The following is a 144179-nucleotide window of genomic DNA, read 5'->3' on the forward strand; positions in this document are numbered from 1 at the left end:
GTGAGGGGTGTACACAGAGGGTGAGGGGTGTACACAGAGGGTGGAGGGGTGTACACAGAGGGTGGAGGGGTGTACACAGAGGGTGAGGGGTGTACACAGAGGGTGAGGGGTGTATACAGAGGGTGAGGGGTGTACACAGAGGGTGAGGGGTGTATACAGAGGGTGAGGGGTGTACACAGAGGGCGAGGGGTGTATACAGAGGGTGAGGGGTGTACACAGAGGGCGAGGGGTGTATACAGAGGGTGAGGGGTGTACACAGAGGGTGAGGGGTGTACACAGAGGGTGAGGGGTGTACACAGAGGGTGAGGGGTGTACACAGAGGGTGGAGGGGTGTACACAGAGGGTGGAGGGGTGTACACAGAGGGTGAGGGGTGTATACAGAGGGGGTTGTTAGTTTCAGCTGCTTTGCTGTTAATTGAAACAACAGTTGCACTAGATGGGCAACAAAGAGACAACCTCCAAAACAGGAAGGGTCTTTCAGGTGGAAGTGTCTGACATTTTTTTCCCTACTCATCTTTTCTGACTGTTTTTCACTAGTTTTGCATTTGGCTAGGGTCTGTGTCACTACTGGTAGCACGAGGCGATACCTGGACCCTATAGAGGTTGCACAGGCAGTCCAACTCCTCCAGGATGGCACATCAATACGTGTCATTGCCAGAAGGTTTGCCGTGTCTCCCGGCAGTCTCAGGAGCATGGAGGAGATTCCAGGAGACAGGCAGTTACTCTAGGAGAGCTGGACAGGGCCGTAGAAGTTCCTTAACCCATCAGCAGGACCGGTATCTGCTCCTTTGTATAGATCCCAACATATTACCCAGTCCATACCAGTATAGATATCCAGCATGAGATTTTTGCCCGTTGAGATCTGATATGTTTTCAAAGTGTTCCTTTCATTTTTTTGAGCAGTGTATATATGGAGACACACACATTGGCGTTGGATTCCTTCTATCCCCACATGGCACCTTTCAAGTCCTTCCTACCCCTCCCTCGCCTCTTTTAAGACCCACAGTATTTGCCCTCAGGTGCCCATCTAACCAATTGTCTCCTGGATCCTCTGTTCCCGGCAACTACTACGGTCACGCTCTTCTTCTATCCTATGCTCTCTCACATCTACCATTTCACCCTCTTTACTGGCCCCTTCCCCTCCCCTCTAAAAGCAAGCACGCCCCAATACTGGACCCCACCCACCTGATCAACCCAAGACCTCTCCACCTACCTTCTAAAAGTAAGCATGCCCCAATACTGGACCCCACCCACCTGAACAACCCAAGACCTCTCCCCCTTCCCCTCCCCTTTAAAAGCAAGCACGCCCCAATACTGGACCCCACCCACCTGAACACCCCAAGACCTCTCCACCTACCCTCTAAAAGCAAGCACGCCCCAATACTGGACCCCACCCACCTGAACAACCCAAGACCTATCCCCTTTCTCCTACCCTCTAAAAGCAAGCACGCCCCAATACTGGACCCCACCCACCTGAACAACCCAAGACCTCTCCCCTTTCTCCTACCCTCTAAAAGCAAGCACGCCCCAATACTGGACCCCACCCACCTGATCAACCCAAGACCTCTCCACCTACCTTCTAAAAGTAAGCATGCCCCAATACTGGACCCCACCCACCTGAACAACCCAAGACCTCTCCCCCTTCCCCTCCCCTTTAAAAGCAAGCACGCCCCAATACTGGACCCCACCCACCTGAACACCCCAAGACCTCTCCACCTACCCTCTAAAAGCAAGCACGCCCCAATACTGGACCCCACCCACCTGAACAACCCAAGACCTCTCCCCTTTCTCCTACCCTCTAAAAGCAAGCACGCCCCAATACTGGACCCCACCCACCTGAACAACCCAAGACCTCTCCCCTTTCTCCTACCCTCTAAAAGCAAGCACGCCCCAATACTGGACCCCACCCACCTGAACAACCCAAGACCTCTCCCCTTTCTCCTACCCTCTAGAAGCAAGCACGCCCCAATACTGGACCCCACCCACCTGAACAACCCAAGACCTCTCCCCTTTCCCCTCCCCTCTAAAAGCAAGCACGCCCCAATACTGGACCCCACCCACCTGAACAACCCAAGACCTCTCCCCTTTCTCCTACCCTCTAAAAGCAAGCACGCCCCAATACTGGACCCCACCCACCTGAACAACCCAAGACCTCTCCCCTTTCTCCTACCCACTAAAAGCATGCCCCCCCAATACTGGACCCCACCCACCTGAACAACCCAAGACCTCCCCCCTTTCTCCTACCCTCTAAAAGCAAGCACGCCCCAATACTGGACCCCACCCACCTGAACAACCCAAGACCTCCCCCCTTTCTCCTACCCTCTAAAAGCAAGCACGCCCCAATACTGGACCCCACCCACCTGAACAACCCAAGACCTCTCCCCTTTCCCCTAAAAGCAAGCACGCCCCAATACTGGACCCCACCTACCTGAACAACCCAAGACCTCTCCCCTTTCCCTCCACTGCCTTCAGCTCTTTCCTGGTCCTCCTATCAGAGCAATCCTTCCATGTCACCTAGAACTCCTCCTCTCCATTTCCCTTCGGTCCCCCAAGGCTCCGTTCTTGGACCCATCTCCTTTCTGTCCCCCAGGGTTCTTGGACCCCTTTTCTCCATCTACACCTCCTCTCTTGGTCACTTGATAACCTTCCATGGCTTCTAGCAAGTCTCTATGCTGATGACACCCAAATCTATCCCTCTACTCCTCACCTCAGTCTCCTGACATAGCAGTGGTAGGCATCCTGGGGCCCTACATTTCCCATGAGGCATTGCAAGGCTGGCATTTAAAATTACTCCCAGAGGCATGATGGGACTTGTAGTTCTGCAAGAGCTGGAGAACCCCAGGTTGCCTGCCCCTGTGACATAGCATGGATGTCATACCAACTCCTCAAACACCGAGCAGGTGATGGCTATAAGAACTAGCATGTGTGTGAAACGCGTTAGCACAAAAGACAAAACGTATGCTTTAGCTGTTATCTTCAGCTGATTTTTTTGGAATGAAGGATAAAAGCATCTCTACAGTGCGGTGTACACTATATTGTTGTAGGACGGCGGTGAGCAAATGTTTAGTGTGCAAAAAAATAAATGCTGTAAAAATGAAGAAATCTCCCAGAAATCGAACTGTTAAAGTTTATTTTTTTATGAATTAAGAAAGTAAATGAACAGAAAACAAACCGAAATCTAATCAATATTTGGTGTGACCCCCCCTTTGCCTTCAAACCAGCATCAATTCTTCTAGGTCACAGGTGTCAAACACAAGGCCCGCGGGCCGAATCCGGCCCTTCAGCCCATTTCATGTGCCCTGATGGTATGACATGATGGAGAAGTATCTGCCTGTATTTCTCAGCATTGAAGACAACACAGATCCTGACCAAATCTCCAACTCCATTTGCAGAAATGGAGCCACAAACTTGCAGGGAACCTCCACCATGCTTCACAGTTGGCTGAAAACACTCAATGTACCGCTATCCAGCTCTCAACAAAATTGCATCCTGCTACAGTAAAATATAGATTACATTTTGACTCCTCAGTCCAGAGCACCTGCTGACATTTTTTCTGAACCCCAGTTCCTAGGTTTTCCTGCATAGTTGAGTGGCTTAGCCTTGTCTCCATGCTGGAGGTATGGTGGCTTGTTCTTCTATGAAGACCACTTCTGGCCAGACTTCTCAGGACAGTAGATGGGTCTACCTTGTACCTGGGTCTCACTGGTTTCCCCCAGTTCTGTGTCTTATCTGCTGCATCAAGTTCCTTTGGCTGACCACTGCGTCTACGCTCCTCAACATTCCCCCGCCACTGTGTCTACGCTGCTCAACATTCCCCCGCCACTGCGTCTACGCTGCTCAACATTCCCCCGCCACTGCGTCTACGCTGCTCAACATTCCCCCGCCACTGCGTCTACGCTCATCAACATTCCCCGACCACTGCGTGTACGCTCATCAACATACTGCGTCTACTCTACTCAACGTTCCCCGACCACTGCGTCTACGCTCATCAACGTTCCCCCCGACCACTGCGTCTACGCTCATCAACGTTCCCCCGACCACTGCGTCTACGCTCATCAACGTTCCCCCGACCACTGCGTCTACGCCCATCAACGTTCCCCCGACCACTGCGTCTACGCCCATCAACGTTCCCCCGACCACTGCGTCTACGCCCATCAACGTTCCCCCGACCACTGCGTCTACGCTCATCAACGTTCCCCCGACCACTGCGTCTACGCTCATCAACGTTCCCCCGACCACTGCGTCTACGCTCATCAACATTCCCCCGACCACTGCGTCTACGCTCATCAACATTCCCCCGACCACTGCGTCTACGCTCATCAACGTTCCCCCGACCACTGCGTCTACGCCCATCAACGTTCCCCCGACCACTGCGTCTACGCTCATCAACGTTCCCCCGACCACTGCGTCTACGCTCATCAACGTTCCCCCGACCACTGCGTCTACGCTCATCAACGTTCCCCCGACCACTGCGTCTACGCCCATCAACGTTCCCCCGACCACTGCGTCTACGCCCATCAACGTTCCCCCCGACCACTGCGTCTACGCCCATCAACGTTCCCCCGACCACTGCGTCTGCGCCCATCAACGTTCCCCCGCCACTGCGTCTGCGCCCATCAACGTTCCCCCGCCACTGCGTCCATCAACATTCCCCCGCCACTGCGTCTACGCCCATCAACGTTCCCCCGCCACTGCGTCTACGCCCATCAACGTTCCCCCGCCACTGCGTCTACGCTCATCAACATTCTCCCGCCACTGCGTCTACGCTCATCAACATTCCCCCGACCACTGCGTCTACGCTCATCAACATTCCCCCCGACCACTGCGTCTACGCTCATCAACGTTCCCCCGACCACTGCGTCTGCGCCCATCAACGTTCCCCCGACCACTGCGTCTACGCTCATCAACGTTCCCCCGACCACTGCGTCTACGCCCATCAACGTTCCCCCGACCACTGCGTCTGCGTCCATCAACGTTCCCCCGACCACTGCGTCTGCCCCCATCAATGTTCCCCCGCCACTGCGTCTGCGCCCATCAACATTCCCCCGCCACTGCGTCTGCGCCCATCAACATTCCCCCGCCACTGCGTCCATCAACATTCCCCCGCCACTGCGTCCATCAACATTCCCCCGCCACTGCGTCTACGCCCATCAACGTTCCCCCGCCACTGCGTCTACGCCCATCAACGTTCCCCCGCCACTGCGTCTACGCCCATCAACGTTCCCCCGCCACTGCGTCTACGCCCATCAACGTTCCCCCGCCACTGCGTCTACGCCCATCAACATTCCCCCGCCACTGCATCTACGCTCATCAACATTCCCCCGCCACTGCGTCTACGCTCATCAACATTCCCCCCGCCACTGCGTCTACGCTCATCAACATTCCCCCCGCCACTGCGTCTACGCTCATCAACATTCCCCCCGCCACTGCGTCTACGCTCATCAACATTCCCCCCGCCACTGCGTCTACGCTCATCAACATTCCCCCGCCACTGCGTCTACGCTCATCAACATTCCCCCGCCACTGCGTCTACGCTCATCAACATTCCCCAACCACTGCGTCTACGCTCATCAACATTCCCCGACCACTGCGTTGAGCAGCGTAGACGCAGTGGTCGGGGAACGTTGAGCGTAGACGCAGTGGTCAGCCAAAGGAACATGATCCCCTCCCTTCAGAGACTGGGCCGCAGGGCAGTATTCCAACATGATAACAACCCCAAACACACCTCCAAGATAACCACTGCCTTACTAAAGAAGCTGAGGGTGAAGGTGATGGACTGGCCAATCATGTCTCCAAACCTAAACCCTATTGATCATCTGTGGGGCCAGCCTCAAATCAAAACTAATGGCGGCCACACAAAATATTGACACTTTGGGCCCAATTTGAACATTTTCACTTAGGGGTGTACTCACTTTTGTTGCCAGCAGTTTAGACATTAATGGCTTTATTTTGAGGGGACAGCAAATGTACACTGTTATACAAGCTGTACACTCACTACACAACATTGTAGATACAAAGTGTCATTTCTTCAGTGTTGTCACATGAAAAGTTAGAAGAAAATATTTACAAAGGTGTGAGGGGTGTACATACTTTTGTGAGATACTGTAGGCTATATAAATCCTGAATATAAATGCACCCGTCCATTATACTACATACAGTACAGACCCTCCACATTACACCTCCCCTACCGCGCTCTCGTGATCTTCATTCTCCCTCTCGTGTTAGTGATCTCTCTCTAATGCTTATGCGCTCATTCTCTCTTGCGCTCTTTCTTGTGCTTATGCTCTCTCGTGTTGGCGATCTCTCTCATGCAATCTTTCTCCCGCGCTCTCTCGTGCTTATGCACACTAGTGTTAGCGATCTCTTCCTCTCGTGCAAGCGATCTCTCTCATGTTCTCTTTCTTGTGCTCTCTCGTGTTAGCGATCTCTTTCTCTTGCTTATGCGCTCTCGTGTTAGCGATCTCTTTCTCTTGCTTATGCGCTCTCGTGTTAGCGATCTCTTTCTCTTGCTTATGCGCTCTCGTGTTGGTGATCTCTCGCGCGCGCTTATGCTCTCTCTCATACAATTTCTTGTGTTGACTATCTCTTATGCTCTCTGATGCAATCTCTTGCGTCAGTGATGTCACGCTCTCATTTTAGTGATCTGTCTCTTGTGTTAGTGATCTCTCTCCCTCGTGCTAGCCATCTCTTTCTCTTGCATTAGCGATCTCGCGCTCTCGTGTTGGTGATCTCTCTCATGTGCTTATGCCATCTCGCGTTAGCGATCTCTCTCGTGCTAGCGGTCTCTTTCTCACGTTCTTGTGCTGATGCTCTCTCTTGTTAGTGATCGGTCTCTCATGCAATCTCTCACGTTAGCGATCTCACGCTCTTGTGCTGATGCTCTCTCGTGTTAGTGATCGGTCTCTCATGCAATCTCTCACGTTAGCGATCTCACGCTCTTGTGCTGATGCTCTCTCGTGTTAGTGATCGCTCTCTCATGCATACTCCCACGTTAGCGATCTCTCTCGTGCTAGCGGTCTCTTTCTCTCACGTTAGCGATCTCACGCTCTTGTGCTGATGCTCTCTCGTGTTAGTGATCGCTCTCTCATGCATACTCCCGCGTTAGCGATATCGCGCTCTGGTGTTAGTGATCTCTGTCTCTCTCGCAATCTGTTATGCTCTCTCGTGTTAGCATTCTCTTTCTCTCGCAATCTTGTGTTAGCGACCTCTCTCTCATGCTTATGCTCTCTCGTACAATATCTCGTGTTGGCGATCTCTCTTGTGTTTATGCTCTCTCAAGCAAACTCTGTCTCGTGCTCATGCTCTCTCGTGTTAGCCATCTCTTTCATTAGTAATCTTTCTCGCGCTCTTGTGTTAGTGATCTCATTTGCGTGCTCTTTCTTGTGCTTATGCTCTCTTGTGTTGGTGATCTTTCACTTGCATCAGCGCTCTCGTGTTAGTGATCTCTCTCTCGTGCTGGCAAACTCTCTCATGCAATCTTTCTCTTGGGCCTATGCTATCTCGTGTTAGCGATCTCTCTCTCTTGCACTCTCCCTCGTGTTAGCGATCTCTCTCTCGTGCTCTCTCCCTCGTGTTAGCGATCTCTCTCTCGTGTTAGCGATCTCTCTCTCTTGCACTCTCCCTCGTGTTAGCGATCTCTCTCTCGTGCTCTCTCTCTCGTGTTAGCGATCTCTCTCTCTTGCACTCTCCCTCGTGTTAGCGATCTCTCTCTTGTGTTAGCGATCTCTCTCTCTTGCACTCTCCCTCGTGTTAGCGATCTCTCTCCCTCGTGTTAGCGATCTCTCTCCCTCGTGTTAGCGATCTCTCTCTCTTGCACTCTCCCTCGTGTTAGCGATCTCTCTCTTGCACTCTCCCTCGTGCTAGCGATCTCTCTCTCGTGCTAGCGATCTCTCTCTCGTGCTAGCTATCTCTCTCTCGTGCTAGCGATCTCTCTCTCGTGCTAGCGATCTCTCTCTCGTGCTAGCGATCTCTCTCTCGTGCTAGCGATCTCTCTCTCGTGCTAGCGATCCCTCTCTCGTGCTAGCGATCCCTCTCTCGTGCTAGCGATCCCTCTCTCGTGCACTTTCTCGTGTTAGCGATCTCTCTCTCGTGCTAGCGATCTCTCTCTTGCACTCTCCCTCGTGTTAGCGATCTCTCTCTCTTGCACTCTCCCTCGTGTTAGCGATCTCTCTCTCGTGCTAGCGATCTCTCTCTTGCACTCTCCCTCGTGTTAGCGATCTCTCTCTCTCTTGCACTCTCCCTCGTGTTAGCGATCTCTCTCTCTTGCACTCTCCCTCGTGTTAGCGATCTCTCTCTTGCACTCTCCCTCATGCTAGCGATCTCTCTCTCGTGCTAGCGATCTCTCTCTCGTGCTAGCGTTCTCTCTCTCGTGCACTCTCTCGTGTTAGCGATCCCTCTCTCGTGCACTCTCTCGTGTTAGCGATCTCTCTCTCGTGCAAACTCTCTTGCGCTCTCTCGTGTTTGTCATCTCTTTCTCTCGCGCTCTCATGTTAGTGATCTCTTTTGCTCGCTCTCTTATGTTGACACTCTCGTGTCAGTGATCTCTCTCTCTCGTGCAAGCGATCTCACGCTCTCCTGTGCTTACGCTCTCTGGTGTTAGCGATCTTTCTCTTGCTCTCTCATGTTGGCGGTCTCTCTCTCTTACGCTCTCTGGTGTTAGTGATCTCTCTCGCGTTGGCGCTCTCTCTATACACACACACTGTTGGCTATATAAACCCTGAATAATAATAATCCCCCCTCCCCCCATTACACACAGTATAGACCCCTCCACATACAGACACCTCCCCTCTCCCCATTGTCACACACCACTCTATGCCCCCCCCCCCGGTGTACATGGTACAGTCCCCCTCTCTCCCTCCCCCGTATTTGGTACCATCTCAGCGGCCTCGGCCCACGTGCGCTCCCTCCGCCTCTTCTGTTTGTCCCTCATGATCGGGGTGTGCGGTCGGTTCTCCCGGTTGGGGGGGAGGGGATAGGGGGTGTTTCTCCGGCAGTGGGGGGGTCAGGTGGAAAGGCGGGAAACGGGGTAACGCTGGGAGTTGTAGTCCTCTCCGGGGTCCCCGGGCAGCTCTTACGCACCGGAACCACACTCCCCACAATACACTTCCGCCCCACCTCGGAAGACACGTGACGGAGGACGGCGGCCGGTGATTGGCGGGACGCGGGATCGGGAGAGCGGGTTCTCGCGAGGAAAGGCGACGCCCACCAAAAGCTTGACGTCGACAGCGGAATGCGCATCGGAGGGCGGGGGGGAAAAAAAGCGAAGGCGCCAGCCACGCCCTCCTTCTCCTTGTATGGCTGGGGCTGGGGGGGAGAGCACGGATTGGAGAGGCTCTGCACTAGGGGGAGGGACTACAACTCCCAGCATGCTTTGCACGCAGCCAGGGCTGGTGACGTCACGTGATATTTACCAATTGCAGATTTATTTGGTGGAAACGTATTAAAAAAAACAAATAATGATTTTTTATGACATTAGAGGCCCTGGGAACGATATGGTGGCAGCTGCACGTTTTATGTTTCATAATGTTTGCCCAACTCTTATCAAACGTGTATTTTCATAAACAAAATATATTAGACTCAATTTTAGTTCACTTCCATTATATCTACAAGATGAGGCTATGGCGAGTCAATGGATACCAAACATGGCAAGACTTAACATTGCATGTGCTTGTTAGACCCCCAGCATGTGTGTTCACCTTTTACACCCATCCTCATTGGCATTACATGACCTGCGATACAGATAAGCCTTTTGTTGCGACAGGTTCTCTTTGATGAGACTTCAGAGGTCCAATAGACCCGTGGATCACGGCCACCGAGCCACGGCCACCCTCCTCATGGGATCTCCTAACCTCCCGTAGTACCCCTCAACCCCCCAAAGTGCCCTCAGCCCCCACGTGACCCCTTTAGCCCCCCAAAGTGCCCTAAGCCCCCACCGTGACCCCCCAAAATGCCCTCAACCCCCATGACCCCTCAACCCTCCAGAGTGCCCTCAGCCCCCACCGTGACCCCTTAACCCCCCAAAGTGCCCTCAGCCAGCACCGTGACCCCTCAACCCCCCCAAAGTGCCCTCAGCCAGCACCGTGACCCCCCAAAATGCCCTCAACCCCCATGACCCCTCAACCCTCCAGAGTGCCCTCATCCCCCACCGTGACCCCTCAACCCCCCAAAGTGCCCTAAGCCCCCACCGTGACCCCCCGACCCCCCGAAATGCCCTCAACCCCCATGACCCCTCAACCCTCCAGAGTGCCCTCAGCCCCCACCGTGACCCCCCAAAATGCCCTCAACCCCATGACCCCTCAACCCTCCAGAGTGCCCTAAGCCCCCACCGTGACCCCCGAAGTGCCCTCAACCCCCACCGTGACCCCCCAACCCCCCAAAATGCCCTCAACCCCCATGACCCCTCAACCCTCCAGAGTGCCCTCAGCCCCCACCGTGACCCCTTAACCCCCCAAAGTGCCCTCAGCCAGCACCGTGACCCCTCAACTCCCCCAAAGTGCCCTCAGCCAGCACCGTGACCCCCCAAAATGCCCTCAACCCCCATGACCCCTCAACCCTCCAGAGTGCCCTCATCCCCCACCGTGACCCCTCAACCCCCCAAAGTGCCCTAAGCCCCCACCGTGACCCCCCGACCCCCCGAAATGCCCTCAACCCCCATGACCCCTCAACCCTCCAGAGTGCCCTCAGCCCCCACCGTGACCCCCCAAAATGCCCTCAACCCCATGACCCCTCAACCCTCCAGAGTGCCCTAAGCCCCCACCGTGAACACCGAAGTGCCCTCAACCCCCACCGTGACCCCCCAACCCCCCAAAATGCCCTCAACCCCCATGACCCCTCAAACCTCCAGAGTGCCCTCAGCCCCCACCGTGACCCCTCAACCCCCCAAAGTGCCCTCAGCACCCACCGAGACCCCCCTAACCTCCCACAGTGTCCCCCAACTTGCTGCAGAGCCCCCAGACCTCCATAATGCCCCCTAGCTTGCTGCAGAGCCCCCAGACCTCCATAATGTCCCCTAAGCTCCCACAGTGCCCCCTAGCTTGCTGCAGAGCCCCAAGACCTCCATAATGTCCCCTAATTTCCCACAGTGCCCCCTAGCTTGCTGCAGAGCCCCCAGACCTCCATAATGTTTCCCAATTTCCCACAGTGCCCCCTAGCTTGCTGCAGAGCCCCCCAGACCTCCATAATGTCCACTAACCTCCCACAGTGCCCCCTAGCTTGCTTCAAAGCTTCCAGACCTCCATAAAGTCCCCTAACCTCCCACAGCGCCCCCTAGCTTGTTGCAGAGCTTCCAGACCTCCATAATGTCCCCTAACCTCCCACAGTGCCCCCTAGCTTGCTGCAGAGCCCCAGACCTTCATATAGCCCCCTAACCTCCCACAGTGCCCCCTAGCTTGCCGCAGAGCCCCCAGACCTCCATAATGCCCCTAACCACCCACAGTGCCCACTAGCTTGCTGCAGAGCCCCCAGACCTCAATAATGTCCCCTAACCTCCCACAGTGCCCCCTAGCTTGCTGCAGAGCCCCCTGACCTCCATAATGACCGCCAACCTCCCACAGTGCTCTCTAGCTTGCTGCAGAGCCCCCAGACCTCCATAATGCCCCCTAGCTTGCTGTAGAGACCACAGACCCCGACAATGTTCCCCAACCTCCCACAGTGCCCCCTAGCTTGCTGCAGAGCCCCCTAGCTTGCTGCAGAGCCACCAGACCTCCATAATGACCCCCAACCTCCCACAGTGCCCGCTAGCTTTCTGCACAGCCCCCAGACCTCCATAATGTCCCCTAACCTCCCACAGTGCCCCCTAGCTTGCTGCAGAGCCCCCAGACCTCCATAATACCCCCTAACCTTCCATGGTCTCCCCTAGCTTGCTGTAGAGCCCCCAGACCTCCATAATGTCCCCTAACCTCCCACAGTGCCCCCTAGCTTGCTGCAGAGCCCCCAAACCTCCATAATGTCCCCTAATTTCCCACAGTGCCCCCTAGCTTGCTGCAGAGCCCCCAGACCTCCATAATGTCCCATAATTTCTCACAGTGCCCCCTAGCTTGCTGCAGAGCCCCCAGACCTCCATAATGCCCCTAACCTCCCACAGTGCCCACTAGCTTGCTGCAGAGCCCCCAGACCTCAATAATATCCCCTAACCTCCCACAGTGCCCCCTAGCTTGCTGCAGAGCCCCCAGACCTCCATAATGACCGCCAACCTCCCACAGTGCCCTCTAGCTTGCTGCAGAGCCCCCAGACCTCCATAATACCCCCTAACCTTCCATGGTTCCCCCTAGCTTGCTGTAGAGCCCCCAGACCTCCATAATGTCCCCTAACCTCCCACAGTGCCTCCTAGCTTGCTGCAGACACCCAGACCTCCATAATGTCCCCTAACCTCCCACAATGCCCACTAGCTTGCTGTAGAGCCCCCAGACCTCCATAATGTTCCCCTAACCTCTTACAGTGCCCCTAGCTTTTTGCAGAGCCCCCAGACAGACCTTCATAATGTCCCCTAACCTCCCACAGTGCCCCTAGCTTGCTTCAGAGCTTTCAGACCTCCATAATATCCCCTAACCTCCCACAGTGCCTCCTAGCTTGCTGCAGACCCCCAGACCTCCATAATGTCCCCTAACCTCCCACAGTGCCCCATAGGTCAATTTAGAGCCCTCAGCCCCTACATGGCACCCCAACTTCACACAGTGCCATCCAGCCCACTGCAGTGTCCCCTCTCTTGCTGCAGAGCTTCCAACACCCCCAGCGCATCCATGGTTCCCTCAACCTCTCACATTGTCCCCTGGCTTTCATTCATAACATCCAGTGCCCATAGTGTCCCAACCTCCAACTGTCCCCCACTGTGCCAACCAGTCCCCTAACTTGTTACCGAGTCTCCAAACCCACCCCAAAGTGTCACCTAAGCACCTAAAGTAGCCTGAGCCTGTGCCTCTCAACCTCCAAAAGTGACCTCAGCCGCCACCGTGACCCCCAACCTCCGACAGTGCCACCAAGCCCCCTAGCTTGCTGCAGGCAGAGCCAGACCTCCATAATGCCCCCTAACCTCCCACAGTGACCCTAGTAATGATTGCTAGATTCGGGCCCCTTACATGTGTAATGCCTGTACCCCCCTAATAATTGTCCTGTGGACAGATTCTCTCACCTGAGCTGTGGATCTCTGCAGCTCCTCCAGAGTTACCATGGGCCTCTTGGCTGCTTCTCTGATGAATACTCTCTATGCCCGGCCTGTCAGTTTAGGTGGACGGCCATGCCTTGGTAGGTTTCAGTTGTGCCATACTCTTTCCATTTTCGGATGATGGATTTAACAGAGCTCCGTGAGATGGTCAAAGCTTAGGATATTTTTTTTTTTTTATAACCTAACCCTGCTTTATACTTCTCCACAACTCTTTCCCTGACCTGTGTGGTGTGTTCCTTGGCCTTAATGATGATGTTTGTTCACTAAAGTTCTCCAACAAACCCCAGAGGGCTTCACAGAACAGCTGTATTTATACCGAGATTGAATTACACACAGGTGGACTCAATTTACTACTTCGGCAATTGGTTCCACTAGATTTTAGTTAGAGGGATCGGAGTAAAGGGGGCACAATACAAATACATGCCACACTTTTCAAATTTTGAAAACCATTTATCATTTTCCTTCCACTTCAGAATTATGTGCCACTTTGTGTCGCTCTATGACATAAAATCCATTTATGTTTTTGATTGTAACATGACAAAATGGCGAAAGGGGTATGAATACTTTCTCAGGGCACTGTATATCCAATATACCATTTGGAAAATCGGAGAGATCCTAAAGATCTGATGTAATCACCTGGGTCTTGGCATCGAACACCAAGAAATTGTTTGCAGGCCAATCTGACTCCATAATAGAGTCCAAAGATTCTGGTAAAGGTCCACCCAACTACTGGTGATGGCTCACGTGGTCACCATAGAAGCTTTCCGATACCATGCACCATAAGAATGATCATAGCGGCAGTTCTGCCGCTTGATCGTTCTTATAGGTGACGGGAGGGGACATCCCCCCCTCCCGCCGCTTCCCCTGAGAAACGATCGGCTGGCCCTGGATGAGAACCATAGAGATTTCTGGTGACCAGATGGTCATGAGTTATCTTTATGACCATCAGAGGCGCGGGTGCGACGTTATGACGTCACGCCTGGGTTCCCGGATCAGCATGAGATCGGTGATTTTTTTTTTTGATCTCTTGCTTTCCAGCCTGGAGGAGAGATGTGGGGTCTTATTGACACTGCATCTCTCCATTAGGAGGACCTGTCACAATAGATTCCTATTACAAGGGATGTTTACATTCCATGTAATAGGAATAAAAGTGATAGATTTTTTTTTTATGTAAAAGAAAGTGTGTAAAAAAAATAAAAAAAATAATAATAATAAAAATAATAATAATTAAAACATTTTTAAAAACGCCCCTGTCCCGGTAGCTTGCGCTCAGAAGCGAACACACACGCAAGTCCCGCCCACATATGTAAACGCTGTTCAAACCACACATGTGAAGCATTGCAGAGTGCGTTAGAGCGCGAGCAACAATTCTAGCACTAGACCTCCTCTGTAACTCTAAACTGGCAAACTGTCCAAAAAATGTAAGGGTCGCCTATGGAGATTTTTAAGTTCCCGAAGTTTGGCGCCATTCCATGAGTGTGCGCAAATTTAAACATCTTTCAGATTATACAATAAACAATTGGGCTAACTTTACCGTTGTGTTATTAGTTCATGAAACTGTTTTTTCCCCCCTTGTAATAGGAATAAAAAAGTGATCAAAAAAATGTAAAAAAAAAAAAAATTCTTTCTAAAAACGCCCCTGTCCCCGGTAGCTCGCACTCAGAAGCGAACACACACGCAAGTCCCGCCCACCTATGTAAACCCCATTCAAACCACATCTCCACGTGCGTTAGAGCGTGTGCAACAATTCTAGCACTAGACCTCCTCCCTAACTCTAAACTGGTAACCTGTAAAAAAAAAAATGGAGATTTTTAAGTACCGAAGTTTGGCGCCATTCCATGAGTGTGTGCAATTTTAAAGCGTGACATGTTGAGTATCCATTTACTCGGCCTAACGTCATCTTTCACATTATACAAAAAATTGGGCTAACTTTACTGTGTTGTTATTTAATTCATAAAACCATTTTTTTTTTTTTTAAAAAGGCGTTTGAAAAATGATTGCGCAAATACCGTGCTAGATAAAAAGTTGCAATAACCGCCATTTTATTCCCTAGGGTCTCTGCTAAAACATACAATATTTGGGTGATCGGAGTAATTTTCCAGCAAAAAAAATATAATTTTTACATGTAGGAGAGGAGTGCCAGAATAGGCCCGGTATGGAAGTGGTTAATATTGGGGTTGGCGATCCCCTGAAAAATCCAAACCATAGGTCACCGCGTCCTGAAATAAAGAAAAACGCAGGGCTTGCAGTAAAGAGATTTTATTTAGATTTACATTCACCAATAGACAAAAGTACAAATAAATACATCTCCCTCCTGCTTCTTATTCCTGGATGGGAAGTAGCCAGCACACTGCAGCGTAGCGGCGTAGAAAATTCACAGCGTATATATGGCTTCTTCGTGTAAGGCCGAGGAGGAGGGCCACCTTCCTGTAACTTCTCACCTCCAGGCTTCAAAGTACGCAAGAGCAAACCATGCACGGGGGGGGGGGGGGGGGGGGGGGGGGATGGGGGACGGAGAGCGGATTGAGGAGCAAGCAAGTGCCGTGTGACAATGGAGACATTCAACAACAATGTGCATTCACAGTACAAAGCAGCAAAATGGCCGACTACATGAAGGGTGCAATGGTTTACTACGCAGCATCTGTCTGAGGGACCCGGATCACCACCATTGGCTGACAGCCGTCTGCATGGTGCCAGTGTGGGGCATTTATGTCTTAAAGGGCCTCAAGACAACAGTTGTCCAATCTTACCATTATGGGGGCACTAGCAAACAATCAGGTTTGTGGGCTTTAAAGTCTTATGTTAGCCCATTTTTTGGGGGGGGATTGGGGAGATATTTCTCTTACTTTCGGTCTTTGTGACACCAGTCTAAAAAAAAATGGGGTAAGCAGATTTCACCAAGGCTTTGGAAACCACAGTGGTCTCCAAACTGAACCACGGGACATTCCTCTGACACTATTGATGGGACACTATTCCTCCCACTGATACCAATGATGGGACACTATTCCTCCCACTGACACCAATGATGGGGCACTATTCCTCCCACTGACACCAATGATGGGGACACTATTCCTCCCACTGACACCAATTACGGGACTCTATTTCTCCCACTGACCAATAACGGGGCACTATTCCTCCCAGTGACACCAAATGACGGGACGCTATTTCTCCCAATGACAGGACACTATTCCTCCCATTAATATTAATCATGGGGACACTATTCCTCCCACTGACCAATAACGGGGCACTATTCCTCCCACTGACACCAATGATGGGGGCACTATTCCTCCCACTGGCACCAATGATGGGGGCACTATTCCTCCCACCGACCAATAACGAGGCACTATTCCTCCCACTGGCACCAATGATGGGGGCACTATTCCTCCCACTGACACAAATTACGGGACTCTATTTCTCACACTGACCAATTACGGGACTCTATTCCTCCCACTGACACCAATGATGGGACTCTTTTTCCCCCCCCCACTGATACCAATGATGGGGCACTATTCCTCCCACTGCTAGGGCACTATTCCTTCAATTATTACTAATGATGTGGCACTATTCCTCTCAATGATGGGGCACTATTCCTCCCACTAACGCCAATGATGGGGGCACTGTTCCTCCCACCGATGCCAATGATGGGGGCACTGTTCCTCTCACTGACGCCAAAGATGGGGGGCACTGTTCCTCCCACTGACACCAAAGATGGGGGGCACTGTTCCTCCCACTGACGCCAATGATGGGTGGCACTGTTCCTCCCACTGACGCCAATGATGGGGGGCACTGTTCCTCCCACTGATGCCAATGATGGGGGGACCCATTTTTCCTCCTAACCACAGGGGTACTGTGTAATTAGTTTTTTCCCCCACTGACCACCAAGCCTGGTGCATGATCTACTCCCATTGGCTTCAGTCCAGCCACGCTAAAGTCTGAAGGACAGTAAACTGGCCCCTTGTTTGGAGACCCCTGATATAAACCTTCCTCATTTTTGGAGAGATTTCCCATCACTTCCTGTACTAACAGAAAGTGAGGGAAAATCACCCCAATTATTTGCAATAAAAACCCAACAGTGGCTCCAACCCTTCCCTGCTCTATGCAAAACCTGGAGGAGCGAGCTCTTCAGACACTCCCCAGCTCTCTGCTCTTGGGGGGAAGAAGTGATCATAAGAAATGGAAATTTCCATCTGATTACCATTGTTCCCCCCGAGGTGCTAGCATGGGGTGTCTACTCAACGCAAAAGCATTCACAATAAGCCGAATAGGAACGACCACATGGCAGCCGAATCTTCTATCCGAGGGCGGCCTACCTTCTATCTCCTCCAGGACACTTCTACTGATCAGACATACACGAGAAAGATCGGAGAAGGATCTGCGCGTGTATGGGTAAGGACAACTGCAAACAACCAACTCACTAAAATAAAATAAAAACTGGATAATTTCGAAAAAAACGTCTGCGACTTGCGGGATCCAAGCGAAGGGAAGGATGTTTGTTATATGCAGATCTCTCGGTTTTCGATAAAAAAAAAAAAAAACATTCAAGGTGCAAATTTATTTAAAAAAAAAAAAAAAATCTATAAAAAAGTTGACATTATTAGTTCATTACCTCTTTCTAATGCAAATGTTGATTTCCACCTTTCCTCTGCTTATAACTGTAGCGTAGTGTCGGAAGACCGGAGCATTGCATGCTGGGAGAAGGTCATGTGATCCTACATACCCCGGAAGTACCGGGTATCTGGCAGCTGGAAGGCCAGTGGGTCAAGGAGGGCGGAGCTTTAAAGGGGACTCCCCTCCCATAAAATAGACTTTTTTTCTCATCTGCGCCCCCCTGCTTATGTGCGGCAGCAAGAATGGTGGTCTTTAACATCCAGCCGCCACATTATTATTATTCAGAATTTAGATGGCGCCAACAGTTTGCGCGGCGCTTTACAACGTGACATGTATGGCGGAATGAGGTTGTGTGTTCCGAGCACGCTGACTGAGCTGTCACCGACAGCTCTCGGTGAAGGCTTCTGATTGGGAGCTGCGAGAGCCAATCACAGTGGTCACATGATCTAAAAGCCCCGCTGCCTCTCTGGCATTAAAGTGTTACTACACCCAGAACCTGCATTCACTGTATCTGGTCTCCCACAGCCCACAGAACATGGAAATGCAATGATTTTAGTAAATAGAAACTGCTAAATACCTTTTCTCAGCAGCAGTCTTGTGACTTCTATCAGCGTCATTCTCCTCTGACTGTCCTAGGAGGCTGCATGACCCTTGACCCTCTCTCTGGACAGTGCCTATTGGCCCTGTGCTGATCACATGCATCCAAAAAAAAAGAAAAGTCTCTAGAAATACACAAACTGAGCGTGTGCAGAGTGCCCTCAAGGCTACGTTCTATCAGCAGAGGGAATGAGGGCTGTGGAAGAAGGGGAGGATCAGAGAAGACAGGATCAAACAGCCTTTTTTTTTTACACAATGCGGAGGATTAACCCCTTAAGGTTCCACAGCGAGTATAACAAGCATGCTTTACACTGTTGTGGGTTTACTTATACTTTAAAGTGATTCTAAAGCAGGGGCCTCAAACCCACAGCCCTCCAGCTGTTGCAAAACTACAAGTCCCATGAGGCATTGCAAGGCTGACCGTTACAGGCATGACTCCCAAAGGCAGAGGCATGATGGGACTTGTAGTTTCGCAACAGCTGAAGGGCCACCAGTTCGAGACCCCCTGCTCTAAAGGTAGAAGGCCGAGCCCTGGTTAAAGCTTGTAGAAGGAGTTTTCTTTCTCCTCTAACTGTCCTATCAGGTTGCAGGACCCCTGACCCTCTGTCTGAACAGTGCTGATTGGCCCTGTGCTGATCACATGCACTCTCCCAGGAAAAACAAAACAAAAAACTCTCTAGCAATACACACCGAACTGGGCATGTGCAGAGTGCTTCCAAGGCTCTGTTCTACCAGGAAATGGATTGGGAATAGTGGAAGAAGGGGAGGATCAGAGAAGACAGGACCAAACAGCCTTTTTACTCAATGCGGAGGATGAAACCCTTATAAAAAGCATGCTTTACTGCATAGACACTGATTTTAGTGTTTAGTGACATTTTAACACCCACTTTCCCACCCCACCCCCATCAAAAATCCCCAATCATATGACCACTGTAAGAGCCAACCACAGCGCTCACATTATACATACGCCGCATCTAAAGGGTTGCCGGGAAGTGGCGTTTGGGGTCATGTTATGTATTTGGTGTTGGACGTTACTTCCCAGATGTAAAGATCAGCCAGCCCCCCACCCTGCTGCCTTCTGGGGCGTCGCATCACACGTGCCAAAGACGCGTTTCACCCCATGATGAAGTATGAAGTGATCTGGCAGATCTGCGGTATTTTGAGCATGCGCAGACCTGCAGTGCGTCTTTGAGTGTGTGGACAGGAATTTCACGATGGCGGTGCACGAGAAGTGGGGCGCATGGAGGACTTCACCAGCAAGTAGACAACGCTGAACTTCAAGGACTAGTAAGTGTCAGACAAGGTCAGTCGTTACCGGGCTAAATATTAGTTCCTCTTTAAAGGGACCCCGAGTGTGCAAAGTCTCAGAGTCCCATTAAACTACTATGCTGAATACCCATGATACCCCCCCTGATATACCCCGTTATATGAGAGCCCTAACCCTGGAAAAAGACCATTATTTTTACCCAAGGACAGGAGGCAAGGGGTCTTCTGCCAGCAGAAACCACATTCCAGCAGGATGTCAATCCAATTCCATGCTATAGGACAGATGTGGCCCTTGGTGCACCATTTCATCCACTGACACAAGCAATGTAGCACATCTGACACCAACAAAGGTGCACAATTATTCCCAATGACACCAATGATGGGGCACAGTTCCTCCCAATGAGACCACCAATGGGGCTAATTACACCAATAATAGGGCACATTTCCTCCAAATGACACCAATGATGCGGCACAATTCCTCCCAATGAGGCCAACAATGGGGCCCAGTGACACCAATAATGGGGCACAATTCCTCCCAGTGACACCAACAATGGGGCCCAATGACACCAATGATGGGGCACAGTTCCTCCCAATGAGACCAACAATGGGGTTAATAACACCAATGATAGTGCACATTTCCTCCAAATGACCCAGTGGGGTACAATTCCTCCCAATATCACCAACAATGGGGCAGTATTCCTCCCAATGATGGGGCCCAATTCCTCTCAATGATGGGTCCCAATTCCTCCCAATGATGGGTCCCAATTCCTCCCAATGATGGGTCCCAATTCCTCCCAATGATGGGTCCCAATTCCTCCCAATGATGGGTGCCAATTCCTCCCAATGATGGGGCCCAATTCCTCCCAATGATGGGGCCCAATTCCTCCCAATGATGGGGCCCATTTCCTCCCAATGATGGGGCCCAATTCCTCCCAATGATGGGGCCCAATTCCTCCCAATGATGGGGCCCAATTCCTCCCAATGATGGGTGCCAATTCCTCCCAATGATGGGTGCCAATTCCTCACAATGATGGGTTCCAATTCCTCCCAATCATGGGTGCCAATTCCTCACAATGATGGGTTCCAATTCCTCCCAATCATGGGTGCCAATTCCTCCCAATGATGGGTCCCAATTACTCCCAATGACGGGGCCCAATTCCTCCCAATGACGGGTTCCAATTCCTCCCAATGATGGGTGCCAATTCCTCCCAATGATGGGTCCCAATTACTCCCAATGACGGGGCCCAATTCCTCCCAATGACGGGTCCCAATTCCTCCCAATGATGGGTGCCAATTCCTCCCAATGACGGGTCCCAATTCCTCCCAATGATGGGTGCCAATTCCTCACAATGATGGGTGCCAATTCCTCACAATGATGGGTGCCAATTCCTCCCAATGATGGGTGCCAATTCCTCACAATGATGGGTGCCAATTCCTCCCAATGATGGGTGCCAATTCCTCCCAATGATGGGTGCCAATTCCTCCCAATGATGGGTCCCAATTACTCCCAATGATGGGTCCCAATTACGGGGCCCAATTCCTCCCAATATCACCAACAATGAGGCAGTATTCCTCCGAATGATGGGGCACAATTCCGCCCAATGATGGTTCCCAATTCCTCCCAATGACGGGGTCCAATTACTCCCAATGACCCCAACAACAGGGCTTAATGACACCAATTATGGGGCCCAATTCCTGCAAAAGACACCAACAATGGGGCTCAATGACCCCCAATGATTCAGCCCAATTCCTCCCAATGACACCAACAATGGGGCCCAGTGACAACAATGATGGGGCACAATTCCATCTTTATCCATTGGTCTTCTGTCTGGTCATATGACATGAAAAATTATCTCTCTTCTTCCTTTGGTGTTGCCGTCCCTAAATGCTGCATGGAACGGTGCCACATAATGACGTCAGTGCCACCCCTTCCATAATTCTTCTGTTAGTGTGATGATGTACCCCCCCGGAAGGCGCCCTGGATGCACAGTGGGTAAATGTTGCCGAGTGTCATTCAACCCAAAGCAGCACTGAACCATGGAGCGGAGGCCGCCATTTTGGTACACCCCACACTCCACAGTAAGGATACAATGAGAAGTGAGAAGGCGGTAAGCGGACATCTTGTTACACCCACCTGAGTTTTGCATTTCAGACTTATTTTTAACAGTAAACTCAGTTTATATAGTAAAATACAGGATTTAAAAATCCGTAACACTGTTTTGATGTTGATTTTTAAAAGCAGCGGTAAACCTGGAGATGTCACAGGTTTGCTATTCTGACAGAACATCGCTTTGAAAAAATCAACATCAAAACAGTGTTACGGATTTCAAAATAATACATTTCACTATATAAGCCGAGTTTACAGTTAATAAGTGTGAAATGCAAAACTCAGGTGGGTGTAGGAAGATGTCCGCTTGCCACCTTCTCACTCCTATGGAGTGTGGGGTGTAGCAAGATGGTGGCGATTGGAACGTCACTTCCGTTACAAAATCTGACGGGTCGCCTAATATGACGAAACACCGGCTGTGAAGCCGCAAAGCTTTACTGCCGAGTTCCCTTTCAAGGAATAGTGGCGGCAAAACCCGAAAGCGGATTGAAAAATTGGCAGAGGTGCTGATATTGCGGGATCACTTGACAAGTAGGTGTCCTAATATTAAAAGTAAGCAGCTACAGTATGTGTAGCAGCTGACTTTAAATTTTTTGGTGGGGCGGAGCTCCTCTTTAAGCTGGACTTGGGTTTTAGGAACGTTTCCCCATTCAACCCAAAGCAGCCCTGGGCGTCGCTAAACCCAAAGCAGCCCTGGGTGTCGCTAAACCCAAAGCAGCCCCGGGCGTCGCTCAACCCAAAGCAGCCCCGGGCGTCGCTAAACCCAAAGCAGCCCCAGGCGTCGCTAAACCCAAAGCAGCCCCGGGCGCCACTCAACCCAAAGCAGCCCTGGGTGTCGCTAAACCCAAAGCAGCCCTGGGCGTCTCTAAACCCAAAGCAGCACCGGGCATCGCTAAACCCAAAGCAGCCCCGGGCGCCACTCAACCCAAAGCAGCCCCGGGCGTCACTCAACCCAAAGCAGCCCTGGGCGTCACTCAACCCAAAGCAGCCCTGGGCGTCACTCAACCCAAAGCAGCCCCAGGCGTCGCTAAACCCAAAGCAGCCCCGGGCGCCACTCAACCCAAAGCAGCCCTGGGTGTCGCTAAACCCAAAGCAGCCCTGGGCGTCTCTAAACCCAAAGCAGCCCTGAGCGCCACTCAACCCAAAGCAGCACTGAAAGCAGCACTAGGCATCACTCAACCCAAAGCAGCACTGGACCATGGTGCGGGGGGGGGGGGCTGTGGCATTTTTTTAATTTAAGCTGAACTTGGGTTTTTAGGATGTCTCCCCAAAAATAAACCTCACGTATTTTAACCATGCCCTGTCCAAAACATAAAAAAAAATCCAAAAGAGATCTGGCCTAATGAGATCCAGTCAACGGGACTAAGTTTGGAACCGTCACAGCCAGTAGCAGCTCAGCATGACGTGTTACCGGGGTAATGACGCGGGGATAAAAGTCACCATCAGACGGCACGAAGCAGCCTTCCAACAAAACAAAAACCACTAAATTTACATTATAAAAGAAGACTAAATATACATCTAAGTCATAAAAAATGATATAAATACCGATAAACACAGGTTAGGGTACAGAGATCAGTGCAGAGAGTGGAGTTTGTATGTAAACACATCAGGCGTGTACACGCGACACTCCCGAGTTGTATCTAGCGGTAAACTCTTCTTCCGTTTTGTCGATAAAGTTTTAAAGTGTACAGGCCGTACTACACAAGATGGAGGTGGCCACGTTATGGGCGGAGCTGACGTACGGCCTATCAGCAGGCTAAGACGTAGTGACATCAGAGGCGTAGGACTCGGCATTCTTTATAGCTGAGGTTACCGAATGGAACACAACATGGCCGACTCCATTGTGCGCACTTTAAGCGGACGTCCCGCACACTATCCTCGCCGTTTTAGGCCGGAGAACGCCCGATCTTGTGCCTTGAGAAGGTGCTACCACATCTACTAGCGTTAGGTACTAGACGTATTACTGCCACTTACGTTTGGTACTCTGACCCTCCAAAAAAAAAAAACTCTACTGTCGGCCTGAGAAAGCGCAAGTGATTCCAGCATTGAGAAATGTATTTCTAGAGTTGGGTTGGTCTCCTCCTTCGGTGCCGAGTCAGGTCTTCTTCATGTTACGTATGGCCGTCCTAATACTTCATCAGGGGGTCCACGGACCTGGTCCTGGGCTTCCGTTTACTTTGGAACCAGGCCCCTTGTCTGGGGGAAGTGCGAGGATCCGGAGGGGCTGGGGGAAGGGCCGGTCCGCCGTCCAGTCTTGGGCCTGGAATTACCAGAGAAAGAAGAAATGTAGAAGGTCAGGATACTGTTCAGAAAACAACAGTGAGATTTTATTTGTAGATAGAGCCTTGTGGGCCGAGTCAGCCTCTGGTTCTTTTAGGGCTCATTCGCACTTGTTTTGGTCTCTGAAGAGCGATTCTCTGTTCGGATCACCCTTTAGAAAGCATTTGACAGGCAGTTAGGAGGCATTATTGATATATACAGTGGAACCTGTAGCATAATCCGTTGCAGGAGAATGCTTGTAATCCAAAGCACTCCTCCAGATACTCCAACATTCACACCCCCCTCCGGATACTCCAACATTCACACCCCCTCGAGATACTCCAACATTCACACCCCCTCGAGATACTCCAACATTCACACCCCCTCCAGATACTCCAACATTCACACCCCCTCGAGATACTCCAACATTCACACCCCCTCGAGATACTCCAACATTCACACCCCCTCCAGATACTCCAACATTCACACCCCCCTCCGGATACTCCAACATTCACACCCCCTCCGGATACTCCAACATTCACACCCCCCTCCGGATACTCCAACATTCACACCCCCTCCGGATACTCCAACATTCACACCCCCCTCCGGATACTCCAACATTCACACACCCCTCCGGATACTCCAACATTCACACACCCCTCCGGATACTCCAACATTCACACCCCCTCCGGATACTCCAACATTCACCCCCCCCTCCGGATACTCCAACATTCACCCCCCCCTCCGGATACTCCAACATTCACACCCCCCTCCGGATACTCCAACATTCACACCCCCCTCCGGATACTCCAACATTCACACCCCCTCCGGATACTCCAACATTCACACCCCCCTCCGGATACTCAAACATTCACACACCCCTCCAGATACTCCAACATTCACACCCCCTCCAGATACTCCAACATTCACACCCCCTCCAGATACTCCAACATTCACACCCCCTCCAGATACTCCAACATTCACACCCCCTCCAGATACTCCAACATTCACACCCCCTCGACATACTCCTCCATTCACACCCCTCGGGATACTCCAACATTCACACCCCCTCGACATACTCCTCCATTCACACCCCTCGAGAGAACATTTTCCAGCAGACCTGTACTCACCTGGCTTTGGACTTTTTACTGGCCATGCTTTCAAATGTCGAGGCATCAACTTGGATGTCATCTTCGTCCTGAAGGGCGGCTTCCAGTGCAGCCTGGACCTTGGGAGCCACTGCCGGACCTTCGTATTCCCGAGTCGTACGGCTTGGCATATCCAGCTCCAGCAGAACAATGTTCTCGGCCTGAAAGATTATTTTTTATTGAAAACCGAGCAAACAGCTACATACACAGATGAAAGGCAGAGATGAGACGTTTTACTTGCCAGAGCATTCACTGTTGTAGGCACTGACTGGCGTTTATTATGGGGCACAGGTTGGCAGGTGATGGGCACTTATTGGCAACTGATGGGTACATCTGATGGGGGCTGCACTGATAATCAATGTGCCGATTATCAGCGCAGACCCCCCAGACAGGGAGAGCAGCACGTTGTCCCTGTCAGCATGAACCAAGGAAAGCCGTTTACCGGCTGTGACGGTATCGGTATGATATCCCCGTCAACGTTCCCTTCTTCCCATAACGAAAATCACCCCAATATTCCAAGAGGAGGGATATCCCTGGAGTCGCCCAGAAAGCCACACATGAGACAAGCTTACTGCTTGAACAAGACAGACTTTAATGGTTTTTCTTCTCAGCTTTTTATACAGTCCAAGACATTGAAGCAACAATGAAATCTCCACCCAACCCAATCACACACTAAGGCTAATTACTAAAACATTCCAGACAGGTCGGCACCGACCGACAATTATCATGTCTAATCACTGCACATTCCTTACACAACAAACCACCTTCACACACTTGAGTTTCCTAAGCAGACGTTTCGTCTGCTTCCAGTTTGACACCTATTAACACCTCTGAGAATCACTAGGTTGTAGACAGGGTTATCACACAATTAAAGGCCTTTCAAAAGCTAGCCTTATTTAACATATGAACAGTCCTTACAGAGAGAGATGAATCACACATAAACACCTGTTACCTGTAACCAACAGCATTAAGTTAGCAGGGAGAGCATTAGACTGAAGCATATAGGCAATTGCATCACAATGGCCCCCCCTTTTCTCCCTGCTCCGGCAAACCCGGTTGGACCTTCCCTGGTCCAGTAGGGTTGACGGGTTCAGAGCTTTTAGTCCGAGGTTAACTCCGTTTGGCGTGACTGACCTCCCTTGGCAACTGCTTCAGACTCAGGTATGCCACCGGGTCTTCAGATCACACGTCGGTCAGTCCCCAAGTCTTTGTGCGATCTGCAAAGTCACCAGAAGTCAGTGTGAAGATGGCGAATGGGTCTGTGCGCCGCCATCTAGGTGTCCCGCTATGGGAGGGGCAGGTTATGGCTCTGAAGTGACAATCACAGGAGATTCATAAAAAGAAAAAGTTATATTTGTTGAAGTGCTGTAGCACTGGTGCTCAGAGTCCGGGGGGGGGGGGGGGGAGAGAGGGGACTCAGAGCCCCATAAGGTCAGCCACCGCCTGCTCCCTCCGCAGCCGCCGGTTCTCCTCTTTGAGCTTTTCCAGCTCCATCTCCAGTTCATGGAGCCTGGGGGGGTCAGCCCGCTGTGACCTCAGGTGGTTGTTCTCCTCCTCCATGCGGCTTATGCACTCCTCCAGCTCTATGTACTCACGGATCAGATCCTGCTTGCTCATGTCCTGCAGGCTTTCAACGTGGTCCTTCATCATCAGGAACTGGGTGGTGGTGTAAGGGGCCACCGGTGGGCCCTTGGCGAACATCTCGGCCCGCATCTGGGGCGCCCGCTGCGATTCCATCTCCTCCAGTCGCTTCTTCTCCTCCCAGGTCCGCTGGTTATATGACTTCCAGGACCTCTTCTTCTTGGAGGGTAGCTGGCGGTGCCTCTTTCTGCCCAGCTCCCTCCAAGGCCCCTCCGGCTCATGGCTGTCGCCCATGACCAGCTGACAATGGTGTTCCCTGTTGTCCGTAATAACAGATTGTACCATGAGGGCTTCGTAAGGGGTGCCCAATGGTTCTTCCTGACCCAGCTCCTGGGGATCCCAAGCCGAGTCTACACAATGGGCTGCTGCTGGTGGGCGGTACCCAGGTTGAGACCAATTTGACCTGGTGTTGTCATTCATGGGGCAATTCTGCTTGAAGTGACCCAACTGTTTGCACCGGAAGCAGCGTTGTTCGTTGTCCTCCTGGCGTGGGTAGCGAGGGCTATATGTCATCGGTCTGTTAGGCGGTTGGTATCTAGCGGCTGGTGGGTGTGAGGGCGCCATTGGTTGTGGGGGTTGTACCCGTGGTGTGACCTGGTTTGTCTTGCGAGTATCCGCATATTCATCCGCCAACTTCGCGGCCTCTGGTAGAGTCATGGGCCTGCGATCTCTCACCCAATCCTTGACGTCTGTCTGGATGTGATTGTAAAATTGCTCCAGGAGCATTAGTTGCAAAATGTCCTCTGCGGTGGTGGCCTGGCTGCTGTTAGCCCAGTTAGAGGCCGACCGGGACAATTGGCATGCCCATTCCGCATAAGAGTCTTTCGTGGTTTTGCGTGAGTCCCTGAACTTCTGTCGGTGGGACTCTGGGGTTACTGCATAACGAGCCAGGAGCACTTCTTTAACCCGGGCGTAGCTATGGATATCCTGATCTGGCACGGTCCGGAAAGCATCAGAAGCTTTGCCTGACAGTTTGCCTGACAATATTGCAACCCACTCTCTTCTAGCTATTCGGTGCAGGTTACATTGTCGCTCAAAATCCGCCAGGAAGTTATCAATCTCACAGTCCTTTTCATCAAAAGCTTTAAAAGCGCTAAACGGAATCTTCCTTGCGTCTGCTGTGCTGTACTCACTGTTCGTAGAAGGTGCGGCTGCTTGTTGGACTGCTGCCAGTTTTAACTGTAGCTCTGCATCTCTTATTTGTTTAGCCTTCTGTAGTTCTGCGTCCCTTATTTGTTTATCCTTCTGTAGTTCTGCGTCCCTTATTTGTTTATCCTTCTGTAGCTCTGCGTCTCTTATTTCTTTAGCCTCCTGTAGCTCCGCGTCTCTTATTTCTTTAGCCTTCTGTAGCTCTGCGTTTACTAACATGTCCATCACTTTCAGTACCACATCTGGCGTTGGGTTCGGGCCGAACCACGCTAGCTTCTCTCTCATTAGCTTGTTGGCTGGCGATTCCTCCTCCTGAATCACTGGTGTCTCCATCTCTTGTACTGCTGGCGTTGCTGCAATCCCGTCCTCCTGGTCTAGCTCCATTGATTCTGCTATGATGACCCGCTTGGTTTTGTTGCTAGCAATCCTTCCACGAACTTCCAGTAGTTCTTCCAGTGTCTGCTTGGAATCCGGGTGTGAAGGGGAATAGAAGGGAAAAATCCCACTGCTACCAACCAATTGTGACGGTATCGGTATGATATCCCCGTCAACGTTCCCTTCTTCCCATAACGAAAATCACCCCAATATTCCAAGAGGAGGGATATCCCTGGAGTCGCCCAGAAAGCCACACATGAGACAAGCTTACTGCTTGAACAAGACAGACTTTAATGGTTTTTCTTCTCAGCTTTTTATACAGTCCAAGACATTGAAGCAACAATGAAATCTCCACCCAACCCAATCACACACTAAGGCTAATTACTAAAACATTCCAGACAGGTCGGCACCGACCGACAATTATCATGTCTAATCACTGCACATTCCTTACACAACAAACCACCTTCACACACTTGAGTTTCCTAAGCAGACGTTTCGTCTGCTTCCAGTTTGACACCTATTAACACCTCTGAGAATCACTAGGTTGTAGACAGGGTTATCACACAATTAAAGGCCTTTCAAAAGCTAGCCTTATTTAACATATGAACAGTCCTTACAGAGAGAGATGAATCACACATAAACACCTGTTACCTGTAACCAACAGCATTAAGTTAGCAGGGAGAGCATTAGACTGAAGCATATAGGCAATTGCATCACACCGGCACTTTCTGGTTCACGGGATGATCAGTTGTGATTGGTCACAGCTGATCACATGGTAAGAAGCCTCTGTCAGAGGGTCCATAAACCGATCGGAGTTGCGGTGTGTCAAAATGACACACAGCACCCCCGATCACCGCGCTGCATGCCAGCTTGTTATCGTGATTACGTCATATGATGTCCGATCAGGATAACTAAACCACTTTGCCACTATCATATTGCCATATGGCAGGCGGCAAGTGGTGGCGGCAAGTCTATGGGCACAAGTCGGATAGAAGTCGCCTTGAAAAAAACATATTCTAAAGTCGGAGCGACCTCAGCAGTGCAAATTACGACAGCTCTCATTGACCAACGTGGGATTTCACATGTCATGCGACTTGGGGACTCACAAGTCACGGCAAAGTGTCAGTTAGCATCACACTGTCCCCCGTAATATCGCAGTCCTGCTATAAGTCGCCGATTGCCGCCAATCATAGTATATAAAAAAAATAAAAAAAAAATTCAGTGTATATCCTGTAGTTTATAACCTTTGCGCAAACCAATCAATATACGCTTATTGGGATTTTTTTTTTTTTTTTTTACCAAAAACATGTAGCAGAATACATATTGGCCTAAACTGAAGAGGAAATTGAATTTTTTTTATGTGTGTTTTTTAGCGGAAAGTAAGAATTATTGTTGTTGCTCTTTTTTGGTTTATAGCACAAAAAAAAAAAAAAAAAAAAACGCAGAGGTGACCAAATACCACCAAAAGAAAGCTCTATTTGTGGTAAAAAAAAATACATACATTTTATTTGGGTACAACGTTGCACGACCGCGCAATTGTCAGTTAAAGGAACACAAAAAATGTCCTGGTCATGAAGGAGGGTAAATCTTCCCGAAGTCAAGTGGTTAAAGTGAACCTGAACGCAAAAAGAAAAGACTTGTGAGGTCGCATAGAATATCTAGACGTGTTATTTGTGCCTAAGCAATACCCTGATATTTTGCCTGGAGTTCCTCCTGAAAAGAAGCAGTGCTCTTCCTGGTATGTGAGGGTGCCTAGGCACTCCTGTGTCTACATCCTCATAGCTGGATATCTGCAGTGTGAGACGTAAGGCACTGCTGCCTCTTCCTGGTATGTGAGGGTGCCTAGGCACTCCTGTGTCTACATCCTCATAGCTGGATATCTGCAGTGTGAGACGTAAGGCACTGCTGCCTCTTCCTGGTATGTGAGGGTGCCTAGGCACTCCTGTGTCTACATCCTCATAGCTGGATATCTGCAGTGTGAGACGTAAGGCACTGCTGCCTCTTCCTGGTATGTGAGGGTGCCTAGGCACTCCTGTGTCTACATCCTCATAGCTGGATATCTGCAGTGTGAGACGTAAGGCACTGCTGCCTCTGATTGCTAGTCACTTTAGGTGATGTCACTCCTGTATTGCTCACTGTTGTCCTTGCTGGAGGTTTTAAAGTGAGGAAGCAAAGCCCTGCCTCTACCAAGATGGCCGTCCCACACAGAAACACAAAGAAGAACAAGACATGGTAAGTCAGTAATGGGGGGGGGTCAGCGGCAGAGAGACCATAGGCAATACTAATGACTTTGCCCTCTGCTTGCCTTTCAGAGTTCAGTTCCTCTTTGTTAATCCTGAAGAGGCAAACGTCTGATTTACAACTGAAATGAATAGACGCGGGTCTTTTTGGAAGCCAACACCGATCCCGCCTTACCCTGTATCGAGGATCGGGCCTGACCATCATCGCCATTCTTGCGTGACGACTCAGTGGTCTCTTGTAGCCAATGGCGGACACGGACCGTCTCATCATCTGCTGATTTCTAGACAGAGAAAAGATAAGGAGTGCCAGAAGTGCACAGCACAGGTCAGTATGTGAAAGCAAAAGGTTTTTATCCATCCCAAAAAGAACAAAACATTTCTTAGGATGGAAATTTTTACTATTTTTTTTTTATGTTTGCGTTTTTACTTTACTAAAAGACTAAATAAAAACACAAAACCAGTTTGTCAACTTTGACTTTTTTTTTTCTGAACGAGTAGGGTTACTATGTAACCCATACTCATTCACATGGGTGGTGGGAGGGGATAAGATCTGGGGGCCTCCTTTGTTTTCCAGATAAGATTTATTCGCTGACAATTCTGGGGTAGATTCACAGAGAATTTACGCCGGCGTATCCATAGATACGCCGCGTAAATTCAAATCTGCGCCGGCGTATCTACTTTCTGTATTCAGAAAGCTAGATATGCCGACTTTAGCCTAAGATACGACTGGCATACGTCTCTTACGCCGTCGTATCTTAGGGTGCATTCTGACGCTGGCCGCTAGGGGGGGCGCTTCCGTTGTTGTCGGCGTAGAATATGCTAATTTCCTAGATACGCCGATTCACAAAAGTACGTGCGCCCGGTGTTCGTTTTTTACGCCGTTTGCGTTAAGGCTTTTTCGGCGTAACGTTGTTCCTGCTATTAGGAGGCGCAGCCAATGTTAAGTATGGACGTCGTTGCCGCTTCGAAATTTGAATTTACGTTGTTTGCGTAAGTCGTTCGCAAATAGGGCTGGACGTAATTTACGTTCACGTCGAAACCAATACGTCGTTGCGCCGTACTTGGAAGCAATGCACACTGGGATATGTACACGGACGGCGCATGCGCCGTCCGTAAAAAACTTCAATCACGTCAGGTCATCATACATTTACATAAAACACCCCCCCCCCATTCCACATTTGAATTATGCGCGCTTACGCCGGCCCCATTTACGCTACGCCGCCGCGACTTACGGAGCAAGTGCTTTGTGAATACAGCACTTGCTCCTGAAAGTTACGGCGGCGTAGCGTAAATATAATACGCTGCGCCGCCGTATCATTGCGCGCCTCTACGAGAATCTACCCCTCTGTTTACATTTAGCTGTCAGTGGGGAAGACCGCTGACAGCTGATGAGTCATCGGTTGTTAAGGATGTGGCGGCTGGCTTCAGGGCCTGCTTCTTAACCCCTTTCCACCGACTGCCTGCTGGTATTTTAAGGGTTCTAAAAGCCGGGAGGCAAAAGGCAGTTATTTGGGTCATGTGACCGCTGTGATTGGCTGTCAAATCGGTCACATGATCCGAAAGCTCCCGATCGTTCGTATGCATCTCTGTGCAAAAACCATTACATAAAGCAGGTAAGTATATCGTGTTTTTTATTTCTAGAGAAAAAATAAACAAAAACTTTAATATCACTTCTGTCTGCACATCGGAAGGCAGAATGCCCATCCCCAGTAAGTGTAGGTATGCAATACTTACTCCAGTCTGCTGATTGGATGAAGCTTCCACTGATCCTCCTCCTCCTCCATATAGCAGCGGTTCATCATCTTATTTTTCTCTTCCATAGGAATGAAGTTCTCAATGATGAGGTGCCTGCGACGTAAGAAACCGTTATACCGGGACTAGGACCAAGCAATGATCGGAGAGCGTTGGTACTCTCTACAATAAATCCTTACTTTAACTTCAGCTCTCGAGTCAGCTCGTTCTGCGTCTGCTCCAGCTCTTGGCGCTCTTTTATGTGTTCTTCCTGCAGGTCGTGGATCTCCGCCTTAACCGCTTGCAGCTTGGAAAACAGCTGGAAGAGAAAGGGGGGGTACAGATCATAAGCACAGATCATAAGCATAGGTCATACATGGCGTACATGAAATCCAGAATCACAAATCTGAATCTCCTATGCTGCTTTCCTGATACATAGATTGGAAAATCAGTTTATGACCAAGATTAGACTGCCACACCTTATTCCTAACCATTTAAGACCCGGACCTTTAGGCAGCTAAAGGACCTGGCCAGTTTTTGCGATTCGGCACTGCGTCGCTTTAACGGACAATTGCGTGGTCGTGCGACGTGGCTCCCAAACAAAATTGGCGTCCTTTTTTCCCCACAAATAGAGCTTTCTTTTGGTGGTATTTGATCACCTCTGCGTTTTTTATTTTTTGCGTTATAAACAAAAATAGAGCGACAATTTTGAAAAAAAAATCAATATTTTTTACTTTTTGCTATAATAAATATCCCCCAAAAACATATATAAAAAAAATGTTTTCCACAGTTTAGGCCGATACGTATTCTTCTACCTATTTCTGGTAAAAAAAAAATCGCAATAAGCGTTTATCGTTTGGTTTGCGCAAAATTTATAGCGTTTACAAAATAGGGGATAGTTTTATTGCATTTTTATTAATATTTTTTTTTTTTTTTTTTACTACTAATGGCGGCGATCAGCGTTTTTTTTCGTGACTGCGACATTATGGCGGACACTTCGGACAATTTTGACACGTTTTTGGGACAATTGTCATTTTCACAGAAAAAAAATGCATTAAAAATGCATTGTTTACTGCGAAAATGACAATTGCAGTTTGGGAGCTAACCACAAGGGGGCGCTGAAGGGGTTATGTGTGACCTCATTTGTGTTTCTAACTGTAGGGGGGGTGTGACTGTAGGTGTGACGTCATTGATTGCGTTTCCCTATATCAGGGAACACACGATCGATGACGGCGCCACAGTGAAGAACGGGGGAAGCTGTGTTTACACACAGCTCTCCCCGTTCTTCAGCTCCGGGGACCGATCGCGGGACTCCGGCGGCGATCGGGTCCGCGGGTTCCGTGGTCATGGAGCTTCGGACCGGGTCGCGGGCACGCGCCAGCGACCCACGGCTGGGCACTTAAAGAGGACGTACCTTTACGTGCTTGTGCCCAGCCGTGCCATTCTGCCGACGTATATGTGCAGGAGGCGGTCCTTAAGCGGTTAAAGTGGGTTTCCGGGCATATTTTTAATCACATTAAATAAATAGTCCCTAAAACATATTAATAGCTCCCCAATCGTTCCAGAAATCATGCCTTATATTCTCCAGCTCATGTTGTGGCCGTATCTATCATATGTGTGGGGGGGCATGTGAAGCCCAGTTCCTTTTTCTTCCTGGTTTTCAGGGAGAGGTGCATGCTGGGCGATTTTTGGGCACAGTAATGCCCAGAGACTCCTGGGAAATGAGTGTCATAATTTCCCAGGAGGCAATGGGGTCTTAGGACAGGAAGTTGAACCACCTAGGACCAGGGACTAGGCAGATTACGAAATCTGCCTAGTAACAGGAAGATAGAAGTGAGTAAAAATGATTTTTTTTTTTTACATTAAAGACAAGCGGTTGATAGAAAGTTCATTTTTAGGGTGGAACTCCGCTTTAACCACTTGACCACCGGGCCTATTCTGGCACTTCTCTCCTTCATGTGAAAATCACAATATTTTTGCTAGAAAATTAATCAGAACCCCCAAACATTATATATTTTTTTTTAGCAGACATCCTAGGGAATAAAATGGCAGTCATTGCAATACTTTTTGTCACACCGTATTTGCGCAGCGGTCTTACAAGCGCACTTTTTTTGGGAAAAAATCACTTTTTTGAATTAAAAAATAAGACAACAATAATTTTTGCCCAATTTTTTTATATATTGTGAAAGATAATGTTACGCCGAGTAAAATGATACCCAACATGACACGCTTAAAAATTGCACCCGCTCGTGGCATGGCGTCAAACTTTTACCCTTAAAAATCTCAATAGGCGACGTTTAAAAAATTCTACAGGTTGCATTTTTTGAGCTACAGAGTAGGTCTAGGGCTAGAATTATTGCTCTCGCTCTAACGATCGCGGCGATACCTCACTTGTGTGGTTTGAACACCGTTTTCATATGCGGGCGCTACTCGCGTATGCGTTCGCTTTTGCGCGCGAGCTCGTCGGGACGGGGCGTTTTTAAAATTTTTTTTTTGTTTTCTTATTTATTTTTATAATTTTTTACACTGAAATAAAAAAAAAAAAAAAAAAAAAATCACTTTTATTCCTATTACAAGGAATGTAAACATCCCTTGTAATAGAAACAAGCATGACAGGTCCTCTTAAATATGAGATCTGGGGTCAAAAAGACGTCACATCTCATATTTAGGCTTAAATGCAAAAAAAAAAAAAATTAAACTGTCATTTTTTTAAATGACAGAAAAAAAAAATGTTGCTTTAAGACGCTGGGCGGGACTGACGTTTTGACGTCACTTCCGCCCAGCAGAGCTATGGGGACGGGTGAAGGAGATTTTTCCTTCAGTCTCGTCCCCAGTCACTTGCCGAACGGACATGATCGCCTCCGCCGCTACCGACGGCTCCGGTAAGCGGCGGAAGGCGCGGGAGAGCGGCGGGAGGGGGGGCCCCTCTCCCGCCGCGGATAACGGCGATCTCGCGGCGAATCCGCCGCGGAGACCGCCGTTATCGTTTACAGGACCGTCGGCACTAAAGATGCATACCTCGGTTGTGGCAGCAGCTGCTGCCGTTACCGAGATATACATCTTTAAAAATAGGACGTCTTTTAGACATGAGGCGGTGGGCAAGTGGTTAAGGTGGACCCATCATCATGTTAGGTGCAACAAGCTAACAAACAATGTGTAATCTAACACTTCTAGGTGTGCATTACCTCTCACATCAGGTATCTGGAGGATACAGTGGATAGAGAAAGTCTAAAATGTTGGGTTTCTGTGATGTAAAATAATAATAATAATAATAATAAAAAAAAGATAATACGATGTTAATTACCAAAGAAAATGCACCTGTGGGATTTACCTTTTTCAGTTTCTTGGTCTTTATATCGACCTCCTGCTGTAAAGAACTGTACGTCTCCTTCAGCTCCAAAGTCTCCTCATCACGGCTCTCCATCTGTTGCTGCATTTCGCGCTCTCGCCGTTTCTAAATGACCGACATACACATTAGACCTGGAGCTACAATGTCTGTTTCATACAAAAGTAGAACCGTATCGGCACGTTTTACAGTAGATCTAAACATTTTCTTTCTTGTTAAGAAAAGTAGTAAAAAAAAAAAAATATGACCCCTGTCCTTCAATTGTTCCAGTTCTGCTTCATGGCAATTGCTACATTTCTTGCAAAGGAAAAGATCAGCGTCTTTGTAGATCCATTCTGCCTCAACAACAGTCCACTAAGCTACATTGGCATAGACCATGTGACCAATGCCTTGGCCCTAGACCCCTGGTGCTCATCCTGTGGCCCTTTGGCACTTTCTGTGCAGCCCCTGGGGGGCTTCTGCTAATCTGTTTCCCCATTGCCCTGCTATAGTATTGATTTCTAGCAGTCTCGTGTAATATGTTTTAAGATGGCGTTCTCCAGAAGCATGTCCTCAGTTACCAACAACTCCTATAGTACGTTCACAGTCTCCTGCAGCATGTCCGCAGTCTCTGACCGCCTCTTGTAGCACGCGCACAACCACTGACCGCCTCTTGTAGCACGCGCACAACCACTGACCGCCTCTTGTAGCACGCGCACAATCACTGACCGCCTCTTGTAGCACGCGCACAATCACTGACCGCCTCTTGGAGCACGCGCACAATCACTGACCGCCTCTTGGAGCACGCGCACAACCACTGACCGCCTCTTGTAGCACGCGCACAATCACTGACCACCTCTTGTAGCACGCGCACAATCACTGACCGCCTCTTGTAGCACGCGCACAACCACTGACCGCCTCTTGTAGCACGCGCACAACCACTGACCGCCTCTTGTAGCACGCGCACAACCACTGACCGCCTCTTGGAGCACGCGCACAATCACTGACCGCCTCTTGTAGCACGCGCACAATCACTGACCGCCTCTTGGAGCACGCGCACAATCGCTGACCGCCTCTTGTAGCACGCGCACAACCACTGACCGCCTCTTGTAGCACGCGCACAATCACTGACCGCCTCTTGTAGCACACGCACAATCACTGACCGCCTCTTGGAGCACGCGCACAATCACTGACCGCCTCTTGGAGCACGCGCACAACCACTGACCGCCTCTTGTAGCACGCGCACAATCACTGACCGCCTCTTGTAGCACACGCACAATCACTGACCGCCTCTTGGAGCACGCGCACAACCACTGACCGCCTCTTGGAGCACGCGCACAATCACTGACCGCCTCTTGGAGCATGCGCACAATCACTGACCGCCTCTTGGAGCATGCGCGCAGCCTCTGGCCAGCTCCTGCATCATGTCCGCAGCCTCTGGCCAGCTCCTGCATCATGTCTACGGACATCTCTTTTATCATGCCCACAGTCTACGGCCATCTCTTATCATGCCCACAGTCTACGGCCATCTCTTTTATCATGCCCACAGTCTACGGCCATCTCTTTTATCATGCCCACAGTCTACGGCCATCTCTTTTATCATGCCCACAGTCTACGGCCATCTCTTTTATCATGCCCACAGTCTACGGCCATCTCTTTTATCATGCCCACAGTCTACGGTCATCTCTTATCATGCCCACAGTCTACGGTCATCTCTTATCATGCCCACAGTCTACGGTCATCTCTTTTATCATGCCCACAGTCTACGGCCATCTCTTTCATCATGCCCACAGTCTACGGCCATCTCTTTCATCATGCCCACAGTCTACGGTCATCTCTTTCATCATGCCCACAGTCTACGGCCATCTCTTTCATCATGCCCACAGTCTACGGCCATCTCTTTTATCATGCCCACAGTCTACGGTCATCTCTTTTATCATGCCCACAGTCTACGGTCATCTCTTTTATCATGCCCACAGTCTACGGCCATCTCTTTCATCATGCCCACAGTCTACGGCCATCTCTTTCATCATGCCCACAGTCTACGGCCATCTCTTTCATCATGCCCACAGTCTACGGCCATCTCTTTCATCATGCCCACAGTCTACGGACATCTCTTATCATGCCCACAGTCTACGGACATCTCTTATCATGCCCACAGTCTACGGACATCTCTTTTATTATGCCCACAGTCTACGGCCATGTCAGTGAGGAGATGGATGGACACGTGCTTTCCTACATAGATCCGCTTTTAAAATCTTGGATCCATTGCCAATGCACTGAAGCTTTAACAAATGTTAATAAAAAATATGACTTATCTCTTTAAAACCCCTGCCACTTACCTGTTCAGCAATTTCTTTCCTCTTCAGCTCGAGGATTTTCTGCTGCTCGTTGGTATGGTCAACAATGTTTTTACCCCCAACAAGAAGCTTACTTTCCATGGCCTGCAAAAGGTAAAGTCATCAGTGACAAATACTGTGCAATATGTACATCATAGCCAAAGTAGATAAGCAATTTTGGATCTTATTTTTGAAAATGATGGACACTCAGGTCATGGAGGTTTATTGCTGAATTGAACCTAACCAAAAGGAAGCTGTACAGAGGATCTGTGCTTTATAATTTTGAAATGCTTTAATAAGCTGCCTTTATTGATACACTTGACCTACTTCTAAGTATCTAACCTTAGGCATCCCACCCTAGGATAGCCATCTCCTCCCTGCTACAAACGTGAGGGCTACTGGACAACCTCTCCACTGCTCTCCAGCCTGACATCCAATACTTTATTCAGTGCATGAGATAGAAGGGCTCTCCCATAATACACACTATTGGCCAAACTCTAAAGCCCCATACACACCATCAGATTATCTGCAGATTTTTGTCTTCAGATTTACCAAAACCATCTAATATGAGGTCAAACCTTAAGAGTTTCAATTTGTATGCAATCAGGCAGGTCCTTGTACTACATGGTTTTGGTAAATCTGAAGACAAAAATCTGCAGATAATCTGATGGTGTGTATGGGGCTTTAGCCAGGGGTCTCCAAACTGCACTCCAGGGAGCCAGGTGCAGCCCATTGCTTGATTTTTTATTCAGCCTTTGGGGGACCGTTTTGATACACCGATACCAACAATGGGGCATAATTCCCCCTCACTGACACCAATGAATGGGCAGAATTCCTCCCAATAACACCAAAGATAAGGCAATTCCTCCCATTTATACCAATAATGGGAGACTATACCTTCTACTGAAACCAATGATGGAGCACTATTCTTCCTGCTGATACCAATGATGGGGGCACTATTCCTCCCACCGATACAAATGATAGGGCACTATACCTCCTACCGATACCAATGATGGGGGCACTATACCTCCCACCGATACCAATGATGGGGGCACTATACCTCCCACCTATACCAATAATGGGGGCACTATACCTCCCACCGATACCAATGATGGGGGCACTGCACCTCCCACCGATACCAATGATGGGGGCACTGCACCTCCCACCGATACCAATGATGGGGGCACTGCACCTCCCACCGATACCAATGATGGGGCACTATACCTCCCACAGATACCAATGATAGGGCACTATACCTCCCACCGATACCAATGATGGGGCACTATACCTCCCACCGATACCAATGATGGGGGCACTATACCTCCCACCAATACCAATGATGGGGGCACTATACCTCCCACCGATACCAATGATGGAGCACTATACCTCCCACCGATACCAATGATGGAGCGTATACCTCCCACCGATACCAAATGATGGAGAGTATACCTCCCACCGATACCAATGATGGGGGCACTGTACCTCCCACCAAAACCAATGATGGAGCACTATACCTCCCGCCGATACCAATGATGGGGGCACTATACCTCCCACCGATACCAATGATGGGGGCACTATACCTCCCACCGATACCAATAATGGGGGCACTATACCTCCCACCGATACCAATAATGGGGGCACTATACCTCCCACCGATATCAATAATGGGGGCACTATACCTCCCACCGATACCAATGATGGGGGCACTGCACCTCCCACCGATACCAATGATGGGGCACTATACCTCCCACCGATACCAATGATAGGGCACTATACCTCCCACCGATACCAATGATGGGGCACTATACCTCCCATCGATACCAATGATGGGGGCACTGCACCTCCCACCGATACCAATGATAGGGCACTATACATCCCACCGAAACCAATGATAGGGCACTATACCTCCCACCGATACCAATGATGGGGCACTATCCCTCTCACTGATAGAAATGATAGGGCACTATCCCTCCCACTGATACCCATAATGGGGAAATATTCCTCTCACCGAAACCAATGATGGGGCACCTTCTCACTGATAGCAATATTCCTCCCACTAACACCAATGATGGGGTACTATTCCTCCCACTGATACCAATTATGGGGCACAGTGCCTTCCAATGACACTAAAGGAGGTGGTACAATTACTCCCACTGATGCCAAAGATAGGGCATTATTTATGCCCACTGAAGCCAGGGCCTTTTATACTCCTGATGCCCACAGTCCAGCCCCCCTTAAGTCTGAAGGACAGTAAACTGGCCCTTCGTTTAGAACGTCTGGAGACCCCTGTTCTAAGCTAATACAACTATTCCTATAGGAAGAGGAAGTTCCTTCTGTGGAGAACAAAGCATAGATGTTTAAACCATCCAATCAGCAACGTGTTCTTTATTCAAGAACACTCATTAAGATTTCTAATTATCCGGTCTTATCCTACATAAAAACTGAGAATTTGGGAACCTATGGGTAGAAGATGAATTGCTTCCCATTGCCCTATATTTAATAACAACCAATGGGATAAATAGCTGAAAAATCATAGATAAGATGGTATCTAGATCATTATAGATACCAACCAGAACCATTATGTATGGTTTATTGAAAACCAATAAGACTAGACAGCAAATGGTAAATTTAGCTAAGGCCATATGCCTTAGATAATGTTCTGACCCAGCCATAGTTGTTGTATTTAATGACAATCTAATGTCAATCCTTCGAGGGAAGAATTCATTGACCAGTTGGATCTTCACAGTTAAGGGTCATAAGTTGGCACCAGAGGTGTCTTTTTCCCTCCTAATCCATAAACATGCACAGTTAGTTGGCCTAAGAATGTAAGTTCATGGAAAGATCTTTTGTCAGAATAAACTTTTCGCAGATATGGAATGCCTGCATATCTAATCACAGTTGGATGCTACTGGTTAGGTTTACCTTGACTTTAGACGTCAGCATTTCCATTGCCTCTTTTTCTCTTCGTAAATCGTCCATTTTTCTCTCTTTCTCCTTCAAAAGCTTCTGTTTCTCCTCTGCCACCAAACTGTGATCTTCCACAATGGCCTTCTTCTCAGTCTCGAGTTTCTCCTGCTGTTCCCGCCAGTAGTCTTTGTCATCACCTTCTTCTTCTTCTTCTTCATAAGAGTCCCCGTCTTCCTCATCATCTTCTGCTTCATCTACCCCAGGCCTTCTCCGACCTCTCCTTCGCCTTTTCCCCACCACCCTCTTCTCCAACTGCGCTTTCAGCCTTGCGATCTCCTCCTGGAACTCCCGTAGTAATGCGTCCTTGGGGTCTTCATTCACTCTAGGCTTGTTCTTGATATTTTTGGCACGGTTGGCATAGCGTAGAGTTGTCAGGGACTCCTCCACGTTATAGGAGGCAGGTCCAATATTGGCCACCATAACGGTCTTAGCATTGCCACCCAATGAGTCCTGCAGCAACCTTGTAAGCTTGGAATCTCGGTAGGGAATGTGTGTGCTTCTGCCATCCACAAGGGCAGATATGACATTTCCTAGTGCCGAGAGAGACAAATTTATTTTTGTAGCCTCTTTTAGCCGTTCGCCTTGGGCTCCAGTTTTTGCTTGACGTTCACTGCCAGCCAAGTCCACCAGATTGAGTTTCCCTACTCGGATGTGATTCTCGCCATCCAAACCGATCTCGCTGCACTCAATGGTGATCATAAAGATGGCATGGGAGCGGGAGCTGTGTTCATTCATGTTGGTGGAACCTACGGAGCGGTTCTGGTTGCCAACATTCATGACATGTTCTATTTCCTTCACACTTTTGGTGACAAAAGAGGACAGGTCCTTGACGTAGACACCGGTGTCCGGTCTTTCTTTAAGTTCTAGACGTTTCGACTGATCTTTGGAAAGAAGGTCTCTGATCTCTTCTTGGTAGATTTCTAAATATGAAGCCCTTACCAAATACTGTTGATTCTGGGAACGGGATATGTGGGTGAAGACGTGTTCAAAAGAATTTGGTATTACACCTCTCTTTTCAGGATCGCCTCGTAGTCCTTCCATCGTGAAAGTCTTCCCAGTTCCTGTCTGGCCGTAGGCAAAGATGGTTCCATTAAAGCCTAGCAAAACAGAATCTACCAACGGCCTGAAAGTTTCGTCATAAAGCTCCACTTGCTTAGAGTTAGAGTCGTAAACCGCGTCAAACGTGAATGTTTTTGGCAACTCATTACCGGACCCTTTCTGAATCTTGACCGATACTTGCCCAAGCTTCACGTCCACGTTAATCACTTTGTCAAAACCGGCCGCAGTTTCCTTGCTGTTCATAGGCCGGCACCGCACCACCACCCTCACAGTCTCCGAGCTCTTGGGCTTCGACATCTTTGGTGCGGCCAATTTGGCACCCTCTTGGACTCGTCTCTGGTTATCCATTTACCACCCTACACGAAAAACAAGCAAAATTAAGTTTAGGTTGAAAATCTCAAAAGCTATCTGTTCTACCAACATTCCCCAAATAGCGACTGCGAATTCAGCTTTAGAAATAAATTATTTTTCTTCTCAACAAGTCATGCACTTAAATTTTTAAAAAATTTTCAGCATGCCTAAAAATTAAGGTTACGTACTTTTAAATTATGGAATGCTTGTTACTTCTCAACCAGTAGTAACCACATTATTTTAAGCAACATTTATACTTTCACATTGCAAATAATAAAATTCTCAGTATGGAGACGTCTCCCTGTATTAGATTCTTATTTACGAAAACTGATATTTGTGGGATGTCCGGATTCCCGCAGCACATCTGTCACTGGAGCAGCTCTTCCGGCCATGCTTCATGCGTAAAGGTCAGTGTGTTAGCAAAGTGGGTCAAAGCAGATGATGCAGGAGGGGGGGGCATAGATAGAGGAATCCTCAGTGCACTCAGATATAATAGTAATAAAAGTGATCAGCTCCAATATACAAAAACATGCAACGTTATGCATTCCATACGAAGGTTTGTCATATGTATACTTGCATTACATACGAAGGTTTGTCATATGTATACTTGCATTACATACGAAGGTTTGTCATATGTATACTTGCATTACATACGAAGGTTTGTCATATGTATACTTGCATTACATATGAAGGTTTGTCATATGTATACTTGCATTACATACGAAGGTTTGTCATATGTATACTTGCATTACATATGAAGGTTTGTCATATGTATACTTGCATTCCATACGAAGGTTTGTCATATGTATACTTGCATTACATATGAAGGTTTGTCATATGTATACTTGCATTACATACGAAGGTTTGTCATATGTATACTTGCATTACATACGAAGGTTTGTCATATGTATACTTGCATTACATACGAAGGTTTGTCATATGTTTACTTGCATTACATACGAAGGTTTGTCATATGTTTACTTGCATTACATACGAAGGTTTGTCATATGTATACTTGCATTACATACAAAGGTTTGTCATATGTATACTTGCATTACATACAAAGGTTTGTCATATGTATACTTGCATTGGGGTAAATTAATTTAAGATTCCAGATCCTATTAGTCCAAATGAAAAGTCGGCAGATCAATTTAAAGCGTTGCCCATCCATGACACCCGGAAGGGCGTTGCCCGCCCGTGACAGACCCAGGTGGTGTTTCTAGCCCGTGACAGAACCAGACGGGTGCTTCCCGCCCGTGACAGAACCAGACGGGCGTTTCCCGCCCGTGACAGAACCAGACGGGCGTTTCCCGCCCGTGACAGAACCAGACGGGCGTTTCCCGCCCGTGACAGAACCAGACGGGCGTTTCCCGCCCGTGACAGAACCAGACGGGCGTTTCCCACCCGTGACAGAACCAGACGGGCGTTTCCCGCCCGTGACAGAACCAGACGGGCGTTTCCCGCCCGTGACAGAACCAGACGGGCGTTTCCCGCCCGTGACAGAACCAGACGGGCGTTTCCCGCCCGTGACAGAACCAGACGGGCGTTTCCCACCCGTGACAGAACCAGGCGGGCGTTTCCCACCCGTGACAGAACCAGGCGGGCGTTTCCCACCCGTGACAGAACCAGACGGGCGTTTCCCACCCGTGACAGACCCAGGCGGGCGTTCCCCACCCGTGATGGACCCTGACCAACGATCCCTGCCCGTATCAGACCCTGATGGGCATTCCTCACCTGTGACAGTCCTTGATGGGCACAGATGCCACTGGCGCTAGATTGCCTACCTGCCAGAAGCAGGTGGCAGTTGTGCATGAAAATCTGGCGGACGAGTATTGCTGGTCTCTTGCAGCTCACAAATGACTGAAAGAAACCAACAGCGCATCTGCACATGCGCCATTTATTTTTAACGGTGGCGCAGAAGGGGCAGGGGGATTGGCGTTTCTAAGTGATTTAGTTCTGCTTTAATTTGTGTCTTTTATATCTGTTCTGTTGTATATGTGTTTGCTCTTGCATTGCCATGTTACAGCACTCACGCAGCGTCTCACCGTTCACCTAAATACATATAGGGCCTGCCGGATTCTGTACTCTGATCGGTGACCCCGACCCTGCCAAGGCAAACACAGCTGTCTGAACTTTTCACACTCAGGAGAGCCGCGGAATCGTTCGCACCTTCGCACATTCCGTGATCGTGACCATTTCCCACACACACACGCCTGAACGTAGAAGAGTCCTTGTGTATTTATAGCGGGTCCATGTCGTTACCAGCTTGTCTAGTTCCTGTGCAGTTTGTCCCATCTTAGAGAAAATAGGATTTTTATCTGAATCAAGTCAGGGGTGTGCGGCCACTTTCTCTTTTCTCTGGTATACACCGGCTATAACCACACCTATGAACCGGCTACACCACAGCTATACCCCGGCTATAACCACAGCTATGCACCGGCTATAACCCACAGCTATACACCGGCTATAACCACAGCTATGCACCGGCTATAACCCACAGCTATACACCGGGTACAACCCACAGCTATACACCGGCTATAACCCACAGCTATACACCGGCTATAACCACACCTATGAACCGGCTACACCACAGCTATACCCCGGTTATAACCACAGCTATGCACCGGCTATAACCCACAGCTATACCCCGGCTATAACCACAGCTATACACCGGCTATAACCACAGCTATACACCGGCTATAACCACAGCTATACACCGGCTATAACCACAGCTATACACCGGCTATAACCACAGCTATACACCGGCTATAACCACAGCTATACACCGGCTATAACCACAGCTATGCACCGGCTATAACCCACAGCTATACACCGGCTATAACCACAGCTATGCACCGGCTATAACCACAGCTATACACCGGCTATAACCACAGCTATACACCGGCTATAACCACAGCTATACACCGGCTATAACCACAGCTATACACCGGCTATAACCCACAGCTATACACCGGCTATAACCACAGCTATGCACCGGCTATAACCACAGCTATGCACCGGCTATAACCCACAGCTATACCCCGGCTATAACCACAGCTATGCACCGGCTATAACCACAGCTATACACCGGCTATAACCACACCTATGAACCGGCTACACCACAGCTATACCCCGGCTATAACCACAGCTATGCACCGGCTATAACCCACAGCTATACACCGGCTACAACCCACAGCTATACACCGGCTATAACCCACAGCTATACACCGGCTATAACCCACAGCTATACACCGGCTATAACCCACAGCTATACACCGGCTATAACCCACAGCTATACACCGGCTATAACCACAGCTATGCACCGGCTATAACCACAGCTATACACCGGCTATAACCACAGCTATACACCGGCTATAACCACAGCTATACACCGGCTATAACCACAGCTATGCACCGGCTATAACCACAGCTATGCACCGGCTATAACCACAGCTATGCACCGGCTACAACCCACAGCTATGCACCGGCTACAACCCACAGCTATACACCGGCTACAACCCACAGCTATACACCGGCTATAACCACAGCTATAACCACAGCTATGACCACAGCTATACACCGGCTATAACCACAGCTATACACCGGCTATAACCCACAGCTATGCACCGGCTATAACCCACAGCTATGCACCGGCTATAACCCACAGCTATGCACCGGCTATAACCACAGCTATACACCGGCTATAACCCACAGCTATGCACCGGCTATAACCACAGCTATACACCGGCTATAACCACAGCTATACACCGGCTATAACCCACAGCTATGCACCGGCTATAACCACAGCTATACACCGGCTATAACCCACAGCTATCCCCCGGCTACAACCCACAGCTATACACCGGCTATAACCCACAGCTATACACCGGCTATAACCCACAGCTATACACCGGCTATACCCACAGCTATACACCGGCTATAACCACAGCTATACACCGGCTATAACCACAGCTATACACCGGCTATAACCACAGCTATGCACCGGCTATAACCCACAGCTATACACCGGCTATAACCACAGCTATACACCGGCTATAACCACAGCTATACACCGGCTATAACCACAGCTATACACCGGCTATAACCACAGCTATACACCGGCTATAACCACAGCTATACACCGGCTATAACCACAGCTATACACCGGCTATAACCACAGCTATGCACCGGCTATAACCCACAGCTATCCCCCGGCTATAACCACAGCTATGCACCGGCTATAACCACAGCTATGCACCGGCTATAACCACAGCTATACACCGGCTATAACCCACAGCTATACACCGGCTATAACCCACAGCTATACACCGGCTATAACCCACAGCTATACACCGGCTATAACCCACAGCTATGCACCGGCTATAACCCACAGCTATACACCGGCTATAACCCACAGCTATGCACCGGCTATAACCCACAGCTATGCACCGGCTATAACCCACAGCTATGCACCGGCTATAACCACAGCTATACACCGGCTATAACCACAGCTATACACCGGCTATAACCACAGCTATGCACCGGCTATAACCACAGCTATACACCGGCTATAACCCACAGCTATACACCGGCTATAACCCACAGCTATACACCGGCTATAACCCACAGCTATACACCGGCTATAACCACAGCTATACACCGGCTATAACCACAGCTATACACCGGCTATAACCACAGCTATACACCGGCTACACCACAGTGTATTTCAAATGATAGAGACAGAAATACAAACACACCTTTTCCCCCTCCTATCATTCTCAACTACCATCTACCGGCCCGAACAAGCAAAGCATACCGCCACTTATTTACGAAGAAAAAAATCAAAAACCTGCAGCCAGATATGACTTCTATTCTGTCATGATGAGGAATCATAAGTGTCGCCTGGCTAACCGGAAAATCCACGGGATACACAAATCCATAATTTCTGATATTGTGATGTGACACATCGTATTGATTTAATGCACAATGAGAAGGATATAGTCTGGGATTGGTGTATAGGATTTCCTTATGGGCTAGATAACAATCAAAGCAAATAAAGCAAAACGCCAGCCAGAATATACCGTATTTATCGGCGTATACCGCGCACTTTTTTGCCCTGAAAATCAAGGCAAAATCGTGGGTGCGCGATATACGCCGATACCCGCGCCGAGTTTGAACTACTGCGCCGGCATATACCGAGCGCAGTACACTCGTGTATAGTCGGGCAGGCTTGGGTTCTCTCGCAGTCACGTCCTGGACGTACAGGACGTGACCGCGAGAGGAGCCGAGCCTGCCCGACTATACACGAGTGTACTGTGCTCGGTATATGGCGGCACAGTAGTTCAAACTCAGCGCGGGAAGCGGGGATCGAGCGGGGAGGACACCGCAGAAGGACGCCGGACCCGACAAGGAGGACACCACCAAAGCCGCAGACGGACGCCGGACCCGACGAGGCCGCCGCGCAAGACACCAAAACTGTAAGTACTAAAATCTTTTTTTTTTTACAGGAATGCGGGTCCACTTTAGGGGTGCGCGCTATACGCCAGAGCGCGCAATACCCCGATAAATACGGTATATATTTTTTCCAGGTCTGGATGGGGAGCGTTGCTAGGTCTATAAAAGATCGGGGGCTAGAGCCCATAGCAGCGAGTCCCCAGAGAGCCTCCCCCTTACATCAGGGTCCCCAGAGAGCCTCCCCCTTACATCAGGGTCCCCAAAAAGCCCCCCCTTACATCAGGGTCCCCAGAGAGCCTCCCCCTTACATCAGGGTCCCCAGAGAGCCTCCCCCTTACATCAGGGTCCCCAGAGAGCCTCCCCCTTACATCAGGGTCCCCAGAGAGCCTCCCCCTTACATCAGGGCCCCCAGAGAGCCTCCCCCTTACATCAGGGCCCCCAGAGAACCCCCCCCTTACATCAGGGCCCCCAGAGAACCTCCCTACTTACATCAGGGCCCCCAGAGAACCTCCCTATTTACATCAGGGTCCCCAGAGAGCCTCCCCCTTACATCAGGGTCCCCAGAGAGCATCCCCCTTACATCAGGGTCCCCAGAGATGATGAGTGTTTTATACACAGTATACAGTACATCTGTATGATAGCCCCAATGGCTGGTGATTGTACTCAGTGTGGGATGGAGGATATACACTCCATATATCTCTATGATGTCCGGATATATGACCTGACCACCCACCATATAATGTATTGCTGTCGGTGTTTGATATGGGACTTCTATACAGTGTGTGTGTGTGTATATATATATATATATATAATGTGTGTGTGTGTGTGTGTGTGATGACCCAATCACCTCTCCCCACACAGTACAGATACATTGTACTCAGTGTCTGAAGTAGACCTTTCATACATCCTGACAGGTGATACATTGTACTCAGTGTCTGGGATAGATCCTATACACATCTCTATGATTCCCTTAAGTCTCCCCCCCCCCATCATATAGTAAACTGTACTCTGTGTCTGAAGAGGAGCATGTATACAATGCACACATCTGTATGAAATTCCAACACAATTCTCATATGTATACAACACCTCGATCACCCGTCACCACACTGTACAGGTGACACAATATAGACAGTGTGTGAGATGGATCTTCTATACAATCTATACATCTCTACGGTGGATCTTTCTATATAATGTATACATCTCTATGGTGGATCTTTCTATATAAATGTATACATCTCTATGATGGATCTTCTATACAATGTATACATCTCTATGATGGATCTTTCTATACAATGTATACATCTCTATGATGGATCTTTCTATACAATGTATACATCTCTATGATGGATCTTTCTATACAATGTATACATCTCTATGATGGATCTTCTATACAATGTATACATCTCTATGGTGGATCTTCTATACAATGTATACATCTCTATGATGGATCTTCTATACAATGTATACATCTCTATGGTGGATCTTCTATACAATGTATACATCTCTATGATGGATCTTCTATAGTACAATGTATACATTTCTATGATGGATCTTCTATAGTACAATGTATACATCTCTATGGTGGATCTTCTATACAATGTATACATCTCTATGATGGATCTTCTATACAATGTATAAATCTCTATAGTGGATCTTCTATACAATGTATAAATCTCTATGATGGATCTTCTATACAATGTATACATCTCTATGATGGATCTTCTATACAATGTATACATCTCTATGATGGATCTTCTATACAATGTATACATCTCTATGCTGGATCTTCTATACAATGTATACATCTCTATGATGAATCTTCTATACAATGTATACATCTCTATGATGAATCTTCTATACAATGTATACATCTCTATGATGAATCTTCTATACAATGTATACATCTCTATGATGAATCTTCTATACAATGTATACATCTCTATGCATACATCTCTATGCTGGATCTTCTATACAATGTATACATCTCTATGATAAATCTTCTATACAATGTATACATCTCTATGCTGGATCTTCTATACAATGTATACATCTCTATGATAAATCTTCTATACAATGTATACATCTCTATGATGAATCTTCTATACAATGTATACATCTCTATGATGGATCTTTCTATACAATGTATACATCTCTATGATGAATCTTCTATACAATGTATACATCTCTATGGTGGATCTTCTATACAATATATACATCTCTATGGTGGATCTTGTATACAATGTATACATCTCTATGATGGATCTTCTATACAATGTATACATCTCTATGATGGATCTTCTATAGTACAATGTATACATCTCTATGGTGGATCTTGTATACAATGTATACATCTCTATGGTGGATCTTCTATACAATGTATACATCTCTATGATGGATCTTCTATACAATGTATAAATCTCTATAGTGGATCTTCTATACAATGTATAAATCTCTATGATGGATCTTCTATACAATGTATACATCTCTATGATGGATCTTCTATACAATGTATACATCTCTATGATGGATCTTCTATACAATGTATACATCTCTATGCTGGATCTTCTATACAATGTATACATCTCTATGATGAATCTTCTATACAATGTATACATCTCTATGCATACATCTCTATGCTGGATCTTCTATACAATGTATACATCTCTATGATAAATCTTCTATACAATGTATACATCTCTATGCTGGATCTTCTATACAATGTATACATCTCTATGATAAATCTTCTATACAATGTATACATCTCTATGATGAATCTTCTATACAATGTATACATCTCTATGATGGATCTTTCTATACAATGTATACATCTCTATGATGAATCTTCTATACAATGTATACATCTCTATGGTGGATCTTCTATACAATATATACATCTCTATGGTGGATCTTGTATACAATGTATACATCTCTATGATGGATCTTCTATACAATGTATACATCTCTATGATGGATCTTCTATAGTACAATGCATACATCTCTATGGTGGATCTTCTATAGTACAATGTATACATCTCTATGGTGGATCTTGTATACAATGTATACATCTCTATGGTGGATCTTCTATACAATGTATACATCTCTATGATGGATCTTCTATAGTACAATGCATACATCTCTATGGTGGATCTTCTATAGTACAATGCATACATCTCTATGGTGGATCTTGTATACAATGTATACATCTCTATGATGGATCTTCTATAGTACAATGCATACATCTCTATGGTGGATCTTGTATACAATGTATACATCTCTATGATGGATCTTCTATAGTACAATGCATACATCTCTATGGTGGATCTTGTATACAATGTATACATCTCTATGATGGATCTTCTATAGTACAATGCATACATCTCTATGGTGGATCTTGTATACAATGTATACATCTCTATGGTGGATCTTCTATAGTACAATGCATACATCTCTATGGTGGATCTTCTATACAATGTATACATCTCTATGATGGATCTTCTATACAATGTATAAATCTCTATGGTGGATCTTCTATACAATGTATACATCTCTATGATGGATCTTCTATAGTACAATGCATACATCTCTATAGTGGATCTTCTATACAATGTATACATCTCTATGATGGATCTTCTATAGTACAATGCATACATCTCTATGATGGATCTTCTATACAATGTATACATCTCTATGATGGATCTTCTATACAATGTATACATCTCTATGGCTGTCATCTATAATCCTGACCTGTGATCAGCCCTCTGCCCCTGTGATGGGCGATCTCTCCCCTCCCCCCCCGGTGGTGATTAGTGTCCGGGGTCTCCCCTCCCCCGTACCGGTGTGTATGAGGCCCGGATGTGTGTACACCGGCCGGTGATGGGATGAGATCAGCGGATTCCATGCCGGTGTGGCTCTCCAGACACACAGCAGGGTGGGGCCCCCTCCACGTCCCGCTCCCCCTCACCTGCCATCCCCCGTCCCTCTGTCCCAGCACCGCCGGATGCCGACCGACCGCCGGACCACCACTTCCCTAGCAACGGTCAACAGGCCGCACAATCCACTTCCCTGGCAACAGGCACCGCCCCCCCCGCACTGCAGAGCCACAGGGTGGGGCTAGAGAAGGTGGCACAGCTCGGAGGGGGCGGGATAACAGAAGGTCAACTTTGAATTGCAACTTTGAGGGGAGGGGCTACAGAGGGTAGCTCGGCGCCAAGGGGCGGGGTTACATGGGAAGGCTCAGCCCTGAGGGGCGAGGCTACACAGCGAGGATGGGCGGGTGCTACATAGGACGAATCGGCTATGATGGGCGGGGCTACACAGGGCGGCTCGGCTCTGATGGGCGGGGCTACACAGGGCGGTTCGGCTGTTGGGCGGGGCTACATAGGGTGGATAGCCTATTATGGGTGGGGCTACACAGGGCGGATAGCCTATTATGGGTGGGGCTACACAGGGCGGCTTACTTAGCGCTGAGGGGCGGGCTACAAAGGGCATCTCGTCTGAGGGGCGGGGCCTATAGTTTTTCAATGTGCTAGGATTAAAATCTGCTGATAGTGACCAATGAACTATTAGCCCTGCTATTACGACGCTTCGCATGCAGTAGAAGATCAGAAACTCTATCATGTGTCCCCCTAAGGAGTATTATCCCCACTTCCGGTTTGGGTGACAACTGCTCCCCTTTTCTTCTATGGGGGGGGCTTCAGAGAAATCCTCCCTAATGGAGTCACAGACAGAACTTTTATCTCTATCCAGACACTAAAGAAAAAGCTGATCTTCTGTTGTGGGAATCCACAGGCAGCCATGACTGAGATCTCCTATGGGAAAAGCCGGTAGCCTGTCTGTTATTTCACAAATGCCTGGCTGCCTGTGACCCCTAACATTGGTGTCACTAACCCAGAAGATGTATGAAGGAGTTCTGCCTTCACTAGCTGCATGCTTGTCAGGGGGAAGAGGTAAAGCATCCGCAACAAATAAAATTGTCAGATTTCAATAAAGTTCTTGTTTTCATCCATCCTTTGTTACATGTCAGTGATGCGGATCTCCTGCAGCCACTTCCTGTCTTCATACACAGCATGGTATCGGCATGGTATCTCCGGATGGTGGCAAGAGTGGCCCATGCCCATGTAATGTGTGTTGTAGTCTCCATTGGAAGCCTGTGTGATAGTAGGGTGACAACAAGAACACAATTGGAAGACCAGGATAGTGTTGTCACCCTATAACAGGAAGGGCTTGAACACCGACCTACAAGGCAGGATCAACAGGGAATGGAAGCTGCAGATTTAACCAAAATTAAAATTACTTTTCAAATTTCAATAACCCCTTCCTGCTGCTCTCTCTACCACCAGGCCATGCCCACCTTCTTCCCTGGCCTCCAGCCAACTGCAGATCCCCCCCAGTGCCACAAAGTGCCCCTCAACCCTTCATAGTAGTCTGCAGTGGCCCCAGACCCCATGAGAGCTCTCAGCACTCCCAGCCATTCACAGTAGGCCCAGAACCCCTAAGAGCCAACAACACCCCCGACTGGATAGGCCACCACCCCACCAAATCACCCACAGAGTGCCCAAACACCATGAGAGCTTTTCCAACCCTCCCCCAACCTCCCACAGTTCCCCAAGAGCCCTCAGCGCCAACACCTGCCACAGTGCTCCCAGACCCCTTAAGGACCCTCAAGCACCCCCCAACCCCAACCTCCCACAGAGCCCCAAGAGCCCTCAGTGCCAACACCTGCCACAGTGCTCCCAGACCCCTTAAGGACCCTCAGCACCCCCAACCCCAACCTCCCACAGAGCCCTCAGCGCCAACACCTGCCACAGTGCTCCCAGACCCCTTAAGGATCCTCAGCACCCCCAAACCCCCCACCAACCCCAACCTCCCACAGAGCCCCAAGAGCTCTTAGCACCCCCAAAACCTCCCATCGTGCACCGATAGCCACAGACCCCTTGAGGACCATCAGCACCCCCCAAACCTCCCACAGAGCCCCCAACCTTCCGCAGTGACCCCTTGCGAGCCTCAGAACCCCCAAACCTCCCACAGAGCCCCCATCACAGCGACCCCAGGCACAACCCCCCACCAACCCCAACCTCCCACAGACCCCCTGAGAGCCCTCAGCACCGCCAAAACCTCCCAACGTGCCCTAGTAGCTCCAGACCCCTTGAGGATCATCAGCACCCCCCAAACCTCCCACAGTGCCCTAGTAGCCCCCAACCACCCACAGTGACCCCAGACCCCCTGAGAGCCCTCAGCACCCCCCCCCCCCCCAATCCCGACACAGAGCCTCCAACACCCCAACCTCCCACAATGCCTTGATAGCCCCCAGAGCCCTTGAGGACTCTCAGCAACCCCCCCCCCCCCCACCTACAGAGGTCCTAGACCTCCCAACCGCCCACAGACCCCTTGAGGATCCTCAACGTCCCACAGTTCCCCCAGACCTCCAAGAGGCTTCAGCAATCCCCACCACCTCCCACAGTGCCCTGATAGCCCCCAGACCCCTTGAGGACCCTCAGCACCCAACCATCCACAAAGCCCCCAGACCCCTTGAGAACCCTCAGCACCCCCCCCCCCCCCAACCACCCACAAAGCCCCCAGCACCCCCCAACCACCCACAAAGCCCTCGAGGACCCTCAGCACCCCCCCAACCACCCACAAAGCCCCCAGACCCCTTAAGGACCCTCAGCACCCCCCACAGTTTCCTGAGAGCGCTCTGCACCCCCTCCCCCAGCCCTTCCAAAGTGTCCCCAGACCTCCTGAGAGCTCTCAGCAGCCCACGGCAAGGGTAGTATGAACAGAAAAAAAAGCCACACAGTAAACTTTGAGATATTTTATTATACAAATCGATACAAAATAACTGGTAGAAAATCTTCATGGTAAACATTCGGATTGGTTATGTGCCTTAGACTGAAGGAAGTGTAACTCCACCCGACAAACGCGTCATCCTGGCGCCAACATGTGGCACATGTGGCAGTACGATGCCACGGATCAGTGCCAGGAAAGGAAAAGAACGGTAATTACTGGATACAATTTTCCAATATCCGATGGCTGGGAAATCAGTAGATGTGTTATCTATAATGTTCCGTACTCTTGTACAGACTCTTGAAGTATCCCTGGTCCTGGAGGGAAGAGGAGTGACTAGCGCTCAGTGCTGGGTGTACACATCGGATCCCATGCAGACGGCTTCCCTGGTAGGATGATGGATACTTCAAAAGCCTGTACAAGCATCCCGAACCCCAGCCAGTCATTATTCCTATTTGTTACAGTTGTCAGCTGGAATTATACTTCAATGATGTGTCCTGCTCAGTAAATGCCCCACAGAGCCCATGGGGGCCCTCAAAAGTCACAGGTATTTTTTAGAGAACCTGTCACTTTGCTGATTCAAGATGACGTGACAGGTTCTCTTGATACATCACTATGTTACTCTGTTAATCAGTTAGAGAAAAAAAAAACACATACTCCTGAGTATGGGGGGGGAGGGGGCGCTCATGTGACCTTATCCTCCTATTCCAGGCTCAGGCATTGCTGGCCAATGTCCAAGCTTACACACTGTCACATGGGGGAGGGACTTTTTCCTCCATATAAGGTATTCCTAAAATGTTAGCCAGGTATACAAAGCCACGGACACCGCAAGCAACCCAGATGCGACCAGCCAATGGGAGGTTGCGACCATGCCAATGGGAGGTTGCGTCCAGCCAATGGGAGGATGCGTCCAGCCAATGGGAGGATGCGACCATGCCAATGGGAAGTTTGCGTCCAGCCAATGGGAGGATGCGTCCAGCCAATGAGAGGATGCGTCCAACCAATGGGAGGATGCGTCCAGCCAATGGGAGGATGCGTCCAGCCAATGGGAGGATGCGTCCAGCCAATGGGAGGATGCATCCATGCCAATGGGAAGTTTGCATCCAGCCAATGGGAGGATGTGTCCATGCCAATGGGAGGATGCGTCCATGCCAATGGGAAGTTTGCGTCCAGCCAATGGGAAGTTTGCGTCCAGCCAATGGGAAGTTTGCGTCCAGCCAATGGGAGGATGTGTCCATGCCAATGGGAGGATGCGTCCATGCCAATGGGAAGTTTGCGTCCAGCCAATGGGAAGTTTGCGTCCAGCCAATGGGAGGTTGCGTCCAGCCAATGGGAACTTTGCGTCCAGCCAATGGGAGGATGCGTCCAGCCAATGGGAGGTTGCGTCCAGCCAATGAGAGGATGCGTCCAGCCAATGGGAAGTTTGCGTCCAGCCAATGGGAAGTTTGCATCCAGCCAATGGGAGGTTGCGTCCAGCCAATGGGAGGTTGCGTCCAGCCAATCGGAGGTTGCGTCCAGCCAATGGGAGGATGCGTCCAGCCAATGGGAGGATGCGTCCAGCCAATGGGAGGTTGCGTCCAGCCAATGAGAGGATGCGTCCAGCCAATGGAGGGATGCGTCCAGCCAATGGGAGGTTGTGTCCTGTTGCGTTCAGCCAATGGGAGGTTGCGTCCAGCCAATGGGAGGTTGCGTCCAGCCAATGGGAGGTTGTGTCCTGTTGCGTAATGGGAGGTTGCTTCCAGCCAATGGGAGGTTGCGTCCAGCCAATGGGAGGTTGGCGGCTGCACAGAGCCATGCATATCGGGTGTACACGCTGTGATCAGCGTGAGCATCTATGAAGAGCACCGATGCCTCCCGGGAGGGTAAACACTGCCCTCTGCATAGGGGTACAGATCAGTGAATGAGCCCTAAGGCAGCAGCATTATGTCATCACAAGGCAAAGCGGACACTGAAAGGCAACTCAAGACACTGTAATGAGAAAAACAATCTGATCATATAGTCCAGCCATTAATCACAATGACTTACAGGAGTGTGGGGGCTTCAAAGTGCTCATTTAAACTGCTCCCTCATCAATATTCAAGCCGATAAAACCAAAATAGAACCTGTGTTCATCACTTATTTTCAACCCAGTGATGTCATCACTAGGTCTCTGTGATTCTTTATACAATGCGGGCAGATTAGGGCTGGTGGGAGGGGCTGGCAGGGTGCTGTACAGTGTAGGGACAAGGTCATTAAGTCGCCAAACTGTGCCACCCATCTCATTCATGATGTGCAAGCTTAGGGGGTGGCTCTTTCCTCACCGCTCCCAGTGCTGGGCTTACAAGAGTAGTCACTACTCCTGTAAGAAGGCGCCCCCCATCCCTGCAATAAACTATTGCGCCCAGGGCAGCTTCCCCTCCTGCCCCGGCCCTGGTGCTGTACACAGCTCCTTGAGCACTCAGCCTTGATGCAGGCAGTGGGAGGAGTTATTCAAATACAAAAATGTCTTGATGGGCGGGTGACAGTCTGGAGGAGTGGGCGTTCCTGGGCAGGCTGCCCCCTAGGTAACGCCCACATGTAAGTGTGATCCTTCATGATTGAAAACTGAAATCCAATGAATGAAAGGGGCGGGACCAGGAGCAGTCAGGTTGGGGAGGAAGTGTGAAGTGTGAAGGGAAGGCAGGAGGTCAGATCTGCAATGGTGTTAGCCCCCCCCCCCCCGTCAGATTTTTATTGCTATATACGTCCCCCCTTCGGGAGATCAAGCCTCTCCGTTTGTCCTGGTGACTACTGGACAGTGATGAGTGCATAGGAGAATCGGGCAAACTTTCTAAAAAGGGAGAACCTGTCTAATAGGGGGATGTCCCTTCTTGTTGGGTCACCACGACAGGAAGTGAGGGTAAATCTCCCCAAGGGGGACAAGGTATGTGCTTTATCTCTGGGGAAGAAGACACCAGGTTCTGAGACAAGGACACTTGATTCAGTAGAAATGAGATGTACAAAATGCAGTTTACAATTCACAAGCGGAGGGAGGGAGGGGAATTTACAAAAGGTGGGCCATCGATCCGCGGGGGCGGGGTCACCCGCCTTCTTTTAGGTTTTTCTGATTTGCCAGCAATTCCACTTTAACTCTAAATGGCGGAGGCCTTAGTCCTGGGTACAGGGCTATTCGTGACCACCGCTGGGCAACTCTATCCCGTCTTTGTAAATCTCCCCTCCCCCACCCCCCAAGGTTTCTCCGCGGGTGAAAGTCTCTTGAAAAAGTCATTAGTTAAGGAATGTGTCACATCTCCCCCTCCGCTTCACAACTCATCCTGCATCTTGACAGGCGAGTCCATCCCGAAGAAGGAGGACGGCTTCTCCTGTAGGTCCCGCTCCCGCTTCACGAAGGCGGTGAAGGACGAGACGCAGTTGCCGATGAAGTGGTCGCTCTGGCCCATGATGTAGAGGTCGATCTGGGCTACTTCCGGCTGGAGGCTGACCACCTTCACCTGGAGGGGAACAAGGAAAAACGTCAGTATTTGGGAAAGTCGTGCACACTCAGGAGCTAGAAGACAACATGTGATCAGCGTTGGACCTCAAGGGGACCCATTGGCTCTCTGAAGGGGGATCTCATACCTCCTTCCCCAAGGCTCTCTGTATCTCGGCGGTGTGGGAGGAGGAGTCGGTGGCCACATAGACAGATCTGGATTTAGTCTTCTTCACCCAGAGGGTCACGGCGCGTTTGATCTCTCGGAGGTCCGGCAGACACATGTTCATGGTTAGGGGCGTGGCCTTGTGGCGGTCGTAGCCGACGCACTGCGGAGAGGCCATGAAATGAGGACCGGCTGTGCCGTCATTCACCATCTTACAAGCATTTACCTGCCGAGGGAAACAGGAAATCTTTACTGACCGGCAAACATGAATTACTTACTCCAAATATTATTATACAGGACTTCTAGAGCGCCAACAGTTTGTGCAGCGCTTTACAACTGGTTTCAGGGAAATCAGTTTTATAAATGAAGGAATAAGATTTACCGGGAGCTTCTCTGTATTCAGGAATAGGATTCAGAACTATGTTCAGTATAACAAAGCAAAGGAATTCCAAATAAACATGAACTCATCAGAGACCCCCCCTTACATTGGGGTACCCATCAGTCCCTATAAAAGTTTGCCCTTAAATCAGACCCCCCTTACATTAGAGGCCCCCCTTTAATTTAGACCCCCCCCTTACATTAGAGGCCCCCCTTAAATCAGACCCATTTTACATTAGAGGTCCCCCTTAAATCAGACCCCCCTTACATTAGAGGCCGCCCTTAAATCAGACCCCCCCTTACATTAGAGGCCCCACTTAAATCAGACCCCCCCCTTACATTAGAGGCCCCACTTAAATCAGACCCCCCCCCTTACATTAGAGGCCCCCCTCAAATCAGACCCCCCTTACATTAGAGGTCCCCCTTAAATCAGACTCCCTTAAATCAGACCCCCTTACATTAAAGGCCCCCCTTAAATCAGACCCCCTTACATTAGAGGCCCCCTTAAATTTAGACCCCCCTTACATTAGAGGACCCCCTTAAATCAGACCCCCTTACATTAGAGGCCCCCTTAAATTTAGACCCCCCTTACATTAGAGGACCCCCTTAAATCAGACCCCCCTTACATTAGAGGCCCCCTTACATTTAGACCCCCCCCCCTTACATTAGAGACCCCCCTTACATTAGAGGCCCCCTTTAATTTAGACCCCCCTTACATTAGAGGCCCCACTTAAATCAGATCCCCCCTTTCATTAGAGGCCCCCCTTAAATCAGACCCCCCCTTACATTAGAGGCCCCCCTTAAATCAGACCCCCCTTACATTAGAGACCCCCCTTTAATTTAGACCCCCCCTAAATCAGATCCCCCTTACATTAGAGGCCCCCCTTAAATCAGACCCCCCTTAAATCAGAACCCCCTTAAATCAGAACCCCCTTACATTAAAGCCCCTATCAGATTCCCCCTTTACATGAGAATCCCTATTAGGCCCCGTACACACGGCCGAGGAACTCGACGTGCCAAACACGTCGAGTTCCTCGTCGAGTTCTGGGATGAAGCCGCCGAGGAGCTCGGCGGGCCGCCTTCTCCCATAGAACAACGAGAAAATAGAGAACATGTTGTCTATTTTCTCGACGAGTTCCTCGGCGGCTCCATCGAGCCAAAAGTGTACAGACGACAGAGTTTCTCGGCAGAATCCGGGTTTTGACCGAGTTTCTCTGTGAATTCTGCCGAGAAACTCTGTCGTGTGTACGAGGCCTTAGAGTCCTCCCTTACATAAGGGTCCCCAACTGAGTCCGGCTTGTACCTTCAGCAGAGAAACCGCCCCAAAGCTTAATGTTTCCACCTCCATGCTTCACAGTAGGGATGGTGTTCTTAGGGTCATAGTCAGCATTTTTCTTCTTCCAAACACAGCGAGTCGAGTTAATGCCAAAGAGCTCAATTTTGGTCTCATCTGACCACAGTACTTTCTCCCAATCCTTCTCTGAATCATTTAGATGTTCATTGGCATGACTGCACATGAGCCTTCTTGAGGAGGGGGACTCGCTGTGTTTGGAGGAAGAAAAATGCTGACTATGACCCTGAGAACACCATCCCTACACTCCCCCTTACATGCTACATTTGGCATGTCATTTTTTTTTGGGGGTGGGGAGCTTCTGTAGGAGTGGGACTTCCTGCCCCACTTCCTCTTTCCGCCCAGGGAGCGCCTCGGCGACTCCTCCCTCTATGCGATCTCTTGGGACATGTGACAGGTCCCAGGAGATCGCCTGTCCACTCAGGGAGCGCAGCGCCGCTTGCGCATGCGCAGTGCATGCCCGGCCGTGAAGCCGAAAGCCGTCATGCCCACAGAGTGAATGGAGGCGCCGGCGGAGAGGAGAGACGCTCCGGGCGTCCGCATCGCTGGACCGCGGAGCAGGTGAGTGTCTGTTTATTAAAAGTCAGCAGCTACACTTTTTGTAGCTGCTGACTTTTAATTAACCTAAAAAAATAAAAGTCTGGAACTCCCCTTTAATGTGGAGGAGTGCCGGGTGTAGCAAGATGGCAGTGACATCACTTCCGTTACACCTTCTGACGGGTCACCAGATCTGACCAAACACCTGCTCTCTCCTCAGCAAGCTCCCAGTGTGAACGGTTCACAGGGGTGTCCCACCTTCTCCCAGTCTGTGTAAAGGATAGCAGGAAGATAATGACTGCTTCTGCTACTGATACTAACCAGAAATGAAAAAGAAACAACAATATTACTTTTGAATAAACTTTATAGAGCCCCCCGTCCTTTCACATCCAATAATATTCTGTGATGGAGGAACTTGCTGTACATGGCTCAGAGCTTAGAAACCCTGAATACTTACCCAGTCCGATCCAATCCTCAGATGAACCCCCACAAAGGGTCTAATGAGCAAGTTCTGGATGTGCTTGTCCCCCTCTTCAACAATCTTTTTGGACCATACCATGTATTTCTGCAACCCTCGGTGCTCTTCCAGGACAGGAAACTGTGCAGGGGCTCCGGGGAGAGCGAGAACCGGGTGTACAGAAGAAGGAAACCTGATAAAACAGCAGAAAGAGCGCCACCTGTAGACCGTACTATGAATATACATAAACAGCAAACAAAGTGTTACTAAACCCAGAACCTGCATTCACTATATCTGGTCTCCCCAGGACTCTGCATTCACTATATCTGCTCTCCCCAGGACCCTGCATTCACTATATCTGGTCTTCCCAGGACCCTGCATTCACTATATCTGCTCTCCCCAGGACTCTGCATTCACTATATCTGCTCTCCCCCAGGACTCTGCATTCACTATATCTGCTCTCCCCAGGACCCTGCATTCACTATATCTGGTCTTCCCAGGACCCTGCATTCACTATATCTGCTCTCCCCAGGACTCTGCATTCAATATATCTGCTCTCCCCCAGGACTCTGCATTCAATATATCTGCTCTCCCCAGGACCCTGCATTCACTATATCTGGTCTTCCCAGGACTCTGCATTCACTATATCTGATCTCCCCAGGACTCTGCAGTCACTATATCTGGTCTCCCCAGGACCCTGCATTCACTATATCTGGTCTTCCCAGGACTCTGCATTCACTATATCTGATCTCCCCAGGACTCTGCATTCACTATATCTGCTCTCCCCAGGACCCTGCATTCACTATATCTGGTCTCCCCCAGGACTCTGCATTCACTATATCTGGTCTCCCCAGGACCCTGCATTCACTATATCTGCTCTCCCCAGGACTCTGCATTCACTATATCTGGTCTCCCCAGGACTCTGCATTCACTATATCTGCTCTCCCCAGGACCCTGCATTCACTATATCTGGTCTTCCCAGGACCCTGCATTCACTATATCTGCTCTCCCCAGGACTCTGCATTCACTATATCTGCTCTCCCCAGGACTCTGCATTCACTATATCTGCTCTCCCCCAGGACTCTGCATTCACTATATCTGGTCTCCCCAGGACTCTGCATTCACTATATCTGCTCTCCCCAGGACCCTGCATTCACTATATCTGCTCTCCCCAGGACCCTGCATTCACTATATCTGGTCTCCCCAGGACCCTGCATTCACTATATCTGGTCTTCCCAGGACTCTGCATTCACTATATCTGGTCTTCCCAGGACTCTGCATTCACTATATCTGCTCTCCCCAGGACTCTGCATTCACTATATCTGCTCTCCCCAGGACTCTGCATTCACTATATCTGCTCTCCCCAGGACTCTGCATTCACTATATCTGCTCTCCCCAGGAGCCTGCATTCACTATATCTGCTCTCCCCAGGACTCTGCATTCACTACATCTGCTCTCCCCAGGAGCCTGCATTCACTATATCTGCTCTCCCCAGGAGCCTGCATTCACTATATCTGCTCTCCCCAGGACCCTGCATTCACTATATCTGCTCTCCCCAGGACCCTGCATTCACTATATCTGGTCTCCCCAGGACTCTGCATTCACTATATCTGCTCTCCCCAGGACTCTGCATTCACTATATCTGCTCTCCCCAGGACTCTGCATTCACTATATCTGCTCTCCCCAGGACTCTGCATTCACTATATCTGCTCTCCCCAGGACCCTGCATTCACTATATCTGGTCTCCCCAGGACTCTGCATTCACTATATCTGCTCTCCCCAGGAGCCTGCATTCACTATATCTGATCTCCCCAGGACCCTGCATTCACTATATCTGCTCTTCCCAGGATCCTGCATTCACTATATCTGATCTCCCCAGGACTCTGCATTCACTATATCTGCTCTTCCCAGGATCCTGCAGTCACTATATCTGGTCTCCCCGGGAGCCTGCATTCACTATATCTGATCTCCCCAGGAGCCTGCATTCACTATATCTGATCTCCCCAGGACCCTGCATTCACTATATCTGGTCTTCCCAGGACTCTGCATTCACTATATCTGCTCTCCCCAGGATCCTGCATTCACTATATCTGGTCTCCCCGGGAGCCTGCATTCACTATATCTGGTCTCCCCAGGACTCTGCATTCACTATATCTGGTCTCCCCAGGATTCTGCATTCACTATATCTGGTCTCCCCAGGATTCTGCATTCACTATATCTGGTCTTCCCAGGACTCTGCATTCACTATATCTGCTCTCCCCAGGAGCCTGCATTCACTATATCTGCTCTCCCCAGGAGCCTGCATTCACTATATCTGCTCTCCCCAGGACTCTGCATTCACTATATCTGCTCTCCCCAGGACTCTGCATTCACTATATCTGCTCTCCCCAGGACTCTGCATTCACTATATCTGCTCTCCCCAGGACTCTGCATTCACTATATCTGCTCTCCCCAGGACTCTGCATTCACTATATCTGCTCTCCCACAGTACACAGAACATGGAAATGCAATTATTTTAGTAAATATAAACTGCTAAATACCCCTCTCTCTTCAGCAGTATATAGCAGTCTTGTGACTTCTATCAGTGTCGGGTTAAAGCTTGTAGGAGGAGTTTTCATTCTGCTCTCACTGTCTTATAAGGCTGCAGGACCCCTGACCCTCTGTCTGGACAGTGCTTATTGGCCCTGTGCTAATCAAAAGCACCCTACCAAGAAACAAAAAAAAAACTCTCTTGCAGTTCACACCAATCTGAGCATGTGCAGAATGCCTCCAAGGCTCTGTACTGTCAGGAGATGGACTGGGGACTGTGGAAGAAGGAGAGGATCAAACAGCCTTTTTACACAATGCAGAAGATTAACCTCTTCGGTCCCACAGAGAGTATAATAAGCGTGCTATGCTGCATATACAGACGACATGGAGGGGGAGAAGACATCATGGGGGGAGAGCGGCACGGACGGGGGAGACGGGGAGAAGACATCATGGGGGAGAGCGGCACGGAGGGGGAGCGGCATGGAGGGGGAGAAGACATCACGGGGGAACAAGACGGCATGGACGGGGAGAAGACATCACGGGGGAACAAGACGGCATGGACGGGGAGAAGACATCACGGGGGGAGAGCGGCACGGATGGGGAGAAGACATCACGGGGGAACAAGACGGCACGAACGGGGAGAAGACATCACGGGGGAACAAGACGGCATGGACGGGGAGAAGACATCACGGGGGGAGAGTGGCACGGACGGGGAGAAGACATCACGGGGGAACAAGACGGCACGGACGGGGAGAAGACATCACGGGGGAACAAGACGGCATGGACGGGGAGAAGACATCACGGGGGAACAAGACGGCACGAACGGGGAGAAGACATCACGGGGGAACAAGACGGCACGAACGGGGAGAAGACATCACGGGGGAACAAGACGGCATGGACGGGGAGAAGACATCACGGGGGGAGAGTGGCACGGACGGGGAGAAGACATCACGGGGGAACAAGACGGCACGGACGGGGAGAAGACATCACAGGGGAACAAGACGGCACGGATGGGGAGAAGACATCACAGGGGAACAAGACGGCACGGATGGGGAGAAGACATCACGGGGGAACAAGACGGCACGGATGGGGAGAAGACATCACGGGGGAACAAGACGGCACGTACGGGGAGAAGACATCACAGGGGAACAAGACGGCACGGACGGGGAGAAGACATCACGGGGGGAGAGCGGCACGGACGGGGAGAAGACATCACGGGGGAACAAGACGGCATGGATGGGGAGAAGACATCACGGGGGGAGAGCGGCACGGACGGGGAGAAGACATCACGGGGGAACAAGACGGCATGGACGGGGAGAAGACATCACAGGGGAACAAGACGGCATGGATGGGGAGAAGACATCACGGGGGAACAAGACGGCACGGACGAGGAGAAGACATCACGGGGGAACAAGACGGCACGGACGGGGAGAAGACATCACGGGGGAACAAGACGGCATGGACGGGGAGAAGACATCACAGGGGAACAAGACGGCATGGATGGGGAGAAGACATCACGGGGGAACAAGACGGCACGGACGAGGAGAAGACATCACGGGGGAACAAGACGGCATGGACGGGGAGAAGACATCACGGGGGAACAAGACGGCATGGATGGGGAGAAGACATCACGGGGGAACAAGACGGCACGGACGAGGAGAAGACATCAGGGGGGGGGGGGGGGGGAGAAGACAACACAGAGAAGACTTGTAACTCCCCCCCTACCTGACTGTACAGGTATCGGGTGAAACACCGGAGCATTTCCCCCCGAGTACAAGTACTCAGGAAATGCTTGGTATCGGTCCCGATACCGATACTAGTCCCTACCAGAAAGCATTGCTATCCTCCATTCATAGAATAATAAGTAAAAGCACACATCACCAGATCTTTGTCTGGTCCTCCTCCAGACCCTGCACTTTTAGCCTCCCAGCAACCCGTCGACAGCAGCACACGATAAGGTGGTGCACTGTGATGTAAGTGAGGGTGGGGGGACTCTTGATGGTGGGGGACTAAAGGTAGAACTGGCCCTTTAAAAGCCCCCATAATGCTCCTGTGGCCTGAGATGAAGTTGGACAAAGCATTCAGCTTACCTGCTCATCCAAGTGTCTTTGTAATAAGCGCTGAAGTTAATCCCATCAAATAGCTCAGAGCGGATGAAATCAACGTGAAAGTGATCCCAAAATGGGCCAAATGGGTTGCCGTCCTTAAAAAAATAAAAAGTGAAATAATCATCAAAACATTGGCATAGCCTGTGAGGAGCGGCCTGTGTCCTAACTCAGGGGAGTCACCCGATTTATGTCATAGGGGACAGGATATGATGAGAAATCCATACGTTTACAGGTGTCCCCAGAACAGATGAGGGGGGAAATGTCAATGGGGACACCCAGTGGCGTCACTAGGGTTGGTGTCACCCGGTGCGGTAAAACATGGTGTCACCCCCCCCCCTCTGTCTAGTCTGCCCAGCACCAAGCAGGCAGCGCACGGGGCACACCCCAAACCAGCCCCTGTAAATGATAGTATAGGGCAGTATAGTGGCAGGTTGATGTAGTGGGGTGGTATAGGACAGGTTAAGGTGGTATAGGGCAAGTTAGGGTGGCATAGGGCAAGTTGGGGTGGCATGGGAAAGTTTGGGGTGGTACAGGGCAGGCTGGGGTGGTACAGGGCTGTTTGGGGGGGGGGGTACAGGGCAGGCTGGGGTGGTATAGGGCTGTTTGGGGTGGTACAGGGCAGGCTGGGGTGATACAGGGCAGGCTGGGATGATACAGGGCAGGCTGGGATGATACAGGGCAGGCTGGGGTGGCACAGAGCAAGCTGGGGTGGTACAGGGCAGGCTGGGCATGTCAGCAAAAAAAAAAAAAAAATGATAAAAAAAACAAAACAAAACGGGATGGTGTCACCCCTCTAGCGGGTGTCACCCGGTGCGGACCGCACCCCCCTAGCAACGCCTCTGGGGACACCTGCTGTACCAATGACACTAAGGGGATCTTGATTGGAGAGATTTCCTCACTTCCTGTTGTCTACTGGGCAGGAAATTAGGAGAAATCTCTCCTGCAGAACACACAACAATGCAAAACTGATAGGGGTTTAAAGTGGATGTAAACCCCTCTCATCCTTTCTAAACTCTTGCCATAGTGCTGATCTATAAGGATATAGACGCCTCCTGTATGTATCCTTACCTGTCAAATGTCTCCCCTCTGTCTGTTATAAGAACTGAAAAACTGCAGATTCTGTGGGTGGGTCTGTTGTCTGGAGCTCGGTGGGTGGAGTCGTGATGTCAGTAGACTCCCCGCCCACCTCTACACTCCCCTTGTCAACATGCATTTTCTCCTGTGTATTCCTTACACTAAATTCTGCTATGATCACTAACAAAATCAAAGTCAAATCAAAAGATCAAAATCCAGAAAAGTAACCACATGACTTCAGAAAAGGAATTAAAAAATAAAGATAGTGTGTGAGATATGTAAATAACCTGTCACTCACAGCAAGGGGGCGGAACTGACTAAGGTTTTTCTCTGTAAGTCCGTTTTATTTCACTGAACAATAAAAGAGGATTGCTCAGAGCTGGATTAACTCTGTGTGACAAGACTGGGCACAGATGATAGAAAATCTTATACTCTACATTGTGACATCAAAAAATAAATAAAAAAATGTGGGTTAACATCCACTTTAAATTAATACTAAAGGTTCGAATTTAAAAAAAAACAAAAAATAATAACAAACATGTCATACTTCCCTCCACTGTGCAGTTCGTTTTGCACAGAGTGGCCCCGATCTCCGTCTTCTGAGGTCCCCCGGCAGCTCTCGCGGCTCCTCCCCGCATCAGATAACCCCCCTAGGAGGAGAAGTGCTCTCCCGGGGGGGGGGGGGGGTTACCTTGCGGGTGCGCTCCCGTGTCCAGCATTTGGCATCCGTAGCCGCCGAATGCAGGACTTGGCCCCGCCCCCGGTTTATTGGATTTGATTGACAGCAGTGGGAGCTTTTAAAATTCAACATCTAACCAGTAAGACGGAGTTCTAAGTCCTGTATTTCAAACTCACTTTACTGTTAAAAATATACGTGTAAAATGCGAAATTCGGGTGGGTGCAACAAGATGTCCGCTTTCCCCCATCTCAGTGAATCCTTAGTATGGAGAAGTGCGGGGTGTAGCAAGATGGCGGTGACGAAACGTCACTTCCGTTACCAATTATGACGGGTCGCCTAATCTGACGAAACACAAGCAGCCTGTAGTGGGTGGAGCATGCTGGGTCCCTCCCACAGTTTTGCTCTCTCTCCTTGTGCAGGGAGACTGGTCTTGTCTCCGCCCCCTTCTGTCATTTTCTGCAGGAAGCCTGTAGTGGGTGGAGCATGCTGGGTCCCTCCCACAGTTTTGCTCTCTCTCCTTGTGCAGGGTGACTGGTCTCATCTCCGCCCCCTTCTGTCGTTTTCTGCAGGAAGCCTGTAGTGGGTGGAGCATGCTGGGTCCCTCCCACAGTTTTGCTCTCTCTCCTTGTGCATGGTGACTGGTCTTGTCTCCGCCCCCTGATGGGTCCCTCCCACAGCTCTGCTCTCTGCACAGGTTATCTAAAGCAGTGATAATGGGCCGGATTCAGAAAGAGATACAACGGCGTATCTCCTGATACGCCGTCGTATCTCGGAGTTCCGTCGGTCGTATCTATGCGACTGATTCATAGAATCAGTTACGCATAGATATCCCTAAGATCCGACAGGTGTAAGTGTCTTACGCCGTCGGATCTTAGGCTGCAATTCCCCGCTGGCCGCTAGGTGGCGCTTCTGTTTGTTTATGCGAGAAATATGCAAATTAGTATTTACGTCGATTCAGAAACGAACGACCGCCCGGCGCTTTTTTTTTTACGTCGTTTGCGTTCGGCTTTTTCCGGCGTATAGTTACCCCTGCTATATGAGGCGTAGCTAATGTTAAGTATGGCCGTCGTTCCCGCGCCGAGTTTTGATTTTTTTACGTCGTTTGCGTAAGTCGTTCGCGAATGCGGCTGGACGTAATTTACGTTCACGTCGAAACCAATGACGTTTTGCGGCGGATTTTCGAGCATGCGCACTGGGATGTTTTCACGAACGGCGCATGCGCCTTTCAAAACAAACGTCAAATACGCGGGGTCATTCAAAATTTAAATAAAACACGCCCCCTACATCCCCATTTGAATTACGCGGCCTTACGCCGCAACACATACGTTACGCCGCCGTAACTAAGGGCGCAAGTTCTTTCTGAATAAAGAACTCGCGCCCAAAGTTAGAGCGGCGTAACGTATCTCAGATACGCTACGCCGGGCGGACAGATACGCCGATGTATCTGAATCCAGCCCACGGTCTCTGCTACTTTGATAACATTTAGACTTTCTGGATAACATGAGGTCACTGACTGACATTACTGTCTGCCTGACAGGTACTCTTTATTCACCTTCATTGGACAGGACTGTTTGTCGGCGCTCCTCTGGGCAGCCGTGGTGAAGCAATAGGCCACGCGCTTGTCCGCCGGCCAAAGTCTGGGGGCCAACTTCTCCATGAACTCCTCCATGCTGACCACTCGGTGATACTTCCGCAGAGGAGACAACTGGAAGAACTCCTCGTAGGGAACGTGAATCTGGAAAAAAGGAAGATCGTGAGCCACATATGTACAGTATGGAAAATAATTATTTGATCCCCTGCAGATTTTGTAGGTCCGCCCACTTACACAGAAATGAGGGGTCCATCATTTTTATCATAGGTGGATTTTATATGATAGAGACAGAAGATCCACCAAAAATCTTGGTGAGGAGAAGATAACTGTCGGAGGAATTATTCGCAAATGCAACAAATACTAAAATAACCATCAATGGCCCTCAGGTCTGGAGCTCCATGCAAGGTTTTGCCTCATGGGGTGAGGATGGTCATGAGAGAGGGATGCTAAAGGTACAGGCCGACTTTGCCACATTGAGGGGCCAATGGACGGGGCCGTGTATTGTAAAATCTTGGATGAGAACCTTCTCCCCTCAGCCAGAACACTGAAGATGGGTCGTGGATGGGTATTCCAGCATGACAATGACCCAAAACATACCGCCAAGGCAACAAAAGAGTGGCTCAAGAAGAAGCACATTAAGGTCATGGATTGGCCTAGCCAGTCTCCAGACCTTAATCCTATAGAACATGTATGGAGGGAGGTAAAAATTCGAGTTGCCAAGAGACAGCCAAGAAACCTTAAGGATTTAGAGAAGATCTGGAGAGAGGAGCAAAATCCCTCCTGAGATGTGTGGAGACCTGATCACCAACTACAAGAAACATCTGACCTCTGTGCTTCCCAACAAGGGTTTCTCCACCACCTACAAGAAACGTCTGACCTCTGTGCTTCCCAACAAGGATGTCTCCACCAACTACAAGAAACGTCTGGCCTCTGTGCTTCCCAACAAGGGTTTCTCCACCAACTACAAGAAACGTCTGACCTCTGTGCTTCCCAACAAGGGTTTCTCCACCGACTACAAGAAACGTCTGGCCTCTGTGCTTCCCAACAAGGGTTTCTCCAACAACTACAAGAAACGTCTGACCTCTGGGCTTCCCAACAAGGGTTTCTCCACCAACTACAAGAAACGTCTGACCTCTGTGCTTCCCAACAAGGGTTTCTCCACCAACTACAAGAAACGTCTGACCTCTGTGCTTCCCAACAAGGGTTTCTCCACCAACTACAAGAAACGTCTGACCTCTGGGCTTCCCAACAAGGGTTTCTCCAACAACTACAAGAAACGTCTGACCTCTGGGCTTCCCAACAAGGGTTTCTCCACCAACTACAAGAAACGTCTGACCTCTGGGCTTCCCAACAAGGGTTTCTCCACCAACTACAAGAAACGTCTGACCTCTGGGCTTCCCAACAAAAGTTTCTCCACCAACTACAAGAAACGTCTGACCTCTGTGCTTCCCAACAAGGGTTTCTCCACCAACTACAAGAAACGTCTGACCTCTGGGCTTCCCAACAAGGGTTTCTCCACCAACTACAGGAAACGTCTGACCTCTGGGCTTCCCAACAAGGGTTTCTCCACCAACTACAGGAAACGTCTGACCTCTGGGCTTCCCAACAAGGGTTTCTCCACCAACTACAAGAAACGTCTGACCTCTGTGCTTCCCAACAAGGGTTTCTCCACCAACTACAAGAAACGTCTGACCTCTGTGCCTCCCAACAAGGGTTTCTCCACCAACTACAAGAAATGTCTGGCCTCTGTGCTTCCCAACAAGGGTTTCTCCACCAACTACAAGAAACGTCTGACCTCTGTGCTTCCCAACAAGGGTTTCTCCACCGACTACTAAGTCCAGTGGCGGTGCGTCCATAAAGGGCGCAGGAGTGCCGCCCCCTCTCTCCTGCACCTGTCAATCACCAATAGACAGATTCCTGCATTGCATGGATCTATGGTCGCCACTGCCGCCCCCTATTCAGGTGTCCGGCCCCTTGTCGGGCATCTGAATTACAGGGGCGTTTTTTTTTTACGGAAGCGCCTGATTAAAGCCATGAGCTCTAATAGGCGTCCAAATTGGTAAACAGCGAGCGCAATGCTGTGCATTCTCTGTCTACACAGTGTTGTGTTATGGAAGCGAAAAAATCACTTTCCTAACACTGACCCGCCTCTCAGCCAATCAGGTGCTCGGGTTTGGTTACCCGGTCACCCGATTGGCTGAAGCGACAGGCGCTGTGATTGGATGCCTATCGGCATCCAATCATAGCAGAAGACGGGAGAGGACATGAGGACTCGGAGCGTGGAGTACAGCGCCGTGACAGGTAAGTGCCGGGGAGGGGGGGCACACTGGCAGCAATTGATGGGGCACACTGGTGGCAATTGATGGGCACAGTGGCGGCAATTGATGGGGCACAGTGGCGGCAATTGATGGGGCACAGTGGCGGCAATTGATGGGCACAGTGGCGGCAATTGATGGGGCACAGTGGCGGCAATTGATGGGGCACAGTGGCGGCAATTGATGGGGCACAGTGGCGGCAATTGATGGGGCACAGTGGCGGCAACTGATGGGACACAGTGGCGGCAATTGATGCGAGACAGTGGCGGCAATTGATGGGACACACTGGCGGCAATTTATGGACACAGTGGCGGCAATTTATGGGACACAGTGGCGGCAAATGATGGGCACAGTGGCGGCAAATGATGGGGCACAGTGGCGGCAAATGATGGGACACAGTGGCGGCAACTGATGGCACACAGTGGCGGCAACTGATGGGACACAGTGGCGGCAACTGATGGGCACAGTGGCGGCAACTGATGGGCACAGTGGCGGCAACTGATGGGCACAGTGGCGGCAACTGATGGGACACAGTGGCGGCAAATGATGGGGCACAGTGGCGGCAATTGATGGGACACAGTGGCGGCAAGTGATGGCACACAGTGGCGGCAACTGATGGGACACAGTGGCGGCAACTGATGGGCACAGTGGCGGCAACTGATGGGCACAGTGGCGGCAACTGATGGGCACAGTGGCGGCAATTGATGGGACACAGTGGCGGCAAATGATGGGACACAGTGGCGGCAATTGATGGGACACAGTGGCGGTAATTGATGGGACACAGTGGCGGCAATTGATGGGACACAGTGGCGGCAATTGATGGGGCACAGTGGCGGCAATTGATGGGCACAGTGGCGGCAATTGATGGGGCACAGTGGCGGCAATTGATGGGGCACAGTGGCGGCAATTGATGGGGCACAGTGGCGGCAATTGATGGGCACAGTGGCGGCAACTGATGGGACACAGTGGCGGCAATTGATGCGAGACAGTGGCGGCAATTGATGGGACACACTGGCGGCAATTTATGGACACAGTGGCGGCAATTTATGGGACACAGTGGCGGCAAATGATGGGCACAGTGGCGGCAAATGATGGGGCACAGTGGCGGCAATTGATGGGACACAGTGGCGGCAACTGATGGCACACAGTGGCGGCAACTGATGGGACACAGTGGCGGCAACTGATGGGCACAGTGGCGGCAACTGATGGGCACAGTGGCGGCAACTGATGGGCACAGTGGCGGCAACTGATGGGACACAGTGGCGGCAAATGATGGGGCACAGTGGCGGCAATTGATGGGACACAGTGGCGGCAAGTGATGGCACACAGTGGCGGCAACTGATGGGACACAGTGGCGGCAACTGATGGGCACAGTGGCGGCAACTGATGGGCACAGTGGCGGCAACTGATGGGCACAGTGGCGGCAATTGATGGGACACAGTGGCGGCAAATGATGGGACACAGTGGCGGCAATTGATGGGACACAGTGGCGGTAATTGATGGGACACAGTGGCGGCAATTGATGGGACACAGTGGCGGCAATTGATGGGGCACAGTGGCGGCAATTGATGGGGCACAGTGGCGGCAATTGATGGGACACAGTGGCGGCAATTGATGGGACACAGTGGCGGCAATTGATGGCACTAAGTAATGTTTTTCTTGGGGATCAAATACTTATTTTACTCACTAAACTGCAACTCGGTTTATAACATTTGTGTTTTCTCTGGATCTTTGGTCGATCTTCTGTCTCTATCATATAAAATCCGCCTCTGATAAGAACCACAGACCCCTCATTTCTATGTAAGGGGCGGGACTTACACAATCCCCCGGCACTCACATTGCTGTAGGGAGGGCGGTGATGATTGTACACAACCCAGGGAGGCACCACCAGAGTCCGGTTCACCATCTTCGCAAACGCCAAAGTCCCGAGGAAATGATCCGCCTGATTGCCAAAACGTCCTGCGCAAAAACAACAACAGATCCCATGCTAGAAGATCGTTTACATGGCCACCTACCTGAACCCTCATCATACAGACTCTCCTCTCCTGAAATACTCTGCTGGAGGACTCTGCTCCTTCCTCTATAACTCTCCTCTCCTGAAATACTCTGCACTGCTGGAGGACTCTGCTCCTTCCTCTATAACTCTCCTCTCCTGAAATACTCTGCACTGCTGGAGGACTCTGCTCCTTCCTCTATAACTCTCCTCTCCTGAAATACTCGGCTCTGCTGGAGGACTCTGCTCCTTCCTCCAGAACTCTCCTCTCCTGAAATACTCTGCTGGAGGACTCTGCTCCTTCCTCTATAACTCTCCTCTCCTGAAATACTCTGCTCCTCCCTCTATAACTCTCCTGAAATACTCTGCACTGCTGGAGGACTCTGCTCCTTCCTCCAGAACTCTCCTCTCCTCAAATACTCTGCACTATATAGAGTCTCTCTATAGTGTCATAGGTCAGTGTCTCTCTCTACAGTGTCCGAGGTCAGTGTCTCGCGCTCTCTCTCTGGGGTCAGTGTCTCTCGCTATAGGGTCAGAGGTCAGTGTCTCTCTCTCTATAGGGTCAGAGGTCAGTGTCTCTCTCTCTATAGGGTCAGAGGTCAGTGTCTCGCGCTCTCTCTCTGGGGTCAGTGTCTCTCGCTATAGGGTCAGAGGTCAGTGTCTCTCTCTCTATAGGGTCAGAGGTCAGTGTCTCTCTCTCTATAGGGTCAGAGGTCAGTGTCTCGCGCTCTCTCTCTGGGGTCAGTGTCTCTCTCTATAGGGTCAGAGGTCAGTGTCTTGCGCTCTCTCTCTGGGGTCAGTGTCTCTCGCTATAGGGTCAGAGGTCAGTGTCTCGCGCTCTCTCTCTGGGGTCAGTGTCTCTCGCTATAGGGTCAGAGGTCAGTGTCTCTCTCTATAGGGTCAGAGGTCAGTGTCTCGCGCTCTCTCTCTGGGGTCAGTGTCTCTCTCTCTATAGGGTCAGAGGTCAGTGTCTCTCTCTATAGGGTCAGAGGTCAGTGTCTCTCTCTATAGGGTCAGAGGTCAGTGTCTCGCGCTCTCTCTCTGGGGTCAGTGTCTCTCTCTCTATAGGGTCAGAGGTCAGTGTCTCTCTCTATAGGGTCAGAGGTCAGTGTCTCTATAGGGTCAGAGGTCAGTGTCTCTCTCTATAGGGTCAGAGGTCAGTCTCTCTCTCTATAGGGTCAGAGGTCAGTGTCTCTCTCTATAGGGTCAGAGGTCAGTGTCTCTCTCTATAGGGTCAGAGGTCAGTGTCTCGCGCTCTCTCTCTGGGGTCAGTGTCTCTCGCTATAGGGTCAGAGGTCAGTGTCTCTCGCTATAGGGTCAGAGGTCAGTGTCTCTCGCTATAGGGTCAGAGGTCAGTGTCTCTCTCTATAGGGTCAGAGGTCAGTGTCTCTCTCTATAGGGTCAGAGGTCAGTGTCTCTCTCGCTATAGGGTCAGAGGTCAGTGTCTCTCTCTCGCTATAGGGTCAGAGTCTCTCTCTACAGGGTCAGAGGTCAGTGTATCTCTCTACAGGGTCAGAGGCCAGTGTCTCTCTCTCTAAAGGGTCAGAGGTCAGTGTCCCCCTTTCTCTATACTATAGAGAAAGGGGGACACTGACCTCTGACCCTATAGAGAGAGACTGACCTCTGACCCTATAGAGAGAGAGACACTGACCTCTGACCCTATAGAGAAAGAGACTGACCTCTGACCCTATAGGGTCAGTCTCTCTATAGGGTCAGAGGTCAGTGTCCCCCTTTCTCTATAGGGTCAGAGGTCAGTGTCCCCCTTTCTCTATAGGGTCAGAGGTCAATGTCCCCCTTTCTCTATAGGGTCAGAGTCTCTCTCTAGGATCACAATCTCCCTTCCCCCTCTCTCACCCATACACGGACAGTACAGAAGGTACCCGGACGATTCCCCGGCTCCCCCCTTCACATTCAGCCCCATCAGGAGCAGTACGAGGATCCCGGGGCCCGCCGCTCTCCCCATCCCGGCCGGAAATCCTCCCCCGGGCGCCGCCATGTTGGTTGTGGCAGAGAGGAGGAGGCCGCCATATTGGAGGTGGCAGGGAGGGGGGAGACCAGTGACAGAACGAGGCCCCCGGGCCGGGAATTGGACAGCCGACACAGTGCACGGTGTCCCGCTACACCCCTCAGTGACCCGAGAATCCCCGAACGTCGACCCCCGGAACCGGGTCACTGCGCCCGACACGTCACTCCCACAATCCTCCGCGACTGCGGCCTCCGGGGATAACGGGAGAGAGAGAGGTGAGTGCGGCCTTCCCCTCCCCCACCTCACTAATAATATATATACCCTTCCCCTCCCCCCTCACTAATAATATCTATACCTTCCCCTCCCCCACCTCACTAATAATATAAATATATACCTTCCCCTCCCCCTCAATAATATATACACCCCACACTTATATACCTTCCCCTCCCCCCCTCACTTATAATATATACATACATTCCTCTCCCCCTTGTGTCTGATCACACCCCTCCACCCATATATGCTTGTACCCCCAATGTTGTATATATACTCCCCCCCCCCCCAATGTTATATATATATATATATATATATATATATATATATATTCCCCCACACAGATATATATATATATATATATACCCCCCAATGTGACTGACCTGTGCCCCCCATCTCCATACCCCTCCTATATATATATATATATACATACACACACACAGGAGCCCCCAACAAGACAATGACATCACACCTCAGTGTATTACATCATCTGTCAGATATACAAAGAAACAACCGCACATTCCACCATCCAGTGTACAAAATACAGGATATAGAATACTGTACACTGGGACCTGTATATTGCATTCTGTATATAGTGTATACTGTACTCTTATACTGCATTCCGTACTCTCTACACTGCATTCCGTATACTGTACTCTCTACACTGCATTCTGTACTCTCTACACTGCATTCTGTACTCTCTACACTGCATTCTGTACTCTCTACACTGCATTCCGTATACTGTGCTCTCTACACTGCATTCTGTACTCTCTACACTGCATTCTGTACTCTCTACACTGCATTCCGTATACTGTACTCTCTACACTGCATTCTGTACTCTCTACACTGCATTCTGTACTCTCTACACTGCATTCCGTATACTGTGCTCTCTACACTGCATTCTGTACTCTCTACACTGCATTCTGTACTCTCTACACTGCATTCTGTACTCTCTACACTGCATTCCGTATACTGTGCTCTCTACACTGCATTCTGTACTCTCTACACTGCATTCTGTACTCTCTACACTGCATTCCGTATACTGTACTCTCTACACTGCATTCTGTACTCTCTACACTGCATTCTGTACTCTCTACACTGCATTCCGTATACTGTGCTCTCTACACTGCATTCTGTACTCTCTACACTGCATTCTGTACTCTCTACACTGCATTCCGTATACTGTACTCTCTACACTGCATTCTGTACTCTCTACACTGCATTCCGTATACTGTACTCTCTACACTGCATTCTGTACTCCCTACACTGCATTCTGTATACTGTACTCTCTACACTGCATTCTGTATACTGTACTCTCTACACTGCATTCTGTATACTGTACTATCTACACTGCATTCTGTATACTGTACTCTTTATACTTTATACTGTACACTGCATTCTGTATACTGTACTCTGCATTCTGTATACTGTACTCTGTACACTGCATTTTGTATACTGTACTCTCTACACTGTACACTGCATTCCGTATACTGTACACTGCATTCTGTATACTGCACTCTGTACACTGCATTCCGTATACTGTACTCTCTACTCTGTACACTGCATTTTGTATACTGTACTCTCTACTCTGTACACTGCATTCTGTATACTGTACTCTCTACACTGCATTCTGTATACTGTACTCTCTACTCTGTACACTGCATTCCGTATATTGTACTCTCTACTCTGTACACTGCATTCTGTATACTGTACTCTGTACACTGCATTCTGTATACTGTACACTGCATTCTGTATACTGTACACTGCATTCTGTATACTGTACTCTCTACTCTGTACACTGCATTCTGTACTCTCTACACTGCATTCCATATACTGTACACTCTACTCTATACTCTCTACTCTATACACTGTATACTGTACACTCTACTCTGTACACTGCATTCTGTATACTGTACTCTATACATGCATTCCGTATACTGCACTCTGTACACTGCATTCTGTATACTGTACACTGCATTGCGTATACGGTACTCTCTACTCTGTACACTGCATTCCATATACTGTACACTGCATTCTGTATACTGTACACTGCATACTGTACTCTCTACTCTGTACACTGCATTCTTTATACTGTACTCTATACCCTGCATTCCATATACTGTATTCTGTACACTGCATTCCGTATACTGTACTCTCTACTCTATACACTGCATTCTGTATACTGTATTCTGTACACTGCATTCCGTATACTGTACTCTCTACTCTATACACTGCATTCTGTACTCTGTAGTGTAGTCTGTACACTGCATTCCGTATACTGGACCTTGTATAGTGAACGCTGTATACTGTACACTGGACTCTACACTGCACTCTATATTCTGTACACTGCATTTTGTATGGTGGGATGTGTACACTGCATGCTGTATACTGTATGGTGGGATGTGTACACTGCACTCTGTATACTGTATGGTGGGATGTGTACACTGGACGCTGTATACTGTATGGTGGGATGTGTACACTGCACTCTGTATACTGTATGGTGGGATGTGTACACTGGACTCTGTATACTTTATGGTGGGATGTGTACACTGCACTCTGTATACTGGGATGCGTACACTGGACGCTCTATACTGTATGGTGGGATGTGTACACTGGACGTTGTATACTGTATGGTGGGATGTGTACACTGGACTCTGTATACTGTATAGTGGGATGTGTACACTGCACTCTGTATACTGTATGGTGGGATGTGTACACTGGACGCTGTATACTGTATGGTGGGATGTGTACACTGGACTCTGTATACTGTATGGTGGGATGTGTACACTGGACTCTGTATACTGTGATGTGTACACTGGACGCTCTATACTGTATGGTGGGATGTGTACACTGCACTCTGTATACTGTATGGTGGGATGTGTACACTGCACTCTGTATACTGTATGGTGGGATGCGTACACTGCACTCTGTATACTGTATGGTGGGATGTGTACACTGCACTCTGTATACTGTATAGTGGGATGTGTACACTGGACGCTCTATACTGTATGGTGGGATGTGTACACTGCACTCTGTATACTGTATGGTGGGATGTGTACACTGCACTCTGTATACTGTATGGTGGGATGTGTACACTGCACTCTGTATACTGTATGGTGGGATGTGTACACTGCACTCTGTATACTGTATAGTGGGATGTGTACACTGCACTCTGTATACTGTATACTGGGATGTGTACACTGCACTCTGTATACTGTATGGTGGGATGTGTACACTGCACTCTGTATACTGTATGGTGGGATGTGTACACTGCACTCTGTATACTGTATAGTGGGATGTGTACACTGCACTCTGTATACTGTATACTGGGATGTGTACACTGCACTCTGTATACTGTATGGTGGGATGTGTACACTGCACTCTGTATACTGTATGGTGGGATGTGTACACTGCACTCTGTATACTGTATAGTGGGATGTGTACACTGGACTCTGTATACTGTATGGTGGGATGTGTACACTGCACTCTGTATACTGTATGGTGGGATGTGTACACTGCACTCCCTGCACCACACAGGGGGGCCGACCCTCCACCCTCCCCACACAGGGGGGCCGTCCCACCACCCATAGAATCCCCTGTGATGACTCCCTTCCTCTCTGTCCTCCATACATCATTGTGTCCCCTCTGTCCCTCTGCAGGTATGAAGATGGTGAGGGGGTCACTGTATTGTCTCCCCGCAGGGTGACCAGGAACACAGACTCAGGTAAGTGATATTTCTGTGACTCTGGAGACAATCCTAACCTTTGCTTTTTATATCTTATAATAAGGCTGCACTGCAGGTAAGTAGACTATGAAAAGCTTGTATAAGGGCTGTGTGCCAGATAAAAGTGGTCTCCGCAGCGCATTCTCCGCAAGATCACTTTTATCAGCGGTGGGAGAGGTGAACACCCCCTCTCCCGCCGCGTTCCAGTCGCCCACCCCCCCTCCCGCCGCGTTCCAGTCGCCTCAGCCGCTTACCGGCGTATCTTTTTTCCTTATTCAGAAAGCAAGATACGCCGGAATTTTGCTAAGATACGACCGACGTAAGTCTCTGGGTGCATATTTACGATGGCCGCTAGGTGGCGCTTCCGTTGATTTTGGCGTAGAATATGCAAATTTTTCTGGCGTAAGGTTACCCCTGCTATATGAGGAGTATCCAATGTTAAGTATGGACGTCGGGACAGCGTCCAATTTTGCGTCGTTTGCGTAAGTCGTTCGCGAATAGGGCTTTTTGCTTAAAAATAACGTTCACGTCGAAAGCATTGACTACTTGAAACAGGATTAGGAGCACGCGCACTGGGATACGTTCACGGACGGCGCATGCGCCGTTCGTTAGAGACGTCATTTACGTGGGGTCATGTTTTATTTACATAAAACACGCCCACCTCTTCACAATTTGAATTCAGCGCGCTTACGCCGGCAAATTTACGCTACGCCGCCGTAACTTAGGGCGCAGGTTCTTTGTGAATCCAGCCCCAGCCTCACTAAGTTACGGCGGCGTAGCGTATCTGAGATACGCTACGCCCGCACAAAGTTACGGCGGGCTATCTAAATCTAGCCCTATATATATATATTTATTTTTTTAAAGCGCCCCGTCCCTCCGTGCTCACGCGCAGAAGCATACGCAAGTCGCGCCCGCAAATGTAAACTGTATTCAAACCACACATGTGAGGTATCGTCGCCATCGTTGGATACAGTGAGCGGCTATATCATGGAAGCGCGCCCGCAAGAACTTACCAGGTAGAAAGTTCTTGTGGGGAGGACCAGAGACAGCCGCCGAGGGACCCCAGAAGAGGAGGATCGGGGCCACTCTGTGCAAAACCAGCTACACAGTGGAGGTAAGTATAACATGTTTGTTATTTAAAAATAAATTCTCTTTACAACCCCTTTAAGTGGATAAGGGAGCGTTGTCATAGACTTCTATGGAGACTCTTTGAAGCACCAAGAAAGCAACATGGGGGATCATTTTTTAAACAAAGCGGGGTAGATTCAGATACAATGGGCGGGCGTAACGTATCTGAGATACGTTCCGCCGCCGTAAATTAGGGCGCAAGTTCCGTATTCAGAAAGAACCTGCGCCCTAAGTTACGGCGGCGTAACGTATGTGGTCCGGCGTAAGCCCGCCTAATTCAAATGTGGATGATGTGGGCGTGTTTTATTTAAATTTAGTGCGACCCCACGTTTTTGACGTTTTTTTACGAATGACGCATGCGCCGTTCTTGAAAGAATCCCAGTGCGCATGCTCGAAATTACGCCGCAAATCGTCAATGCTTTAGACGTGAACGTAACTTACATACAGCCCTATTCGCGAACGACGTAAAATTTAAAAAATTCGACACGGGAACGACGTCCAAACTTAACATAGGATACGCCTCATATAGCAGGGGTAACTTTACGCTGGAAAAAGCCTAACGTAAACAACGTAAAAAAAAGCGCCGGGCGGACGTACGTACGTTTCTGAATCGGCGTATCTACCTAATTTGCATATTCCTCAGGTAAATATACGGAAGCGCCCCCTAGCGGCCAGCGTAAATATGCAACTAAGATACGTCGGTGTAAGAGACTTGCGCCGGTCGGGTAATCTAGGGAAATCTATGCGTAACTGATTCTATGAATCAGGCGCATAGATACGACAACGCAACTCAGAGTTACGACGGCGTATCCGGAGATACGCCGTCGTATCTCCTTTCTGAATCTGGGCCAGCAAGCGCAGTGTGTGAACAGGACTGTAAGGTGACCAATTGAGTGAGAGGAGATTTGGCAGTGATAAAAAAAAAAAAAGCACGCCAAATCTGTAAACGGGCCGTAACCGAGTCAGGGCGATTCTAATGGCGAGGACATTTGTCAACCACAAGGATATAAAAACACAAGACACAATGTGAAAGTTGAGCAGATCCATTGTAATACCAGTGCAAAAAAAGCAAGTTATTTCTTCTGCTAGTAATACCGTTTTATTCACCTAGGAAGCGCCCGCCCGCTTGGCACCAATGGGGAAACGACATCAGACGTAGCGTTGGTGCAAGCAGTTCGGACATGAAGACGCTCTTCTTTAATGCCACAGTTAACGAAGGTTGCGGTGAGTGGAAGCCAGAGGGCAACCCCCAGCGGAGAGAGGAACGGGCACAGGGCAGGTTTCTACAGGGCGCCACTGGACAGGATGTGCCGCGTACAAGCGAGCAGGAGAGTCCGCCACAGCCAGACCAGAAACGCTTCACCTGCCCCCAGCTACTCTGCGACAAAACCTTCGCCTCCAAGTACAAGCTCTGCAGGTAGCGGTCGCATTGCGGCATATTATTTGTATTTTGTGAAGCCACATGACCATTCCCACATGTATGTTTTATAGGAACTCTTTGGGCTTCCGATGCCAGAAGTCTGTTTTTCTCCCTGGGTCGGAATTAGGAATACAAAGCTGATGCATATTTGAAAGGCAGCAATGGAGAGCGTATTTGGTGCCGGCAGATTTGAGCTTGTGCCTCCCAAAGCCCAACTGAACATTCAGGCCCAGATTCTCGTTGGGAGCGCGTATTTGTGAGCGGGCGTAACGTATCCTATTTACTCTACGCCTCCGCAACTTTGACAGGCAAGTGCAGTATTCACAAAGCAAAGTTGCGGCGGCGTAGCGTAAATAGGCCGGCGCAAGCCCGCCTAATTCAAATGTGGAACATGTGGGCGTGTTTTATGTTAATTTATTGTGACCCCCACGTAAATGGCGCTTTTTACGAACTGTGAAAGTATCCCAGTGCGCATGCTCCAAATTAACCCGCAAAAAGCCAATGCTTTAGACGTGAATGTAAATGGCGCACAGCCCTATTCGCAAACGATGTAATCGACGGAAAAATTAGACGCTGGCCCGACGTCCATACTTAACATTGGCTGCGCCTCATATAGCAGGGGTAACTTTACGCCGGAAAAAGCCTTACGTAAACGACGTATCTGTGACGGCGACGGCCCGGGCGTACGTTCGTGAATAGGCGTATCTAGCTGATTTACATATTTCTAGGCGTAAATCAGCGTACACGCCCCGAGCGGTCAGCGTAAATATGCAGTTAAGATACGACGGCGTAGGAGACTTACGCTGGTCGTATCTTAAACAAATTCTGGCGTATCTGATTCTTTGAATCAGGCGTCAAGATAGGACGCCTCACACTCTAAGGGCCAAGTCACACTAGATGGGGTGACCGACGTTTTACCGTCACCGCAGGGACACGCAGTTGCTTCCTATGTGCCCCATTGGGGCTGCGATACTATGCAGACATGCTGCAATTTATCTCAGCACACCGGCCCAAATCGCACTGCAGTGCCCGGCAGCGCCACCCGACATTGCAGTGAAGAAGGTGTATGTTTTGTACACTTCAAATAAAGCTTGTACAAAAAAAGAAAAAAAGAGGGACGGTGTGGTGCGCTGAATCATGCACCATACTGAATCATGCACCATACTGCCCCCCCCCTAACCAGCCGGCACCGCATCGTGTTGCTCGTGAAATCGACTCACACTATCAGAGCGAATGCTTCCTGGGGCGGGTCCTTTCTGGTAAATCAGGGCAGTGACAATGTCTTCACTATATTTGAGGTAGGTGATGGGTCGGAGCACCGAATCGCTCCAGCTGCTCTGCGATTTGACTGAGGGCACGTGTGAATTCGCCCTAAGCCCCGGTTCACACCAAATACGGTTTTTAAATTGTGTTACTTCAGCGCAACTTCCGAAATCGGTGCTACTGCATGCACAGATGTCAATGGAAGTCGCAGGTGAAATCGGCAAAAATAGTGCAGGAACCTTTTCAAAGTCGGCGCAAGTCGAAGTCGCATCGATTTGACCGGTTCCATAGCCAGAAATTGGGTGCTGCTTGTCCTGCGACTTTGATCTGTCATACCGCACGGCATGTCGCACCGGTGTGAACGGGGGCTAAATCAGTGTAAACGTCATTGCATCACAGCAAAGGACGTGGAGCAGTTTACAGTGGGCTGGATTCAATAAGCAATTGCGCCTGTGTAACCATAGTTACACAACTTGCCCCGGCGTAACGAATGCTCCTGATTCAGGAACCTCGTTACGCCGACTGCAGCCTAAGATATGCGCGGCATAAGGCTCTTATGCCCGCATATCTTAGGCTGCATTCTTGCGATGGCCGCTAGGTGGCGTTCCCGTTGTGCTAAGCGTATAGTATGCAAATTGCATACCAACGCCGATTCACAACGTTACGCGAGCCCTGCGTACGCAGTTTACGTTGTTTCCGTACGGCGGTTTTCGCGTAAGGGTGCCCCTGCTATTAGCAGGGGCAGCCAATGTTGCGTATACCCGTCGTTCCCACGTCGCGAAATTTCAAATTTACGTAGTTTGCGTAAGTGATCCGTGAATGGCGCTGGACGCCATTCACGTTCACTTTGAAGCAAATGACGTCCTTGCGACGTCATTTGCCGCAATGCACGTCGGGAAAGTTTCCCGACGGAGCATGCGCTCTACGATCGGCGCGGGAACGCGCCTAATTTAAATGATTCCCGCCCCCTACGGGATAATTTAAATTGCGCGCGCTTACGCCGGGCATTTTGACGGCGAGCCCACGCAATTTACGGAGCTACTGCTCCGTGAATCAAGGGCAGCGCAGTAAATTTGCGGGGGCGCAGGGCAAAAACGTTGCCCTGCGCCTACGTAAAAAAAACGCAAATCTACCTGAATCCAGCCCAGTGTTTTCTATAAAAGAAGCAGCCACATCCTGAGTAGGAAAGTCTGTTCTCTGCCAGTATGCTGCAGAGAAGAACGCTTGTGCTCTGTGTGGAAGCAGTGGTTTCTCTGCAGAGGTCTGACATGCCCTCAGATAGAGCTTTCCAATCAGTAGGCAGCATGAGCTTTTGCTAATTGATGCAGGAGGCATGTTGGACCTCTGCAGAGAGAACGCTGCTTCCACACAGAGAGAACGCTGCTTCCACTCTGCAGCATGCTGGCAGGGGACAGGCTTTTCTATTGAAGTGGTGGCTGCTTGGTAAAGAAGGGGAAATGTAGGACTTTGCACATATTTTGCCTTGATGCGCCTGCAAAGTATTTAACCGGCTTTACCGGAAAGTGCCATGTAGGCGGATTATTTAATTTATTTTCTGTCATTTTTTCCTAGGCACATGGCTACCCACTCTATGCAGAAATCTCACCAGTGCTTTCACTGCGGCAAAATGTTCCACCGCAAGGACCATCTGAAGAACCACATGCAGACCCACAACCCAAACCGCGTGGCTCTCCAGTGCCCAGAATGCAGCAAGAACTACAGCACCAAATACGGACACCGCCGCCACCTCGCCTTACACGCCATCGCCCGGGGAGACCTGAGCTGCACCATTTGCCTTCAGGTCTTCAGAGACCGCCAGACGGTGTTGGAGCACCTGAAGAGTCACAACCACCGTCCGCCGGCGGGCAACCGGGAGAAGAAGTACCCGTGCGAGCACTGCGACCGCTGTTTCTACACCCGCAAAGACGTGCGGCGGCATCTGGTGGTGCACACCGGGCGGAAGGATTTCCAGTGCCACTGCTGCGCGCAGATGTTCGGCCGCAAAGACCACCTGACGCGCCACATGAAGAAGAGCCATTGCGAGGAGGTGCAGATCAAGCTGGAACCCCCCGATGATTTCGGCCACATGAGCTGCCGACCAGCCATCGTGAAGGAAGAGCACGGGCCGGTCACGTGCATGCAGCCTCGGGATAACCTAGCAGCCGGAGCGTACACTACATCCTTTCAGCCAATGCCAAGCTCCGCCCTTCCCCCATCTCTGATGCCAAATTCCTTGCCCTTAGGGCTCAACTACCCCACCGAAAGTGCACCTACCTTTTCAACAGAGCCATCGAGCAGGTTCCAGTTCACATCTACCTCATACTTTCCAAAAAGTGAGATGGATCCTTACATGTCCGATGGATCTGGGGGCTTCGCCCTCCCCTCCAGCGATTTGTCTTCTTTTCCACCCCAAGCGTCTTTCGATGAGTCTTTCCTCTCCGCGTTGTGCGACCCTCTATCCTCGGGCATAGATTTCAGCCATTTCCTCGGATTTTTGCCCATTAACTTCCCTCCGTGTAACTTCCCGGTCACCGGGCCGGAATCGACGGCGGGAGAAAACCAGTCGTTTTTGTCTTCTTTGGGCCACGCGCAGATGCCAATGGGCTCCATGGCCGGAGACCTGGCTATGCCTCATTTTACCTCAGACATGAATTCTACCACATTGCCTCAGTTTCACCAAGCCTTCAAGTAAATATGGTGAAAACATTTGTTTTTTTTTGTTGTTTTTTTCAATTCTTACCTCATTTTGTTGCCATCTTCCAAGCAAACACGTTAGCCACCATCAAAGGCCTAGAGGTCCTAGGTGACCCTACCTGTCTAGTTTTGGCAAAAAAAAACTTATTTTTATTTTTTTTCTTCCCCCAGTTGTTCAGCAACAGAGAATCTTACCTCAGGACCAGAGACCAAACCATTCCACGTTTGGTGGAAATTAGGAAAGATACCCGACAAATGTGAAACTGGTGGCATTGGCGGAGGGTTGGACAAGATAGCAAGCGCGGTGTGTTGCGTTTGACACCTCCTCCCCCTTCTAGCCACCTCCTGGATGTGTGTAGGAATGGGTCTTCTGAACGAGAACCTGTTTTGAGTCCTCTGTTACCATAGCAGTGCCAATTATCATCTACCTCTTCTAGATCTACGTGAAAAGACTATTCCCGGAGGAGAGCAGTTTGACTTCCTCGCAGCGGGATGGTTGTACTAATCCCAGTCGTAGAGCCCCCCTTCCCCGTCTCATAATACCTCACTATGCAGTTTACAATGTATATAGTCTTCTGACAAACGACAAGCTGTGCCAGGGGGCTTTGGTGCCCCCCGTGATGGCATTTTTTTTTTTTTTTTTTTTTAAAGAAGTGCTTTAGTTTTGACCACAGTGTTCAAGTTAAGTCCTGTACACATATCTTGCCTATGTTATTCAGGATTACAGCATAACAGTATTCATTCCATGTCTTCTGTCTATACCTATCACCACAGTGTTTTCATGACGACTTCTCCTAGAGGCTCCACAGCAGTTGGATTGACTACTTGCTGGGGGGGGGGCGCCGTCTGGTCTGTTACAGCCCTCCGTCTATTACTTCTGAGGTTTGTGTTTCATCTGAACCCTTATCTGATGTCAGCCATGTGGTCTGTGAATTCTCTTTATGTTTGTTGATTATCTACGTTTTTTGATCCCTCAAACAGCAGTTCATACCGTCTACGAGTGCCCAACAAATGTCCAAGAGTCCAGAGGTTAAAGCGGAGGTTCTGCTGATTTTTTTTTTTTTAAATATACTGCAGCTGCTGAGTTTTTAAAAAAATGGACACTTACCTGTCCAGCGCGGCGCCTGCGATGTCGTCAGCCGAGGACGAGCAACTGCGGCTGCACCCGCCACCATCCTAGGTCAGGGAATCGGGAAGTGACTTCACTGCCCGGCTCCCTACTGCGCATGGGCGAGTAACGCGCCGCGCCGTCACTGGTCCACGCTCTCTGCTGGGAACAGTGTATTTCCCAGTAGACGGGGGGGATGCCGCACAAGTCGTTCCCGGAAAAGGGTGCAAATACCTATCTGCACCCCTCTCCCCCCTGAAAGGTGCCAAATGTGACACCGAAGGGGGGGTTCCGAAAAGCGGAAGCTCCATTTTTAGGTGGAGCTCCGCTTTAATGATAACATTGGGGAGTGGTGGAGTCTGTCCCCCCCACAGCGCATTGAATGGTGAACCAAATTTGTAATTACAAACTTTGACATTTCTTGGACATTTGATTGGCACTTTTCACTAGACCAGCCATTCTCAACCAGGGTTCCTCCAGTGCAGGGGTCTCCAAACTTTGTAAACAAAGGGCAATTTTACTGTCCTTCAGACGTCAGGGGGGCCGGACTGTGTCCTCGGGAGTAGAAAATGACCCAGCATCAGCTGGAGTAAACAAATGTCCTATCTTTGGTGTCAGTGAGATCTTTGGTATTATTGGGCCCATTTTTAGGGTCATTGTTGCCCATCATTGGTGTCACTGGGAGGAATTGTGTCTTATTATTGGTGTCACTGCGAGGAATTGTGCCACACCATTGGTGTCACTGGGAGGAATTGTGTCTTATCATTGGTGTCACTGCGAGGAATTGTGTCTTATCATTGGTGTCACTGCGAGGAATTGTGTCTTATTATTGGTGTCACTGCGAGGAATTGTGTCTTATTATTGGTGTCACTGGGAGGAATTGTGCCTCATCGTTGATGTCATTGGTAGGAATTATGCCCCTTCGTTGGTGTCAATGAATAAAAGAGTCCCTCAAGGGCCAAATAAAAGCAAGTAAAGGGCCCCCAGGCCGCAGTTTAGAGGCCAGTGATCTAGTGGTTGATGATTGATAGGTGTTCCTTGACTATGTAACTGATTGACTTCCCACTTGATGGTGCCCCCCGAATGGTTCTGGGTAACGTATCACATAGAGTCAACGGTATGACACCCCAGTGATCTTTTCAGCTGTCTGTTATGGTGGCCACCAATCTAAAGAGGACATTTACCTTTGACTACCAATTTTAAGGGAGGGAGGGTATTGGGGCACTCTTCCCATTGGCCATCAACATAATGGGAACATTCCCAATGACCACCATTGTAAGGGACATTCTTCCCTCCAACCACCAATGTAAGGGACATTCTTCCCACTGATCACCAATGTAAGGGACATTCTTCCCACTGATCACCAATGTAAGGAACATTCTTCCCACTGATCACCAATGTAAGGGACATTCTTCCCACTGATCACCAATGTAAGGAACATTCTTCTCACTGATCACCAATGTAAGGAACATTCTTCTCACTGATCACCAATGTAAGGAGCATTCTTCCCACTGACCACCAATGTAAGGGACATTCTTCCCACTGATCACCAATGTAAGGAGCATTCTTCTCACTGACCACCAATGTAAGGGACATTCTTCCCACTGATCACCAATGTAAGGGACATTCTTCCCACTGATCACCAATGTAAGGGACATTCTTCCCACTGATCACCAATGTAAGGAGCATTCTTCTCACTGATCACCAATGTAAGGAACATTCTTCTCACTGATCACCAATGTAAGGGACATTCTTCTCACTGATCACCAATGTAAGGGACATTCTTCCCACTGATCACCAATGTAAGGGACATTCTTCCCACTGATCACCAATGTAAGGGACATTCTTCTCACTGATCACCAATGTAAGGGACATTCTTCCCACTGATCACCAATGTAAGGGACATTCTTCCCACTGATCACCAATGTAAGGAGCATTCTTCTCACTGATCACCAATGTAAGGAACATTCTTCCCACTGATCACCAATGTAAGGAGCATTCTTCTCACTGATCACCAATGTAGGGAACATTCTTCCCACTGATCACCAATGTAAGGGACATTCTTCTCACTGATCACCAATGTAAGGGACATTCTTCCCACTGATCACCAATGTAAGGAACATTCTTCCCACTGATCACCAATGTAAGGAACATTCTTCTCACTGATCACCAATGTAAGGAACATTCTTCCCACTGATCACCAATGTAAGAGACATTCTTCTCACTGATCACCAATGTAAGGAACATTCTTCCCACTGATCACCAATGTAAGGAACATTCTTCTCACTGATCACCAATGTAAGGAACATTCTTCCCACTGATCACCAATGTAAGAGACATTCTTCTCACTGATCACCAATGTAAGGAACATTCTTCTCACTGATCACCAATGTAAGGGACATTCTTCCCACTGATCACCAATGTAAGGGACATTCTTCTCACTGATCACCAATGTAAGGGACATTCTTCCCACTGATCACCAATGTAAGGGACATTCTTCCCACTGATCACCAATGTAAGGAACATTCTTCTCACTGATCACCAATGTAAGGAACATTCTTCTCACTGATCACCAATGTAAGGAACATTCTTCCCACTGATCACCAATGTAAGGAGCATTCTTCCCACTGATCACCAATGTAAGGGACATTCTTCCCACTGATCACCAATGTAAGGAACATTCTTCCCACTGATCACCAATGTAAGGGGCATTCTTCCCACTGATCACCAATGTAAGGAGCATTCTTCCCACTGATCACCAATGTAAGGAGCATTCTTCCCACTGATCACCAATGTAAGGAGCATTCTTCCCACTGATCACCAATGTAAGGAACATTCTTCTCACTGATCACCAATGTAAGGAGCATTCTTCCCACTGATCACCAATGTAAGGAACATTCTTCTCACTGATCACCAATGTAAGGAGCATTCTTCCCACTGATCACCAATGTAAGGGGCATTCTTCCCACTGATCACCAATGTAAGGGACATTCTTCCCACTGATCACCAATGTAAGGGTCATTCTTCCCACTGATCACCAATGTAAGGGACATTCTTCTCACTGATCACCAATGTAAGGGTCATTCTTCCCACTGATCACCAATGTAAGGAACATTCTTCCCACTGATCACCAATGTAAGGGACATTCTTCCCACTGATCACCAATGTAAGAGACATTCTTCTCACTGATCACCAATGTAAGGAACATTCTTCCCACTGATCACCAATGTAAGGAACATTCTTCCCACTGATCACCAATGTAAGGAACATTCTTCCCACTGATCACCAATGTAAGGAACATTCTTCCCACTGATCACCAATGTAAGGGACATTCTTCTCACTGATCACCAATGTAAGGAACATTTTTACCACTGATCACCAATGTAAGGAACGTTCTTCTTTCAGACCTGGAAATTGGGGGTACAAAGGTTGAGAATGGCTGCATTGGACTGTGTGTGGATTCTCAGATCTGGGTGTAGGCCGGCCCACTGTGTGAAGGTTTCCCGCACCAGAGTTACTGTGCCCAGTGACAATTGAGTTGAATCGATTGTATCCAGTGCCTCGTATTTCACTGTGATTTCCGTTAAGGGCCCAGAGTGCACACAGCCCCAGATGGCGGAGTAGCTTCTCTCAGTGTTAATGCAGAATGTATTGATTACACAGATAGTATTCTTTCTACAGTCAGATCATTCCGGTGTCAGCGATATCTGTCACATCCAATTTCATGTACAGCGTCCACACCAATGGTCGTATTCCTCATACTAGCAGAAGTTCCATCAGAGTGTAAATTCAGGGGCCTACAGGTTGCTGGAGGACTCTGCAGCTTTCAATAAAGCAAGCCATAGATTATACAATTATCTTCCCTGCAATCATGGGTCAAAGGATGGAAAATTGCTCGAGTCCCCCATCCCTCCCACTGTGCTATTGTGTTCTGACAGCGGGAGGTTTCCCCCACTATATAATGATCACTGCTGGCTGCTATAGCCGCCAGCAGCGACCGCACAAGAAAAAACCAACTGTCCATTGATGGATCGACTTCAGTACGACCAGCCTGCCCATAGTTAGATCGAAAGTCGGACAGTTCTTGCTACACCGGACAAATTTTGATCCATCTATGGCTGGCTTACGCATTTGTCTTTTAAGCTCCACCCCCTTTTTCACATTGGGCCCCCCCCGTCACAGTAATAGGAAAAGTAGAGCGGGCGACTCCGATAATTCTTATAATAACTTTATTAATACATGAGAGTGAGTAAAAAAGCACAGGGGCCAACGCCCCGTCATACTGGTACTAACTAGGGTGGCAACGACACCCTTTTTCTTACTGGCTGGTACGAGTGCCGATACGAAATCGCAGTGCGATTTAAAGCTCCTACAAAATGAATGGGCTCAAGTCCCACTGCAAAGAATCGCATTGCAATTTGAACAGGAATGCAGGGAGATTCCGAATCGTATGCCATTTCCTGCGCCGCTCCCGTGTGAAGCCGGGCTTGTCTGCGATTTCCACCTGGATATTACACAGGAGAGGTGCGGGGAAGCCACATGCGATTCAGACAGGAATCTCACTGCATTCCTCTTCAAATTAGAATGCGATTCTCTGCCGTGCGACTCAAGTCCTTTCATTTTGTATGGGCGCAACTTGCACCGCAAAAGGTATCGCTTTCGGAGTATCGGAGCATTTTCACAAGTACGCTCAAGTGCATCCCTAGTACTAACAATAGCATGGGGGGGGCGTGGTCGCCTCAAGCAGCCAATCAGAATATCTGCATGCGATGGATGCCGTCTGGTTGTCGGGCAGCTTATGTCTCAATAAAAACTGGCAATTGTGGCCATGGGGAAGATTTACGAGGGGTCTGGTTCACACCTATGCGGAAACGCACTGGTCCCTGTAACATGGTTTCCTATGGAACACGTTCACGTTTTTTCAGCCGCTGCGTTTTTGGAAAGGGTCAGGGGCTGCTTTTAAAAGAAAAACCGATGCGCTAATATACCTTAATGGGTTAATCGTTAATGGTTTTGCGTTTTTAAATTTGTCCAACAACAAATTGGCGAATTAAAAACGCAAAACGTCTGCAAAATCGCACTGCATAGGTGTGACCCGGGCCTGAAACTGGAGCACTCAGAATCCGGTGCAGCTGTGCAGAGGAACCAATCGGCTTCTAATTTTCAATCAGGCTTCGACAGGAACGCCCCTTTCACAGTGGGGCGGTTTTCAGGCTGGAAATTGCCCCTGAAAACCCCCTCCCATTCATTCCAGTGCGACTTTTCACTCTGGGGGCGGTGCGCTTGCGGGACGTTCCGAAAAATCATGCAAGCAGCATATTTGGGGTGCTTTGGGATCGCTTTATTTAGTGCTCCCAAAACGTCCTGCCCATTGGAATGAATGGCTTTCAAAGCACTTGCAAAACTGGCGTTTTTTGGGCTGAAAGTCCAAAAAGTGGCGCAAAAGCGCCACTTAACCACTTCCATAACCGCGCAAATTTCAGCACTTCTATCCTACATGTAAAAATGATAATTTTTTTTGCAAAAAAAAATACTCAGAACCCCCAAAACATTATGGGCCAGATTCACAGCGGACTTACGACGGCGTATCTCCACGTACGCCGTCGTAAGTCTGAATGTGAGGCGTCGTATCTATGCGCCTGATTCTTAGAATCAGTTCCGCATAGATTTGGCCAAGATACGAGCGGCGTAAGTCTCCTACGCCGTCGTATCTTGGGTGCAATATTTACGCTGGCCGCAAGGGGCGCTTCCGTAGATTTACGCGTCGAATATGTAAATTGGGTAGATACGCTGATTCACGAAGGTACTTGCGGCCGCTACGCCGTTTACGTTAGGCTTACGTCCGGCGTAAAGTTACCTCTGCTATATGAGGCGCAGCCAATGCAAAGTATGGACGTCGGCAAGCGTATCTTTTTACGTCGTTTACGTAGGTCGTACGTGAATGGGGCTGTGCGTAGGTTACGTTCACGTCACAGGCAATGGGCCTGGCGTATCTTATGGAGTAAATTCGACGCGATACTGAGCATGCGCATGCATTTATGTGGGGTCACGATTGATTTACATACAACACGCCCACCTCTTCCACATTTGGCTTACGCCGGCCCATTTACGCTGCGCCGCCGCAACTTACGGAGCAAGTGCTTTGTGAATACTGCACTTGCCCGTCTAAGTTGCAGAGGCGTAGCGTAAATAGGATACGCTACGCCCGCACAAAGATACGCGAATCTGGCCCAATATATATATATATATTTTTAGCAGAGAACCTACAGAATAAAATGGCGGTCATTGCAACTTTTTATGTCACATTTTGTGCAGCAATTTTTCAAACACGTTTTTTCTTGGCAACACGTTCCTGAATTAAAAAAAAAACAGTAAAGTTAGCCCAATTTTTTGGGTATAATGTGACGCCGATTTACTCTGCGTAACATCACCGGTCACATTATACCCAAAAATTGGGCCAACTTTACTGTTTTTTTCTTTTTTTTATTCAGGAAAGTGTCACATGTCACGCTTTAAAAATGCATTCATGCTTGCGGAATGGCGTCAAACTTCGGTACTTTAAAATCTCCGTAGGCGACACGTTAAAAATGTTTACAGGTTACATGTATAGAGTTACAGAGGCGGTCTAGGGCTAGAATTATTGCTCTCGCTCTTCAAACATGTGTGGTTTGAATGTCGTTTACACACGCCGACACGTTTGCGTTCGCTTTTGCGTAGTTTTACACTTTCCCTCTAAAAAAAAAAGCATTTTTTTGATCACTTTTATTCCCTTTACAAGGAATGTAAACATTTCTTGTAAAGGGAATAGTACATGACAGGTCCTCTTTATGGAGAGATGTGGGGGGTCTATAAGACCCCCACATCTCTCCTACAGGCTGGAAAGACCGAGATCCAAAAATAATAAATACAACATTTATGATCTCAGGTTTTCCAGCCGAGTTCCCGGCATTGTTTACTTCCGCCCCGGACGTGACGTCGTCACGCCACGCCCAGGCCTCCGAGACTCAGAGGAGTGCCAGGGACCATCTGTCCCTTGGAAATCTCTATGGCTAACTTCGGCTGGCGGTGGATTCCCTATCTGGCTCGCCAATTGTACGGGCGAGCCGGGAGAAACAGCAGAGGGCGGCTGGAGGGGGGGGTCGACGCTTTAGCACCAATGGCCGGCACTTTCAAAGCAGCCTAAAACCCGGAAGCCGATTGGACGGTATGCACAGCGGCCCCGGATCCTGTGTGCTCCGTTAGTAAATCTCCCTCCACCAGTCATCAGATGGCAGTTTGCACCTGATGCTTCTCCCGCAGGTAGTTCCCTTCTTATTCTGAATTGGAGAGACAGGAGGAGGAGGAAGCATGTCAAATCTGATGGGGGGGGGGGGAGGGGCAGCAATACCATCACATTTGTAGCACTTAATTCCAATGGTCATCTGTGTGCCGGGCACAAGGTTGCTGCGGAGAGAGGGGAGAGGCGCCGTTGGTTGCGACTTGATGCGTTGCTTCCGGCCACATGCTCTCTGAAGAGTAATCCCGAATGCAAATCGCACATCAAAGACCCAAGTGTGAATGAACCCTAAGGGCCTGTGTTGGTGGATTTTGCTTTCATCGCTTCGAAACGCATCGGAGATCAATCGTAAGACAGGTGGGGGGACGACCTCCTTCTGACTTGCATTTGAGCCGCTTCCATTCCCATAGACTTGTACAGTGGAACCTCGGATTACGAGCATAATCCGTTCCAGGAGAATGCTTGTAATCCAAAGCTCTCGCATATCAAAGCGAGTTTCCCCATAGAAGTCAATGGAAACAAAGATAATTCGTTCCGCATTGACTTCTATGGCATGCAATACCGCATTTGGCCAGAGGTGGGGGGGGGGCGCCGGAGAGCCTTGGAAATACTCTGGGACAGCTTGGCTGATCTTGGAAACCCACGAAAAAGTTTGGCGATTCCGAGTATTTCCGAATGGCTCTGAACCATTTAGCGTGTTAATGGAGACTACAGGAAGTCCATGGAGAACTCTTTAACCTCTCTGTAACCTATGAACAAGTTCCTGTCTTTTATCAGAAAAATATCAAACCTTAAAACTCCAGTCCAGGGACTATGCCTAGGCTGGGAGGACATTATTCTGCTGCAGGGAGGAGGAAGCATTTTCTCAGTCTCCTCCCCCTAAGCGATCACTTAGACTGTACAGTATAACTTTGTAGCAGGTCACAGGGAGAGAGGTTACAGCAGGGGCTGATCTGTGTCAGGATTTACATTATTGTGTCATCTCCAGCATTTCAGTCCAGGAAGTAGTAATGGTGACCCTGAATGATCCCTGAATAAAAATGGTGCTGGCCTTTAGGAATAAAAATTGCCAGGAAGAGCCCTGTACTAAATATTTACACTAAGACTTCATTAAAGAGTCACATGAGGTTCTTCCTCAGGGGATTTCACTCTTTTCATATCAAACAGGGAATTCGGCATTAGAGATCAGCGCAATCCGTTTTATCACTATAAACTCTGGAGGGACGGACTTCCTGTTTCAGGAATATAGGATTCTTTGTAGCACTTACCTGATCATTACACCGATCCTCCCTTCCCAGATCTTCAAACTGTAGAACCTTCTTTTGTAATCCAACTGCCATTTTTATAGAACCCAACTGTCATTTGATGTACTTCCTGTTTCAGGAATATAGAATTCTTTTGAAGCACTTGCCTTATAAAGGTTACATCGATCCTCCCTTCTCAGATTAGAACCTTCTTTCAAATACCAACTGTCATTTAATGTACTTCTTGTTTTTTGGGGATATAGAATTCTTTGTAGCACTTTCTTTATAAAGATTACAATGTTCTTCCTTCTCAGATCTTCAAACTGTAGAACCTTCTTTCAGATCCTAACTGTTACTTTTACTTTCCAGAACCCAACTGTCATTTGATGTACTTCCCATTTCAGAAATATAGAATTCTTTGAAGCAATTGCCTTATAAAGGTTACAATGATACTCCCTTCTCAGATTAGAACCTTCTTTCAGAACCCAACTGTCATTTGATGTGCATCTCGTTTCAGGAATATAGAATTCTTTGTAGCACTTGCCTGATAGAGATTACAATGTTCCTCCCTTCTTAAATCTTCAAATGTTAGAACCATCTTTCAGTACCCAACGGTCATTTTCCAGAACCAACTGTCATTTCCAGAACCCAACTGTCATTTGATGTACTTCCCGTTTCAGGAATATAGAATTCTTTGAAGCAATTGCCTTATAAAGGTTACAATGATCCTCCCTTCTCAGATTAGAACCTTCTTTCAGAACCCAGCTGTCATTTGATGTGCATGCAGTTTCAGGAATATAGAATTCTCTGTAGCACTTGTCTGATAGAGATTATAACGATCCTCCCTTCTCAGATCGTCAAACTTTAGAACCAGCTTTCAGATCCCAACCATCATTTTCCAGAACCCAATGCCATTTTCTAGAACCCAACTGTCATTTGAGTACTTCCCGTTTCAAGAATATAGAATTATTTGTAGCACTTGCCTGATAGAGATTACAACGATCCTCCCTTCTAGGATCTTCAAACTTTGGAACCATCTTTTAGATCCCAACCACCAATTTTCAGAAGCCAACCGTCATTTTCCAGAACCCAACGCCATTTTCTAGAACCAACCGTCATTTGATCTACTTCCCATTTCAGGAATATAGAATTCTTTGTAGCACTTGCCTTATAAAGGTTACAATGGTCCTCCCATCTCAGATCTTCAAATGTTAGAACCATCTTTCAGAACCCAACCGTCATTTTCCAGAACCAACTGTCATTTTCAGAACCCAACCGTCATTTGATGTACTTCCTGTTTCAAGAATTTAGAATTATTTGTAGCACTTGCCTGATAGAGATTACAATGTTCCTCCCGTCTCAGATCTTCAAATGTTAGAACCATCTTTCAGAACCCAATCGTCATTTTCCAGAACCAACTGTCATTTGATCTACTTCCTGTTTCAGGAATATAGAATTTTTTGAAGCGTTTGCCTTATAAAGGTTACGTCGATCCTCCTTTCTCAGATTAGAATCTTCTTTCAGAACCCAGCTGTCATTTCCAGATACCCAACTGTCATTTGATGTACTTTCCCGGAATATAGAATTATTTGTAGCACTTGTCTGATAGAGATTACAGTGATCCTCCCTTCTCAGATCTTCAAACTTTGGAACCATCTTTCAGATCTCAACCTTCAATTTTCAAAAGCCAACCGTCATTTGATCTACTTCCTGTTTCAGGAATATAGAATTCTTTGTAGAACTTGTCTGATAGAGATTACAATGATCCTCCCGTCTCAGATCTTCAAATGTTAGAACCATCTTTTAGAACCCAACCATCACTTTCCAGAACCCAATTGTAATTTTGCAGAACCAACTGTCATTTCCAGAACCCAACCGTCATTTGATGTACTTCCTGTCTCAGGAATATAGAATTCTTTGTAGCACTTGTCTGATAGAGATTACAATGTTCCTCCCGTCTCAGATCTTTAAACTTTGGAACCATCTTTCAGATCCCAACCATCATTTTCCAGAACCCAACGCCAATTTTCTAGAACCAACCGTCATTTGATATACTTCCAGTTTCTAAAATATAGAATTATTTGTAGAACTTGCCTGATAGAGATTACAGTGGTCCTCCCTTCTCAGATCTTCAAATGTTAGAACCATCTTTCAGAACCCAACCGTCAATTTCCATAACCAACTGTCATTTGATCTACTTCCTGTTTCAGGAATATAGAATTCTTTGAAGCAATTGCCTTATAAAGGTTACGTCGATCCTCCCTTCTCAGATTAGAATCTTCTTTCAGAACCCAGCTGTCATTTCCAGAACCCAACTGTCATTTGATCTACTTCCCGTTTCAGGAATTTAGAATTCTTTGTAGCACTTGCCTGATAGAGATTACAATGATCCTCCCTTCTCAGATCTTCAAACTTTAGAACCATCTTTCAGAACCCAACTGTCATTTTCCAGAACCCAACCGTCATTTGATCTACTTCCCATTTCAGGAATTTAGAATTCTTTGTAGCACTTGCCTGATAGAGATTACAATGTTCCTCCCGTCTCAGATCTTCAAACATTAGAACCTTCTTTCAGATCCCAACCATCATTTTCCAGAACCCAACGCCATTTTCTAGAACCAACCGTCATTTGATGTACTTCCCTGTTTCAGGAATATAGAATTATTTGTAGCACTTGCCTGATAAAAATTACAATGATCCTCCCTTCTCAGATCTTCAAATGTTAGAACCATCTTTCAGAACCCAACCGTCATTTTCCAGAACCAACTGTCATTTCCAGAATCCAACCGTCATTTGATCTACTTCCTGTTTCAGGAATATAGAATTCTTTGTAGCACTTGCCTTCTAAAGGTTACAATGATCCTCCCTTCTCAGATCTTCAAACTGTAGAACTTTCTTTTGGATCCCAGCCTTCATTTTACAGAACCCAACTGTCATTTTCCAACAAAGGCTTCAATCTTAGTGAGTGAGACACGCAGGGGTCAATGAGAACAGGCCATGGGAAATGGAAGGAAAAGTATGTTGTGTGTCCCATATCTTTTCTATGGGCTACACCATTCGATCCAGTTTACCTTGTCCGTCTCCATCACACAGGGAACAATAGCACTTAGAGGAAATATGGAGTGGAGTTTTTAGTAGGTTAATTGTGAAATATCACATATGAATAATAATATTTTTTTAGGATCTCTTTCACGTTTCCCCCCCGATTATTCACAACTGCTTTTTACTTACGGAGGTCAAATACAGAAGCTGCATACATATATATATATATATATATACACACACACTAGAGTCGTGACTTCTCCCCCCTCCCTGCCTGCTCTGTTGTTGGGTTTCAATTAGAGAGTGACAGTCTGAAGGCAAACAGCCTCTGCTCTCTCCCTCTTGAAATCCCATAAAGCACTGTGGTAGGAGTTCCTTGTACAACATTTTTGTTTGAAAAATAATTGTTTATATTCATAAATAACATCCATAAAAAAATATATATATATTAGATATAAAAAAAAAATTAAAAATTAAAATATACCAAACCAAAAGATAACAGCTTGGGTAAAATTGATAGCCTTTCCTCCAGATGACAGAACATGATATGAATGAGGCAGAGTGACAGATCTAGAAATGTGGCCTCCAGCCTTGCACAGCTGTACCGGCTCCTCTTTTGGATTGAAATTGATGCGTCCGATTTCACTGCACACTGTGATTTTCTCACAATGTGCATTAGAAACTGCAGCAAGTCAGATAAAGGCCCCTCCCCCGCCTCATTTCCTGGCTGGAGAACTGTTCTTTCCATTATGGAGGCTCAGCATCACCCGTGGTGACCTGCATGCTGGATTTAAGACCATCATCCACCACATCAAAGAAAGAATTTAGGATATTTGCATAGCTCCCTGCCAGGATCGGGGACTCTTCAGAGGAGTACTGGGGCAGGGCGCTGTGATGTTTTCAGGTAGCTAGGTGCAGCACCCTGCTGGCTCCTCCCACCAGCCTGCATTGCATAGAAAAGCACAGAGAGCCAATGAGGACATCATTGGATCTAAAATAAGGTTATGCAATAAAAACGTAAAAACAAATAATAATAATACAAGCCTAATAATGATTGGAGGAACCAAGAAAAAGCAAACTTAAAGCTTTAATAGGAAATCGTTATGGAGAATTGGATTGACAGATATCTCATTGAAAAGTGACCTTGTCAGGGGGGTGGACCTTCCTAGCTGGGGGTGTGTTGAATAGCTCCAGGTGCCAAACCGCAGCCCTAAACCTGTTGCGGAACTACACGTCCCATCATGCCTGTGGGAGTCGTGCTTGTAACTGTCAGCCTTGCAATGGCTCATGGGACTTGTGGTTCGCGCAACAGCTGAAGGGCCGCCAGTTTGACACCCCCTGGGCGTGTGCCACCTGCTGTAGTGTTGTTGATGGGGGTCGGCAGGATAAACCACAGCGGCCACCCAAAGCTCCTCCAGATTCAGCTTAACAGTCACTAGAGCAGGGGGGTCTCAGACTGGCGGCCCTCCAGCTGTTGCAAAACTACAAGTCCCATCGTGCCTCTGCCTGGGGGAGTCACGCTTGAAACAGTCAGCCTTGCAATGCATCATGGGACTTGTAGTTTCGCAACGGCTGGAGGGCCACCAGTTTGAGACCCTTGCCCTAGAGCAGGGATATGCAAATAGCGGACCTCCAGCTGTTGCAAAACTACAAGTCCCATCATGCTTTTGTCTCTGGGTGTCATGCTTGTGGCTGTCAGAGTCTTGCTATGCCTTATGGGACTTGTAGTTCTGCAACAGCTGGAGGTCCGCTAATTGCAAATCCCTGCACTAGAGCATGAGTCTTCAAACTACGGCCCTCCAGTTGTTCAGGAACTACAATTCCCATCATGCCCAGTCATGTCTGTTAATGTCAGAGTCTTACAAGGCCTCATGGGATGTGTAGTACCTCAACAGCTGGAGGGCCGCCAGTTTGAGACCCCCCTGCACTAGAGAGTTTTGGATCCAGCGGGCAGGAGCTACCTGTGTCAGGTTTTTTATCTCTGTCGCCCTCTAATGTCCCGTCCTGGGATATTCTCTGAGTTTTTGTTGCTGTACACCAGGGATATGCAATTAGCGGACCTCCAGCTGTTGCAAAACTACAAGTTCCATCATGCCTCTGCCTCTGGGTGTCATGCTTGTGGCTGTCAGTCTTGCTATGCCTCATGGGACTTGTAGTTCTGCAACAGCTGGAGGTCCGCTAATTGCCTATCCCTGCTGTACACCGAGGTCCTGACACTGAACTAAAGGCATGTGCTGTGTAGAGCTTTCATCCTTTAGCATCTCTCGTGACATTTACGTTTTTCATTTTCTAATCTACACTAGGAAAGCGACTTTTAGCAGGTAATGACTCCAATTTGATTGGCTGTTAATTGTAAACATAGCTAAAAATGCTTTCATTAAGGGGCCTGTGTCGGCGGGGCTTTTCAGGGGTTCGAGGCTCGGTTCACACCGCCGCGACCTTGGATCCGACCCGAGTCGCATGACACGTGAAATCCCATGTTGGTCAATGAGAGATGTCTTAATTAGCACTACGGAAGTCGCTCCAGCTTTAGAAAAGGTTCCGTTACTACTTCAAGGCGACTTCTACCCATAATGTAAAAAAGGGAGATAAACCGCGCTTAGGACCCACCAAGGCTGGTACAAGAGCAGAAAACTGTAATGTGGGGCCAATAAGTGCCAATGAGGTAGATATATAAAAATGTAAAAAATATATATAAAATAAAATGTTAGGCTGCAGCCCCCCAAAAACGATTCCCCGAGGGGAAAGGATAGAGAAAAAATAGAAAGTGGGATGGGGTAGTGGCGCTGCCCTACTTATAAACTGTGTCAAATAGTATAGTAAACAGTGACCCTGAGAGGTACGTGAATAAGTAAATGTGTAATATTAGTAAACCGTGGAAACCAACAAATGTGGACCTGCTGGGTGCTAGGTGTAATAGCAGTGACCAGAAACTGGCATGTAAAGACTGGGCTCAACCAGAAGGTGATACATTAAACGGATAAACCAAACTGTGCTGTTACTGATAGGCTGTGAGCTAGCCTGTGTATGTGTTTCCACTGAGTGGGTGCAATACGCTCATAAGACCCATAAACATATGGGAAATAATATAAACAATAAATCAATTGTTAAAGTGCAGTGAGACAATCAATCTTCATAAGGTATTATATATATAAAGGATGAAAAGTAAAAATGAAAATGAAAATAAAAATAAAAATAGTCCAAAACTGTGATGCAATATGGAAGACAGTCTTCATAAAAAATAATTAAATAAATGAATTAACAAGGGATAAAGTCCATCCAAGAATTGAAGGAATCCGTGCTTGTAAAGGTGCACCTAAAAAGGTGAGTGCTCAAATGAACATTGGTGACAGTTCCACGCAGTGATCACGGTGCTCCCCCTTTGGGTCCCCACTCACCAGAGGCACTAACCCCTGCAGGGGTAAAGTGCAAGAAGTATGCCTCCAACGGTTCTGGGATCTCCCACGGTTCCTCTGTTGTCCTTGGTGTCTCCTTTCCTCCTTAATGATGGAATTCCGGGTTCAGGAGTGGAGGTAGTGTTTATTGGTCCGCAGTCCTCCAACAAAACAAATAAACTGGCATAGCGTAGTATGTTTGATCAAACGCTGGTTTATTAACACTAGCAATGGCATGCGCAGTGTAAAAAATATAAAAAATAAAAATACTGGGCAATAAAAACAATAGAGCAAGGAATATACTCTATGTAGGATAAAAACTAAAAGCAAAAGTTGCAGGTGGAGTGGCTAACAAGTGCTAGCATAGCTCCTAGCGCCGCACTGCGTGTACCAGGAAGTGTCGGCAATAGCCTGGAAACGGCGTGCGTTCCACCAACGACCAGCTGGAAACCGGAAGTGCGTGCGTGTGTGTATCCGCTTAACGTACGTTTCGTTCAAATACGTCTTCAGAAGCGGGTCCCGCTTCTGAAGACGTATTTGAACGAAACGTACGTTAAGCGGATACACGCACACACGCACGCACTTCCGGTTTCCAGCTGGTCGTTGGTGGAACGCACGCCGTTTCCAGGCTATTGCCGACACTTCCTGGTACACGCAGTGCGGCGCTAGGAGCTATGCTAGCACTTGTTAGCCACTCCACCTGCAACTTTTGCTTTTAGTTTTTATCCTACATAGAGTATATTCCTTGCTCTATTGTTTTTATTGCCCAGTATTTTTATTTTTTATATTTTTTACACTGCGCATGCCATTGCTAGTGTTAATAAACCAGCGTTTGATCAAACATACTACGCTATGCCAGTTTATTTGTTTTGTTGGAGGACTGCGGACCAATAAACACTACCTCCACTCCTGAACCCGGAATTCCATCATTAAGGAGGAAAGGAGACACCAAGGACAACAGAGGAACCGTGGGAGATCCCAGAACCGTTGGAGGCATACTTCTTGCACTTTACCCCTGCAGGGGTTAGTGCCTCTGGTGAGTGGGGACCCAAAGGGGGAGCACCGTGATCACTGCGTGGAACTGTCACCAATGTTCATTTGAGCACTCACCTTTTTAGGTGCACCTTTACAAGCACGGATTCCTTCAATTCTTGGATGGACTTTATCCCTTGTTAATTCATTTATTTAATTATTTTTTATGAAGACTGTCTTCCATATTGCATCACAGTTTTGGACTATTTTTATTTTTATTTTCATTTTCATTTTTACTTTTCATCCTTTATATATATAATACCTTATGAAGATTGATTGTCTCACTGCACTTTAACAATTGATTTATTGTTTATATTATTTCCCATATGTTTATGGGTCTTATGAGCGTATTGCACCCACTCAGTGGAAACACATACACAGGCTAGCTCACAGCCTATCAGTAACAGCACAGTTTGGTTTATCCGTTTAATGTATCACCTTCTGGTTGAGCCCAGTCTTTACATGCCAGTTTCTGGTCACTGCTATTACACCTAGCACCCAGCAGGTCCACATTTGTTGGTTTCCACGGTTTACTAATATTACACATTTACTTATTCACGTACCTCTCAGGGTCACTGTTTACTATACTATTTGACACAGTTTATAAGTAGGGCAGCGCCACTACCCCATCCCACTTTCTATTTTTTATGACTTCTACCCATAGACTTAATGGAAATTGCCTCCAAGTCGGGTCCTGGTCTACATGGATGGGATTTGGATCCGACGTTACAAGATGACCCGGGCATTCCCAGGAAGTCGCCACTTTCAGGCCGCGGCGGTGTGAACTGAGACCACTCAGAATTAGTCGGGCGATGGACCCCCCCAAGCTGCCCCATGGGGTCCATCACTGGCCTCTGCAGCCAAATCCCTTTGGGCCACTACATCCTAAATCCCAAGCGGGTTTGGCATTCCTGTAGAACCCACAAAATGCCGTCGGCACGGGCCCTGGACTGTTTCCTACACATGCAGGTTTCTTGAATGAGGCAAAGTGCAGTAAGCTACAGCGACCGGGTACGAGATCTGTGATAGGTCAGTTCTGGTCGCTCCATATCGCGCATATTGCTCCGTTCTCTTTGTGTCTTTATCTCTGTGCTTTGCCCTTTGATTTGGGGCACCAGCAGCATCACTTCACACTGTGGACCAATCACTGACATTGTAGCACTTTGAGATTGATAGTTTGCCTGAATAGTAGATTTCAGACAATTTTTTTTTTTTTATAATACAGATTTTGGGGGAGGGAGGGAGGGGGAAGGATACAATATTCTATATTTTTTTTTGGTTTAAAGAGTGAAGTTTGCTAAATAAAAATTTACTAGAGAGCATTTGGTTTTGTGTGTTTATTTCGGCCACAGGCAATAATGAGCAATTTGAAGGATCACTACCTGACGGGATTCAGTGACCTCTGTTGGTAAGATCTTTGGGGTCCAAGGTCTGCATACTTGCAATCTTTTTTATGAGGGGTGCCCGCCATCCTTGGGCTGGGTTCCTGGGTCTCCATTATGAGGGGTGCCCGCCATCCTTGGGCTGGGTTCCTGGGTCTCCATTATGAGGGGTTCCCGCCATCCTTGGGCTGGGTTCCCGGATCTGCACACCCAGTGTGGTCCATTATGAGGGGTTCCCACAATCCCTGTGATGAGTTCCCGAGTCTGTATAGCTGCTGTGCCCATTATGAGGGGTTCCCACCATCCCTGTGCTCAGTTCCTGGGTCTGTATACCCGCTGTGCCCATTATGAGGAGTTCCCACCATTCCTGTGCCGAGTTCCCGGGTCTGTACACCTGCTGTGCCCATTATGAGTTCCCACCATCCGTGGATTGGGTTCCCAGGTCTGCACACCCGCTGTACCCATTATGAGATTTCATAAACCTTCACTGAATTCCTGGGTCTGTACACCTGCTGTGCTCGTTAAGAGGGGCTCCCATCATCCCTGTGCTGAGTTCCCAGGTCTGTACACCTGCTGTGCCCATTATGATGGGCTCCCACCATTCCTGTGCCAAGTTCCTGGGTCTGTACACCTGCTGTGCCCATTATGAGGGGATTTCATCAAACCTTCACTGAATTCCTGGGTCTACACACCTGCTGTGCCATTGAGATATATATATATATATAATCAGGGCTTTTTTTCTCAGACAATACGTGCAGGAACTCTCCCTTTCGAAGTCACCCCTTGTCTCCACCCCTTACTCACCTCCTGCACCGTCCCTTGGTTCCACCCTCTACCCACCTCCTGCATCGTCCCTTGGTTCCACCCTCTACCCACCTCCTGCACCATCCCTTGGATCCACCCCCCTACCTAGCTCCTGCACCATCCCTTGGTTCCACCCCCTACCTACCTCCTGCACCATCCCTTGGTTCCACCCCCTACCCACCTCTTTTACCGTCCCTTGGTTCCACCCCCCTACTGCGCATTTTAGAGAATACAGAGCCAAGTAATAATTGTGGTACTATGGAATTTGTATGGAATTTGTTGTTGATAGCAACAACGGACCACCGCAAACAAAATACTTCCTCCCCCAGCAATAAAAAAAATGGACCACCAGCAGCAACAATGGATTTCTCTGCAGCCAGCATCATTAGATCCCTCCCAGCAACACAAGACTCACCCTCAGCAACAGTGGAATTCCCACCAGCAACAATAGACCCCCCTGCCGCCCCACAAAAAAAGACCCCTTCCAGCTGCTAGCATCAATAGACCCTGAACCCCTTGCCATTACATACATTCAGTGATGGAGGTGCCGGAACTGCGTTCCCCCACGTTCCCGCTGAAAAAAAGCCCTGTATATAATTGTAAAAAATAATACAATAAAAAGCTACCGACACAATCCACGTCTCACATCAGTGCTGCATTTTAGTGGCACTGTCACATGACATTAAAAAAAAAAAAAGTATCGGTACTTGTACTTTGTCTTAAAAAAGAGGTATCGGGACAACACTAATATTTTCAAATTCAGAATACTTTATTGATCCCAAAGGGATATACTTTTTATATATATATATATATATATATACTTGAACCCCCTGCATCCAAACATTAAAAACTCTCATGTTTCCCCGGAGTAATCCTTTATGAAGCAGAATTACAAGTTACCTTTATATATAAATTTCAATCACAGATATATAACCTTTATATTCTCCTTAGAGAGCCCGGGACAAATGTCCTTACACATTTTGGGGCAGATCCACGTAGCGCGGCGCATTAATGCGCCGGGCGTAGCGTATCTAAGATACACTACGCTGCTGTAACTTACTTTTTTTTGTGTTTGAATCCTCAACGAATTTGCGCCGTAAGTTACGGCGGCGTAGTGTATCCGTTGCGGCGTAAGGGCGCGGAATTCAAATGGAAGTGATGGGGGCGTGTTTTATGTAAATACGTCGTGACCCGACGTAAACAACGTTTTTTTTTTTAACTGTGCATGCGCCGTCCGTGGGGGTATCCCAGTGCGCATGCTCGAAATTAACCCGGAACAAGCCAATGATTATGACAGTGACGTCATTCTACACAAATCCCTATTCGCAAACGACGTAAAAAATTCAAAATTGTACGCGGGAACGACAGCCTTACTTAACATTGAGTACGCCTCATAACAGCAGCTTTAACTATACGCCGGAAAAAGCCGAACGCAAACGACGTAAAAAAAAATGCGCCGGGCCGACGTACGTTCGTTCGTGGATCGCCGTAACTAGCTAATTTGCATACTCGATGCGGATTTCGATGGGAACGCTACCTAGCGGCCGCCGAAAAATTGCAGCTTAGATCCGACGGCGTACGAAGACGTACGCCTGTCGGATCGATCCCAGATGCCGTCGTATCTTGTTTTGTGGATACAAAACAAAGATACGGCGCGGGAAATTTAAAATTACGCCGGCGTATCAACAGATACGCCGGCGTAATCCTTTTGTGGATCTGCCCCATAGTATAAAATGCAGTCTATAGTTTTACATTAACATTTATTTTAGGCTAAACAAGGCTTACCAACGGCTGCAGGAAGTGTCCGTCACCGAGAATCCCAGACAGGAAGTCAGCGGTGCGCAGGATTTAGTTCCCTCCAGACTGGAACTCCTCAGCTCTAGTCCTGAAACCTTTACACATAGATCTGTAGAAGTTAGTAGCCTCTTAACCACTTACGGACCGAGCCTCTTTTTGACAATTGTTTACAAGTTAAAATCATTTATTTTTTTTGCTAGAAAATTACTTGGAACCGCCAAACATATATTTCCCCCCCCCAGACACCCTAGAGAATAAAATGGCGGTCGTTGCAATACTTTGTCACACCGTATTTGCGCAGCGCTCTTACAAGCGCAATTTTTCTGGCAAAAAATACACTTTAACGTAAAAAAATAAGACAACAGTAAAGTTATTCCAATTTTTATATTGTGAAAGATAATGTCAGTAAATTGATACCCAACATGTCGCGCTTCAAAATTGCGTCCGCTCGTGGAATGGCGACAAACTTTGATCTGTGTTGCTCACGAATATTCGTATTGCGAATATTCGGCTCGAATATGGCATATTCGAGTATTCGCGAATATCTCGAATTTCGCGGTCAATATTCGCTATTCCGAATATTCGGATTTTTTCAATTTTATTTTTAGAACAGATCACATCCTCGAGATCTCCATCGACGTCTAAAAGCATTGCTGGTATGATTAGAGACCTTGGGCCGAGTAGCTGAAGCCATCATTTTATATTGCCGAAAAATCGCAATGCGATTATTCGGCAATAGGAATATTGCGCGATTATTTTCTCCGCCCTTCTTTTGCATCAGAGCCAATCAGAGTTCTCCTACCGCAGTTGTCGAAATTCCGCAATCAATTTCGCATTCGCATTTTGCGAAATTTCGATAAAATATCACAAATATTCTGAGCCAATCAGAGGGCTCCTACCGCAGTTGTCGAAATTCCGCAATAAATTTCGCATTTTGCGAAATTTCGATAAAATATCACGAATATTCTGAGCCAATCAGAGGGCTCCTACCGCAGTTGTCGAAATTCCGCAATAAATATCGCAGTCGCATTTTGCGAAATTTCGATAAAATATCATGAATATTCTGAGCCAATCAGAGCGCTCCTACCGCAGTTGTCGAAATTTCGCAATTATTTTCGCATTCTCAATATCGAAATTTCGCAAACATTTCATTTCGATAAAATATCACGAATATTCGAATTTAGCGAATATTTCTCGAATATTCGGCTATATATTCGTGATATATCGCGAAATCGAATATGGCGTATTCTGCTCAACACTAATCTTTATAAATCTCCATAGGTGACATTTAAAAAAAATGTCTACAGGTTACCAGTTTTGAGTTACAGAGGGGGTCTAGAGCTAGAATTATCGCTCTAATGGTCGCGGCGATACCTCACATGTGGTTTGAACACCGTTTACGTATGTGTTCGCTTCTGCGCAAGAGCTCAGCGGGACTTTACATTTTTTTTTTCTTATTTAACTTTTAAAAAGACAGTAAAAGTGATCTTGTGGCGAAACCACCGCAGAGACCACTTTTATCCTAAAGAGAACCGCCCGCCGTTTCTGAAAATACCAGGGTTGCCAGCCAGGGAACTGGTATTTTCAGGAACATGTGCATCGACTCCATGGACCCCTCTCAAAGAACTAGAAGGCCCAGATTCTCAATGGCGTTACGACGGCGCGACACCATTTGCGCCGTCGTAAGTCCTAATCTGGCCCCGGGTATCTATGCGACTGATTCTTAGAATCAGTTGTGCATAGATATCCATTAGATCTGACAGGCGTAAGGCTCTTACGCTGTCAGATCTTAAAAGCAATTTTTTTTTCCCGCCGCTAGGTGTCGCATCGCCGTTTTCCCCGTCGTCTATGCAAATTAGGTAATTACGCAAGATTCCCGAACATACGCGCAGTCGACGCTGAGAATTTACGTCGTTTCCGTAGCTTAAGCGACCCGTAAAGTTGCCCCTGCTATTATGAGGGGCAACCAATGTTAAGTATGGACGTCGTTCCCGCGTCGAATTTTTAAAAAATTACGTTGTTTGCGTAAGACGTCCGTGAATGGCGCTGGACGCCATTTACGTTAACGTCTAAGCAAATGACGTCGGGGCGACGTCATTTAGCGCAATGCACGTCGGGTAATTTACCCGACGGAGCATGCGCAGTACGCTCGGCGCGGGAGCGCGCCTAATTCAAATGGTGCCCGCCCCACTTTGAATTGGGCCGGCTTGCGCCGAGCGCTTTTACGATACACCGCCGCAAGTTTACAGGTAAGTGTTCTGAGAATCAGGCACCGACGCTGTAAACCTGCGGCGGTGTAACGTAAATCACATACGTTACGCTGCCGTGGAGCAACGTAATTGTATGAGAATCTGGGCCGAAGAGTATATGCAAGCAGCAGATTTAGGTCCACTTTAAAGCAGGGCAGATACAGACGACATGGTTTTGACTATTCGCTGATTTGAAAATTTGGCACGGCCTCCCAGTTTAACTACGGTGCTTAGCAGGAACACAGGATCAGCACATTCCCCTCTCACAGAACAGCAATCTGCCTTGTTTACATAGGCAAACCGCCGTTCTGACTTTCTGCTGAATGATCGGCGGGTCCCGGTGGATAAAGCGTCCGCTGGACCCGCTGATTGGCTCCCACTGTGTCCAATCGCAGCGGGAAAGGCTGGCCGGCAGCCCGGAACTGTCAGATCACGTACCGGGTACGTGATCTGGGGAAGAGCAGCCGCCGTGCTGCAGTAAAAACTATGGTGGGCGTCGCCAAGTGGTTAAAATGAAAAGGGTCCAGTTTAAGACCCAGTCCCCCATAGTGCCTATACTCATCAGCTCTCAACCTGCTACCCCACCCCCATCTTTCCATTCAGCAACAGGATTGAAGAGGTGTACTCAGTACTTCCCAGTATGGTAACAGCAAGGGTTTCCTCTCTGGATGCAGCACTGGGTGGGTGCCTTGCAGTCAATCGACAGACCAAAGTGCCGTCTCGTGGGGGGTGGTAAAACTGACCCCTTTTTTTTGGGCAAGCTTTAACCAGAACAACCTGAATTTAATTACTTTTTTTCTCTTCAATTTCTGCTTATACTCGCCCTCCGTTCACTTCCCTGCCAATTCAGTCACCCACGGGGGAGAAGGAAATTTGAGCAGAAGCAGCACAAGGGTAACACTTAACCACTTAAGCCCCAGACCAAAATGCAGCTAAAGGCCCAGGCCAGGTTTTGCGATTCGGCACTGCGTCGCTTTAACAGACAATTGCGCGGTCGTGCGACGTGGCTCCCAAACAAAATTGACGTCCTTTTTTTCTCACAAATAGAGCTTTCTTTTGGTGGTATTTGATCACCTCTGTGGTTTTTATTTTTTGCGCTATAAACAAAAATAGAGCGACAGTTTTGAAAAAAATGCAATATTTTTTACATTTTTCTATAATAAATATCACCAAAAAATATATAAAAAAAATAATTTTTCCTCAGTTTAGGCCGATACGTATTCTTGTACATATTTTTGGTTAAAAAAAAATCGCAATAAGCGTTTATCGGTTGGCTTGCGCAAAATTTATAGCGTTTACAAAATAGGGGATAGTTTTATTGCATTTTTATTAAATATTTTTTTTTTTTTTTTACTACTAATTGCGGCGATCAGTGATTTTTTTCGTGACTGCGACATTATGGCGGACTCAGGCAATTTTGACACATTTTTGGGACCATTGTCATTTTCACAGCAAAAAATACATTTAAATTGCATTGTTTATTGTGAAAATGACAGTTGCAGTTTGGGAGTTAACCACAGGGGGGTGCTGAAGGGGTTATGTTTCACCAAGTGTGTGTTTACAACTGTAGGGGGGTGTGGCTGTAGGTCTGACGTCATCGATTGTGTCTCCCTATAAAAGGGATCACACGATCGATGCAGCCGCCACAGTGAAGAACGGGGAAGCCGTGTTTACATACGGCTCTCCCCGTTCTTCAGCTCCGGGGAGCGATCGCGAAGGGGCGGCTAGAAACGAAGCCACCCCCTCATCCCGGATCGCTCCCACGGAAGAATGAGGGGGGTCCCGATCGGACCCCCGACAAGGCGGGGACGTACATGTACGCCCATCTGCCTGTACGCGCCATTCTGTGGACGTATATATACATGCGGCGGTCGTTAAGTGGTTAAAGAGACTCGGTCACTTTGTCCATTCAGGGCAAAAAGGGACAGTGCCTCCTGATAGCGCACCCTCCAATTCACAGTCCCTTGCCTGCTCCATTGGAGTCCCCCCCAATTGAGTGGGCTATTGGAGGGTGTAGGCCAGTGATGGTGAACCTTGACAGATGTTTTGGAACTACATTTCCCATGATGCTTATGCACTCAGCAGTGTAGTTGAACATCATGGGAAATGTAGTTCTGGGGTGCCAATGTTCGCCATCACTGGCCAACAGGAAGGGTGTCTCTTTAAGTGAGCGGATTGCTTAACCCTCCATAGGCAAAGCACAGGTTAAAGGTGAACTCCCGGCAGACACTTTTTAAGGATCTTTGTAAAAGACATTGCTTACCTGCAACGAATACAGTCTTCATTATTACCCCACTGCGTAAACACCCCCAGAAACCAACCCACCAAGGGCTCTGTGTTCCTCGTTTCCGCTTTGTAAGACGGGTGGCTTCTGTGCTCCTCCTTCCCCGGGCCATCGGTCTTGTAGCATACGTGCAGGAACTCCTTTTAGCAGGGAAGACCCGGATGTCTCAGGTTCCTGGTCTGTCCCGCCCACCAAACTGCATCCAGTTCACGGTTCATCAACAAACCCACCCCACCCACCGTCCACATTCACACCAAGCCCATTGCCTCAAAAATCACTCCACATTGATGACTATAGTTCCCATTGCATTTTTGTTTTTTGGGTACAAACCCAGTACAGCGACAGACATATTATTAGAAAGTCTTGTTTTAGAAATGCAGAAGAGTGGGACTTTATATGATATCATTGAAGGAATACATATATAAAACAGACATAAAAGAAAAAGAAGATTTGAAACCATGTGTACAATTTAGCCATCCGAGATTCATATGGCCTTGAGATTAACTTATGAATGTTGACGTGTTTCGTGGAAAACCTTGCTTCATCAGGACCTCGGATCTCAATATGAAAATTTTGTAACAATACACATAGGGCTAGATTCACAAAGACTTACGACGGGCGTATCCGTAGATACGCCGTCGTAAGTCCGAATCCGCGCCGTCGTATCTTTAAGCGTATGCTCAAATTGAGATACGCCTAAATGTTGCTAAGATACGACCGGCGTAAGTCTCCTACGCCGTCGTATCTTAGGGTGCATATTTACGCTGGCCGTTAGGTGGCGCTTCTGTTGATTTCCACATAGAATATGCAAATGAGCTAGATACGCAGATTCAGAAACGCACGTGCGCCCGGCGGATTTTTTTACGTCGTTTACATTAGGCTTTTTCCGGCGTAAAGTTACCCCTGCTATAGGAGGCGTAGCCAATGTTAAGTATGGATGTCGGGACAGCGTCGAATTTTCCGTCGTTTACCTAAGTCGTTCGCGAATAGGGCTTTGCGTAATTTACGTTCACGTCGAAAGCATTGACTATTTACGGCGTAATTAGGAGCATGCGCACTGGGATACGTTCACGGACGGCGCATGCGCCGTTCGTTCAAAACGTCATCTACGTGGGGTCATGCTTTATTTACATAAAACACGCCCACCTCTTCACAATTTGAATTAGGCGCGCTTACGCCGGCACATTTAGGCTACGCCGCCGTAACTTCGGGCACAAATTCTTTCAGAATACAGGACCCGCCTCTCAAAGTTACGGCAGCGTAGCGTATATGAGATACGCTACGCCCGCCTAAAGATAGGCGATTCTTACTGAACCTAGCCCATACAGCGCATGCGGAAAGTAGTCACAGCACTTCACTTTTTCCACATTTTGTTATGTTACAGCCTTATTCCAAAATTGCTTATTTTCCTCAAAATTCTACAAATACCCCATAATGGCCACGTGAAAGAAGTTTAGGATCAGTAGTCAGCGGATCTCACTACATTCTCCGCCTGCTGCATAGACTCATCCCCTTCACCCCGGAAGAGGACACAGCAGTAGTAGTTGGAACAATCATCAATTCCCAACTCGACTATGCAAACTCCCTCTACCTCAGACTCGCCAAATACCAAATTTTGCGTCGACAAGTCGTCCAGAAGTCAGCAGCAAGACTGGTAACGGGGGAAAAAAACCCTGGAAATCAATCACCCCATTCATGAGGACCCTCCATTGGCCAATTGTGAGGATCGGGTTACATTCAAGACCCTCTGCCTCACTCACAAATGCACGCAAGGAAACGCTCAATACCTATGCGAGAAAATAAAAAACACTACACCCCTAGTTGCGCCCTCCGATCAATTAACCACTTAAGGACCCCTTCACGCCAATATACGTCGGCAGAATGGCACGGCTAGGCACATCCACGTACATGTACGTGGCTCTTTAAGCCCAGTCGTGTGGTCGCGTGCACGCGACCCGGTCCGAAACTCCGTGACCACGGGACTCGCGGACCCGATCGCCGCTGGAGTCCCGCGATCGGTCCCCGGAGCTGAAGAACGGGGAGAGCTGTGTGTAAACAGGTCCTTTAGCTGCCTAAAGGTCCGGGTCTTAAGTGGTTAACCGAAACCTCCTCCACATCCCCAAGACCCACAACAAATCTAAAGGAGAACGAAGATTTGCAGTCCAAGGACCAGGGCTATGGAACGCTCTACCCACAAACATCCGCATGGAAGAAAACCATCAGGCCTTCAGAAAAAAACTTAAGACCCACCTGTTCTGAGGACACTGGATGCAAAAAGCGCCTTGAGGCGATTTAGTTAGCATTTGTAGCGCTATACAAGTTACTCACTCACCCATGGAACACAGTAAAGACAGTCATCATCAAGTGGAGAAAATATGACACAACAGTGACATTACCAAGAACTGGACATCCCTCCAAAATTGATGAAAAGACGAGAAGAAAACTGGTCAGGGAGGCTGCAAAGAGGCCTACAGAAATATTAAAGGAGCTGCAGGAATATCTGGAAAGTACAGGCAGTGTGATGCATGTGACAACAATCTCCCGTATTCTTCATATGTCTGGTCTATGGGGTAGAGTGGGAAGACTTTTCTTACCAAGAAAAACATTCAAGCCCGGCTAAATTTTGCAAAAACACATCTGCAGTCTCCCAAAAGCATGTGGGAAAATGTGTTCTGGTCTGAGAAAACCAAGGTTGAACTTTTTGGCCATAATTACAACAGATATGCTTGGCACAAAAACAACACTGCACATCACCAAAAGAAAACCATACCCACAGTGAAGCATGGCGGTGGCAGAATGATGCTTTGGGGTTGTTTTTCTTCAGCTGGAACAGGGGCCTTAGTCAAGGTAGAGGGAATTATGAACAGTTCCAAATACCAGTCAATATTGGCCCAAAACCTTCAGACTTCTGCTAGAAAGCTGAACATGAAGAGAAACTTCAACTTTCAGCCTGACAACAACCCAAAGCATTCATCCAAATCAACAAAGGAATGGCTTCTCCAGAAGATTAAAGTTTTGGAATGGCCCAGCCAGAGCCCAGACCTGAGTCCCATTGAAAATCTGTGTGGTGATGTAAAGAGGGCTGTTCACATTTTGACAGATTTTGAGGAGGAAGAGGAAGAAGAAGAAAGAAGAAGGAGGAAGAAGAAGAAGAAGAAGAAGAAGGAGGAGGAGGAGGAGGAGGAGGAGGAGAAGAAGAAGAAGAAGAAGAAGAAAGAGAGGAGGAGGAGAAGGAGGAGGAGAAGAAGAAGGAGGAGGGGAAGAAGAAGGAAGGAGGAGGAGGAGGAGGAGGAGGAGGAGGAGGAGGAGGAGGAGGAGGAGGAGAAGAAAAAAGAAAGAAAGAAAGAAAGAAAGAAAGAAAGAAAGAAGACGCTCCTGCACCGCCACTGAATACAGTACATAGATTCATGCATTGCATGAATCTATGTATTGTCGCTGCAGACCCCCTATTCAGATGGCCGGCCCCCTGGTGAGCGCCGGCCATCTGAATAATAGCAGCTGGTTGGCGAGCGCCGGCCATCTGAATAATAGCAGCTGGTTGGCTTTGGAAGTGCCTATCAGAGCCAGCGGTTCTGGTTACCGGTAACCCGATTGGCTGAAGCATCATCAAGGGCGGGAGAAGACATCGAGGGACGGTGGAAGCAGGATGGCTGACCCCAGAAAGATAAGTGCCGGGCGGGAGGCATTTTACAGGGCACAGTGGCAGCATTTTGCAGGGCACAGTGGCGACAATTGATGGGCACAGTGGCGACAATTGATGGGCACAGTGGCGACACTTGATGGGCACAGTGGCGACACTTGATGGGCACAGTGGCTGCGTTTGATGCCATGGCAGTGGTGCCAATTGATGGCATGGCACAGTGACTGTTTGATGGCATGGCACAGTGGCTGCGTTTGATGGCATGGCACAGTGGCGACAATTTATGGGCACAGTGGTGACAATTAATGGGTACAGTGGCTGCGTTTGATGCCATGGCACAGTGGCGACAATTGATAGCATGGCACAGTGGTGACGATTGATGGGCACAGTGGCGACAATTGATGGCACAGTGGCGACAATTGATGGCACAGTGACTGCATTTGAAGGCATGGCACAGTTGAGACAATTGATGGCATAGTGACTGCGTTTGAAGGCATGGCACAGTTGAGACAATTGATGGCACAGTGGCGACAATTGATGGCATGGCACAGTAGCGACAACTGATGGCACAGTGGCGACAATTGATGGCATGGCACAGTGGTGACAATTGATGGCAGTGACTGCATTTTATGGGCATAGTGGCTGCCTTTGATGGGCACAGTAGCAACGTTTAATGAGCATAGTGAGGCTGCAATTGTTATTTTTTTTTTTCGTTTGTGTTTGCGCTCCCCCCAAAAATGTTGAGCACCTGCCGCCACTGGTGTGCACACTTCTGCAACCAGATTATTTTATTTTTACTTTCAGTTTGTTGTTTAACCGAGTTGTACAGTTCATAGGTCACATTAAAGGTGGAAAAAGTTCTGAAATGATTTATCTTTGTCTCCTTTTCTTTTTATATCACAGAAACCTGACATTTTAACAGGGGGGGGGGTAGACTTTTTATATACACTGTGTGTGTGTGTGTGTGTGTAATATATATATATATATATATATATATATATATATATATATATATATATATATATATATATATATATATATATCTCGAGAGAGAGAGAGAGGGAGGGAGAGAGAGAGAGAGAGAATCAAAATCTATATCAAAGATCTCTCTCTCTCTGGATACGAGAGAGAGAGAGAGAGAGAGAGAGAGAGAGAGAGAGAGAGAGAGAGAAATATTATATAGAGAGAGAATTATAAAATCTATATCAAAGATTCATTCTCTGGATATGAGAGAGAGAGAGAGAGAGAGAGAGAGAGAGAGAGAGAGAGAAATATTATATAGAGAGAGAGAATTATAGAATCTATATCAAAGATTCTCTCTCTGGATACGAGAGAGAGAGAGAGAGAGAGAGAGAGAGAGAGAGAGAGAGAGAGAGAGAAATATTATATAGAGAGAGAATTATAAAATCTATATCAAAGATTCTCTCTCTGGATACGAGAGAGAGAGAGAGAGAGAGAGAGAGAGAGAGAGAGAGAGAGAGAGAGAGAGAGAGAGAGAGAGAGAGAAATATTATATAGAGAGAGAATTATAAAATCTATATCAAAGATTCTCTCTCGATATAGATACATATCGATATTTAGAGAGAGAGATCTTTGATATAGATTTTATAATTCTCTCTCTTGATAGATGGATATAATATAAAATCTAGAGAGAGAGAATTAAAAAATCTATATCAAAGATTCTCTCTATGTATCTATATCGAGAGAGCGAGAGAGAATCTTTGATATAGATTTTATAATTCTCTCTCTATATAATATTTCTCTCTCTCTCTCTCTCTCTCTCTCTCTCTCTCTCTCTCTCTCTCTCGTATCCAGAGAGAGAATCTTTGATATAGATTTTATAATTCTCTCTCTATATAATATGTATATAGTCCCACACTTTTGCATTTCTATATATACAGATCACGTAAGGGATAATTAGCTCCAAAGGTTGAAATGATGCCAACACCCCGCCCCCACACATAACACATTCTCCGTATTTCTTAGTAACTATACATAATTAAACACCAGAAGGGGCATTTATTTACAAAAAAAGACCAAAAAGATGGATATACAGAAATAAAAAACAAACAAAAAAAAACAGACAAATCAGTCATTTCTTCAGGAATATGCTTATTTAAAACAGGAGAATAATTTAAACCCTTACGAGTCACCTACACACTATGCCGACAGTGCAGGCCAGGTTATGGATGAAGACGGCGAGGCACGAGGCAAGACACACCTCTGCCGAAATTCGTCAAACCTTGATAGTCAGTAGGCTTCTTTGCTGTGCAGATGATGATAATCCACATTAAAAAGGACCTCTAAACCCAACAAGAAAACTGTATGTGAGCCAGTAAAGCAATAACAATGGGATCTATGTACATTAATCCTGTAGAGACCTGCATGGGGAATCAGGTATTTAAAGGAGACCTGTACCGAGAAAACAAAAACACGGATAGTCTGGCCGCCTCCGGCTTTGAGCCGCTGCCTCCTCGGGAAAGCGCAGGATCAGTATCACAGACTTGCCACTAGGAGGAGTTTCCCTTCACATGATAACAATGGGGGAGATTTACTAAAACTCAACAGTGCAAAAATCTGGCGCAGCTGTGCATGGTGGCCAATCAGCTTCTAGCTTCAGCTTGTTCAATGAAGCTTTGCAAATAAAAGCTGGAAGCTGATTGGTTTCTATGCAGAGCGGCAGCAGATTCCGCACAGTAAATCTCCCCCATTGTATTGAAATGTCTGAGCAGCCTATTGTTACCTGTGAGCGGCAGTATTCCGCGGGGGAATACCATCGTCCTTTAAAATAATTACAGTTCTCAAAATGCTTTTACGTATCCACGAACATCAACACTTTTTTTTTTTTTTACATAAAACAACCAGCAATTTAGTGGTCATTTAAAGCTGAACTCCAGGAAGCGACTATTGTCTAAATACGTTCGCCATGTGTGTATTCTTCCTTGAATTTTGGTGTGCTTTAAGGATTTCTTCCAGATCTGTGCAGCAAACTAGTGGGAACCTTTGCCTGTGTGCGGGAGCTTCCTGTAATAAAGACCGGTCATTGCTGTTCTCGCCCCTGGTGCAGGGCGATTGGTCTTGTCCCCGCCCCTTCCTGTATATCTGCTGGGTACCTCACCCAGCTCTGTACAAGCTATAGGCAGCACAGCAGGGCCGCTGATAGGGGGGTAGGCACTTGCCCGCCCCAGGCACCAAAAGTTCAACAAGGGGGCCCAGAGCAGCAGGAGCTTCCTGTAATAAAGACCAGTCATTGCTGTTCTCGCTCCTGGTGCAGGGTGACTGGTCTTGTCCCCGCCCCTTCCTGTATATCTGCTGGGTACCTCACCCAGCTCTGTACAAGCTATTAGGCAGGGTGACTGGTCTGGTCTTGTCCCCGCCCCTTCCTGTATTTTTCTGCAGGCACCCTGTAGTGGGGCACATCTGCTGGGTACCTCACCCAGCTCTGTACAAGCTATAGGCAAGCACAGCAGGGCCGCTGATAAGGGGGTAGGCACTTGCCCGCCCCAGGCACCCATAAATTCAACAGGGGGGCCCAGAGCAGCAGGAGCTTCCTGTAATAAAGACCGGTCGTTGCTGTTCTCGCTCCTGGTGCAGGGTGACTGGTCTTGTCCCCGCCCCTTCCTGTATATCTGCTGGGTACCTCACCCAGCTCTGTACAAGCTATAGGCAGCACAGCAGGGCCGCCGATAAGGGGGTAGGCACTTGCCCGCCCCATAAGTTCAACAGGGGGCCCCAGAGCAGCAGGAGCTTCCTGTAATAAAGACCAGTCATTGCTGTTCTCGCTCCTGGTGCAGGGTGATTGCTCTTGTCCCCGCCCCTTCCTGTATATCTGCTGGGTACCTCACCCAGCTCTGTACAAGCTATAGGCAGCACAGCAGGGCCGCTGATAAGGGGGTAGGCACTTGCCCGCCCCAGGCCCCATAAGTTCAACAGGGGGGGCCCAAAGCAGCAGGAGCTTCCTGCAATAAAGACCGGTCATTGCTGTTCTCGCTCCTGGTGATGAGTGACTGGTCTGGTCTTGTCCCCGCCCCTTCCTGTATTTTTCTGCAGGCACATCTGCTGGGTCCCTCCCCCCTAGCACTGTACAAGCTAAAGGGAGCACAGCAGGGCCGCTGAAAAGAAGGTAGCACTTGCCCTCCCCAGGCCCCATATGGTTGAGCAACATGAGTGCGTGCAATTACTAGAATCAATCCCTCAAGTTTGTGAATGAACAGGGAGCCTCTGTAGAGGGCGCTTCCTGTTCATTCACTCTGCAGCTGAGGCTGCAGAAAAGGATTGAGGAATCCGAGTCCTCAATCCCTTTGTCTCAAAAATGACATGATGGGTGTCTGTTTGATATTTCACCAAACCCCACAGTACTGTAAAGTTGTAAACAATCATAAAAAAATAAACATAATTAAGGGCTCATTCTCACAAGTATTCTGGTTGCGTGGTATGTTCAAGCAGCAGCTGCCTGTTAGGCTTGGTTCACTGGGGTTTATTTACCTAAAACTGGAGAGTGCAAAGCCTGGTGCAGCTCTGCATAGAAACCAATCAGCTTCCAGATTTTATTATCAAAGCTTAACTGAACAAGCTGAAGCTGGAAGCTGATTGGCCACCGTGCACAGCTGCACCAGATTTTGCACTGGGGCCCCGTGATTTCAAGGGCATCTGATGCACACAAAGTTAACTTATTAATTCGATCCTTTATGGCTATAGAGGAATTTAATTTTTATTTTTTTCTGCCTGGAGTTCAGCTTTAACTAGGATGTAATGTGCTTCAGAGGACCCCAAAAAAAACAATCCCATGCCATGATTTGTGGCACAAAAAAAAAAGAAGTATTTTATGAACAAAACCATTTCAGAGTAATAATAACTGTTCCTTCATCCGTCCTGACCATAAGCCGTTTAAATTCCGTTACATAACTCCGCCCCCAAGGAGAAGCCGTAGCAGTGCCATTGGTCCAACATCCACAGCGCTTAAGAGTTCTTGGCATACAGTTTTTTTTTATCCAGCAGTTGAATATGGCTGTGCCAGTACTTTTTTTTTTTTTTTGGCATCTGCTGTCAGAGCTGGCATATGCCACATGTACACCGGCCTTCAGATCATGCTTCCCAGGGTTGGCATGCAAAGAAAATAGAAATAAGAGAACCAACTTTCCGTTCCAGATCAAGGATTGGCACAGGCTGGTGTCGATGCCAGGGCCAAAAGATTCAAGGTTTACAGGCACCCAACCACCGAAGGACATCCCCCCCCCCCCAATACCACCATACAAACCATCCCTACTTGACCTCTTCCCCCCCCTCCCAACAGTAATAATTTAAAAAAAAGAAAGAGAGAGAAAAGAAAAAGTGAATGACAAAAGACGGGAATGATTTCGGCTAAAAAGTAAAAACCGCCACTGGAGATATTGGAAAACCAGAGAGGGTTAAAAAAAAAAAAAATTAGCATTTGTATGAAATCTCCTCACGAACCCTTCCCCACCCCCACCCCCCCTTGTCCACGGACACGGTACCAAACGTTACATTCTGGATGTGGATGACAGGTTTTGATTGGATGGCGGCTCCCTGGTAGTGGCGTTTTTTTGGAGGAGGAGACCGGCTCTGCCTTGTGCTGGATTGGTATGGCGAGGGAACCCTGGCATTAGTCTATTTTGACCGCTGCGTAGATCTTGCGGATAAACATGTAGGCGGCGTAGAAGCCAATGGTGCCGGTAAGGAGCCAGAAGGACAGAACCATGAGGGTGGTGTAGCCAAAATACAGGAGGGATGGGATGAATTCCACAATATCCAACTGAAGGAGAACAAGAAACAAAGTGCAGGTGAATAATTGTGGAGCAGGGGATGCAAAAGTCTTTTTATAAAACAACAAAACTTGTCTATACTTACCTTCCCTGTGCAATCGAATCGCACAGAGCGGGCGGGAACCTCGTCTTTTCGGGTCCCTTGCTGGCGCTCCTGACCCCTCCTCTCTGGTCAGTGCCCCCCATGGCAAGCTGCTTTGTGTGAGCTTGTACCCGCTGCGTTCATTGGCACAGACAGCGGGACCGACACAGACAGCGGGACCGACACAGACAGCGGGACCGACACAGACAGCGGGACCGACACAGACAGCGGGACCGACACAGACAGCGGGACCGACACAGACAGCGGGACCGACACAGACAGCGGGACCGACACAGACAGCGGGACCGACACAGACAGCGGGACCGACACAGACAGCGGGACCGACACAGACAGCGGGACCGACACAGACAGCGGGGCCGACACAGACAGCGGGGCGGACACAGACAGCGGGGCGGACACAGACAGCGGGGCGGACACAGACAGCGGGGCGGACACAGACAGCGGGGCGGACACAGACAGCGGGGCGGACACAGACAGCGGGACGGACACAGACAGTGGGACGGACACAGACAGCGGGACTGACACAGACAGCGGGACCGACACAGACAGCGGGACAGAGACAGACACACAGGGTTGTGCTCATAAGTTTACATACCCCGGCAGAATTTATGATTTCTTGGCCATTTTTCAGAGAATATGAATGATAACACAAAAACATTTCTTTCACTCATGGTTAGTCTTTGGCTGAAGCCATTTATTATCAATCAACAAGGCCTTTGATGAAAGGTCCACCATTCCTACTGTGAAACACGGAGGTGGATCGCTGATGTTTTGGAGACAAAGACACAGGAAATTTGGTCAAAATTTGTTGGCAAGATGAATGCAGTATGTTATCAAAAAATACCGGAGGAACATTTGCATTCATCAGCCAGGAAGCTGCGCATGGGACGTCCTTGGACATTCTAACATGACAATGATCCAAAACACAAGGCCAAGCTGACCTGTCATTGGCTACAGCAGAATAAAGTGAAGGTTCTGGAGTGGCCATCTCAGTCTCCTGACCTCAATATCATTGAGACACTCTGGGGAGATCTCAGACGTGCCGTTCATGCGAGACAGCCCAAGAATTTACAGGAACTGGAGGGTTTTTGCCAAGAGGAATGGGCAGCTTCTGAGAAGATAAAGAGCCTCATCCACAAATAACCACCAAACACTTCCAGCCGTCATTGATGTGCAAGGGGGCAATATACGGTATTAAGAACTGGGGTATGTAAACTTTTGATCAGAATCATTTGGGAAGTTTCTGCTGAAATTATGATATAAAAAGAGTAAACACAGTATATTGATAATAAATGGCTTCAGCCAAACACTAACCATGAGTGAAAGAAAAGTTTTTGTGTTATTAATATTCTCTGAAAAATGGCATATATATATATAAACATAGAAACTTCTAAAGTAATAAAGTCTAGCCCTTTATCACATTATGCAAATAGTAAGAGATAAACAGTAAAAGTAAAAAGAGATAAACCAATCCACGTGCTTACCTTATTTACAAAGTAGAACACGGCGTAAACCAAGACGTAAAACGCAGATCCACCGGACACCAGGAACGTCCTCCACCACCAGCGGTAGTCCTGAGATAAATTTGTTAGACTTTTTATTACCAGAGTTGCAGACACAAGAACATTCACAGATGGAAAGGTTTCTGTTCTGGGAAGGAATACTACCTGATCAGTGCAAATAAAAGCTTGTAAAGCCCTCCAAAGACGATGTGCACTGAGCATGCCCAGTATACAGCTAAACGGTGCATTAACCAGCAGAAAGTTTTACCCCCCTTCACGACCAGGGCATTTTTTGCTATTCAGCACTGACCCCACAATAGGGACAAAACTTTTTCGTGGAAGGGAGTTTAACAAGACACGTGGTCACTCATTAAAATTAGAAGAAAAGAGGATTAACCTTAAACTGCGTAGAGGGATCTAAAAAAAAAAAAAATATGAACCCACTCGGGGGGATGCTGATGGGGCTGCACCCATAGGCGACTCTGATGGGGCTGCACCCATAGGCGACTCTGATGGGGCTGCACCCATAGGCGACTCTGATGGGGCTGCACCATTAAGGCGACTCTCATGGGGCTGCACCCATAGGCGACTCTCATGGGGCTGCACCCATAGGCGACTCTCATGGGGCTGCACCCATAGGCGACTCTGATGGGGCTGCACCATTAAGGCGACTCTGATGGGGCTGCACCATTAAGGCGACTCTGATGGGGCTGCACCATTAAGGCGACTCTGATGGGGCTGCACCCATAGACGACTCTCATGGGGCTGCACCATTAAGGCGACTCTCATGGGGCTGCACCATTAAGGCGACTCTGATGGGGCTGCACCATTAAGGCGACTCTCATGGGGCTGCACCATCAAGGCGACTCTCATGGGGCCGCACCCATAGGCGACTCTCATGGGGCCGCACCCATAGGCGACTCTCATGGGGCCGCACCCATAGGCGACACTGGTGAGCGTCCTGATTATCAGTGTACATATCCCTTTTACACAAGCCGTGTATCCCTTTTATCGGCTCTCTTGAACACAGCTGATCACTGATTGGCTCTTGACCTCAATCTGCGATTAGCAGAGTCCAGACAACACTGCAATCACAGAGCGCGCAGCCCGCACCCCAAGATGGGTGTGATCACAGGAGCCAGTCATATCATGGCGTCCCGGAACTGGACGACCGCTTTGTAGCCATCATTCGACTATAGCACGGTCGGCAAGCTGCTTGCTGCTAATAAATGCTTTGTAAAAAATATTTTAAAAACTGCTCTTGTGTAATGCTCTTGATATTGGTCGGTCTTTTAGCAAACTTTTACTATTCCAAGTTGTCATTTTGCATATCGTTTTTATAGATAATTTTACATTGGAGGAACGGGTCCCACTCGGGAGGCCTTTGTACCACCCCAGTTGGACCTTTATATATTATACTGTGTTTGTATTCATCAATGAAGTTTTTGTTATCATTCCATTTGACCCTGTTGCTGATTCTCCCTTAAAGCGGGGGTTCTACCATGTCATCCAGCATACTAGCGCGAGCTACAGTATGCCTTTATTTTTTTGTGCCATACTCACAGTTTAATCCCGTAGTTAAGTTTCAGACTCCCCGCGAGGAGTAGGCATTCCTATGCAGAGAGGAACATGATTGACGGCCGGCTATGGAGCGTCATGCTTCCCGAAAATAGCCGAAATAGGACTTGGCTCTTCACGGCGCCTGCGCAGTCAGCTCCTTGTCTGTGCGCTAGCGCCGTGAAGAGCCGAGTCCTACTCCGGCTAATTTCGGGAAGCATGACGCGCCATAGCCAGCCGTCAATCATGTTCCCTCTGCATAGGAACGCCCATTCCCCGCGGGGAGTCTGAAACTTAACTACGGGATTAAATTGAGTACAGCGCAAAAAAATAAAATAAAGGCATACTGTAGCTCACGCTAGAATGCTGGATTTCATGGTAGAAACTTGTTATTTAGGGTGAACCACCGCTTTAAAGACATTATTTAAAACCTCTGTCTCATCCTTCTCTTTTTTACCTGCTCTTGATATGACCTGATGATACAGAGTGATACAAGAAATGCAATGATAAAAGACTGAACAGCACTGGGCACATGGAGCAGCTATTGTTATTCTTGCCGTGATAAAAGAGGGCTTTGCATCTTCTCTCTGGACACCCAAACAAACGTGTTCATCGCCCCATCGCCCAGATATCTCACCTCTGCACACAGCTGGAAGTAAACCATGACGATGCTGATTTGGGAGCATGACACCACCAGAATGATGAAGACCAGGAACAGGAAGCCAAACAGGTAATAGAACTGGTTCTCCCAGATAGCCTGAAACAGACACAATTTAGTGCATTTCTTATGGGAAATTTAACCCTTCAACCCTTCTTCTCTTTCTCCTGCAATCACCTGAAAGCTCTAACGGAATTCTTAACAGTTCCTAGTAATTAACCCCTTCCCGACCGCCGCATCGGCAGAATGGCACGTACAGGCACATTGGCGTACCTGTACGTCCCTGCCTAGACGTAGGTCGGGGGTCCGATCGGGACCCCCCCTCTACATGCGGTGGTCGGATTCCGTCGGGGAGCGATCTGGGAGGACGGCGCGGCTATTCGTTTATAGCCGCTCCGTCGCGATCGCTCCCCGGAGCTGAAGAACGGGGAGAGCCGTATGTAAACACCGCTTCCCCGTGCTTCACTGTGGCGGCTGCATCGATCGAGTGATCCCTTATATAAGGGAGACTCGATCGATGACGTCAGTCCTACAGCCACACCCCCCTACAGTTGTAAACACACACTAGGTGAACCCTAACTCCTACAGCGCCCCCTGTGGTTAACTCCCAAACTGCAACTGTCATTTTCACAATAAACAATGCAATTTAAATGCATTTTTTGCTGTGAAAATGACAATGGTCCCAAAATTGTCCGAAGTGTCCGCCATAATGTCGCAGTCACGAAAAAAATCGCTGATCGCCGCCATTAGTAGTAAAAAAAATTAAAATAATAAAACTATCCCATATTTTGTAAACGCTATAAATTTTGCGCAAACCAATCGATAAACGCTTACTGCGATTTTTTTTACCAAAAATAGGTAGAAGAATACGTATCGGCCTAAACTGAGGAAAAAAAAACATTTTTATACATGTTTTTGGGGGATATTATAGCAAAAAGTAAAAAAAATTGAATTTTTTTCAAAATTGTCGCTCTATTTTTGTTTATAGCGCAAAAAATAAAAACCGCAGAGGTGATCAAATACCACCAAAAGAAAGCTCTATTTGTGGGGAAAAAAGGACGCCAATTTTGTTTGGGAACCACGTCGCACGACCGCGCAATTGTCTGTTAAAGCGACGCAGTGCCGAATTGTAAAAACCCCTTGGGTCATTTAGCAGCATATTGGTCCGGTCCTTAAGTGGTTAAAATGAAGTTCAAACATAAGAGCAGATACAATGGGGAGGAAAGAATACATAAGGGGTAGTAGCTCATTGTGTAAAGATGATGATCTCGTACACCGCGGATGTGAATCAGACAGACTGGCTTACTCCAACACCGGCCAATACCTGAGGCTGCCATAACGGTGCCTATGAATCCCTACACAACATAGTATATTCACATGGGTTTATTTTTACTTCATCATGCCTGCTCTACTCCATCAAAATACCAAATCAATGTACTTACACTGAAGATGAAAAATAGTTCAATGAACATGGCACCAAACGGCAAAATCCCAGCCATAAGGATCCTGAAAGAGAAACATTATTAGGATGCTTGTCACAAGATTCTACAAGACATGTGCAGGTCAGGTAGTGGGATTTATGGTGAGGGGTTGAACGGGGAAGGTAGCACCGTCCTGCTGGGGAGGGCGGCAATAAAATAAACCCGCTGTTTTACATGGCATGGCCAAAGCAGGATACCACTTTAACCCCTTCCCACCCATCCTCACATCCCCGTTAAAAGTTCTTAATGACCAGGGGGATGGGAATGTTTGTTTTAAAAACTTTTCTTTTTTTTTTTTTACATTTCTTCAGTTACTTCCTCGTTTCAGGCCTAGGCAGATGATGTCATACATCCCATGAGTCTTCAGGAGAGGAGGAGGGTTTTTTTTTTGCTAAGCACACCCTTCTGTCTCCATGCTTTAGCTAAGGGTAGATAGATTCCAGGAAGTAAATGCTACATGAATCATTCGCCCTTACTCAACATGGCGATGGGCAGAAATGCTAGGGGGGTGTTTTTCAAAGTGATTTCTCAACAAAAAGCATGGGTGGATGGGGGGGGGGGGTGTCTGTTTTGATAGTTAAACATTAAAAAGATGTATGTTTTTTTTTTTTAAGGCCTCTTTCACACAGGGCGGATCAGTAATGATCCGCCCCGTGCACCTCCGCTTGCTCAGCAGGGATCGCTCCGTTGATCCCCGCTGAGCCGGCGGATGACAGGGCAGTCCTCGCACACTGCAGGGACCGCCCTGTCTTTTCTCCGCTCTCCCCTATGGGGGGATCGGATGAATACGGACCGTATGTCCGTGTTCACCCGATCCGCCAGACGGATGGAAAAGTAGGTTTTTTCCTCCATCACACTTTGGCGGATCGGAGCGGGTCAGATGTCAGCGGGCATGTCACCGCTGTCATCCGCGGATCCATAGAGGAGGACAGAGCGCCGGCTCAGGTCCGCCAAAATGGCCCGCCAGTGTGAAAGAGCCCTTAGGATCATACTTATCTAGGTCTGATGGTGCATCTGTCCCCCAGGGCATCTAACACTGAGAACCGAGTGATCGAACACCGCTGATCACTCAATTCTCTCAGCCCCCCCGAGCAGGGAGCTGCTGACTCTCTGCTCTGCCCACCACCCGCATTCACTGGAGTGCTGGGCTGTGAAAGGGGGCAAGAGTAGCCGACTCAGGCTCTCAGCGACTCGCTGAGAGGCTAAGCCAGGTGACGGTCCAGACATGTGGGCGGATCCCAACTTATTTTTTACGATCTTGTCCTAGCATGAACCGCCTCTGTGATGTCAGCTGACTTCAGCCCACTGTCTGCTGAAAACAGAGCATTGGCTGTACTTCTCCTTTAAATAATGTTTTTTTTGGTGCTCAGATGAAGTGAAGATCCCCTTTAATGATTCAAAATAATTTGCACATTTGAAAAGACAGAAATCTTTTCATAAAAGGAACTTACCCCACAAACCTCTTCATGTACCAACGCTGTTCTGGGATCTGCCTTGGGATCTGATTGGTTCTCACGGGATTGTCATAAGGCTGCTTGCGGAAGCCAAAGTAGTAGCCCAGGTAGACTAGTGGGAGTGAAATTCCAAACCACATGCACAATAGTGCCAGCATGGTGGGGAACGGGACCTGGAGAGACACAGCGGTGTTAGCCAACCAAGCGTGGAGCGCTATGCTAAAGAGAAACTCTGAAAACATACTTACTGCGCCTGAAGAATGTTTCCCCCAGATGAAGCAGTTCAGCACAAAACAAATACTAAAGACCACTCCGGGGTAGAGCGTAGCCGTCTGAAAATGACAAAGTTTAATTCTTATTAAAGCAAAATAAAGACAATTCTCCTCCTATAGCAGGGGTAGTGTGTGAAAGTAGCCTTATGTACCCATGATGCATGACCGTGCAATTGTCAGTTAAAATAACGCAGTGCCGTATACCAAAACAATTACCCGGTCATGAAGGGGGGCAAATTATACAGACTTGTGTGGACTAGCAGTCTTCCGTTTTAGTCTGACCTCTCCAATATTCCACCGTCACGGGTCACCTCCCATACAGAGGACATTTGATGAGTCGTCTTCTGTTTTCTTATACCTATAGCCTCATGCACACTGCATGCTTTTTTCAGTTGCTCCTAGGGGCCTCTGGCGTTTTGTTTTCCCTTCCTCTAAATGCCCCTAGAAGTTAGGCCCCTTTCACATTGAGGCGTTATTCATGCGGTACAGCGCTAAAAATAGCGCTGCTACACCGCATTAATAAATCTTGCCCTACAGGCTTCAATGTGAAAGCCCGAAGGCTTTCACACTGAAGCGGTGCGGTAGCAGGACCGCTCCAAAAGTCCTGCTAGCCGCATCTTTGGAGTGGTATAGGAGCGGGGTGTTTACCGCTCCTATACCGCGCCTTCCCATTGAAATCAATGGGAAACCGCGGTAATACCGCCCGCAATGCGCCTCTGCAGAGGCGCATTGCGGGCGGTGTTAACGCTTTTTCGGCCGATAGTGGGGGTTAAAACCTCACCGCTAGCGCCCGAATATTGCGGTAAATACGACGGTATAGCGGCGCTAAAAATAGCGTGGCTTTACCGTCACCGCACCTCCGCTGCCCAATGTGAAAGCAGCCTTAGCTTGTGTCTCCATGCACACACAGGGGGTTATTTACTGCCTCTAAAAGTCTATGGGGGTTATTTACGAAAGACAAATCCACTTTGCACTGCAAGTGCACTTGGAGGTGCAGTCGCTGTAGATCTGAGGGGTAGATCAGAAATGAGGGGGAAGCTCTGCTGATTATATCATCCAATCATGTGGAAGCTAAAATACTGTTTTTTATTTTCCTTGCATGTCCCCCTCAGATCTACAGCGCCTGCACTTCCAAGTGCACAGTGGATTTGTCTTTCGTAAATAACCCCCATAGACTTTTAGAGGCAGAAAAAAAAATGCCACTACCAACGCGTCCAGGAGCAGCAGAGTTTTGACGCTTATAACCGTGCGTTAATGCAAGGCATGTCTAGCACTTCAGTGATAATTCATTTTAATGGGCAAAAAAAAATAATAATGTATTATTCTGGCCAATTAAATGAATTAATGCCCAAGCCCTTGAGGTCTGTAAACAAGTCTAAATGTGTTCCGTAGCTTTACAAGCATCAGGCGTTGCCAAAATGCTGCTACCAGACGGAAAGGCTCCTAGGAGAGTTTGCAAAACGTCCTTTGTTCACGAGACCTTACTAGACGAAACTTTCACTGCCTGTGCAGCAGGGTACAACCACTAGAGGGAGCAGCAACCCGTTCCGCTTATCGGCCATCCTCTCTTAAAAAAAAGGCTAATAATATTATTACATTGTGAAAACTGATTACTCACACAAAATGCTCCTTTGCGCCACCGGTGCCCCTTCAGTGTGCGATACAAGCGTCCAGCGAAGAACCCACCAAACACGCTGCAAAAAATAAATAATAAATCATGGAGGGGATACAAAAAAAAAACAGACTACAGCCAGAGCCAAAAGTTTTGAGAATGACACAAATATTAATTTTCACAAAGTCTGCAGCCTCAGTTTTTCTGATGGCAATTTGAATATACTCCAGAATGATCAGACGAATTGCAATTAATTGCAAAGTCCCTCTTTGCCATGAAAATGAACTTAATCCCATAAAAAAAAATTCCTCTGCATTTGTGAAGAAGCCTTCAGGGCGCCCAAGAAAGTCCAGCAAGCGCCAGGGCCGTCTCCTACATCTGCGGGATCGGGGCACCACCAGTGCAGAGGTTGCTCAGGAATGGCAGCAGACAGGTGTGAGGACATCGGCACGCCCAGTGAGGAGAAGACTTTTGGAGGATGGACTGGTGTCAAGAAGGGCAGCTAAGAAGCCACTTCTATCCAGGAAAAACTTCAGGGACAGACTGATATTCTGCAAAAGGTTCAGGGATTGGACTGCTGAGGACTGGGGGGAAAGTCATGTTCTCTGATGAATCCCCATTCCCATTGTTTGGGTGATCCGGAAAAAATCTTGTCCAGAGAAGAAAAGGTGACGCTACCATCAGTTCTGTGTTATTCCAACAGTAAAGCATCCTGAGACCATTCATGTGTGGGGGGCTTCTCAGCCAAGGGAGTGGGGGGTTTACTCACAATTCTGCCTAAGAAAACCGCCATGAATAAAGAATGGTACAAAAAAATCCTCCGAGAGCAACTTCTCCCAACCATCCAAGAAGAGTTTGGTGAGGAACAATGACTTTTCCAGCATGATGGACTCCATGCCATAAGACAAAAGTGATAACTAAGTGGCTTGGGGAACAAAACATCCTATACATTAAGGTGAAAAAACATCTGATAGTTATAGGCCCCCACGAGCCCCCGTTTTACTTACCCGAGGCCCGAATCTCCGCGGGCGCGATCCCGCGTTGGTTTCCCCCAGCTCTTGTGGCCTCGTGATTGGATGATTGATAGCAGCGCAGCCATTTGCTCCCGCAGCGGTCGATCAAATCAATGACGCGGCGCGCCGGGGAGCGGGGCCGAGTAATACACTTGGTGCCTATGGCCGCCACGGTATTACACAGGAGTGCGTCCGCAAAGCTAACCCCCTTGGGAGAGCACTTCCCAGAGGGGGTTCGCTCTTGCTGGGAGGAGCCGAGACAGCCGCTGAGGGACCCCAGAAGAGGATGTTCGGGGCCACTCTGTGCAAAACTAACTGCAGAGTGGAGGCAAGTATGGTATGTTTGTTATTTAAAAAAATCGAGAGGTGGGTGAACAAAAACCCCCACAAATTCTGACAATCTCCAAGCATTGATTATGAAGAATGGGCGGCCATCGGTCAGGATGAGGCCCAGAAGTTGATGACAGCATGCCGGGGGGAATTGCTGAGGTCTTAAAAAAGAAGGGTCAACACTGCAAATATTGACTCTTTGCATAAACTTCATGTAATTGTCAATAAAAGCTTTTGACACTTATGAAATGGTGGTAATTTCACTTCAGTATCCCAGAGTAATACTAAAAACACTCAAGCAGCAGACTTTGTGAAAATGTATTTGTGTGTCGTTTGGCCACAGCTGTACAGACATACAACCATTTAGCTGAACAAACAATAAAATACCATTAAACAGGTTCTTCCCGATTCCAAACCATACAGTACTGAGCGGTCTTTCTGGAACTTAACATCCGGAGCGACCTGCATTCAGGTTATCATGACTTGCTAAATGCGCCTCCCCTCCCATCTGATTCTGCAGCCTTCTCTCAGTCCGATTATCATCTTGGCATTCCAAAGCCGGCCCATAGATGGATTAAATATTGGCCAATTCAGCAGAGACTAGATGAGATTCGATCTATCTATAGGCAGGGTTGGTTGTACTAAAAATCGATCCATCCAATCAACTTCAGTGCAACCAGCCTGTCTGATTTTCTTCATGCAATCGCTGCCAGCAGAACACAATAGCGCTGCAGGAGGGATTCCCCCCATCAACACTGTTGGGGGAATCTAGCGGTTTTCTTTCCTTCAACCAATGGTGGAAACAAAGAAAATTGCATAATCTATGGCGAGCCATACTGACCGGATGTGGAAAGTAAACAAAGGCTGTCCATAAGACAAAATGACCTGCTCTAGTTAGTGTCGCACCCAGCAAGTGCCTTCCAAGAACCACAGGAGTTGTTTTCCGGGCCAGGAGCAGAGTAAAAGCTCAGGCATGGAATCCAAGAAGTGTAGGGTTGGGGGGTGGCTGACATCACTTGCCCTGAGCTCTCCTAGAGGAATAAAAGATGGTAGTGTCCTCTGTTATTTTACAGCCCTGTGCGATTTTGAGCAGTACACACCATGTTTAGAGTACTGATTGCCAATCATTATCACTGGTGTAACAATTGGTGCTTTCATGGTCTGGCCAGAGGTTTAAACCTTTGATAACAGAATAAATGGAAGCGGTCTGGAACTGCGATGTAAATGCTGACCTCAGAGTGGGAGCGCCGCACCACCAGACAAGAGAGGTGGTTTTGTGGGACCAAGGAAGACCGTAAATAATTCTATTACATTTCCCTTATATTAAAAGAGAATTATGGAAGCATTTTTTTTAAGAATTATACATACCTATGTGGATGCAGCATCGCTCCGATCATCATCTGTCCCCCGACGACTTTGAGGCCGGGTCCACACTTGTATGACAAACGCTCCGACATTGGGAGCGCATGTCACATGACGTGTGAAAATCAATGTTTCCCTATGAGAGCCGTCTTAACTGGTCCGACACAAGTCGGTGCGACTTTGAAAATGCTCCCTGTACTACTTTGGCCCTTCTTCAGCCCATTGAATATCATTGAAGTAGGATCCTTGTCCTTACCATCCGACATTGTGATTACAGCAGCAGTAAAAACTATTTGTCATTCTGGGATTGTTTTGATTGGTCAAAAGACAAGTTGCACTATCACAAAGTCAGAGCACAATCTTATTTTGTTCATGCAAGTCTGATGGAAGTAGGACCAATTTAGCAGGGCAATCTAGGATGATGGTCGTACAACAGTAGTGCAGTATCAATGTGAACCCAGCCCAATGTGAACTCTAACAATTACCGCCAATCGCTCGGTTCTCACAACTTCCTGAGCAGAGGGCTGGTGACTGTCAGTTATTGGTTCTCTGGTCTGCCCCCTTTTTGCTCACTGGAGTGCTGGGCTGTGGAGGTACGGGGGCGACTGGCTGAGGCTCTCATCGGCTTCCCGAGAGGCTGAACCAGGTGGCCGGTCCCGACATGTGGGCGGATCCTGACCACATGGTAGTGATCTTTCATGAGCCTAGACCAGCACTGTGATGTCAGCTGACAGCGGGCTTTAGCCTACTGTCTGCTGAAAACGGGTCACAGGAGTGCAAAACGATCTGCACTCCTGTGATCCACAGAAGTACAGCCAAAAAAGCTTTGGCTGTACTTCTCCTTTAAATGAGCATTGAACCCATAGTTCAACTTTAAAGCGGAGCTCTGCTGAAAAAAAATATTAAAAGCCAGCAGCTACAAATACTGCAGCTGCTGACTTTTATTATTGGGACACTTACCTGTCCTGAAGTCCAGCGCCGTCCACAGCAGAGGCGATCACTCGTCACTCTGCTGCCCCCCCGCAATCCTCGGTGAGGGAACCAGGAAGTGAAGCGCTCCGGCTTCACTCCCCGGTTCCCTACGGCGCATGCGCGAGTCTCGCTACGCCTGCCGATTGGCTCCCGCTGTGTACTGGGAGCCGAGTGTTCCCAGAACACAACAGGGGGGACGGGGGATGGGAGGTGACGTCATGCCCGCAGTCTGCCCGAGACTGTGTGGCCGGAAGTGGGTGCAAATACCTGTCTTTAGACAGGTATCTGCACCCCCCTCCCCCCTGAAAGGTGTCAAATGTGACACCGGAGGGGGGAGGGTTCCAATCAGCGGGAGTTCCACTTTAGGGTGGAGCTCCGCTTTAATACTTGCCTTACTGAACAGGAAAGTTAAATCAATATGTTTTGGGAACACAGGTGTGCATGGAGTGCTTTACAATTCACAGCATGTTTTCTGATGTAAAAACAAATGTAGGTTTCAAACCAAACAGAATGATAATGTTGCCAAGCTTACCCCATAAACATGAACAGGAAGCAGGCTGTGGTCATAAGTGCACCTCTACTGGATGGAGACAACATTCCCAACATGGCCACAACTACAAGACAAAGACATCACACATCATCACAAAATAACTAACATTTGTTAACATAAAACTCATTCTATCTAACAAGGCAGTCATCATTACAGAGGAATCAGGTCATCTCTATTGTCCTAACGGATAAATGAAAAAAATGATGGAGTGAAGGAAAGATCAATAAGTGCACCTGTGGTAATCTGCATGGGTGAAGAACGGGCACAGCTAAAAATTATTATAACTGCTGACTGTTCCATTATAAATGGCAGACATCAGGAAGTCTCTTAGTTGAAGAGTGAATAGTCTCTGGGCTGTACTTGCATACAAAGATGGGTGAGTATTTGTACACCACTGAATATGCGAAAAGATCTGCACAGCTGCTGCACCTGTCAGACACGTATTGATTGTAAGCTGCTATAAGCTATAAGTAAGGATGAGCTCCGGCGTGTTCGCATAGAACACGTGCAGAGCCTGCCAGGAAGTGAGCACGGCGCTGTGCTAATCACAGCCAGGGAGACATTTCACGATCCCTGCAGCCGAGCATCGGGACAATGTCTCCCTGGCTGTGATTAGCACAGCGCCGTGCTCACTTCCTGGCGGGCTCTGCACGTGTTCTATGCGAACACGCCGGAGCTCATCCTTAGCTATAAGTCATAAATATCATGGATGACGTCAGTGCTTCTTGACGACGCCGAAACACAAAGGGCGGAGCCAGGATGCCATCTTAGATATTGGCTGTCCGGCTGCTATACTGAATGTCACCCCCCCCCTGGTATTTATGACTTATTGTTGTTTTTACATTGCACAACGTGAGTGCTTTTAATAACATATGGAGCAGTTTTACGCTGTGAAGTGTTCTCTGGAAACTCGCTTTGATATGCGAGTGCTTTGGATTACAAGCATTCTCCTGGAACGGATTATGCTCGTAATCCAAGGTTCCACTGTACAATATAAAATTGGATACTGTTATAAGTGTAATCATTCATGTTAAACATGAATCTTGAATTACTCACAGTGCTCCATGTATGCAGGCAGCGGCCACAGCTACTGTGGTCATCTGAAGCCCGCTAGTATTTGTTTCCGGGTTTTGGTGCAGCTGGCTACCCAGCATGTACCTCCTAATTCAGCACAGTCAGGACACAGCATGGGGCACTGTGTTGATTGCAAGGTTGCCATAATGATATACCACCCCGATGTTATGGCAAATGGGGTTGCCATAACAATCAATCAATCAGCACAACCCAGATTTCATTAGTAGGTTTCGCAAAGACTCCTGGGATAGATGGCACTGATATCCCAGGAGTCAATGGGAATCACTTAAAGCAGGAGTTCATCCTAAAAAAATGTTTTAACCTTAGATTCATGCTCATTTTGTGAAGGGGAATCAGCTAGTTTTTTTAAAATCTAAGCTGTACTTACCGTTTTAGAGAGCGATCTTCTCCACCGCTTCCGGGTATGGGTCTTCGGGACTGGGCATTCCTATTTGATTGACAGTCTTCCGACGGTCGCATCCATCGCGTCACGAGTAGCCGAAAGAAGCCGAACGTCGGTGCGGCTCTATACGGCGCCTGCGCACCGACGTTCGGCTACTTTCGGAAAATCGTGACGCGATAGATGCGACCGTCGGAAGACTGTCAATCTAAATACGAATGCCCAGTCCCGCAGCCCATACCCGGAAGCGGCGGAGAAGATCGCTCTCTAAAACGGTAAGTACAGCTTTGATTTTAAAAAAAACTAGCCGATTCTCCTAGACAAAATGAGCCTCAATCTAATGTTAAAAATTAACATTTGTGGGTGAACCTCCACTTTAATGACATCATTGCATAGGCGGCCAGACAGAAGTTGTCTGGACATATATAAAGAAATAAAAATAAAAAGCCATATAGAAACAAAAAGGGTAAGAAAATCCATATAGCACTGTACACCAGGAGGGGCAATGAGAACATAGGAGCTTGAAAATAAAAGGGTGGAACTCCACTTTAAATGGAATTTGATTGTTTTTCCGATACGGCTTCAGTCAAAAGGACTTATCCTCGTCACCACACATTGTGGATTTTTCTTCACTGTAGTGACTGCTCAGTAAGGCTGGGTTCACACTACGGTTTCCCCGTCCGTCAGCCGCATACGATTTCAGTATTGAAAACGTACGGGCACGGACGGGAAAACGTATAGATAGAGAATGCATTGCAAATCGTATGCACTCAGATGCATCCGGGTGCGTACGATTTGCTGGCAAAACGTTTTTTAAACGTACGCAAAACCGTGTTCAACCACGGTTTTGCGGTCGTTTTTAAAACAGTATGGCAACCGCATACGTTTTCCTTTAACATTAATGTCAATGGAAAACGTACATATGTGCGGTTCCATACGTTCCCGTCCGTTTCAGCCGCATACGGTTTTTCATATAAATCGTATGCGGCTGACGGACGGGAAAACCGTAGTGTGAACCCAGCCTAATTTAGGAGTGGCCATCACTTTCATATCACTTAAAGATACGGTGCTAGCGGCTTTCCCTTGCATTTTTTTATCAATGCATGGATTTTTAGGAGAGTATTTCATACTCACAGATGACAATTAGCACCATGCAAAAGAGCTGAATTCCAGAGCCTAGGAGAGAGCTGAGGATCATGGGGTACTGAGGTGGTCGGAAGACATCGCCATGGACCAGCTTCCAACCCGATTCTTCCATTGTATCCTCCTGGAGAGAAAAGGACAACAGAGGCATCAGCCAATGGTATGGTCACATGACAAAGGCATCAGCCAATGGTACGGTCACATGACAGAGGCACCAGCCAATAGTAAGGTCACATGACAGAGGCACCAGCCAATGGTACGGTCACATGACAGAGGCACCAGCCAATAGTAAGGTCACATGACAGAGGCAAACCGGCACCAACCAAGGCACTTACTATATCATCCTCCTTGTTATAGTTTGCTATGTCCTTCCTCAGTGTTCGGATTATAATCATGCTGAGAATACCTGATAAACGGAAGACAAACATCTGAAAATAAGCTGCAGTTAGGCACAGGATTTGGTTCACCATTTATCTTATGAGTTTCCACAAAAAGGTGTCAGCACTCCATAAGCCCCCCAGTCCCCTCCCCTGCTCACCTGACAGGAAGAAGACAACGACCACAGAATTGATGATAGAGAACCAATGAATCTGTACATCACTCATAGTAAGGTAAGTATCCCAACGAGATGCCCACTTGATGTCACTTTCCTAAATGGCAGAAAAAGAGGAGAGCTGAGCAAGAGCTTTGTTACCCATAATCCCCCATTACCAAGCTAGGACAAGGACCTTACCTGCCAGTGCACCGAGTATGTGAAGAGCACTTTATTCTCTTTTGTGGGGTCGATCTCCTGGGGGGCAGAATTGGAGCTTTCTTTTACTGTGCAAGCTTCACCATCCGTCCCCTTCAGATCTGAGACAAAAAGAATCAAAGTAGATTTAAAGGGGTTGTAAAAGGAACAATTTTTAGTGCAGTCCTCCTTCACTTACCTCATCCTTCCATTTTGCTTTTAAATGTCCTTATTTCTTCTGAGAAATCCTCACTTCCTGTTCTTCTGTCTGTAACTCCACACAGTAATGCAAGGCTTTCTCCCTGGTGTGGAGTGTCGTGCTCGCCCCCTCCCTTGGACTACTGGAGAGTCAGGACGCTCTCTAAAACACGGCTCCTTTCTCTATCTGCAACGTAGAGAGCGTCCCGACTCTCCTGTAGCCCAAGGGAGGGGGGCGAGCCCGACACTCCACACCAGGGAGAAAGCCTTGCATTACTGTGTGGAGTTGCAGACAAAAGAACAGGAAGTGAGGATTTCTCAGAAGAAATAAGGACATTTAAAAGCAAAATGGAAGGATGAGGTAAGTGAAGGAGGACTGCACTAAGGGAAAGGAAGCCAATTTAGGAAAAAATAAAAATGTACCTTCACAACCCCTTTAAGGTCCATGGACCTCAAGTTAATTTTTTTAAGGTTCGCTAATAGACACACATTATTACCTTCCACTGTGATGCTTTGTGGTACCACCTCGAACCTCACCACCCTAAACGTGGGCTCCTGATTCTCCTCCACTATCTCCCGATGGAAGTACAAGAGGAAGGACAAGTGATTGTGCAAGTAGAACTGGAAAAATAAATAAAAACAACAGATGAAGTTAGTACACCCCTCGTTTGTAATCCCCCAAAAAATTGGATTTTTGTTACTTTAAAGCATGTTGGTGCTTGTGCCGTGTAATTTGGCCCCTTCTATTCCCTGAAATACCACGCTGATCCTGCCTGCCCCTCTATAAACTGACCACGGTTTATTATGGCTGCTGAGCTCTGACACCGTGGTCAGTTTACATGCCTAACACCCCCCCCCCCTTTCTGCTGCTGAAATAACAGTGTGAAGTACATTAAATCCCCTTTGTTAGAAAACGTTCTATGCCCCAGTGTCTGTGCTTTGAAAAAAAAAAAATTGCCCATTGCTACCTTATTTTACAGCGCTCACGTGACTCTTCGCTGCTCTCCTGCCCAGCTGACGTCTCGGCTCTCTCCTCCTGACTGACGTTAGCAGGGGATTCTCGGCCCATCCTGCTGTAGCTGTCAGATCAGGAGAGGGAGCAGCAAGGAGTCACGTGAGCGGTGCTGTAAAATAAGGTAGTAATGGGCATTTTTTTTTTTACAAAGCACAGACACTGGGGCATAGAATGTTTTCTAACAGAGAGGATTGCGTGTACTTTACAATGTATGTAAGCGTAATCTTTATTAGTATGTTCAAAGTTAGCCATAGATGGAGCGAAATTTCAATCAGTGTGTGGTCGTCCCCATTTTGACATAGTACAATAAAATCTTAGAGATTATAATCTCTGCAGATTTGGACAGATGGCTTGGTATAATACAAAGTACACTGTGTTTCTGGCAGGATCAATAGGTATTTTATTGCCGCTATCAAACAGATATAATAAAACACTTAATGGTGTACTTAAAAGCGGAGTCCCATCCTAAAGTTAAACTGCTATTGATTCCTCCCCCACCTCCAGTGCCACAATTGGCACCTTTCGGGGGGTAGGGGGAACAGGATATCTTCCCACTTCCGGGAGTCTCAGCTGCGGGAGGCAACGTCACCACTGGGGCTCCCTTGGCCGCCGGGCCAGTAGGAGAGAGAAGAGCGGGCTTCAAACATGCGCTGTAGGGTTCCCGGCGTGAAGCTGAAAGGCTACACTGTTGGGTTCCCTTACCCACAATGGCGGCTGCCACACCCAACAGCTGATGAAAACATCAGCTGCTGGTGCCGACATTGCTGGACTCCAGGACAGGCAAGTGTCCTATTATTAAAAGCCAGTAGCTGCAGTATGTGTAGCTGCTGGTCTTCAATGTTTTTTTTTTTTGAGCGGACCTCTGCTTTAACGAACCAAAAGGGACCAAATAAGAGAATCCCGTTTTGAACATTTGCAATGAGTACACCAAGCATTAGTATGTTGTACGTGATAATCAATGACTGCACAGTTACCTTGTTGTTGTCAGTGAACCCCAGTCTGTATCCGTGTTCAAACTGGACTTCTCGCTCCTTCCTCTTTTCATCTTCCTCGTGGCCAAGATGGGCATCTAGTCTAGTCGCTACCGGTAGGTTATCCGCTATTCTAGATACACACACAAAAAGACAGTTCATACATTATGCAAGTGCACACGCAATTACTTTCAAAGTTCCTTTTTTTTTAAATAGTGAACACTACTGAAAGCAAAAACAAATGGTCTTTGAGCCTTCACTTCATGTGCAAGTGGGGTGCTGTACTCTCTGATAAACACTCAGAGGTTGTCACCCTATAACAGAACGTGCCTGAGCAAGAACCTCCATAGAGGGATAGCTATCGGGGGCGGACTGGGACCCACCTGATAAAGGGAGATGGAGGGAGCAACACAGAGGTAGACAAAATACTGTCACAGAGGGGCAGGCTAAGACCTGGAACTGACAGTCTATAGAGCAGTGGTTCTCAACCCCGGTCCTCAGGACCCACTAACAGGCCAGGTTTAATGTATTACCTTGGGGAGATGCAGACTAGAATGCTGCAATCACTGAGCAGCAAATGAGATCACCTGTGATGGATTTCAGTTATCCTGCAAACCTGGCCTGTTAGTGGGCCCTGAGGACAGGAGATGAGAACCACTGCTATAGAGTAAAGAAGTCATTAAAACCGATGAGCAGGGGCCGTCACCAGACCTCACTCATCAGAATTAACGACGTTTCTCTGGTGCTCCAGCAGGCTTATCTGATTCGGACTGCCAGATATTATCTGGAAGAAAGCTGAAAATCGACAAATATTAAAATGACATTTGAAATGGGAATGGAACCAAAATCGGAATGCCAACCAAAAGTGGACGCTCCACTTATCTTCCCCCTCCTCTGGTGCCACATTTGGCACCATTTCGGGGAGGAGGGGGGGGGGGGGGAGTGTTTTTTGGTAACGGGTTACTGTTTTTGGCAGTTACTCGCCCCCACTTCTGAGAGATCCGGAAGTTTGCCCCCCCCCTCGTCCTTACCCCCTTGGAACTACAATCACGTGATCCCTTTACTGGTGCTGTGCAGAAAACACAGGGAGCGAACCTTTAGGCCAGGTTCACACCTATGCAAATTGAGTGCGGCTTAAACCGCATCCAATACGCAGAACATTTCTAAATACATTGTTTTCAATGAGGCTGGTTCACATATGTGTGATGCATTCGCACTGCGCATTGCGTGTGCGTCTTTTAGGCATTGCGGTGCGGCTCAGGTGCGAATTCAAGCCCATTATCTTCTATGGGTACGCAGCTGATTCGCAGATGTGTTCAGTTCTCTTCAGGAATTTCTCTCATTCAGCTCAATACACTTCTCCCCCACTCTCCTCTCACCCGTAACTTCTCCCAGGTCTCCAAATTCGCATCTAAAATGTTGCTAATCTGCCGAACACTTCGCTTATCTCTCTGCAGAGATAAGAGAGCTGAAATTCGCACCGCACTAGTGTGATTCCGGCCTGAACATCACTACATTCAAATTTTTAGCCTGGGGGGGTGGTTGCAGCTACAGGCATCATCCCGGGATCCAAATTTTACACCAGCGATGCTCTTTCATGTAGAAGTGATTTGAGTTCCAATGAGTGCGACTTCAAAAGTAGTCCCTGCACTACTTTAGTCCAACTTTGATGCGACTTGAGGTCCTTAGACCTTAAAGGGGTTGTAAAGGTACAATTGTTTTTCTCCTAAATAGCTTCCTTTACCTTAGTGCAATCCTCCTTCACTTACTTCATCCTTCCATTTTTCTTCTGAGAAATCCTCACTTCCTGTTCTTCTGTCTGTAACTCCACACAGTAATGCGAGGCTTTCTCCCTGGTGTGGAGTGTCGTGCTCGCCCCCTCCCTTGGGCTACAGGAGAGTCAGGACGCTCTCTACGTTGCAGATAAAGGAGCTGTGTGTTAGAGAGCGTCCTGACTTTCCTGTAGTCCAAGGGAGGGACGAGCATGACACTCCACACCAGGGAGAAAGCCTCGCATTACTGTGTGGAGTTACAGACAGAAGAACAGGAAGTGAGGATTTCTCAGAAGAAATAAGGACATTTAAAAGCCAAATGGAAGGATGAGGTAAGTGAAGGAGGACTGCACTAAGGTAAAGGAAGCTATTTAGGAGAAAAACAATTGTACCTTCACAGCCCCTTTAAGATTACACAGGCATTGCTTCAAGTCACATCAAAGTCGCCGCAAAATTAAAGTTGCATATGTGTGAAAGGGGCCATAAGGAGGAAATGCTGTGCAGCATACATGGAGCAGACTGTGAAAGTAAACGGCACTCACAAGTGGACATAATAATCTTCCTGGATGCGTTCTGCGATCAGTTTGCTCTGGTCCTTAGTCAGCACCTGGGGCTTGCTGTATGTGGTACACAAAATCTCACACTTCTTATCATTGTTCATTGACACCTTGAACGGTGTGTTGACTATGCGGTCACCGCGGAGCACCTCACCTAATGGAGGGGAAAAAAAACGGTCAACAAAGCTCTGTGCAAACATCTAAACTCACAGGCCCGGATTCAGATAGGAGATACGACGGCGTATCTCCGTATACGCCGTCGTATCTCTGAGTGCGGGCCGTCGTATCTCTGAGTGTGTTCGGTCGTATCTATGCGCCTGATTCATAGAATCAGTTACGCATAGATTTCCCTAAGATCCGACCAGCGTAAGTGTCTTACACCGTCGTATCTTAGGCTGCATATTTACGCTGGCTGCTAGGTGGCGCTTCCGTATAGTTACGCAATGAATATGCTAATTAGGTAGATACGCCGAATCAGAAACGTACGTCCGGCGCATCTTTTTACGTCGTTTACGTTAGTTTTTTTCCGGCGTAAAGTTACCCCTGCTATATGAGGCGTATCCTATGTTAAGTATGGACGTCGTTCCCGCGTCGAGTTTTGAAAATTTTACGTCGTTTGCGTAAGTCGTCCGTGAATGGGGCTGGACGTCATTTAATAGTAGGAGAGCGTCTTGTAGCGTCCTACACAAGTCGGTCCGACTTTGAAAATGCTCCCTGTACTACTTTTGGTCCTACATTGATCCTACTTCAGGCCCATTCAGGCCCGTCAAAACCAATACGTCCTTGCAACGTACTTTGGAGCAATGCACACTGGGAAATTCCACGGACGGCGCATGCGCCATTCGTGAAAAACGTGAAATACGTGGGGTCACAGTGCATTTACATAAAACACGCCCACATCATCCCCATTTAAATTAGGCGGGCTTAGCCGCCACACATACGTTACGCTGCCGTAACTAAGGGCGCAAGTTGTTTCTGCATACGGAACTTGCGCCCTAAGTTACGGCGGCGTACCGTATCTGCGATACGTTACGCCCGCCCATAGATAGAGCATTCTATCTGAATCCGGGCCACAGATTAAACGCATGTAGAGGAACTCTAATCACATAATCATGTCATCCCTTTACTGGGGCTGTGCAGCAAATACAGGGAGTGCAAAACTTTAACATCGCTACGTTGGTTTAACCACTTCAGCTCTGGAAGGTTTTACCCCCCTTCATGACCAGGCCATTATTTGCGATACGGCACTGCATTCATTTAACTGATAATTACTCGGTCATGTGACGCTGTACCCAAAAAAATGTATGTCCTTTTTTCCCCACAAATAGAGCTTTCTTTTGGTGGTATTTCATCATCTCTGCGGTTTTTATTTTTTGCGCTTTAAAATAAAAAATAAAAATAATAATAAAAAAGCACAATTTTTTTTTTTTTTTAGAAAGTGTTTAGACTTTTTGCTATAAAACATATCCAATTAAAAAAAATGTAAGAAAAAAATAAAAAAAATCGAGTTTCTTTACTAATTTAGGCCAATATATATTGTTCCACATATTTTTGGTAAATCAAAATCCCAATAAGCATATATTAATTGGTTTGCGCAAAAGTTATCGCATAATGTCGCAGTACCAAAAAAAAAAAAAAAAAACGCTGATCGCCGCCATTACTAGTAAAAAAAATATATGAATAAAAATGCCATAAAAATACCCCCTATTTTGTAGACGCTATAACTTTTGCGCAAACCAATCAATAAACGCTTATTGCGATTTTTTTTAACGAAAAATAGGTAGAAGAATACGTATCGGCCTAAACTGAGGAAAAAAATAGTTTTTTTTATATATTTTTGGGGGATATTTATTATGGTAAAAAGTAAAAAATATTGCATTTTTTTCAAAACTGACACTCTATTTTTGTTTATAGCGCAAAAAATAAAAACCGCAGAGGTGATCAAATACCACTAAAAGAAAGCTCTATTTGTGGGGAAAAAAGGACGCCGATTTTGTTTGGGAGCCACGTCGCACGACCGCGCAATTGTCAGTTAAGGCGACGCAGTGCCGAATCGCAAAAAAAGAGATTTTTAATACAGCTTACCTGTAAAATCTTTTTCTTGGAGTACATCACGGGACACAGAGCGGCATTCATTACTATATGGGTTATATGGAGTACCTTCAGGTGTAGACACTGGCAATCTCAAACAGGAAATGCCCCTCCCTATATAACCCCCTCCCATAGGAGGAGTACCTCAGTTTTGTAGCAAGCAGTATGCCTCCCAAAATGGTCCTCAAAAAAGAGGGGTGGGAGCTCTGTGTCCCGTGATGTACTCCAAGAAAAAGATTTTACAGGTAAGCTGTATTAAAAATCTCTTTTTCTTTATCGTACATCACGGGACACAGAGCGGCATTCATTACTATATGGGATGTCCCAAAGCAATGCTTACAATGAGGGGAGGGAGAACAATCTCCAAGACAAAAGGATTTAATTTAGAGATATACTCAAATCATAATAAATCCAACTTATTTGAGAAAAATAATCTTAAATTTTAAATTTAACTCAAAAAAAGAGGAGCCCCCGGGATCCGAGGGTCTCAAACTGCAGCTTGCAGCACTGCCTGCCCGAAGGCAGTATCAGTATTCCTTCTTACGTCCAACTTGTAGAATTTTGTAAATGTGTGGACAGAAGACCAGGTTGCCGCCTTGCAAACTTGAGCCATAGAGATCTGGTGGTGTGCTGCCCAGGAGGCGCCCATGGCTCTAGTAGAATGAGCCTTTAATGAT

The 144179-nt window shown here is 48.1% G+C and overlaps 6 protein-coding genes and 1 long non-coding RNA gene across 10 annotated transcripts in view; 1 reads left to right on the top strand and 6 right to left on the bottom strand.

Annotated features, from left to right (window-relative positions):
* ASXL1 (ASXL transcriptional regulator 1) overlaps positions 1-9211 on the bottom strand; it is a 25907-nt gene extending 16696 nt beyond the window's left edge. For all 3 annotated transcript variants that reach the window (XM_040331240.1, XM_040331238.1, XM_040331237.1), the window contains exon 1: positions 8873-9211. In XM_040331240.1, the coding sequence (XP_040187174.1) occupies positions 8873-8929 (57 nt within the window). In that variant the 5' untranslated portion in view covers positions 8930-9211. The remainder of the gene's footprint in view (positions 1-8872) is intronic.
* Positions 9212-23260: 14049 nt separating this feature from the next.
* Positions 23261-51870, bottom strand: KIF3B (kinesin family member 3B). Of its 2 annotated transcripts, none has more exons than XM_040329826.1 (9): positions 51737-51870; positions 40867-42326; positions 37948-38049; positions 35612-35734; positions 32481-32599; positions 32284-32397; positions 30725-30830; positions 25127-25305; positions 23261-23997 (listed from the first exon to the last, which is right to left on the bottom strand). In XM_040329826.1, the coding sequence occupies exons 2-9, from the start codon at positions 42316-42318 to the stop codon at positions 23910-23912; spliced, it is 2283 nt and encodes a 760-aa protein (XP_040185760.1). In that variant the 5' UTR covers positions 42319-42326; positions 51737-51870; the 3' UTR covers positions 23261-23909. The 2 variants fall into 2 exon arrangements, with proteins under 2 accessions (XP_040185760.1, XP_040185761.1); XM_040329827.1 differs by lacking the exon at positions 51737-51870 and adding an exon at positions 51609-51680.
* A 2701-nt stretch (positions 51871-54571) lies between these two features.
* On the bottom strand, positions 54572-56690 carry LOC120919434. Its single transcript, XM_040331600.1, has 2 exons — positions 56566-56690; positions 54572-56257 (listed from the first exon to the last, which is right to left on the bottom strand). Coding segments are annotated over exons 1-2 (960 nt in total). The 5' UTR covers positions 56567-56690; the 3' UTR covers positions 54572-55298.
* Positions 56691-56700: 10 nt separating this feature from the next.
* POFUT1 (protein O-fucosyltransferase 1) lies at positions 56701-75214 on the bottom strand. Its single transcript, XM_040331599.1, has 7 exons — positions 75039-75214; positions 73029-73150; positions 68838-69020; positions 65515-65627; positions 60896-61088; positions 58156-58398; positions 56701-58028 (listed from the first exon to the last, which is right to left on the bottom strand). Exons 1-7 carry the CDS (start codon positions 75178-75180, stop codon positions 57840-57842), a joined length of 1185 nt encoding a protein of 394 aa, XP_040187533.1. The 5' UTR covers positions 75181-75214; the 3' UTR covers positions 56701-57839.
* Positions 75215-75220: 6 nt separating this feature from the next.
* Positions 75221-85661, top strand: PLAGL2 (PLAG1 like zinc finger 2). Its single transcript, XM_040331598.1, has 4 exons — positions 75221-75425; positions 79080-79144; positions 81384-81689; positions 84528-85661. Exons 3-4 carry the CDS (start codon positions 81454-81456, stop codon positions 85645-85647), a joined length of 1356 nt encoding a protein of 451 aa, XP_040187532.1. The 5' UTR covers positions 75221-75425; positions 79080-79144; positions 81384-81453; the 3' UTR covers positions 85648-85661.
* A 31936-nt stretch (positions 85662-117597) lies between these two features.
* Positions 117598-118647, bottom strand: LOC120918445. The gene is made up of 2 exons (XR_005744377.1): positions 118334-118647; positions 117598-118222 (listed from the first exon to the last, which is right to left on the bottom strand). It is a non-coding gene; the product is annotated as an uncharacterized LOC120918445 (long non-coding RNA).
* A 1275-nt stretch (positions 118648-119922) lies between these two features.
* The window catches only part of TM9SF4 (transmembrane 9 superfamily member 4), a 45422-nt gene continuing 21165 nt past the window's right edge, over positions 119923-144179 (bottom strand). The window contains exons 4-18 of the mRNA XM_040331609.1: positions 141397-141565; positions 139086-139215; positions 137594-137717; positions 136902-137020; positions 136707-136818; positions 136504-136574; positions 136160-136292; positions 133534-133615; positions 129331-129406; positions 127689-127772; positions 127438-127613; positions 125948-126011; positions 124485-124604; positions 122273-122362; positions 119923-120675 (exon numbers count right to left, since the gene is read on the bottom strand). Coding sequence (XP_040187543.1) covers positions 120526-120675; positions 122273-122362; positions 124485-124604; positions 125948-126011; positions 127438-127613; positions 127689-127772; positions 129331-129406; positions 133534-133615; positions 136160-136292; positions 136504-136574; positions 136707-136818; positions 136902-137020; positions 137594-137717; positions 139086-139215; positions 141397-141565 — 1700 coding nt within the window. The 3' untranslated portion in view covers positions 119923-120525. The remainder of the gene's footprint in view (positions 120676-122272; positions 122363-124484; positions 124605-125947; positions 126012-127437; positions 127614-127688; positions 127773-129330; positions 129407-133533; positions 133616-136159; positions 136293-136503; positions 136575-136706; positions 136819-136901; positions 137021-137593; positions 137718-139085; positions 139216-141396; positions 141566-144179) is intronic.

Source organism: Rana temporaria, chromosome 12 (assembly GCF_905171775.1).
Source record: "Rana temporaria chromosome 12, aRanTem1.1, whole genome shotgun sequence".
Lineage (NCBI taxonomy): Eukaryota > Metazoa > Chordata > Amphibia > Anura > Ranidae > Rana > Rana temporaria.

Excerpts from the sequence above, each read along its gene's own strand:
- POFUT1 (XM_040331599.1), bottom strand. The coding sequence starts at position 75,180 with ATGGCGGCGCCCGGGGGAGGATTTCCGGCCGGGATGGGGAGAGCGGCG. Across the intron at positions 69,021-73,028 it reads ACCGCCCTCCCTACAGCAAT|ATTCACGTTCCCTACGAGGA; the intron begins GTGAGTGCCGGG and ends CCTTTTTTCCAG. Across the intron at positions 61,089-65,514 it reads AAAGACACTTGGATGAGCAG|GTTTCCTTCTTCTGTACACC; the intron begins GTAAGCTGAATG and ends CTGTTTTATCAG.
- KIF3B (XM_040329826.1), bottom strand. The coding sequence starts at position 42,318 with ATGGATAACCAGAGACGAGTCCAAGAGGGTGCCAAATTGGCCGCACCA. Across the intron at positions 38,050-40,866 it reads TGCTGACGTCTAAAGTCAAG|GCCATGGAAAGTAAGCTTCT; the intron begins GTAAACCTAACC and ends TACCTTTTGCAG. Across the intron at positions 23,998-25,126 it reads AGTAAAAAGTCCAAAGCCAG|GCCCAAGACTGGACGGCGGA; the intron begins GTGAGTACAGGT and ends TGGTAATTCCAG.
- PLAGL2 (XM_040331598.1), top strand. The coding sequence starts at position 81,454 with ATGAAGACGCTCTTCTTTAATGCCACAGTTAACGAAGGTTGCGGTGAG. Across the intron at positions 81,690-84,527 it reads TCCAAGTACAAGCTCTGCAG|GCACATGGCTACCCACTCTA; the intron begins GTAGCGGTCGCA and ends ATTTTTTCCTAG.